Source organism: Callospermophilus lateralis, chromosome 13 (genome assembly GCF_048772815.1).
Source record: "Callospermophilus lateralis isolate mCalLat2 chromosome 13, mCalLat2.hap1, whole genome shotgun sequence".
Lineage (NCBI taxonomy): Eukaryota > Metazoa > Chordata > Mammalia > Rodentia > Sciuridae > Callospermophilus > Callospermophilus lateralis.
This window is the reverse complement of record NC_135317.1, coordinates 70,260,692-70,404,870: the sequence shown is the minus strand read 5'-3', so window position 1 is coordinate 70,404,870 and position 144,179 is coordinate 70,260,692. Positions and strand designations below refer to the sequence as shown.

General features: G+C 38.6%; 4 protein-coding genes across 8 annotated transcripts; 2 read left to right on the top strand and 2 right to left on the bottom strand.

Annotated features, from left to right (window-relative positions):
- Positions 1-817: 817 nt before the first annotated feature.
- Positions 818-30,737, bottom strand: Nsl1 (NSL1 component of MIS12 kinetochore complex). The gene is made up of 6 exons (XM_076831610.1): positions 30,480-30,737; positions 27,340-27,418; positions 17,464-17,594; positions 15,776-15,830; positions 4,361-4,428; positions 818-2,655 (listed from the first exon to the last, which is right to left on the bottom strand). The coding sequence occupies exons 1-6, from the start codon at positions 30,711-30,713 to the stop codon at positions 2,380-2,382; spliced, it is 843 nt and encodes a 280-aa protein (XP_076687725.1). The 5' UTR covers positions 30,714-30,737; the 3' UTR covers positions 818-2,379.
- A 71-nt stretch (positions 30,738-30,808) lies between these two features.
- Positions 30,809-47,856, top strand: Tatdn3 (TatD DNase domain containing 3). Of its 4 annotated transcripts, none has more exons than XM_076873091.1 (10): positions 30,809-30,942; positions 33,765-33,797; positions 34,953-35,026; positions 35,230-35,314; positions 38,268-38,330; positions 39,283-39,392; positions 39,559-39,614; positions 41,365-41,477; positions 42,697-42,774; positions 46,910-47,856. In XM_076873091.1, exons 1-10 carry the CDS (start codon positions 30,877-30,879, stop codon positions 47,051-47,053), a joined length of 822 nt encoding a protein of 273 aa, XP_076729206.1. In that variant the 5' UTR covers positions 30,809-30,876; the 3' UTR covers positions 47,054-47,856. The 4 variants fall into 4 exon arrangements, with proteins under 4 accessions (XP_076729206.1, XP_076729205.1, XP_076729208.1 ...); XM_076873090.1 differs by having other exon boundaries at positions 42,694-42,774; XM_076873093.1 differs by lacking the exon at positions 41,365-41,477 and having other exon boundaries at positions 46,910-47,000.
- Positions 47,857-55,478: 7,622 nt separating this feature from the next.
- Spata45 (spermatogenesis associated 45) lies at positions 55,479-77,861 on the bottom strand. Its single transcript, XM_076832085.1, has 3 exons — positions 77,722-77,861; positions 62,494-62,802; positions 55,479-55,770 (listed from the first exon to the last, which is right to left on the bottom strand). Exons 2-3 carry the CDS (start codon positions 62,765-62,767, stop codon positions 55,751-55,753), a joined length of 294 nt encoding a protein of 97 aa, XP_076688200.1. The 5' UTR covers positions 62,768-62,802; positions 77,722-77,861; the 3' UTR covers positions 55,479-55,750.
- Positions 77,862-78,208: 347 nt separating this feature from the next.
- Positions 78,209-113,283, top strand: Flvcr1 (FLVCR choline and heme transporter 1). Of its 2 annotated transcripts, XM_076872999.1 has the most exons (10): positions 78,209-78,960; positions 83,079-83,223; positions 88,829-88,969; positions 96,295-96,362; positions 97,762-97,865; positions 100,387-100,497; positions 100,975-101,080; positions 101,408-101,519; positions 110,437-110,504; positions 110,654-113,283. In XM_076872999.1, exons 1-10 carry the CDS (start codon positions 78,223-78,225, stop codon positions 110,726-110,728), a joined length of 1,668 nt encoding a protein of 555 aa, XP_076729114.1. In that variant the 5' UTR covers positions 78,209-78,222; the 3' UTR covers positions 110,729-113,283. The 2 variants fall into 2 exon arrangements, with proteins under 2 accessions (XP_076729114.1, XP_076961190.1); XM_077105075.1 differs by lacking the exons at positions 96,295-96,362; positions 101,408-101,519; positions 110,437-110,504; positions 110,654-113,283 and having other exon boundaries at positions 100,975-101,074.
- The last annotated feature ends 30,896 nt before the right edge of the window (positions 113,284-144,179 follow it).

Genomic DNA, 144,179 nt, shown 5'->3' with positions numbered 1-144,179 from the left:
CACTCCCAGCTACATGTTTCTTTTTTAAAAGCATTTACCTGCATCCCTGCCTGGCTTAAGTTGACAGGATATGTTGCATTCCTTAGCAAATAACCTGTATCTGCAGGAGAAATGCAGGTCTGAAATGCTAATAAAAAGAATACAAGGGCTGGGGTGGCAGAGTGCTTGCCAAGCACATGTAAGGCATCGGGTTCGATCCTCAGCACCATACCAAATAAAATAAAGGCATTCTGTCCATCTACAACTATTAAAAAAAGAATATAAGTCACCCTGAAAGGGGTGAAGGGGGGAGGATTTTTGTGACCCTTATACTGACCAGATCCCAGAACTAAGGGAGATCAGGATAATTCTCTCTAAACATAAAATCTATAAGAACAGGTTCTAATTAGGACTAGTCAGCATGGGTCAAAGTGACCTACAGTTGTCATAACAGTGGGAACCTGAAAGTCTGACATCATCTTACTGTCAATTAAAAGTCAAGAGGTGGGCATGACTCTCTGGAAATTTCATTGGGAGCCCTCTCTGGGTCCTCCTCCAAGTGAATTTTAGGATTATCTCCCAATAAAACTAGAAAGCCAGAGCAGCATGCCATCCCTCTCCTGAGAGGACCTACTCTTTCCCTTAGGAGTGTCCCCTTTTCCTCTTTTCTATCCCTTCTAATAAATTCATGCCTGTTACCTTGAGTGACATGTCTGAAATCTTTCTGGCATGACTGCAAGAAAGGTCTCTGTGCTACATCAGTCTTGCAGCAGGCCTCTACCCAAAACAACAGTATGAAGTTAGCACTGTAAAAAGAGCAATATTCTATAGCCTCAAAACAATTTTAAAGTGAAGTTTAATATCTTCTGAAATGCAAGGTTCTGACCTGCAATTCAACTAAAGCTGAGCTCAAGAACACCCACTGAAAACTCTTAAAAATACATAGTATCAAGGTCAGTCTTTGTACATTATGTTAATTAAAAACATTATATACAAATATACAGATATCGAACTGTAACATTAAAACATAGAATGTAAAAATGCAATAAAGTGACTTTATAAGTTTTCTTCACGGAAACAGGCTTCACAAATCTAGACATTTATGATTATTAAGATATTATGAGCAACAGTTATATAAAAAAATCTAAGCTATGATTAGTAAATTCCTTTGGAAGTGGAGAAAAGTAGTATACATATCAAAAGGGAAACATGGTAAGTTATATGGTCCCGCCTACTTTGCACATTATAAGAGGCACCAAAAGTGCTATAGGAAACTGTATGTAATACATTTTCTCAGGCTTCCATCAATGATTATTTGACTTACAAATATCCTTAAATGTAAAATTGTTCAGTATTATTGCATTTGTTGTACAATGAAAATTTGCCAATTAATCTGATATATACATTGAGCTGAAAGAATTTATGTATAATGAAATAAATGAGGGCTGGGGCTGTAGCTCAGAGGTAGAGTGCCCGCCTTGCACGTGTGAGGCACTGGGTTTGATCCTCAGCACCACATAAAAATAAAGATACTGTGTCCAACTACAACCAAAACAAAAAAATACTAAAAAGAAAAAGAAAGAAATGAGGAATCCTAAGAAAAAATTATTAGTTTCCAAGTCAAATTATGTTAAATATTCATGCAAAATAAAATTATAGGCCAGAAACACTGGCTACTTGCCAATGTTCATTCTGAATAATCATTCTTGTACAAATAATAGTCATCTTTGTCTTTTGAAGCAAACCCAAAAAAAGCCTAAAATTAATCCCACAAATACAAATTAACCAATTTCAGAATAACAAATTCAAAGCCAGTATTGTCATTTGCACATTAAGTTGATATGCAACTCTAGCTGAGACTTGTGTGTGGCATGCACAAGGCCTTGGGTCCCAACCCCAGCACTCCAAACAAATAAAATCCTACATATAAAAAAATGCATCTGCTCCTGTATAGAACTTTTGTTTTCAGCACCGAATGAATCATCACACAGCCTCCCCCTCTTGTTTTAAGGAAAGATATACATCAAGGAAATCAATAGAATACATTACTTATACAATTCCTCAAAAGCGGCAAGGCAGCCAAGAGTTGATGGCATTTAAGGAAAGTAAAAAATTTGCACTCTTAATGTCCACTGATGTGATTTGTGCCAACTTCAAACAAAACAAAACAAAGTCCCCCAAAAACCACCAACAACAAAAATAAAACCCAACCCTTTTCAGCTAGTATACGTGAAATGAAATGATAAGAAACACAATATTATATCATATCCCAGCACAGACTTACTATGTTTTTATCAATGACTCACTAGTAAGAATTATTTGTTGTTTAAATAAAGTCCTGTCTAGGTAGTAGATGGTAATCTAAACACTGACAGCACCTATAGTCTCAAACAAAAGAGCTTATGAATCCAGATTGATTCTCTTTGGCCGCAGTGGATACCATTTTCTCTGGGGACAGTCCTTAGTTCGCTTTCTTTTCAGTACCACATCAGAGGTTTTCCTGGGAGCAGTCTCCATTGGTGTGGTTTCTATTTGTGTTATAAAGCTCTCGGGTTTAGCATCTGGTTTTCTACAACTGGAAAAGATTTCTTGGTGGATCCTCTGGAGCTGAATGATAGGTTGCATTTTCAAAACTTGGGAAAATCCATCTCCTTGTTCAATCAATGCAGGGAAAGCCTTTAAAAAGTAACAATCAACATTAATCTCAGGTTGTAATACAAACATACGAACGCAGCACTATCTTCAGGTCACGGCTTTTTTGAGACCGAATTTCTTGGGGTTATGGATATTCTGCTTTTATCTTCAAAATAACAGTTTAAGCTAAGGAATTTTTACTAAAAGCTAAGACTAGAAAGATTTATTCTTATCTTACAATGTTTGGTATTAAAATTAAATTCAACAGAATGGAATAACAGAATTTCAGAGCTAAGGATCTAATGTCTGAAATTCTGTATTTTAGGATTAAGGAGTACTTGGCAAAGCTTAATAATCAAGAAGAGGGATCAGTACATTTTTCTTGTAAAGGACCAGACAGTAAATAGTTTTGCTCTGGAGGTTTGCATCTCTACCATAAGAATGCAATTCTGCTGTTGTAATGTGAAAGAAATCTCAGAAAATAAGTGAATGAATGGACATAGGTATATTTTAGTAAAACTTTATTTACAAAAATGGGGTAAGTGCGGGGCTGGGGATGTGGCTCAAGCGGTAGCGCGCTCGCCTGGCATGCGTGCGGCCCGGGTTCGATCCTCAGCACCCATACAAACAAAGATGTGTCTGCCAAAAAAAAACTAAAAAAAATAAATATTAAAAATTCTCTCTTTCTCTCTCTCTCTTAAAAAAAAAGGGGGGGTAGGCTGAATTTTAGCTTGGCCTACCCTAATTTGCCAATACCCAATCAAGAACATGCTGAGAGAGAGATAATTACTAGAAAATTATAGAATCAATCCAAACCTCAAAAGAATATTACAGAAAATTAACATTAAAACAGGGGAGATTCTGAAGGAGTTTAAAAATAATTTTCATATACTAGAAATCCAAATGTTTCCTGTTTGGATAAAATAAATATCAAACCATAAACATTTTCATTATAATAATATTAAGATTCTCCAGTTGGAGGAGTAGTATAATATAGTGATTAAGAGTATAGATTCTAGGTGAGGTGTGGGGATTGCTCAGTGGTAGAGTAAGTCCTTTTAGCATATGCGAGGCCTTGCATTCAGCTGCCAAATACCACCAATGAGAGAGAGAGAGAGAGAGAATATATATAAATTCTAGAGCCAAACATTCACGGTTTAAATCCTGGCTTGGCTACCTTAGCATCTCAGTTTCCTTATCTGTAAAATGGGGGAAATATAGTACCTATAACATAGGGTTAGTATAAGGATTAAATGAAGTAATAAATGTAAAGCAGTTATATGGTGCCTGATTCACTCCAAGTAGACAATAAATGTTAGCTAGTATTATTATCCAGAATCATCTAATGGGCTGCTAATACTCAGCCCATTAGATGATTCTGGATAATAATACCAACCTTTAATATACCTTTAATGTGCCTAATAAAGTGTTCTGAATTTTTCTGTTGCTTGATACATTTATTAAACATCTATTTATTTATTTTTAAATATTTTTTTAGTTGTAGAGGGACACACAATATCTTTGTTTATTAGTTTATTTTTTAATGTGGTGGTGAGGATAAAACCAGTGCCTCACACATACTAGAGGCAAGCACTCTACCACTAAGCCCCAGCCCCAGCCCATTAAACATCTATTTAAAAGACTAAGAATTATAGTTATAATACACTAAAACACATATGGATGTTGAGAGTAAATAAGTAGTCATACATTTTGTTCACTTTATACTTTTTTATCACATAGTTTTTACCTTCATAGCTTCACTGATCACCTTAGCTATGGTTTCCCCTCTGCATTTCAGACTTTCCATGCGAGAATCTACAAAAACATCACCAAGCAATATTAGGTTTTTAAATCAAACAGCAAATCATAGAAGCATTCAGATGCTATCTGGACACAAACCTGTTAGGACCATTTGCTTTAACTTAATCTTTCTTTGATTGCCTTGTAATCTATTAAAACAAACATCCTAGTAAGTTAATTTGGATAAATGAAAGGACTATAAGAACATTAAAACAGTAAAGTAAAACTAAAAGTTAGAGGCATAAGGTAGTAGACAAGATTCTACCATGAGCAGTCCTAATAGTGTGTGCTCCTAGAAGAGAGTGCAATGTTCATTCTATATATTATCTACCATCATATCTAACATCTCTGAACACCATCATCATATTTTAGAATATAGGTTAATAGCAAAAGATTTTTTGAACTTAGATATACAATCAAGCTATGGTGGTTATACTAATATCAAACAAAATAAACTCTAAGTCAAAAGTTGTTATCAAAGAGACTTTATTGATAAAAGGAAGTCAATCGAAGCTCTGTCAATTATTAACCCAACAAGAGCTCTGTTTTGGTTACTGTTTGCATGGAATATCTTCATTCATTCTTTCAATTTCAACCTGTTCGTGCCTTTGGATTTCAAATGACTCTCTCTAGACGGAATATAGTTCAATCATGTCTTTTTTCTCCATTTGCCAACTTCTACTTTGAATTAGAGAGTTTTCAGTCCATTTATATTTAAGGTAATTACTAATAAAGAAGGACTTTTGCCACTTTGGTATCTTTTTTTGTATATTATTATACCATTTTTGTTCCTGGGTTCCTTTGTTACTGCCTTCTTTTTGTTTAATTTTTTGTAACATACCATTGTTGTCCTTTTTTAAAATTTTTTTGTTGTTGATGGACCTTTATTTTATTTATCCATATGCAGTGCTGAGAATTGAACCCGGCGCCTCACACATGCTAGGCAAGTGCTCTACCACTGAGCTTCAACCCCAGCCTCTGTTTTTGTTCTTTTCTGTTCATTTTTAGTATAATTTTCTAGATAATTTGTTAGGTTACAACTGATAACTAGTACAACATGAAAGCAATTTTCAAATCAATATATTAAGGCCTATGCTAGGTGAAAATTAAAATTCTCAGCAAGTGCTATAGTTTGGATTTTTAATGCCCCTAAAAACTCGTGTGTTAAAGGCTTGGTCCCCAGTTTGGCACTATTAGGATATGGTGGAAATATTAAGAGGTGGGGTCTAGCAGGAGAGCTTCAAGCCACTGGGGGTTTGTCTTCCACAAGGGGATTGTGGAACCCCAGTACCTTCCTCTTCTCTCTTTCCCTTACTAGCCATGAGGTGAGAAGTTTTATTCTGTTGCACATTCCTGTCATGATGTGCCATGATAAGGCCAACTGATCGTGGACTGATACCTCTAAAACTGTGAGTTGAAATAAACCTTTTCTTTTTATAAGTTGATTATTTCAAGTATTTGTTATAGTAATTGGTGAGTAATACAGTGGTTTATTTTTAAATATATGCAGATATTTCTTTGCAACTAAAACAAACCTCATTTAAAATTTCAAATATATCTAAAGATATGATACCATGTTAAACTTTCAGTTTTTGACTGAGCCTTATATGATATACTAAGTGTTGGTAAGGATTTGAAGCAAGTGGAACAATTACCATGCCTGCTGATTGAAATGTAAACAGGAAAACTTTCTGCAGTAGCTATAAAGACTAAATATATGCCTATCACATGATACAAAAACTATTTCTAGATTTATATCCATAAGAAATGAGTACAAAAACAATATATGAATATTCAGAGTTGCACTATGCATATAGCCCAAATCTTCAAACAATCCAAATGACAATTAGTGGAAGAACAGAATAAACTGTTTATAGACCATGGTAGAATACTACACAACACTGAAAAAACCTTTTTTACTACTCTTAAAACATGGATGAAATCTCAAAGAAACAACTCAGAGCTAAAGAAGGCAACACAAGAGTACATAACTGTACAATTCCATTTATACGAAGTTCAAGAACAGATAAAACAAATCTATAATGATGTAAGTCAGAAAAGTGGTCATCTCTAGTAGAACTAGAATACTGACCAAAAAGAGGTATAAGGAAACTTTTGGGGATACTGGAAGATACTGGAATGTTACACAGAGTGTCTGTAAAATTAGGAAACAGGATACACATGTGTTAGTTCCATTTTCAAATGATATGCTCAATATCTTTTTAAAGCAATAGGTCCTATTGTTAATCTAAAAAAAATGTAACAAATACACTATTTTACTTATGCTTTCAGATTCTTTTGATACTCCAAATTATATTTATTGTATAATTATAAACATAATGGGAACATTATTTGAAAATGCAGAGCTTAAAAATAAGTATATCCTTCTTTCCAACTATGCAGATACTGAATACCTAAATCAAGGTGGCAGGTACATGTATATACGTGTATAAATTCACCAAGCTGTGCACTGCACGTTATACCAACACTCAGACACACACACACAATGAACACAATATATTTTAGCATTTACTGTAGAAAGTTATCTTACTTTTACTTATATAGTAAGGCAATCCTAATCTTCTTCATTGTTACTGCATGGTTTACAAAATGATCTATCACCTGAGTGATTCTGTTCAATGTTTTATTAACAGTACCAATAATTATGTTCACCAATTTGTGAAGCCTTCACTATGATTCTCTAATTGGAAGATTCTTAGAGACTAAGAACTATCAATGACTAATGTAAAGAATTCCTAAAACACCTCATTACTTTTTTGGTCTATAAACTTATATATTGCTGAACAACAAAGCTTTCCATCTGTTACACACGCAATGCAAAAGTATATGGGACTTGTATACAAAACGTAGTTAGGCTAAGTTTGAATAAAGATTGTCACACATGAATGTCTGAAGGGATATTCTAAAGTTGTGCAGGACATATAAGACATTTAGTATCCCTGGCCTGAGTGTGAAATGCCAGCTATACCCTTCTCATTACTATGGTAACTCAAAAATGTCCCCCAACTTTTTAAAAAGGACCACTAGGGGGCAGTACCTGCTCCAAGGAGAACTCTAGTATTCTTTATCTTCTAGAGCTACCTTGGGAACAGGAAGGAACCTCATGCTCTCATCTTATGATCTCTGGTGTTGAACACCTAACATGTAGAAGAAGTGCACAATAGTTATGATGGAGCTAGGCTATATAATAGAGAATACTATACAGGCACAAAAGGGTAAAGTCAATCTAACAGGAAAACTGAAGGGAAAAGAAAGTCACAGGTATTGTAAGAGAGCTGCCTTAAAAGAGGATTTGGTGAGCTTGGGGATTATAGGGGTAGGAGGTGGGTGGCAGAGGATATACTATACCAAAACAAGGGAATAAATCAAGAAACAGGAGAAAACAGGAACCAGGAAATGTGATCCAGAACAGGAGACAAGTAAAGGAAATTCCCAGAATGATAATGGAAGGAACAGATAGGATGAAAGTTCTCTGCAGCAGGCTTAGAGAGTACCCAGTCCAGATTTGGAATAGGAAGGTGGAAGGTTCCCAGAATATTTCCAAGAAAAGAAAGGAATTTAAAAGTGGATTTGATGGATAACCTGAAGTGTTTGGGGAAAAACGAACCAAAAAGAAAATTAAAGCAATTATCATTCCAGAAGGGAGCAAAAAACTATTCAAGAAAGAAATACACTCATAGTAATAATTACCTGACTCAGATTGAAGAACATTTATATAGTCATAACAATATAAATACTAAATACTACTGATTTTTTTTTACAAGAATGACTGAGATTTGGTTAAAAGTAATGCTTGTGAGATGATTCTATTAAGAAATCTGACAATGAAAGGTAAGATTTCAGGAAAGAAACACAACATGAAAGCTTTCTCTACTTGTTCCTACTTAGCCCATTCCTACAATAGTACACGTTGCCATGCCAATCTACTTTATGTAATTTTAGTAACCCCGTAAGGCAAGCAGATTTCATTTGCCTTCTTTTATAGGTTAAAAAAAAATTAGATGCTGAGAAATGAATCTATAATTGAAGAGAATTAGAATTTACATCTCCTAGAATCCAAAGCATGTACTCTTCTATATTCTATATGTAACTTTCCCAAATACCACTTTGCCAGGAATTACACTATCTTCAGAAGAACAGAGGTTATGAAATATTTAAAAGTTAGCTCAAGCAAGGCTGAGGATATAGTTCAGTGGTACAGAGCTTGCCTAGCATGCACAAGACACTGAGTTTGATCCCTAGCACCACAAAAAGAAAATTAGCTCCAACATAATGAAAATATCTTGAAATAAAAATAATTATGCCTGATAAAGAATTAAAATAGCACAATTATGGAGTTAAATGTTTTAACTATTAACTTTATAATATTTTTTGAGTTAAGTAAATTAAATTCTTTGCATTTAAAAAACTAAGCAGTATCAATAATTTTAAGAACAGAACTAAAGATTTTTAAAAAGAGACAAGGTAGGAGGAGACACATTTAAAAAGATCACTAAATATATGACTATGCTGTCTGATAATGGAATAATAAATAATTTCCAACATTAATATCTGTTTAGGAAATTTCAAAATATACAAACATCTCACTCCCTCACTCATGATTACTCTAAGTGAATTTTTCACATTTTTTAACTGTGAAAGCATATAGGTACTCCCAATACAAAATCTAATTTAAGAATGTCTCTCATGTAGATGTCTGGTCCAGGCCATAAAGAATATGGAATAGGCAGAAGCATTCTCAATAGTCTCAATAAGACAATTTTGCCAGGCATAGTGGCACAAGCCTATCATCTCAGTGACTCCAGCAGCTGAGACAGGATAGCAAGCTCGAGGCCAATCTCAACAACTTAGGCCCTAACCAACTAAGCAAGACCCTGCCTCTAAATAAAAAATAAAAAGGGCTGGGAGGTGGTTAAGTGGTAAAACGCCCATGGGTTCAATACCCAGACTAAAACAAACAAAAAACCCCCCCAAATCTTCATGGCACCACTATTTACCCTCTTTACCACAAACAATGGTGGAATCCAAAGTTTAGGGATCTAGACTTTCTCTGAAAAAAAATCCTACCTAAACATCACACAGTAAAAATTATACACCTGAAATGTGATATTCCTAATATCTTTTATCACCAATGTGTAGTATTTCAGCTACATTGTATGTTCAACAAGCCTTTAAGGGGGAGCCTAGAAACTCACTCATTTCTAATAATTTTCAATTTTTTTTTTTGTCAAGGGGGAATGCATTTCTAATTCCAAAGCCCAGACTTTGAACTTATAAAACATAACTACTTATAAGTGCATGGCTACCTATAAATATTGTAGCCTAAGAAGGACAGCATTGTTAAGAAAGAAGAGGAAATGCCTTTAAGTCCTCTGCTTGTAGTTAGTAAAGAACTGAAGTATTATTAAAGCTGCTGTATGAAACTTAAAATAGCTCCTTGCCATCACATGTTTAATGAAGAACAAAGAAAAAAAAAGAAGAAGAAGAAAGAGAAAGGGGGGAGGGAGGGAGAAGGAGAGGACAGAAGGGAGGGAGAACTTTTCAAATTAATTTCAAGGACTTTAAAAAAAAAAAGGGCAAGATAGAGGCAATTATTCATTATACTAGTAGAATTATAAAAGGTTGTTACTGACAAATGAGAATCACATTTTATTGGTAGACAGTTAATCAGTAGATTACTTCAAGGATATTAAAAAATGTTTGTCCTTAAAAATGTGGAAGTTAAGCACCCTTGAGAATGCTGCCTTCCCTAGCTGCTGCTTTCTAAAACACAGGGAAATGAAAAAGTAGAAATGAAAGATTGAGTAATCAGCCTAGTTTTGCTTTCGGGTTATCACAGTGACTAAAGTAGGAAACATGAACTTCCAAAGCAGGCACAAATTCAGGAATTCAGCAAAAATGTATTAACTGATTGTTTGTTTTCTATTTCCAATATATGTTATGCATATGAACAAGCAAGATCACATAGCACAGGATGACTGGTTTGTACTGGTTTCTGAGAATACAACTAAAATCATTAATTAGAACCATGAATAGGAAAACAGCATCCCTGGTGAAAATGAAAACAAAAACTAAGCCATGATTTATGATTTTCTAGAACTTAAAGAGATCTGCTTATTGGACATAATCCTCTACACCCATTCCCACACATACCTTGCCATTTCCTTCAGCACCGTGAAGTCTCTCTAAGGCATTGTTAAACCCCTTACCCTCACTCATTTTATCTGGCCTCAGAGAAATCGCTAATCTTAGCTTATAAACTTCTTTCCCTCTGTTCACTCCACTGTACTCAGTGGATTTTATTCCATAAATACCTAAGCTCATTCCTGATTTAGGAACTTTGTTCTAGCTCTTCCTTCTGCTTAGAGAGCTCTTCCTCTTGATGGTCACCAAATAAAATTCCTTCCCGTTACTACCACAGAAATGTGTTTCCTATCACATAAACACATCATCTTGGCACTGATGTCACTAACTTATTTTTGTATACATTACTTTTTCCTCCCACTAGAATGTAAGCTTCACAAAGCAAAGACTTTGTGTTGCTGCTCACCATTATGTCCTCCATGCTGGGAACAGTTCTGGCACACAGTAGACATTCAACATGTATGATTAAATGAACAAAAGAGTAATAGTCACACACTAAGTATTTATGAGCACGGTGCTATTACACTGGCTACATATAATGTAAATATACTGGAAAAAATTTCATAGAACTTTCAGTTGTATGTGTGAAAGAGAGTATAAATAAGGAAACCCACAAATAAATTATAACAAGTAGTATTAAAGAAATAAACATGTTATGATAAAGATCTAGGGATACATTTTAATTAGGATGGTTAGGAAAGAACTCTGAGAGGGTAACATTTATGAGAAAGAAAACATGGGAAGAGAAGGGGAAGCATGTGTGAAAGTGAGACACCTTCAATGAACTGAAAGATGGGTAGGCAATGGGGGGCGATAGCCAAAGGAAAGTGCCTGAAATGGATTTAGAGAGGCAAATAGGGGTCAAATCATCTAAGGGAATGCAGAGAAGTTCAAACTTTATTACATATATATGTATGTATATTTATAAAAAAGGGCTGAGGATTTAGCTCAGTGGTAAGGTGCCTCTGGATTCAATCCTCAGTACCAAAAAAAAACAAAAAAAAAAAAGTTCTGGATTCTCCAATAGCTAAAGAAAATCAGAACACACATCATGAAAGAAAAAAATAATAATAAATTAAAAACAAGTGTAATATAAAAATAGAAAAACTGATTAGCAAAATTGAAAGGATAAAGATTTTCTAGAAGATGTGAAAGTATATAGGCAGATGTTAGTGGAAGATGGGAGGAAAGAGGAATCAAGGAACAAAAACAATTTTTCAAAAAAATTCAAGAACTATGTGTATATAATCCCATTTAAATAAAATTGTCTTGACCCTTACTTCACTATATTCATAAAAATTAAGATGGATCATAGATCTAGAAATAAAACTAGAACCTAAATAAATAAATAAAATTGCCAACAGGTGAAGAAATTACCAATTAAAAAACATGAAGGTAAACTATATACTGTTGAGTGAAAAAACATTGACAAAACACAATGTATTATATAATATTTATATAAGAAAGCAATTTAAAAACTCCTGTGCTATCTGTGTACAAATGCACTAATAAAAATATAAAATTGGATATACCAAACTCATAACAGTAGTTGCCTATTTGAAGGTGTATGAGATCAGTAGCCTTAGGAAAAGAAACTATGGTATATTATCATTTCCTAATTGTTTAAAATTCTTAATTATGTTAATTTTTAGGATAAACTTATATTTATTAAAAACACAAAAACTAACTATAGAGCCAGGCATGGTGGCACAGGCCTATAATCCCAATGACTCTAGAGGCAGAGACAGTCTTTGAAGTCAGCCCTAGTAATTTAGAGAGGCCTTCAGAAACTTAGCAAGACCCTGTCTTAAAAAATAAAAAGGGCTGGGGATGTAGCTCAGTGGTAAAGTGCCCCTCGATTCAATCCCCAGTATCAAAATAATAAAAACATAACTATAAAATATTTAAAATACAACCACAATTTAAAACCAAGTTAGATCTATACCAGTTCAACTGGAGGATTTCCACCATAAATTTGAGTTAGAAGACTAAATTGTAGATAACCTGATATATGAATCACTTTTATGTAAAATAAATTATGCCCCCAAATTATCCAGTTTATACATGCTCCTATAAAATTATATGTGCAGAGAAAAATGGACTCATACCACCTTAACTTTCAATATCTAAAGGAGTGGCAGATGAGAAGGGAGAGAGGACACCAAAACAAAAAGAAAAAAAAAATAGAACAGTATCCTTGATTTTAAAAGGAGAATAATATGAGATCATCTATACAAAAATTTTTGCATTAATATTTCTTACATGCACTTGATCTTAGTGTTGGAGCACGCCCCCTTAGCCTTGAGTAATGCGGGGTGGAACTGGCTATGGGAGGCAAGTGGGCCTCACCTTGGCAAGGAAGTGTAACTCAGGATTTGGGCGTCATCCAAGGGGAATGGGCTACATCCCCGTTTGTTGTAACACAATCCCTTGCCTTATTTGGGTGGAATTTTCTATCAAATGTCTTTCCCCTAAATAAAAACAGGGATTGGGGTGTGCTTGCTCTCTTGCCTCTTGCTTCCCTTACTTCCCTTGCCCTCCAATGTGGGAGCTGACACTTGAGGTCTCAGAGCCGTCCCTGATCCCCGAAAAACGTATTTCTTGTTTGTGTAGTCTTTTCATTGCCAGCCCAATTCACGCAGAGGGACCTTGACTCCATTGCCTGCGCAGGACATGGGCAATAGTTGGCGCCCAGAACAGGGACATTCTGCGTGAATTTCAGGCATCTGGTAGGTGTGGCTTTCTCTCCAATAGTAAGAAGCGCGTATATATTTGCAGAGTATTGTGGATTGGTTTGTGAAAGTGAGAGGAGGGAGGAAAGTGAGTGGACATAAAAAATAAAATAAACTATGGGGAATTCTTTGTCTTCAGAGAGAGAAATCTATTTTGCAACTCAGAAGAAGACAATCAAGGGAAGGTGAGGCCCACTTGCCTCACTGCATGTGATTCCAATCCACACCCCCATTACTCAAGGCTAAGGGGGCATGCTCAGCTCCTATTCAGGGCAGCCTGACAAGTTAGGACATAGAGAAGTGAGGGCTTAAGATATGGGAAAAGGGGAGGGGCAACAATAATAAATAGAAATTATATCAGTAAGTGGTAGACTAAAATAAAGCAGGTGGAAGTGATAGAATATGACCATAAGGGTCATAAGGGAATTTGACACAGGCTCTCTGGGAAGATTCTCTGATGAGGTGATAGTTTGATAGAGAATTGAAAGAAGTGAGAGAGTCAGGCAGATAGTTTCAGAGAGAAATGTGTTTCGGATAGAGGAAGCAGCAAGCCTGAAAGTCACAGGACTACTATGAGCTTGGAACATCCTGGAACAGCAAGGATGCTATTGTGATTGAAGCATAATAAGCAAGGATAAGAGTGAGAAAAACACCAGGGTCAGAGATGATATCAGAGAAGCAGCCAGGGACCAAATCACTGGGGATCTCCTAGAACAGGTGAAGTATAATGGGAGAAACTGGAGGGTTTTTAAGTAAGAGATAACAACCTGATTTTGCTTTAAAAGAATTCTCTGGATATGGTATAAAAAATAGGACTGAAAAGGAGACTAGTAAGGAAGCTATTTCAGTAGTCCTACTAAGAGGATATGATGAGGGCTGAGGATGTAGCTCAGTGGTAAAGTATTTGCTTAGCATATTCAAGGCCTTGGGTTCAATCCCCAGAGAGAGAGAGAAAGCCTATGATAAACAGAACAAAAGTATTAAGAGGTAGATTTGGTGAGTGGCAGCTGGATTTGGAATGTTTGTTTCAAGATAAAGGCTGCAGGATCTGCTGGCGATTTAAGGGTGTAGATATCAAACAATTTTACTTCTAATTCTGGTGACATGTTAAAAATGTGATTTAAACTATTTTTGCTTGTTAATGTTTTCAAATATGCATACATTATTTATATGATTAAGAAAAACAATACATTTTCCAAAAGATATACACTAATTAATCCTTTCCTTACTTTTGAGATTAGAAGGATATGACACAGAAGATTTTTATACTAATGCTATGTAACCAGAATGTTGGGAGTAAAATCACATACACCTTCAAATGATCCTTTAAGTAAGTCTGTATTCCCTCCTAGATAAAACAGGTTACCAGGTTTCTTTAGATGAAAATTAACTGTATCTAAAGAGAGATACTTCAGTATATTTTAAAGAAACAAATTTCAATTACTGTTTTTATGCTGTGCAAAATCAAAACAAATACATGTCAATCACTGTATTTGGAAACTACCCATATTTGGTGAACCATGATAATTGATCAAGCATTAAGTTCTAGGTCAGTTTTTAAAAGTCAAACTGTGAGTTTTGTGATTTTAATCAACTTCAGAACAGTTTCTAATGCTTGTACTTGTCCTTCTCAATTTATCCTGCTGATTTAGGAGATTTGGGAAATTGGGGGAGGGGAGAGAGAGGTGTGAAAAAAAGAGTTCAGAATTCAAGAAAGACAGGGTATTTCAAGCCATGAGCATAACTATTTCAATCAAATAAATCAAGGGTTTTGCTAGGTTCCCCCCAACCCCCTGGCAATAATTGTTCAAAAATGGCATTTTTGAGTACCAAAGGAAATTTCAAAAAGTCTGTTAGGAAGATTGCTAAGTTTTAAAATGTGAGAATAGACATTTAAAAATATGTATGACTCATATTTTTTGCAATGTCAGCTCCATTGCTGCATTTCCATATGTTTGTTTGTATTGATTTTATTTATCTGTGTTTTAAGGGAGACATCTAAGTGGAAATAAAACTAGGTTCAAAGGTACAATAAATACCTATCTCTTAAGTTCAGTGTAATTTTACTTATTGGATTTTATTTTGTAAACAAGGAGAAACCAATGAAGGTTATAACACTATGATTTAATAGTATAACTTTGACTATAATGCAAAGAAAAGACAATTAGCAATTAGAGACAGGGTTATTATAATAAAATTAGAAATGGGCATGTGTTATAGTAATCTAGGTCAGGAGAAAGCTTTATAAAGTCTAGATTCCTGGGTCCAGCCCTAGAGATTTAAAGACAGCAGGTTTAGAGCAAATTCTCAGAACTCTGAATGAAGAGTAAAATATGAATGACTGGTAGTTAAGTTTAAGTATCAAAGGAAGACATCTTGATGTTGTACCTTTAGAAGAACAGCAAGAACTTAATAAAAATCACAAGCTCATGCTTCATTTGTACCATAAATGAACACTGCCTTACCTGAATCAGGGTCATATTTTAGATCCAATGGAGGTACAACAGGTTGGTACTGTTTCTGCAAATAGCATAAATAAAACAGACAATTTAATCATGTAATGTCTCACATAATGTCTTTCAACTAATGTAAGAAAATATACTATGCAATCAATAATACCATTTTTTAAGGGGGAAAAATATATTTTAGATCCTGAAATCTGTAGGGAAGGGAGGAAAAAAGGTGAGGTCAGGAAGTCCAATTTATATCTTTTATAGTACTGCCACCTGCTGCATACACTAAGAAATAGCACCATAAAAACAGGTATAATCAGAAAAACCAATCAAGTAAATTAAAAACAGAGACTGAATGTTTTGTTTAAAGTACAGGGCAGTCTCCAAATTATGAATAACTGCATTTCAAAAGTTCATTTAGGAAAACTAAAAATTTGTATTTCCACAGAAATGCCATTCTAAATGATAGTTGAGCTACCATATCATCATACTAAAATCTATATATCTTATGTTAACACTTGAATTACTTTAGAACTATTGGTAATTCCACAGTTCAGGCAACAAGAAAGAGGAAAATATTTCTTCTTATTCCTGCCTAAAGCCAAAGGAGCAAAAAGAGTTTAAAAAATGGAATAAATTTTAAAGAAGAAAGAATTCTTTAGTATCTTCACTCCATCCATTTTACCTCACTTTTAAACAAGTACAGTGGGTACATCACCTAGGCAAGGAGGGAGACAGTAGAAAATACACACGCTTAGAATGTTTTTCTCAAGAAATTTTAAAGTGGTAATGGATTAGGTATTTGAAGAATAGCTGCTATGGAAGAAAAAGAGAAACAATCTTCTTATAATTTTTTTTTCATAGAATGATGACTAAAGTGTTTTAAAGTATTAAGCCCAGTCTTTAATGCCCTAGAACAATCCCTGAAAGGGAAAAGACTAGAAGACTTACATGCAAAAGTATGCTGATTTCAAATACTTAAGGCAAATAGTATAGAATAATCTAAAAGCAGCAAAAATTTCATATTCAATGGGCAATGCCACTTCCAATAAACCTTCCACAATCCCTAAGGTAACATTTAGATCTAATTTGCTTTGTGGACTTATTTTGTATTTATTCCAGTCCTAATAAATCTGAAAGATGAAGGTATAATACAGTTAATACTAACATTTACAGTAATTGGAAGAAGCAAGCCTATCATTCTGCCTATCTAAAGAAATCAGTCTGAAGGAGTTGACTTCCTGATCTTATGACCTAGATGGTTGAGTTTTAAAGCAAAAAAAAAAAAAATTATACATAATTCATAAAGCAAATTTGGAATTTCAGCGTTATAAATAAGTACTCAAATCATTTTCTCCACCAATTTAACTAAAGGGTTATTCCAAAATACACAACCATATACAAATAATATTCCAAATACAAATAAGAACTGGAAAACAGTTAAAAGATAAATTTCCTTTCCCTTCCTGGTCTCAGAATCATTAAGTCATCATCAGGCTTCCATCTCCAATTTCAATTTTAACATCACCTGTGTTCCACACCTCATATGACTTAGATCAGGAATAAGTCTTAAGAGACAAATAGTACTGATTAAGACAGGAAAGACAAAGAGAACAAAATATCATCTATCTCCATGTGGTTCACATACTTTATTTTTTATTGTGGTAAAATATACATAAAAATTAAATAAATCATCTTACCAGAGCTGCATGTTGTGCCTTTAAGGTTTTGATGACACATTCAAGGATCTTTCTGGGATACTGCTTACGTTTTGTTGCTATACCTACTATGACTTCATCAAACTGATCTTCAAGTACTTTGATGTCAGAATCTATTTCAGAAAAAAATAATAACTAAAAGAAGTTCTTAAAACTCACTATACATATTAGTATGGAAAATTCTTATAAGTAAATTAAATTTAGAAAACACAAATATCTAAAGAAAACATATATGGCAAGTTAATAGACACTCCTACTTTGGTGATTGATTAATTTATTCATTCAACAGTCCTTTTTTTTTTTTTTTTTTTTTTTTTAGTACCAGGGATTGAACTCAGGGGCACTTGACCACTGAGCCATATCCCCAGTTCTATTTTATATTTTATTTAGAGACAGGGTCTCACTGTGTTGCTTAGCGTCATGCTTTTGCTGAGGCTGGCTTTGAGGCGTGTGCCACTGCACCCAGCTGAACAATCCACTTTTGAGCACCAATAGGAAGTCAGGCCTAAACCAGAGAAATATAAATGTTAACCTAATATGATCCCAAGAAACAGATAACTGCAATTTGATAAATCAACAGAGGTATTAGCAAAATGTCATCAGGACACAGAAAATGAAACACTAACTATATCTGGAGTTTAAGACTTTTAAAAGGAAGTAATATTTGAGCCTGGCTCAGTGGTACAGTTTTGTTATTCCAGCAACTCAGGAGACTAAAGCAGGAGGATTGTTGAGTTCAAAGCCAGCCTTGGCAACTTAGCAAAAAAATATAGAGCTGGAGATATAGCTTGGTGGTAGAGCACTCCTGGGCTCATTACCTAATACAAAAAAGAAATAACATTTGAGCTCAAAATATAACTGTAAATCCACTGGATAAAAATGGTAGGGGAAGGCTGAAGATATAGCTCAGTTGGCAGAGTTTTTGCCCAGCATTCACAAGGCCCTAAATTCAATCCCCAGAACCAAAAAAAAAAAAAAGAAAAGAAAAAAAAAATAGGAGAAAAAATGATAAGGAAACGCATTTTTGGCAGAGGAAAACAGTATTTGTAATAGCACAGAGTCTTGAGAAACAGAAAAATTCTAAATGCCTGCGGAATGAACTAAAGGTAAAAAGGATGAAAAATATTTAAGAACTAGACTGTAGGGCTGGGGTACAGCTCAATGGTATAGCAAGTACTTAGCATGCAAGAGGCCCTGGATTCAATCCCCAGCACTAAAAAGAAACAAAAAAACAAACAAAACCTTAGACTATAAAGGACATTTAGTATCAGAGATATCCACAAGTTATTAATGTGATGATCCTCACATAAAAATTTTAAAAAATCTTAAAGAGTAATATGCCACATAAAAATAAATTAATAAAAATAAAGGTATTAAGAAAAAAACTTTTGCAGAACTCATAATCAGCTTGTCCTTATGAGTGCAAAAATTTTGATTCAGTATGTACATAGGGCCCAGAAATGACACTCTACATGAAATGAGCTCAGGTGCTGATCAACTTTATTCTGAAAATAATTTTGAAGAGTAAAAACACTAAGTAGTTATGAATCCTAAAAAACTAGGTCCTCAGCTTACTTGGTTTACATTAGATGTGTTCTGTTGTGTCAAAATCTGTTAAAAATGGATCTATTTGGGGCTGGGGTTGTGGCTCAGAGGTAGAATGTTCATCTAGCATGCGTGAGGCACTGGGTTCAATCCTCAGCATCCTATAAAAGTAAAATAAAGGTATGTGTCCCCCTATAACTAAAAAATAAATATTTTTAAAAAATGAATCTAGGGGCTGGGGTTGTAGCTCAGTTGGGAGAGTATTTGCCTGGCATGTGTGAGGCACTGGGTTCGATCCTCAGCTCCACATAAAAATAAAATAAATAAAATGTCTGTCTACAAAAAAAAATTTAAAAATGGATCTATTTATTTTATTAAGCAGAAACTTTGTAATAAAATTTGAAACAGCATCTATATTATTTGAAACATTCTGAGAAACTGCTGATATATGTCAGCATATACATCCACATCAGGTAAAGATTAATGAAGTACATCAGGTATGCTCTTTCATTCATGTAATGAATATTTGTTGAATCCAAATAAATTACTTCTTTAGAGAGTATTATGAGAGAGACATTTCTTACTTAGAATACTTATTTATAAATAAGCAGCTCTAAATTTTAACATATCCATTAAAAAAGTTAAATCACTAACTAGAAAAGAATAATATACACAACCAGTTTAAAAAAAAAAAAAAAAGTCTCCCAGCTAAACCTTGTAGGGAAGGAAAATGGTCTCTTAATGCCACCTAAGGATAAAAAAAGCTGCAAAATTGAAACATATAAACAAATTTGAACAGAGAATTATTCATTAATTTAACAAACACTTAACAGGGACCTATAAGGTGCCAAGTTGAAAAAATATGAGGAGAAAAACAAATACAGTTTCTGCTCTCAAGGAACTTATGTTCCAAACATTAAATCTAACTAATCCTCCTGTAACTAAGTCAACTCAGGGTAGTAACAGAGGAAGAAAAGAGGTTGGTTTCACTTGTATATTCATTCATTCATTCCTTTGTTCCTTCACTCATTTACATAAGGATCTCAAGTATCCTAGAAATCTTAGTCAACAAAACAGACAAAAAACTTCTGCCCCAGGGGCTGTGGTTATGGCTCAGTGGTACAGCGCTTACCTAGCACCTGTGAGGCAATGGGTTCAATCCTCACAATCACATTAAAATAAAGGTATTGTGCCCATCTACAACTGGAAAAAAAAATAAACTTATCTTGCTAAGGGTTGCTTTAGCTATTCTGGGTCTCTTATTTTTCCAAATAAATTTCATGACTGCTTTTTTTATTTCTATGAAGAACGTTATTGGGATTTTAATAGGCATTGCATTAAATCCATATAACGCTTTTGGTGGTATGGCCATTTTGACAATATTAATTCTGCATATCCAGGAGCATGGGAGATCTTTCCATCTTCTGAAGTTTTCTTCAATTTCTTTCTTTAGTATTCTGTAGCTTTCATTGTAGAGGTCTTTCACCTCTTTTGTTAGATTGATTCTCAGGCTTTTTTTTTTTTTTTTTTTTAAGGCTATTGTGAATGGAGTAGTTTTCTAATTTTTCTTTCTGTGGTTCATCGCTGATGTATAGAAATGCATTTAATTTGTGGGTGTTGTTTTTATATCCTGCTTCTTTGCTGAATTCATTTACTAGTTCTAGAAGTTTTCTGGTGGAATTTTTTGGATCTTCTAGGTATAGAATCATGTCATCAGTAAATAGTGATGAGTTTGAGTTCTTCTTTACCTATTTGTATCCCTTTAATTTCTTTCTTTTGTCTAATTGCTCTGGCTAGAGTTTCAAGGATCATGTTGAATAGAAGTGGTGAAAGTGGGCATCCTTGTCTTGTGCCAGTTTTTAGCAGGAATGCTTTCAATTTTTCTCCAATTATAATGATGTTGGCCTTGGGTTTAGCATATATAGCTTTTACAATGTTGAGGCATGTAAAAACTACTATCCCTAGTTTTTCTAGTGTTTTGAACATGAAGGTGTGCTGTATTTTGTCCTATGCTTTTTCTGCATCTATTGAGATGATCATATGATTCTTGTTTTTAAGTCTATTAATATGATGAATTACGTTTATAGATTTCTGTATGTGGAACCAACCCTGCATCCCTGGGATGAATCCCATTTGAATGTGGCGCACTATCTTTTTATGTTTTTGTATGTGATTTGCCAAAATTTTTTTGAGAATTTTTGCACCTATGTTTACCAGGGATATTGGTCTGAAGTTTTCTTTCCTTGATGTTTCTTTGTCTGGTTTTGGTCTCAGGGTTGTATCAACCCCATAGAATGAGTTTGGAAGGGTTCCCTCCTTTTCTATTTCATGGAATACTTCAAAAAGTATTGGTGTTAATTCTTGTTTGAAAGTCTTGAAGAACTCAGCTGAGAATCCATCTGGCTCTGGGCTTTTCTTGGTTGGTAGGCTTTTTTTTTTTTTAAAGAGAGAGAGAATTTTTTAATATTTATTTTTTTAGTTTTTGGCGGACACAACATCTTTGTATGTGGTGCTGAGGATCGAACCCGGGCCGCACACATGCCAGGTGAGCACACTACCGCTTAAGCCACATTCCCAGCCTGGTTGGTAGGCTTTTGATGGTGTTTTCTATTTCATTACTCGAAATTAATCTGTCTAAATCATGTATGACCTCCTCATTCAGTTTTGGTAAGTCATATGTCTCTAGAAATTTGTCAATGTCTTCAATATTTTTTATCTTATTAGAGTATAAATTTTCAAAATAGTTTCTAATTACCTTCTGTATTTCGGACATGTCCATTGTGATATTTCCTTCTTCATCTTTTAGTAATTTGAGTTATCGTTTTCTCTTCATTAGCATGGCCAAAGGTTTACCTATTTTATTTATTTTTTCAAAGAACCAACTTTTTGTCAAATTTTTTCAATTGTTTTTTTTGTTTTGATTTCATCTCTGATTTTAATTATTTCCTGTCTTCTACTGCTTTTGGTGTTGATTTGTTCTTCTTTTTCTAAGGTTTTGAGATGTAGTATTAGGTCATTTATTTGTTGACTTTTTACTCTTTTAATGAATGCACTCAATGCAATAAACTTTCCTCTTTGTACTGCCTTCTTAGTGCCCCGGATATTTTGATATATAGTATCAGTGTTCCCATTTACCTCTAGGAATTTTTTTTATTTCATCCTTGATTTCTTCTACTATCCATTAATCATTCAATTGTGTATTATTTAGTCTCCATTTGTTACAGTAGCTTCTATTTTTTTATTTTATCGTTGATTTCTAATTTTATTCCATTCACAATACCCAACTTTAAACTATACTGCAGAGTTATAGTAACAAAAACAGCATGGTATTGGCATCAATATATTCTATGCTATTGGTCTACATCTACTATGTAGACCAATAGTACAGAATAGAGGACACAGAGACAAACCCACATAAATACAGTTTTCTCATACTAGACAAAGGTGCCAAAAACATTCACTGAAGAAAAGATAGCCTATTCAACAAATGGTGCTGGCAAAATGGAAATCCATATGTAGCAAAATGAAATTAAACCTCTCTCTCTCACCCCGCACAAAAATCAACTCAAAGTGGATCAAAGACTTAGGCACTAGAACAGAGACCCTGCACCTACTAGAAGAAAAAATAAGCCCAAATCTTCACCACAACAGCCTAGGATCTGACTTCCTTAACAAGACTCCTAAAGCACAAGAAGTAAAATCAAGAATCAATAAATGGGATGGATTCAAATTCTCAGCAAAGGAAACAATAATGTGAGGAGAGAGCCTACAGATTGGGAGAAAATCTTTACCACATGCACCTCTGATAAAGCATAATCTCTAGGATATATAAAGAACTCAAAAAACTTAATACCAAAAAAACAAATAACCCAATCAATAAATGGGCTAAGGAACTGAAGAGACATTTCACAGAGAAGAAATACAATTGATCAACAAACATATCAAAAAGTATTCAACGTCTAGCAATAAGAGAAATGCAAATCAAAACTGCTCTTAAGATTTCATCTCACTCCAGTCAGAATGGCAATCATCAAGAATACAGGCAACAATAAATGTTGGTGAGGATGTGGTGAAAAAGGTGCACTTATACATTGCTGGTGAGACTGCAAATCGGTGTTACCACTATGGGAAACAGTATGGAGATTCCTCAGAAAATTGGGAATGGGGCCATCATTTGGCCCAGCTATCCCACTCCTTGGTTTATACTCAAAAGACTTAAAATCAGCATACTATAATGATGCAGCCACATCAATGTTTATAGCAGCTCAATTCATAATAGCTAGACTATGGAACAACCTAGGTGTCTCTCAAAAGATGAATAGATAAAGAAAATGTGGTATATGTATACTCAATGGAATATTCCAAAGCTTTAAAGAAGAGTGAAATTATGGCATTTACCAGTAAATGGTTGGAGAATATCATGCTAAGTGAAAAAAGCTAATCCCACAAAATCAAAGGCCGAATGTTTTCTCTAATATGCTAATTCACAATAAGTAGGGCAGGGCACTACAGAAGAATAGAGTTGCCTTAGATTAGGTAGAGGGAAGTGATGGGGGGGAGGGGAGGGGATGTGGGGATAGGAAAGATAGCAGAATGAAACAAACATTATTACTGTATGTATATATGTCACTACATAACCAATATGACTCTGCAACATGTACACTCAGAAAAATGAGAAATTATATCCCATTATGTATGAAATATCAAAGTGCATAAATGCATTCTACTGTCATATAAAACAAATAAAAAATTTTAAAAAAACACCTCTGCCCTTGTAAAGCTTACTTACTACTTCTACGTACTACATCAAAAACAAAACAAATCCTATTAATTCTATTTTCTGAATCTCTCTCTTTTCTGGGGGAAGGGTACTGGGAATTGAATTCATGGGTACTCTATCACTGAACTATATATATTCCCATTCCTTTTTTTAATTATTTTTTGATTTTGAGATAGGATGTTGTTAAATTGCTGATATCAGCCTTGAATTCACAATCCTCCTGCCTCAGACTCTGAGCCACTGGGATTATAAGGGTGTGACACTACACCTGGCTCTAAATATCTCTTGAACCTATCTTTTTCTATTGTCTTAGTGCGTCTTCACCATCTTTTGCTGCATTATTGCAATTAACTCCCTATGAGCTGACTGCCTTAAATTTCTCCATTCTCCAATCCATCCCTCAGACAGCCAGCAGTTAGTTTTCTAAAACAGAATCCTTTGCATGTAATTCTACTTTAAAAAACTCATTGAGGGCTGGGGATGTAGCTCAACAGTAGAGTGCTTTCCTGACACAGATGGGTTAGATCCCCAGCACTGCAAAACCAAACAGACAAAAACCTCACTGCTTCACATTGCCTGCAGGAAAAAGTACAAATTCCTTAGCATATCCTTCAAGGCTACTGGAAATTTAACCTCAACTTCTCTTTCTGGCCACATCTGCCATTTTTCCCAATTCACTTCTGATATTTTCCAAACACATCACTCCTGTGTGCTTTTGCACATGTTGTTTTGTTTCAGATATCCTTGCTACTTCCTATCTAGCACACTCATTTATTTATGCATCTTACTTAACAACTACCTACTGTTAGGTCTTCTCCCACTTTCCAAAGAGCACAGTGATTCCACACCCATTTCCTTCCATAGCTGCACCATTGTTTGGGGTATATATATTTATGATTGTTATGTCTTGTTGGTGTATAGTTCCATTGAGCAGTATGTAATGTCCATCTTTATCCCTTTTGATTAATTTTGGCTTGAAGTCTACTTTATTTGATATGCGTATGGAAACCCTTGCTTACTTCCGTAGTCCATGTGAGTGGTATGATTTTTCCCAACCTTTTGCCTTCAGTCTGTGTAATGCCTTTTCCTAACGGATGAGTCTCCTGTAGGCAGCATATTGTTGGATCCTTTTTCTTAATCCAATCTGCTAGCCTATGTCTTTTGATTGGTGAGTTTAAGCCATTAACATTTAGGGTTACTATTGAGACATGGTTTGTATTTCCAGCCATATTGGTTTATTTTTGTTATTTAACTTGTTTTTTCTCTTTGATTATTTTTTCCTTTAGTGTACTACCTCCCTTTGCTGGTTTTCATTGTTGTTTTTCATTTCCTCTTCATGAAATGTAGTTCTCGTTTTCTAGTTAGAAATTTTTTTAACTTTTGTTTATCGTGAAAGGTTTTTATTTCATCTTCAAATCTGAAGCTTAATTTTGCTGGATACAAGATTCTTGGTTGGCACCCATTATCTTTCAGAGCTTGAAATATATTGTTCCAGGATCTTCTAGCTTTCAGGGTCTGTTCAAACAGAGATCTAGGATGATAGCCACACCTACCAAAAAATGGCGAGAAAGGTTTTTCAAGATGGAGTCTGTCTGCTTCCAGCGCTGGGGTGTCTGGTAAAGTGGGAGAAGCTGGGATGGTCTTGTGCTATGGCTAGATTGCAGTCATATGACTGGAAAACAGAGGCTCTGATTTCTGCACAGGTGGGCACAGCTCTCCATTTCCTTCCATGAATGATTAGTTCCTAAATGTCAGGACCATGTCTGTTCCTCAGTTTTCCAGCATTTGGCATAAGACCTAGCATTTACCAGGTACCATGGAAGAAGGTGAAAGTATACTGTAACATTCTCAACTACCTCTCCTCACAAGCTTGCACCACCACATTCAGCAATTGTTTTTTTCATTTTAATGTATAAATAAAAAAGTGAATTTTGGTGACTTTGAAGAGATAAATATTATAATCCTAAGGACAGTAAAGTCTTCAGAGCGAAGTATTACCTCAATGTTGAGAAGAAAAATTATAACCACAGACAGTTTTGTGGTAGGGCTGTAGTCAGCTCAAGGGTATGAACATAAAGCTATGCTAGTGACTTCAACTCAATAATATGAACATAAAGCAGTGACTTCAAGTTATGCTAGTCAGATCTGAGTGACAGCACCATGAGGACATACTAGTCTCTCTTGTCAAGGTAGCAGTAGCCCTTCTCTGGACATTGCTGTCCTGGCAAGGGGAATTCTGCCTCTCTTCTCACACTGATAATTCCCTACTTTTTTTTTTTTTTCTTTCTACACTAACCATTCTATCTCTTAAAATTTTGATATCTTTAGATACTTGTTAGAGTGTGTGTATACATACATATGTATATAAATGATGATAGATTATATATATATATATATATATATAATCAACTCTGCTGTAGGCCAAGAAAATATTCTTTTTAAGGAATCTTCTACAAATATATGACCTCATCCTTTGCTTGGTACTAGTATACTACTTCTAAGGGTGCTTCAGTATCCACTCTAAGGATCACTTGCAAAAATAAAACTTGTTTTATAAGGAATGAATAGGAATCGTCTGAGCCTGTTTCTTTTACTTTTCTTTTTTTCCCAATATAAGTGAATTTATTTCATGTTAGAGTTGTCAAATCTGACAACAGAACCATTTGCATACATAGTATTCTGGTGTTTTGTCTACTACAGTATAACAAATCTCCTGTAAACAAGTGGCTTAAAAGAACTGCTGCTTATCTGCTCTCTGTTCATGGGTAGAGGGTGGTAGAAAGAGCTCATCTTTGTTCTATATAATATGGATTGGTGGCTTGATGGACCAAAGGACCCATGATGGTTTCAATCACAGGTCTGCTGCCTTAGCTGGGATGGCCGGAATGGCTGGGGGCTGGCAGAACTTCTCCTCTCCTTTTATAATCTCTCATCTGCCAGAGCAACTACCTTCAGCAAGGTTAGCTGCCCTCTAACAGAACATTTTGGTCTGAACTATAACCCTGTAAAATTCTTATGAAGTATTAACTCTCAGAAAACCTCAGAGATAGACACGTAAAATGAAGTAATATGGAAAGGTCGTAATCCAGTATGACTTGTGTAATAAGAAAAGCAGCACCACAGACATGCATGCACAGTGAAAAGGACACAGTGAGAAAGGACACAATGAGAAAGTGATCATCTGTGAGCCAAGGGCAGAAGTCTCAGGAGAAACCAGCCTGCTGACATGGGCCTGTTTCTTCATCTGGGGATAATACTACGGTATTTTCCAATAAACTTTAAAGATTAATCAGATGAAATCCTGTTTATAATACTAGAGAGCATATACGATGGATCAAGGTAACTACTGTGTTTCCTCCAGATTATGACTTCAATAGTCTTCTATATTATTTCCATTTTTTATTCTCATAATTCACATAAAGAATTAAAAACAAGTGATAATGAAAACTGGGATTTAAAAGAAACATTCAAAATAAAATTAGTGACCAAAAAACAAAGAAATTAATGACAGAAGAAAAAATTATGACACATACCCATAAAACAATTATCTGAAGCTTCCTGCCATGCTTGCCCATTAATGCTGACATTCTCTTGCACAGCTGATTCAAAGGTCTGCAATAAATTCACAGTAGTCAAGTCACTGAAAAATTTTTTAATGCCAAATCCAAATATTTTGTCAAAATAATTTCAGATTTGTGACCATGTACATAGAAAAGTTAGAGACTAGCCTATTAGTGCATTTATTCTTTGCAATGAAGTTAAATTCCATTTTAGTCACTGAGATGTACTGATAACAATTTTAGCTATGATAGCCATTATGGTACCTGTGAGAAAATTTGCTGCATAATTTTAGAATATTCTTGTAAACAAATAAATAAAAAACCTGTATATGAAAGTAAAAATAAAGGCTAACAATTTGGACTCAATTGAATCCCAGGTGTACTAGTGATACACATGCTGCAGAATGAATACGACTGTTAACAAGAGGGAAAATAAATATCCTTAAAATAAACTAAAATTAATTTCTACTTTATAAATAACAATATGGGGGGGGTGGCTGGGGATATAGCTCAGCTGATAGAGTGCTTGTCTCACATGCACAAGGCCCTCGGTTCAATCCCCAGCACCACAAAAAAAAAAAAAAAAAAAAGGTTTTTTTTTTAGGGATGCAAAGACCAGAAAGACCTGAGATTTGCTTTAACACAATACAAAATAAAGAACTAAAGGAATTTGGTAGTGCCATTAAAATTTATTGCATATTCCCTATTACCCAACAATTTCACTTATAGCAATATATCCAAATGGATTAGTTTCATTAAAAAAATTAAAGAGGATGGACTCTTTATGGTACAGAATGTTCATTTCAATACTGTTTGAAATATAAAAAATTAAGGGGAAAAATAAAATTCAATTTAAAAATCAGGAAAATTGATAAATATCCACACCAGATGGTACTTTAAAAGAATATCATCTCTATATAACATTGACAAGGGGCTTGGGCTATGGCTCAGTGGTAGAGCGCTCGCCTAGCACTGTGAGGCTCTGGGTTCTATCCTCAGCACCATATATAAATAAAGTTATTGTGTGCAACTACAACTAAAAAAATAAACATACATCTTTAAAAAAATTGACAGGTAATAGTCAAAGACATATTTAGTTTTTTTTTAAAAAAAAGCAAGTCAATAACAATTCATCAGCATGACACTATTAATGTAAGCAAGCAAGCAAAGAAAAACAGAAGGGGGAGTAAAACCATAAAAAAAGGTGTGTGTGGGGGGGGCGTTTATTCCCCACCAGGTACTCTCCAAATAGTTATCTCCAGGAAGCTTTAAAGAGGGATAAGGAAAAGAAATTCAAAGCAGAATTTTGCTTAAATTTAAGCAAAGTAGAATTGCTTAAATTTAAATGCTACTGTTTAAATTTTTAAAAACAAGTATGTGTTTTGTACCACTTTTATAATTAAAAATAGGCATAAATCAAATAACTGACAATTATAAAATGTATATTCTACAAGGATTTTATAAAGTAAAATTTAGGTTGAAAATGTTCATAACACAATACAAAATATGTATGGGCTTGCAAGAATTTATGTATGGACTTGCAAGAATTACCTAAGAATACAAATTGTTTTTGTAATACTCACTGCAGTCCTACCAATACTATTTTTGTAGAATAAATGCTACTATATTATACAGTTTTAGATGAAGAGCTACATCAATATAATTAAAGCTTATTTAAAATGAAACACAAGTTAATTTCCTTGGTAGTTAGTCTAAGCCTTCAAAAATTTATCTTGTTGATTCACTTTAAGATCTCACTAAAGAGGATATGTTAAGCCACATTCTGCTTTTTACATCTAGTAATTAAGTGTTTAAAGTACTTTAACATTTCCTAAGATCAGAGAAACTCTATTATTATTGCAGTCTTCTTTCAAAAAAAAAACTACTAAAAAAATGTTCTGAGGTATACTTCTATTCTTGCCTTTCTTACAAGAGGGAATGACATGAACCACTGCATATAAAATTGGAATACAAATTACAATTACAATTTAAGGAGTGTCTCTCTTCTCTCCTCTCCTCTCCTTCTCCCTCTCTCCTCTCTTTCCTTTCTCTCTCCTCTCCCCTTTCTCTCCCCTCTCTTCTTAATCTCTTCCTCTCCCTCTCTACCTCTCTTACTCCCTCCCTCTCCCCCACACCCCCAGCAATACTGGGGAGTGAACCCAAAGGCACTCTACAACTAAGCTACAGTCCCATCCTTATTATTTTTGTTCTGAGACAAGGTCCCCACTAAGTTGCCTAGGCTGCCCTTGAATTTGTGATCCTTTTGTCTCAGCCTCCCAAGTACCTGAGATTACAGGCAAGCACCATCATTCTGGGACCCAAAGAATTTTCTTCATTCTTTTTCCATTTAACCTCTATTTTAACTCTTTGCACTGTGATCATTCATATTCACCAATGTGCTGCATTATAAGCTATTAATTATTTTTCTTGCACAGATTGTGTGTTTCCTTATGATAGGCACCAATTCCTCAATTTCTTTCCTTTTTCCAAAAACTACCATCTCCAGGGCTTTGCAAAATATCCGAGAAAGGAAGGGAAAATGTGTTATAAGGACTAACTTTAACATTAATGAAGTTTATAAGCAATACATGTACCCTCTTAACTTATTTCAGACTTATAAAGAAAATGTTTTCGATCTGCTTATAAAAGGTTCTAAAACGGCAAAAGGCCAAGGCCGGGTGACATTCCAGGATTACCCTTTCTTGGAGAATTCCTCAGAATGTATTAAATGCATGGTCCGTTCAAAAGAGGAATCTATAATAGACACGTAGAAAGGAAAGTAACACGTTCAGTGTATCATTACTTTAAGTGGTAAAATGGTACCTTGAGTTAAAGAAAACATTTTATTTCGATTAATTTCGCCTGTTTTTTCTTTTATAATTATTTATGCAGGTCGCCTTACATTTTTCCCGGGTCAGCACTGGTCCAAGTAATTAATAATACCCAGCTGACATTAACATCTATTTCGTTCTCCCCTCGCCTTTCTCAGGCTGCTTCTACAGCAGCCTGGGCACCGTTAATTCCGCTGAGGCCTGGAGTAGGGTCTTTCTTAGCCCCGAGCCCCGGGGTACGGGGGAAGAGAGTGATAAACAGGCGGCAAACTTGGTCCGTACCCACTGCGCATCTCGCAGCGCGAGCTCCCGAATCTCCTCTGGCAGCGCGTCTCCGAGCTTTTGCACGAAGCGGCGGCACAGTTCTACCAGTTCCGTCACGGCTCTCTTCGAAGTGCAACGCACTCGGAAGTCCTCTCGGGGGTTGGCTGGGCCTGCGGTCTGGCTGTCTGTCCCGGCCACTATCTCTTGGTCCTGCGAAGGGGCGACAGCCACTGACTCAGAAGCCCCCGCCATTTTCCAGTTTGAACTGCAGGCGGGGACCCTGGGACCGGAAGTCCGAGTTCCAACTAGTGGAAGGAGCACACGTCCCGCCTGAAACTCGAGGGGACACAGCCTAAGCGTTCCGGCTTTTGCTTCGCGAAGCGTGTTTAAAGAAGTGGCGGCTGCAGAAGTGACGATGGGCGCGGTTGGCATGGGGCTGGTGGATTGTCACTGCCACCTGTCCGCTTCGGACTTTGATAGCGTATGTGAGAACGAGGCGGGGCTCGGGAGAGTGGGGAGGTTCTCGTCTTTTCCCCGCAGATTATCTTTCTATCCCCCCTTGGAGTGAAGTCCCCAAATCCCAGGCCTTGTCTGTGTCCCTTTGAGACCTGCCCGATTTCCTGCTTCACCCCAGTCATATTGATTTTTCTTTCTGGATTACAGTAAACTCTCCACAAAGCTTGTGTTTGCCGTTTCTGGTTCTTGAAGTCCTTTTACCTACCTTCCTTGGACCGGGCTGCTTATCCCATATTCTCCAGAACCCCACCACCACCACCACCATCTGACACATCGCATGCTCCAGTTCTAATGAAGCAGAGAGGCAAACTAAAAGAATAACACTCACACTCACAAAACCACTTTATAAAGTGTTTTGCCCGCTACATTGGAAACGAGACTGCTAACAGAGAAGGAAGAGCAGGTGTCTATTTCAGGGGGCAACTTCTTAGGAGGTGAGGCTTATGGCTGGGAAAATAAAGAGCCAGCCAAGGCAAGGGGCTGAATATATGGTGGTTTAGTGGAGCAGGCAGGTTGCAGGTCCCCAGGATAAAATTTAGCACATTCCATTTACCAAAAGGCTGGATGAACCTGATGAGCTAGAAAGAGGGAGGAATGAAGCTAGACTGAAGAGGTTTGTAAGAGATGGGTAAGGTAAGTCAGTAAGGAATTTGAATTGCATTAGATGCACAATTCAGTTCTATTAAAAGTGGGTTTGGGGATTTAATAAGGCTGATCAAATCAAATAGCCACTTGAAGATCATTTTGCTGCTGTGGTAAATAGATGGAGGTAGAATACAAGGTAGACCAGTTAAGAGACTTTTACAGTATACAGACAAGAAATGATGCTTAGTACTGTAACAATGATCCACTTTGTGCTTTGAATATAGCCCTTGCTGCTCTGCCACTGAGGCTTATTTTAAAATGGACATGTTTCTTTCACTTTCTCTCTCCTTCCCTTTCTCTAATCTCTCCCTCTTCGGAATTTTCCCCTCCCTAATTTCAGAGCAAACAGGATTATCTTATTTTCCCATCCTAGGCAGTTATCTGGCCTTGAGCACACACTTAGAACAGGAATAGAATAGAAGTGATTCAGACTTGGGGGATCTTAAGAGATGACTAGCTCACAAATAAACAAGTGAATTACAACTCTGGACAGAAAACTACAGGAACTTAGCCTTTGAATCGCCTTTTTAAAAAATTTATTAATATATTTTTATGTGGTGCTGCTGAGGATCAATCCAATGCTTCACATGTGCTAGGCAAGTGCTCTGCCACTGAGCTTCAGCCCCAGCCCCCTGAATCATCTCTTTAAAACTCCCCTATTCCAAACATCTTGCTGAGTAAAATATAAAAGTTAATGTAAAGTTTTTAACTATAAAGGGTAGTCTTTTAAAATAGATGCATTGACTTGTCTGTAAATTTTGAAAAGGTCAATTATGACACAATGTATGGGTAGCTAATCACAATTTAGGATAACACTGGGATGTATGGATTATGAGAGTTTGGATTCTGGAGCTTTTTCTGAGTACCTAACACTGGTTTTTTAATATTTTGAAGTTTCTGATGAGTTTCTACTGTTTTATATTAAAATATGTAATGTTATCTAAGGGCTTTAGTATTCCAGATAATGGGAGTGGCTTTTTCATGGTATATTGTTGTTTTACTTAAAGTATTTTTCTAGTTTATTAGAAATATAAATAAATAAATAAACCACCCTCCCCCATTCCCCCTGATGAACAGAATCACAGCCTCTGTTGACAGGAGTCCCTCATGTTTTCTCCTTTGCTAGCAAAGCAATGAAACTTTGTTTTCCTTTCTTCTCAAAACTATGCCCTCATTATTGGATTGATATCAGAGACAAGGACTGAGCTTTTGGAAACAGCACTATAATGATAGTGGAGGAGTCTGGAAGGAGTAGATGTATTCAAGAAATATTTTAGAGATAGACTCTATTATACTTGCTAAGGAATTGGATGTGGAGAGGAAGGGAAAGGGAAAAATCAAAGTTGTCTCATATTTTACTGTAGGGAGAATTCTGGTGCTGCTTACTAGGATTGGTAGGGAGGTAAGCAAAAGAAATTGGTTTGTGGGAAGAAAAGAAAGATTTATACTGGGAACAGGTTGAAAGCCTGATCCGTCCAAGTGGAGCAGTCATATAGTCAATTTTAAATATGAATCATGGGTTTAGGAGAGATTGGAGATTCAACAAAATGATCTTTTAATTTTTTTTAAGTTACAGATAGACATAAAACCTTTATTTTATTTATTTATATGGTGCTGAGGATCAAACACAGTGCCTCACACCTGCTAGGCAAGTACTCTACTACTGAGCTAAAACCTCAGCCCCAATAGAATGATATTTAAAACTGAAAACAGATGAGATCCCTTAATGCAAGTTCAGAAGGAAGAGCAGAGGGAGAAGTCAGGAGAAGGAGGGAAGCCAGTCAAGAAACTAACAAGTAGCTGCCGGTGAGAAAATGGTGGTTGTGCAAAGCAAGAGTGGAAACTCTTTCAAGAAGGAAAAAGTAGACAAATGAGGGGTTCCTAGTGCTGCTGAGAGGTAGAGTAAGAAGAGAACAGAGAAATATCCTTGATTTTTGACAATAGCAATTTCTTTTTTAGTGCAGTGACAAAAGAAGCCAGACTTGAGAGTAACAGGAGGTGGGTCAGTGTAGGCTCCTCACTTTCCACCCTCCTGTTCCTTGCTAACATTGTCATTCTTTATGGTTCCTCAACTGCATCAATATACACAGCCAAGGAGTCATTACATATTCATCTAATTGTGATAATCTATGCTTATTTTAGGATCTGGATGATGTGTTGGAAAAAGCCAAGAAGGTAAGTCAGTACCTATAATTGTCTCCCTTGTTCTTCTTTGTCTTTCTTGCTAATCTCAAACTGTGACTAATTTCAAGCTGAAACAGTTTGAAGTTTAGATATACTATGTTGATGTTGTTTCAGTAATTAATAATAAGTGGCATTTATACAAGTACTTACTCTATGCCAGGAACCAAGCTAAGCCCTTTCTGAATTTTATCTCACCTAATGTTTTATAACCTTCTGAGGAAGTACTATTTTGTAGCCAGCCATTTCCCATTTGATAGATGACACAGTTAAGGCTGAGAAATTAGTAATTCTACTTCAAAGACACATGCTAGTGAAGTGATAGAGACAGGTTAGTCTGAATTCAAAACATATTCCTTAAACCACTATTCTTACTAGTCTTGTGTAATAGAATGGTCCATCTGTAAGTTCTTAAATTCACATTATTCTAGAGATTGGGGATCTATTATAAAAGTTTTCTGAAACATTTTTATTTCCTAGAAAAATTATTAATTTTTGGAAATGTTTATGAAATCCATCATAACTAGCCTTTCTCGGTCTAATCAGAAAGTGGTAGAGTTTGGGTGTGGTGGCTCATGCCTGTGATCCCAACTACTCAGGAAGCTAAGGCAGGAGGATCATGAGTTTGAGGACAGCTTGGGCTACTTAGTGAGACCCTGCCTTAAAACTGAATTTAGAAAAAGGGCTAGGGATGCAACTCAGTGGTAGAGCACTTGCCTAACATGCACAAGGCCCTGGGTTGGATCCTTATTACTTGGGGGGGGGGGGCTGGGGGTAGGGGGAGAGTGATAGAATCAGAAATAATTGCCAATATCTTTTTACATACAGCCTAATTAGGTGGGTGGGCTTTAGAATCCCACAGGCCTAATGACCTATTTAAGCTATTTGACTGTATCCAAAACTCTGTCTACTGATCTGTACAGTAGATTATAACAATACATACCTCCTAGGTCTGTGTATATTAAGGGAGATAATATTTATATTCACTGAGCCTGGGGCCTGAAATAGTAAGTACTCAGTGTTATCCATTATTATTATATTAATAATAAAAGCCTGGGTAAATAAAAATAACTAAATTTAAAATTTGAATTTGAATTAAATGTGTGATATGTATTGTTTGGGACTCTTAACTATTCTATTTTTTTTCAGGCCAATGTTATGGCCCTTGTAGCAGTTGCTGAACATTCAGGAGAATTTGAAAAGATTATGCAACTTTCAGAAAGGTACTCCTTCTAATTAAAATTTTAAAGAATTGCTATTAAGAACACTTATATCAGTTATATAACATCAAATATTTATTTTTAAAGAGAATGAGAGGAAAAAACATATTAACATAGTCCTAAAATGAGATTCTTTTCTACTTTAGAGTGACACTGTAGTTGCCTACTCTATATTCCTGTGTTCTTAATTTATTCTACATTTTTAGATACAGCGGGTTCATTCTGCCATGCTTGGGTATTCACCCAGTTCAAGGACTTTCACCAGAAGACCAAAGAAGTGTTACATTAAAGGTAATAGTCATATAAAATAAGACCCATAAAAGTGATAATAAATTTTTTAAAAAAATTTTTTAGTTGTAGATGGACACAATACCTTTATTTTATTAATTTATTTTTATGTGGTGCTGAGGATCAAACCCAGTGCTTCACTCATGCTAGGCAAGAACTCTACCGCCAAGCTCTACCTCAGCTCCTGGTAATATCTTTGACCCAGTTATCCTCCTCTTTCTAATTTATATTCTAAGAAAGTAATCCATTCGTTCACAAAAAAACTTGTTATGACATTATTTATAGTAGAGAAAAATAAAAACAGCCTCAAGGTTCAGAAATAAAGGAATCATTAACTGACTTGTAGAATGTTAATTATAATTCAGTTATAGAAAATGAGAATTATGAAGTTATTGTAGCACACGAAAAATATTTACTATAATAAGGAGAAAAACAATACCAAATAGTTTATTGACTATTAGTAACATTCATGTAAAAACATATTCCAAGCTGGGCACCGTGGTGCAAGCCTGTAATCCCAGTAGCTTGGGAGGCTGAGGCAGGAGGATTTCAAGTTCAAAGCCAGCCTCAGCAAAAAGTGAGGCGCTAAGCAACTCAGTGAGACCCTATCTCTAAATAAAATAGAAAAATAGGGCTTAAATAAAATACAAAAATAGGGCTGAGGATGTGGCTCAGTGGTTGAATGCCCCTGTGTTCAATTCCCAGTGCCCCAAAAATAATAATAATAAAAATAAATTCCACAAGGAAAATACTGGAAAGAAAAACATAGAAATGATAATAATTATGATGATCTGATAGAATTATAAATTACTTTTTCCACATTTTTTTGTCCTGTAGTCATATTTCTTTGGAAAAAAGTGATAGAATATATCTAGAAAAAGAAAGATACAAAGATTCACAGGTATAATGTGAATAGGTGGGTTCTTGAACATGGAAGCATCTCTTCAGAATTGCTCTCAAGCTATTAAATTGCATTGATATTATACTCTCTCTAAAATCATCCTATCCACATGGTCTCACTGACTCACTGTATTCAATATGTATTATATTTCATGCTTGTCTCCTGACTCAGGATCATGAAGATGCACAATTTTTTTAGTTTTTTTGTTATATAATGGAGTTGATAGATCATTTCAAAAAAGTAATTACCCTTTGGTTAGAGCCATCGACTTCTATACTAATGTATTTAATATATTAATAAGGTGTGATTTATATTTTAAAAAGATCCCTTTGTCTATGGTATGAAGAATGAATTCTGAGGAGGGCAAAAAAGAAAAAAGGATAGTTAGAAGGCTATTGCAGTAGTCCACATGAGAACAATGATGGGTTGAACCAGAGTGATAGTAGTACAGGTAAAGAGAAGTGAATGAATTTGGCATATGTTTTGGATAGCTTTTCACCACTATGATCAAAATACCCAGCAAGAACAACTTAGAGGGGGTAAAGTTGATTGGGGGCTCATAGTTTCGGAGATTTTCATCCATAGACGGCCAACTTCATTGCTCTGGGTGAGGCAGCACATCATAGGGGAAAGGCCCAGTGCAGGAAGGCTGCTCAGCTCATAGTGAGATCAGGAAGTGGAGAGAGAAAGAGGAAGGGACTGCAGGTAGAACAGCCCTTTCAGGGCATGCCCCCAGTGAACCACCTTCTCCAGCCAGGATGGACTGATTAGGTCTCATAATCTAATCATTTTACATTTAACTACTCCTGAATTAACAGGAAACTTTGGGGGATACCTTATATCCAAACCATAACAGCAAATAATTTATTTCAAAATAAAATTGCTTTGCCAGGCATGGTGGCTCATGCCTGTTATCCTAGCATCTCTGGAGGCTGAGGCAGGAGGGTTATGAGTTCAAAGCCAGCCTCTGCAATTTAGCGAGGTCCAAAGCAACTTAGCAAGACCCTGTCTTAAAATTAAAAAAAAAAAAATTTAAAGGCTGGGGATGTGGCTCAGTGATTAAGCACTCCTGAGTTCAATCCCTGGTGCCAAAAAAAAAGAAAGAAAGAAAAGAAAAGAAATTGCTTTTAATTCACTTCAGGTAAAAATGCTTATCCTCTTGTCCTCTGAGTTGTTGAGTATGATACAATTAGCTAAACTTCCAGAGAATCACAATCCAAAATGTTGGAAACCAGAGCAGGACAGCACTCCAAAGGATCTCTACTATTTACATAGAGGTCTATTACCATAAGTGTTCATTTAGTTAACCAGTGTTTACTGAGCACCTACTATGTGCCAGCCCCTGCTCTGAGCAGTAGAGACCTGACAATGAGTAAAAGCCCTCTCATGAAAGCTAGATTTTAGATGGGACAATCAACAATTATATAACCAGAAAACTTTCAAAGCACTAAGTGCTTTGAAAAAAAAATGATTATTTGATAGGAATTTGGATGGTGTTTTGCTGTTGTTGTTTTGTTTAGTTTTACTTTGTATTTTTTTGAGGTACTGGGGATTGAAGAAATAGAAGGCTGATATGGCTAAAGGGATGGAGAAAGTGATAATTATAGAATCAGAAGAATTGAACAGATATCTCATAAAGACCTTGTTCAATTTTAGTTTACATGTAATGGAGGATGTAAAGTGTGGAGTGACAAGATGTGATTTATGTCTTTAAAAAAGATCCAGTTGACTATAATAATCCAAAATTTTACCAAATTATATTTCCTAACTTACTGCCAGGAAATGTCTGTAAACAGAGGGCAATGATTAAGTGGGACTCTTTGTTGAAAAGTCATATTTTTATCATCTGAACAGGTATGGGATAAGTTTCTACTCAGATTATAGGCAGAAGTACTCACAATTATAGAAGGGTTACTATTCTTAGTTCACTAACTGGTTAAATACATTAAATGTATGTAAAGTATCGGCATAGCATAGAGCCTAGTACTCAATGTGTACTCATGAAATAGTAGTTCCCTTCTTCCATTTTAACAAATTTACTTTTTGTTCTCCCAGGATTTGGATTTAGCTTTGCCTATCATCGAGAAGTATAAGGATCAGTTGTTGGCAATTGGAGAGGTAAAGACCCATTAGCTGATCAAACAACTTTTAATCTAGACCTCCAAATGATATATGATAGGTGAAAATAATCCTTATTTTCATATTGGTGATTATAACTGACTTGAATAATTATGTTCACTTCATTCAGCTGAATTTGTTGATAGTTCCTCAATAAGCAAGAAAGCATGGGGATGAAAGAATAGAAAACCATAGGCTTTATTAATAAGAGACAGAAACTATACTAATAGCATTTCTAAATACTTTGCTTTTCTCTCTCTCTCTCTCTCTCTCTCTCTCTCTCTCTCTCTTTTGCTTAAATATGGGTCATTGCTTTGGTTAAAGTAGTGTGTGTGTGTGTGTGTGTGTGTGTGTGTGTTTGTGTGTGTGTGTATCCCTTCATAAGTAATTTAAAAGCAAACTTTAAATAGGCTATAGTTTGTAACAGTTTTATTTAAATTATTTATAATGCTAAAATATTTTCTTCACCTATTAATAAAGTCCATTTCTTATTCAAGATAGAAGAATAACACTCAAACTTAGAATATAGATAATAGAATGCATGCCAATATAGTATCAAAGGAAACAGTCATCTATAATCTATGCTGTCCAGTGTAATGACCACATGTAGCTGTTGAACACTTGAAATATGAGTCCTCCAAATTGAGATGGGCTGTAAGTGTAAAACACATACTGAATTTCAAAGTCCAGTACCCCCTCCCAGAAAAATAATATAAAACGTTCAGGTTTTTGTACATGTTAAAATGATATTTTGAATCTACTGGGTTAAATAAAGTTTGTTGTTAAAATTAATTTCACTTGTTTTTTTCAATATTTTAAATGTGGCTACTATAAAATGTGAATTCTATATATGGCTTATGTTATGTTTCTACCACATAGCATTGATTCATAGAATCTCTTTGGGGATTTATTGAGCCATAAATATGTAATTTCCTTTATTTTTCTGTTACAGGTTGGACTAGATTTCTCTCCCAGATTTGCTAAAACTGATAAACAGAAGGAAGAGCAAAGACAAGTTCTAATCACACAGGTCCAATTAGCCAAAAGACTAAATTTGCCTCTGTAGGTTTACTTATCTTTCTGTATTAATAGCTATAGAGCAAATTAAATAATGACCAAAGAATCCTCCTGAAATGGAGTTCTGCATCTCTTTTTCTCTGAATTATTGAACAAAAATAATACTTTCAGATTTCCAAGTATTAAAAGGAATTTTGTTGTTATTAAACAGAAATGTTCACTCACGCTCAGCTGGAAGACCTACCATCAGCCTCTTGCAGGAACAAGGTATTTAAGATTCCTGAGAGAAATGTGTCTAATCTTCAATTTCTAGTTCATAATATCATAGAGCAAGCCACGTTTTGACTTGATTTCTTAAAGGGAAATGAATGAAGCAAGAGCAAAGATAGAAATCAACTAAGGTGATTTTGCAAGTCAGGGTACTTTTTACAAGGGTTTCACACAATATATTTAACAGGACAGGATAGAGCAAATGAAAACTTGAATCAATTTATATTCCTTACTTTAAAAATCAATAGCTCCAGTTTGGTTTCATTTTTTTTTTTTCTTCTTTTGGTACCAGGGATTGAACCCAGTGGGGCTTAACCACCAAGCCACATCACCAGCCTTTTTTTATATTTTATTTAGAGACAGGCCCTCACTGAGTTGCTGAGGCTGGACTTTCGAGTCTCCTGCCTCAGCTTCTCACTGCTGGAATTACAGACATGCGCCACTGCGCCCAGCAGCAACTTCAGCTTCTAAATCGCCATGAGTAACATGAAAGAAGAAAACAAGGCAAGGCAGGGCAATCACACAACAATCATCTTGGATCAATGTTTTGTATGTTTTCTGTCTATTGCTTCACAAAATGGTACTGTACTGATTATGGCCATCATACATAAAATGCACTGTCATCTTCACGGTTGTCACTAAAGTAAAAACATCTTATAGCATTATTGTTTTTAAATGCCATCCACAGTAAGAAATTTTCTTTATTTTGAGACTCATATGCACATAAAGCTAACATTTTTCATAAGCAGCACATACATGTGTATTTGTATGTAAATATATTTACATAGCACTCAATGTGTACTCATTGAGTTTAAGTGTATGCAAGCCCATGCTTGTGGGTTATCACCTACTAAAATTGATTTCATAGCCCATTTATTGTCATAACCCATAAATAGTCACACATACCATTTGAAAAAAACACTGTCAATTAATGAAGCAGATGTAATTGCCTGCAATTAAACATTGTATTTCTCAGTGATGAATACTGAACCCTTCTGAAATCACTGAAAACAGGATTTTTTACAATTTTTTTTAATTTTTAGTTCTAGATGGACACAATACCTTTATTTATTTATTTTTATGTGGTCCTAAGGCTCGAACCCATTGCCTCACGTACTAGGCAAGTGCTCTGCCACTGAGCCTCAATCCCAGCCCCCTGAAAACTTGATTTTTATGTTGACTGAGCAACTGTCCTTTAAGAACTAGAGTTGATTTTATGAAGCCAACTCTTAACTGTTTAATTTGTGTGTCATCTAGCTCTCCATTTCTTCTTTATTAGCATTTTTTTTTTAGGAAAATAAAGGTGCTTAAAAATCTTCTATTAGGGGCAATAATTTGACAATTCAAAGACTTCTGGAAAAAAAATCTGATGGTATAGGCAGTTTAAATAATTGTTTTTAAAATTGTTTCAATTTTATTTAAAAGAATTTATTTTTAATATTATTTAGTTGTAAATGAACACACAGTATCTTTATTTATTTTTATGTGGTGCTGAGGATTGAACCCAGTGCCTCACACATGCAAGGCAAGTGTTTTACCACTGAGCTACAGCCCCAGCCCAAGAATATTTTTTTTCTATTTATTGAATGTTGTATTTATCTACCCTGAAGTCATAGAATCTTGCCTTTATATCACAGTAACCAAGAGATACTTAGAATTTCAAATCTTTGTTGTTCAATTTGACTAAAGAGAAAAACTTTTCTTAAGGAAACAAAATGGAACACTGATTTATCTTTAATTTTGGGAGGTGCTGACAAGGTACTGCTGCATGCATTTGATGGCCGGCCATCTGTAGCCATGGAAGGAGTAAGAGCGGGGTACTTCTTCTCAATTCCACCTTCTATCATAAGAAGTGGACAGGTAAATTTTTTCATTAAAAATTATCATCCGATACTTTGTGAAATGTACTTTAAAATATAGGCTTTGACAACATACTTATGATACTTTTCTAGTTACATTTCAAAAATTAATATATCTCACATATATATATATATATATATATATTAATTAAAAATAGATTACAGACCAAAATATAAGAGCTAAAATTTATAAAACCCTCAGAAGAAAATAGGTCTAAATATTTTGACCTGGGTTTTGCAATGGTTTCCCTAGCTACAACAACAAAAACATAAGCAACCAAAGAAAAAAAAATAGATATTAGACATTATCAAAATTCACAACTTCTTCAATTAAAAAAAGAGACATATACTTCAAAGCATACTGTCAATAAAGTGGAAAGACAACCCACATAAAGAGAAAAAATATCTGCAAGTCATGTATATGATAAAAGTTTAGGTATCTAGAATATGTAACATACCATTACAGCTCAATAATTTTAAAAAAAACAACTTGATTTTAAAAATTGGCAGAGGATTTATGAAGATATTTTTCTCAAGAAGACATCAAGTGACCATAAGTGCATAAACATGCTCAACATTATTCTCCATTATGTTAATGTCAATCAAAGGCACAGTGAGATGCTACACCACCCAACTCAGTTTAGTAGTTCCTCAAAAAATTAAAGGTAGATAGAAAGAAACACTGAATGTGGCAGTGGTGGGCCAATGACGGAATTCTCTTCTTTGGGTCTTTCAGAACATATGTGATATCAGATATTTGAATTCTTTGGGACTGGGGATGTGGCTCAAGCGGTAGCGCGATCGCCTGGCATGCGTGCAGCCCGGGTTCAGTCCTCAGCACCACATACAAACAAAGATGTTGTGTCCGCCGAAAACTAAAAAATAAATATTAAAAAAGTTTTTTTTTTTCTCTCTCTCTCTCTCTTTTTAAAAAAAAAAAGATATTTGAATTTCTTGATGGACATACTTCATTTTTGCTATGGTTATAACTAGAAGCTTAGTTCCCTGGAAGCTTTGAATAAGTTTGTCAATGAGTGTTTATATTTTAACAATAAATGTTTATAGTGGAATGATGTGAACATAGTAGTCATCCAGGTAGTATTTATCAATTAACATTAAAACCTGAATTTTAGTTTCTTCTGGAATGATTCATGTGGGTTTAATATTTTATCTGTATTTCTCACGTTTTAATTTATTGGCTTTCTCTTTTCTCTAAGAAGCAGAAACTTGTGAAACAGTTGCCTTTAACTTCGATCTGCTTAGAAACAGATTCACCTGTGCTAGGACCAGAAAAACAGGTAAATGATTTTTCAATTTGAATATTATTTAGGTTGTATCTTTCATGTTAGCTGTTTCAGTTTAACTATGTTTTTTGGTATAGTGTAAATACAGTGGAATCCTAATGCTAGATTGATTGTTTACATTGAGTTTTTTAAAATTATTTTTTAATTGTCAATGAACCTTTATTTTGTTTATTTATATGTGGTGCTGAGAATCAAACCCAGTGCCTCACACATGCTAGGCAAATGCTGTATCACTAAGCCACTACCCCAGCCGTGTATTGAGTTTTTTTCTAAATACAGCTGTTGTGCTACATAGAATGTAATTTGTTAGGGAGCATGCCCTAATTTATGTAATAAAACACAGTGTCTAGAACCAGAAAGATTTGATTCAAATTTTGTTTCTGTTGCTGACTAGATAACTTTGGGTAAGCTTTCTAATCTCTCTGAAACTGTTTTTTTTTTTCTTTCATTTATAAAATGTGGGCAAAATAATACTATAAGGATTATGGTAAGGACTACATGAAGGTACGTGAAAGCACCTAACAGTAGCTGGTATATTGTAGGTGATCAATAAATATTCATTTTTCTCCTTTTAATTAGCTTGTTATTATGTATTTCTTTCATTACAAGTATTGATAGAATCATAGATTTGTGTATCTTATCTTTGCTATAGTATCTCATTTTGTTATTGTAGACTACAAAGAATCACCTTTTAAATTTCATACTTTCATATTGCTATATTGGCTATATATTTATTATATAGCCAATTAGATAGCCAAATTATATATAATTTTCTGAAAGGAAGTCATAGCATCTGCTTTTTATTTGCTTTAGATAGTGTCTGTTACAGTTAGCTCATAATGTACAATTTGATAAGTGCTTGTGATGTCCATTGGATCTGTGTCTCCACACCTCCCAAATTCAGAGAACTGTCCCTCAAAATTTGGAGGTCTAGAAGCAGCAGAAATCATTATGTGATTATTAACAAATGATGATTATTTGTGATTTTGATGTGAATTATACTAATTAATATCCAATTAACTACATTTTTAGTGGAGAGGGTACTGGGGATTTCACTCAGGGGCACATGGCCACCGAGACACATCCCCAGCCCAATTTTGTATTTTATTTAGAGACAGGGTCTCACTGAGTTGCTTAGCGCCTCACTTTTGTTGAGGCTGGCTTTGAACTTGTGATCCTCCTGTCTCAGCTTCCCAAGCCAGTAGGATTATAGTCATGCACCACCATACCTGGCTAATTAACTACATTTTTATAAATCATTTTTTATCAGAGTATAAAAGCCAGGAACGAGAAAGTAGAGGATCATAACTTCTTTTTTCTATTTGAGTATAGGTCAGAATAGTATAGAATTACTGTCCTGATATGTTAAATGAAAGAAAAGGATCTAGCATTTTTCTCCTAAACAAGAATAAATTTTGAATGCTGTTGTAATTCAGTTTTTTTATTTGTATTTATATGATTTAACAAAAACTGAGTTTGTGGCATAGTGCCTTGTATACTAAGTAGGTATTCAATAAACATTTTTTGTATGTATTATATAGATGTGTGTGTGTGTGTGTGTGTGTGTGTGTGTGTGTGTGTGTTTGGTGGTGCTGGGTATCAAACCCACAGCCTCACTAGCCAGGGCTCTACCACTGAACTACATCCCCAGCCCTAAATGTTTATTCTGGAAAGTTAGAAATAGGGGAATTCATGAACAAGAAAATAAAACTATCTGCCACATTATAATAGTTAAAGGCATAAACTCTAAAGTCAGATTGCTTGGGTTTAACCTCAGCTGGCCTTCTTGCTATCTGTGTAGGATGTTTTTTTACCTACTAAAAAAAGAGGTACTACTAGTAATACTACCTACTGCAGGGAGTTATTTTGAGGATTAAATGAAATATTTCATGAAAAGTTTAGAACAGAGAGTCATCTATTAAAAAAGCACTAAATAAATGTAAGTTCTCTGTTCTTCCAGACTTTTTATATCCATGTATGTATATACATATATTTCATAAAAATAGGATTAGCCTGAATGTATTATTTCATAATTTCCTTTTATGTGTGCACTTCTGCCTATATTAACAAATATAATTTCCACATCATGTTTAACAACTATATAATATTCCAGAGTTAAAAGTAAATATGCAATCAGTGACTTGAAAAATTGTGCTCTATATGTGTAATATAAAATGAATTGCATTCTGCCATCATGTATAACAAATTAGAATAAATAAATAATTTAATTTTGGGCTGGGAATGTGGCTCAAGCGGTAGCGTGCTCGCCTGGCATGCGTGCAGCCCGGGTTCAATCCTCAGCACCACATACAAATAAAGATGTTGTGTCTGCCAAAAACTAAAAAAAATAAATTAAATATTAAAATATTCTCTCTCTTTCTCTCTCTCTCTCTCTCTCTCTCTCTCTCTCTCTCTCTCTTTAAAAAAATAATTTAATTTTTTTTAAAAAGTAAATATTTGGGCTGGGATTGTGACTCGGTGGTAGAGCACTCGCTTAGCATGGGCGGGACCTGAGTTCAATTCTCAGCACTACATAAAAATAAAGGCATTGTGTTGTGTCCATCTAAAAAAAAAAAAAAAAAAGATTCATTCTCTCTCTCTCTTAAAAAAAAAAAAAAAAAGTAAATATTGGCTGGGTGCAGTGGTGCATGCCTATAATCCCAGTGGCTTGGGAGGCAGAGGCAGGAGAATTGTGAATTCAGAACTAGCCTCAGCAAAAGCTAGGTGTTAAGCCACTCAGTGAGACCCTGTCTCTAAATAAAATACAAAATAAGGATGGGGATGAGGCTCAGTGGTCAAATGCCCCTGAGTTCAATTTCTGGTTCAAAATAAATAAATAATAAATATTAACCATTTAGATTGTATTATAAACAATATGATGAACATACTTGAACATAAATTTTTGTGCACATTTTTTATTGTGTTGTTAGGCTACATTAACTACTAAGGTTTTTTAACTTTAAAAATTAATTTTATTCCTCTGAATCTTATCACCATGAGTAGATGCTTATTAATAACAACAGTAATTATTTCATCAAATCTAAATGCTACTGATTATAGATACAATATGTTAAGAAAAAAAAACCACTGTGTGTTGTACTAAGACATGCCACTGAGTGTCAGTAAAATATATATATATATCCATTTCAGAGATGATAAGATGGGGTAGGAGGAATGCATCTTGGAATCAGTGAAATTCCAGTACATAGGCTATCTGGTCTTTCCAGATAGATGGTGTTTTTCTTTTAGTCAAACTGTCATATAACCTGTGAGGTAAGAGGCCAAGCAGTAGCTCCTTTTGGAGCAACTTACGCAACAAACTAAAGAACAGTTGATCCATCAGACAAACTAGTCTCCAAGTGTTCACTATTACATATTGCTTCATATGCTAGGAACTGGGACTTCAATTGTTAATACCCCAAGGCAGGAGCATAGACTTAGAATCAATATTGCAGAGGTACCTTTTCTCCTGCCTTCATCAACTTATTAAAAAAAAAAAAAAAACACACTCCAATTTTAAAAAGTAAATTAATTTAAAGGGAAAAAAAACAAGATGATCTTATCAGAAAAAAAGATTTTATCAGTTGTTTTTTATTTGTTCTTTTTAGGTATATGTGACAGAGTATATTTTGATATTATACAAGGATTGGAACTTATTCTAATTAGGATCCCATTCTTGTGGTTGTACACAATGTGGAGTTACTCTGGTCATGTATTCATATATGAACATAGGAAAGTTATGTTGGATTCATTGTACCGTCTTTCCTATTCCCATCCCCCATCTCTTCCCTTCATTCCCCTTAATCTAATCCACTGAGCTTCTATTCTTCCCTCCCCTACTCCTTTTTGTGTGTTAGTATCAGCATATAAGGGGAACATTCAACCTTTGCTTTGGGGGGATTGGCTTATTTCACTTAGCATGATAGTCTCCATTTCCATCCATTTACCAGCAAATTGCTGGGTAATATTCCATTGTGTATATATACCACATTTTCTTTATCCATTTATCTGTTGAAGAACTTATCAGTTGTTTTTCACCAACTCATTTTTTTCTGTTTTATCTGCAGTCTCCAAGGACCTGCTTCCCTTGATTGTCATGTTTGAATTAGTGCCTGTTTTTTTGTTTCAGGTACGGAATGAGCCCTGCAATGTTTCTATTTCAGCTGAATATATTGCCCAAGTGAAGGGGATCTCAGTGGAAGAAGTGGCAGAAGTAACAACGCAGAATGCATTGAAACTCTTTCCTAAGCTTCAACACCTGCTCCAGAAATAGCTTCAAAACCATTCATTGCATAATCAAATCAGCTTCAGGGGACAACATTTGAGAAAAAGAAATGTACAGATTAAGAATCTGAACTGAGGCTGGGTGCAGTGGCACATGCCTGTAATCCCAGCAACTCAGGAAGATCACAAGTTCAAAGCCAGTCTCAGAAACTTAGCAAGGTCCCAAGCAACTTAGCAAGACTCTGTCTCAATAAAAATATCAAAAAGGGCTGGGGATGTGGCTCAGTAGTAGCTAAGTGCCCCTGGGTTCAATCCCCAGCACACAAAAAAAGGGGAACTGAAGAGACCATTCCACAGGATACAGATGTAAATTCTAGAGGAATATTTCTCTTATAAGGATAACTTGACTTGGGTCCTGAAACCCTGGTTCTGATTCCAGCCTTGTGCTCCTTTCCAGTTAGCCAAGTGCTAGCAGAAAATTGGGTAAATCCTATTGCTGTTTTTTACCTTGCCCAACTAAATAGAACCACCTTCTGAACCCAAACCATCACTTCTAGGAAGGGGTTCTCCCACAGATAGGAAGACATCAGCACCAACATGAGGAGGGAATGGGTTTGATCCCTCGCTACTTGTTTTGCTTCAGTAGAACTGAACAAGTGAAAGGAAAGTCTGTTTTGTTGTACCATCAGAAATCTCTTTCCTGAGTTTGCAATACTTAGTACTTTGAATTATTTCTCCTTAAGAGCAAAATGTATAAGGTTTCACAGTGATATTAGATTTTGACTTCCAAGGTCTCTGTTTGACAGTCACTATTAAATAGCAAGCCTAAAACTTGTGCCCCTTGGCACAAAAGTTGCGTTAATAAACTAATTTAAAGTTCCAATCTGAATTTTGTCATATTTAAAATGTAAATGACTTTCTTAAAAATGTATCTGGCCTTTTTGGTGTGTAATAATATTTTGTTTTTACATTTTAAAAAACTGTAGGGGCTGGGGATATAGCTCAGTTGGTAGAGTTCCTGCTTGCATGCGCAAGGCCCTAAGTTCTGTCCCCAGCACCATACACACACACACACACACACACACATACATCTTAACTGTAAAAACAATCCTGTAGATAGGTAGGTGGTAATGTTCATAACAACAGTGAGTGTACCCAATGCCCCTGAAATGTACACTTCAAAATGGTTAAGATGGTGCATTTCATTTTATTTGGGGGCAGTTTTATAAATTTATTTGCCAGTCAGTGGTTAGTTCTCATCCACATTGACTATCTGCAGATTTTTTAAAGTGTTAGCAGAGACATAAGTTACAAGAGTATATAGAACTTGTGTGGTGAATCTTCATCCTCATTACCTCTCTAGATAACAGCATATGGATACAGTATGGGACATTCCCTATTCCTTTGGCTCAGACAGCTTTGTTGAGCCTGATATCAAAGCACATATCTGGAGTCTCCATCTTCTTCATAACACATTTTCAGATTGTGAGTGTCCAAGGGGCACAATTTTGAGTCTATTCCATGAATGCACTTGTGAATATTGATGGTATATTCTCAGGTCACTGCCTCATTGATGGCAAAAAGGCCCTTCTCGTTACCCTTCTTTGTGGGAGTCATTCTGCCAGGCCCAGGAATGGACAAGATGGTGAAACCATCTTTAAAATAAATTGTGAAACCACTATTTAAAAATACAAATTTACTCCTATGATTTATACTAAAATCTGGGTATTGAATTTTGCTAAGCATCAAATGCTAGAAAAAGTACTTGTCATAGAAAAAAATCAACTTCCTAAAAGGCAAAATAATTTCATGTAAGGAATCTTTAGTAGATATTTTGAGGTAAATTCATTTTCAGAGAAATCAAAACTAATGCTAGGGCAGATTGTCCAAACTAAAGCAGAGTAGCTAAGAAACAGAATAGGGTATTTTATGAGTGTGTTAATCAACCTCCCATTATTCTAACAAGACACCTGAGATGATAAACTTATGAAGAGAGTATTTTGGTTCACAGTTTCAGAGGTTTCAGTCTATAGTTAGTTTGTCTCATTGTTTGGGGGCCTGTGGCAAGGCAGCACATCATGGTGACTAAATGTAATGGAACAAAGTCATACATCTCATGTCTGGGACTTGAAAGACAGCAAGAGAGGAAGAGACTGGGTTCCCACAGTCCCCTTCAAGGGCACACCTCTTTGAGGACATGATCCCAACATCTCCCACTACATCCTGCTTCTTAAAGTTTCTACTACCTCTTACTAGCAGCAAAGGCTGGTTACTGAGTCTCCAGCACATGGACTTTGGGACGACATTTAAGATCTAAACATGGTGATGTACACCTGTAATCCCAACAGCTTGGGAGGCTGAGCCAGGAGGATCCCAAGTTCAAAGCCAGCCTCAGCAACTTAGCAAGGTCCTAGGTATCTTAGCAAGACCCTGTCTCAAAATAAAAAAGAAAAAGCATTGGAAATGTGACTTTGGTTAAACACCCCTGGGTTCAATCCTGGGATCATTCCCCGGTGAAAGAAGCAGCCACGAGAGACAATTCACCAGAGAAAGTTCCACTTTATTGCAAAAGGCTGTGGGCTTATATAGATCTAAGGAAAGATGGCAGGGCTTAGATAAATGGCGGGTCACCCGTTTATTGGCAAGTTCTTCCAGATATCAGTTCCGGAGCCCATGGAATTAGCTCCTGTTGGGGCTAAGGTTCCCCGCCAGCGAGATTTGAAATATTGGCGCCTGCGGGAGAGTTCACGCCCTTGGGAACTTTTCGTGCTAGTGGAAAAAGGGGAAAGCAGGAAGAGAAACTCCTAAGGCGCCAGGTTGGGTTTTTTTCTGGGGTGCAGCTGCCGTTATACTTTTTCCCAACACCCGGTACCAAAAAAAAAAAAAAAAAAACAGATTCAAATGATAGCAATGAGGTATGTAACTATCTATCAGCATTAATATACACAAAATTTCTACATTTAACAGGAGCTTATAGTAAAACCAGACTTCAGAGCTCTTCCAACTCTATTTCTTTTTCCTGTTTCCTACCTCTTTCTGCCCACATTTCATCCTAATGTCCAACATAAATTACTGCATCTTATTCACTCACTCCAGCCATGCATGATCCCCACCTTCATGTTGTTTAGTCATTTTTTAAATTTATTTATTATATTATTTATTTATAATATTCATTTCATGTATTCTATAAAGTTATTGCGCCCTTCTATAAGTGACCCACTAGATGATGTCCAGAGGTTACAAAGAGGAATAAGACATGCTCCTTGTTCTCAGTTCATGTTTTAATAAAAAAGGTAGCCAAATGGAAAGTCACTTCAAAGCAATGTGAGAAATGCCACAATAATGAAGATCAAAGTGCTGTCAACCAGTCTAATGAAACATTCCTTTATTTTTTTCAGTACTGGGGATTGAACCCAGATCCTCCTGCATCCTGAGCAAGTGCTGGACATTCTCAGCCCCCTTTTTATTTTTTGGAGATAGGGTCTTGTGGGAGGCCATCCTCGCACGTGATTTGAGTTACCTCCCTGGCTGGGTGAGAGGCGCTTGGACACAGTGGTGTAAAAGCCATCCTGATAGACCCAACCTGATCTTTTCTTAAAATTGGGAGCCATCTCGCCACAAAGCCATGAAAAGATAATTTCGGCTTTACTATAAATTACTGCAAATTCTGAACCTGCTTGGAATGCCTGCCCGTGCCTTGAACTCACCCATGCCTGGCTCTCTGACCAGATAGCAGCCCTCTCTGAAACTTAGTGACACCTCATAAATATTGGCCTTCCCTGGCCAGACAACGACCCTCTCTGAGGCTCTAATGGTCCTCATAAATTCTGATGTTGGGGCCAGCAAAAAATGTAAACTACCATTAGTGTGATGCTCATCAGAGTTCTGTTATCTGTAACCCTGCTTTGTGTAACTTTCTGGGCTATAAAGCTGGGCTGCAGGAAAGCTGGGGTGCTGGCTTGTTCCCGCCGTTTTGGGAGGGAGAGGCAGCCCAGCCAGTCGAAATAATAAGCTTGCTTTAATTTGATTTTAATTGGAGTCAGTGGTCTTTTCTTGCATCTGGTCTAACAATCCCACACCCTTTCCCAGGTCCGAGGGCTTGTCCATGCAGAGGCGTGCCTGGCCACTGACCTGAAGACCCAAACACTGGCCCTGACCATGGGACGCTGCCCCCCTTAACCTTCATTGGATGGGATTTTCCCTTGAATTTTTTGTTCCCCAATAAAAGCTCACTCCCTGGCATATTCTCTCTCTCTCTCTCTCTCTCTCTCTCTCTCTCTCTCTCTCTCTCTCTTGTCTCTTGCCACCACAGTAGGTGGCTGGAGGCGGGAGCTAGGAGAAGCCATCTTGGAGCTGGGGTTTAAAGGTAAATGAGAATCTTTCTCTTTAATTTAAAACTCACTAGCAATTTCTTATGCATCGAACCTTCTTTTATGAAGCTTGCACTGGTCGTGTGGCAGAGGGTCTTACCAAGTTGAGCCAGCCATCCTCCTGCTTCAACCTCCAGATTAACTGGAATTACAGGTGTATACCACCACACCCAGTTTATATCCCTTTTTAGTAGAGTTCTCTTGTGTATGTTTTGCACCCTGGGAGGTTGTAAGCCTTTTTTGTTTTCACCTCTTTTTTTGTACTGGGGATCGAACCCAGGGGCACTTAATCACTGAGCCACATCCCCACCACCCTTATATATATATATATATATATATTTTTTTTTTTTTTTTTTTTTTTGAGACAAAGTTTCTGTGACTGGCTTTGAACCAGGATCTTCCTGTTTCAGGCCCATGAGTCACTGGGCTTTCAGGGGTGCGCCACTGAGTCCAGCTTTGTCTTCACATTTTCTACATGGACTGAAACAAAGAGGGGAAGGAAACATGTGACAGAGGTAAGGATTATGATAGGAGTGAGCAAGAGAAAGAGCAAGCAACAAAGTGCATGATAATGAAAGAACGGGTATTAATTTCTTCTTACAAGAATGATATAATTTCATCTGATTATTACTGGAAAAAAAAAAAAGATAAGAGCTAGAGTGAAAACCATTTCTTTCAGTAAGGGAAGTCACCATATGCCGGGAGGTAGGGAGACATTTTGCCTTTTAGCCAAGTCAGGAGGAAGCTGTTTCCAATTAGGACTTCTGGAAACGAGGAAAGGAATAGAATTGGAGGTTAAAAATAAAACTAAAGACAGGTAGAAGATGGAGGAATGTTTTATAGCTATGCCCAAGTTATCAATAGAGACATTTTGGGGTTACAAATATGATTACATATCCCAATGCTGCTGATAGAAGAAAATAAAAATTATTCTATCTGAAATAAAATATCTACCCCAACCTTTAAAAAACCTTCACAGAATCATATTCTCAGTGAACTTAAAACAAAGCAGCAACCTTTTAAAAGCCAATCAATGAAACTTGTTATTCATATCATATATATATGACTAGTTGTATCTTCCTTGAGCTACAAAAGTGCATATTTTAGGAAATTTCAGCAATTGGTAGTAAAGAGAGACTTATTTTTAATCCTAAGGAAAAAATTTGGTCATCTACAAGAGTAAAAAGTTAGAAAATAAAATTTTCTTCAACTCTCTTAAGTTTGTGTGATGGACTCCTGAAACAGAAGACAGATTAATAAAATAAAAGCAAACAAGTTTATTAATGCACATTGTATGGGAGAAAAGTCACTCAAGGTAGTGGCTTAGAAGACTGCCTTAAATAGTATTTCCACAAAGAACAATACCTTTTAGAGAAGTAACAAGACAAAGGAAAACAATCCCAGGCTTCAAAGAAGGAAAACATGGAATGTAAATTTATGGACCAAAAATTGGCTCACTGTTGCCTGTCTCTGAGCTGATAAGCAAGTGTTGTAAAGAGGAATTTATATCCATTCTGTGGGTGGGAAAAAAGGAAGGATGTAAAAAGACCTTCTGAATTTGTGAATGCTATGGTTTGGATCTGGAATGTTCCACAAAGTCTCATGTGTTGAAGGCTTGGTCCCCAATGCAGCAGTGTTCAGAGGTGGGGCAAAAAGGTAATTGAGTCTGTGTGTTTATTTTGATCTCACTAGTTAACTTCTATGCTATGAACCTCTTGAATGAAACCAGAGTGCTGGTGGCGCGGTGGACGCAAGGGCTCTGACCTCATCAGTGGATTAGTCCATTAATGGGTTAATAGTTTGATGAAATTATTGGAAGCTAGTAAAAACATAGGAAATATAAATTCCAGGGGTAGTCAGCCAGCATGGATGAGGAAGAGGGACCTGCAATACAAAGGGGGCATAATATAAAAGAGTTTTTTCATTAAAATCCCCAAAGGAAACATGCAAATTTGCTGGTCTCTGCTCTTCCTCTAGGACAGGAAGTGGACCACTTCACCCACCCATCACTCTAGAATAACAGAAAAGTGCAGATTTGAGTAAGGGTTTTACACCCAGGTATACTTGACCTGCCCACCCACACCACTTCATTCCATATCATCACAATCCAGGCCTCATAGGTCCTTCTTGTTCAGAAGGCCTTAGTTTAAACAGTTGTGGACTGGCTATTGAAGTTTGGCTTCTGGCTCCTGCCCGGTTGTACCTTTGGACACATTGCAAGAGTGACTTATGGAAGAGGCATTGGCTTTCTGTGGCTGCAGCTACAATGGTAGGCCTAGCTGGTCTTTTCCAGACATCCCTGGTACTTGAGAAAATATCTCAGTATGGCCTGCTATCGCATTAGTGGGATTGACTGGGGCATTCCACTGCAGGCAACTCTGCAGGAAGCCAGGGCTGAAAAGGAGGAGCTGTCATCAAGTGTTTACCAAGGAATCACAAGCACCTAGCAGGACAGGTGAAGGGTGAAGCACTACTGGGAGGCAGGGCGAGGGTGGCTTGACTTCCTGCCATTTCAGGTAGGGTCAGAGTCCATGTTATTTTGTGACTTTTTGAGTTTCTGATTTTAGCTTGAAGCTCTTACAAGTTCTTACAAGTTCTTAGTGGAGCACCGAATAGAAATGTGTAATGATAGGGGTGGGGTGAGGCAAGGCAGCTTAAAGGAGATGGTATTTAAATTAAATCTTGCACAAGCTGAAGTTGGAGCAGTAGGAGAATACACTGAATTCAGAGAACCACAAGCAGTTCCATAAAGCCAGAGGTACATGGTGAGACAACAGGATAGGGCCATAGAGAAATGAGGATAGGGAGGTTGTTCATTGTATTGGGTATGATTTGCTTATCTTCTCTATTTACCTTGGATTGAGCCGAACAATAGTACTATATTTGGTGATCTTTATTTGAGCTTCTGTAAGTGTTAGAAGATGATTTCCCATGGCTCTCTCCTGTTTCAGTACACCTAGGGTCAGCAGCACTGATAACCCTTGTTCCTGTCTTTTTGGAAGGTAGAGATATGGTTTCTTTCTGGAGCAGAGGGCAGGCTCTGGCAGATAATTCTGGGCAAAGGTCAGGTTTCTTAAGCTCAGGAATCTTCCCCTGTGTGACAAAACCTGTAAGTGTGTGTGTGTGTGTGTGTGTGTGTGTGTGTGTGTGTGTCTACCTGGACTGCTCCCTGTTGGTCTAAGGATCTTGAGGTGGTGGGGGAGGGCAAGGAGAACCAGCCCCAGCATGAGGCTTGTGCTGCTGCTTGTCTTTTGTAAAGCTCTTTGGTTCTGAACCAAGAGTCTCATCTCTTCTGCCAGTGCCCAGGAAACTGGCAAATCAACTCTTCATGGTTTTTGAAACTAGGTATTTGTCTTTGGGGAAGCAAAAATTAGATCTAGGTCTGGCTAATTTTTTACATACTTCATAGTTTTATCCACACTGTGCCCGAGAAGTCTAAGCTGAGGCAGGGTTGTAGGCCAGGCAACTTATCGACGTCCCTTCCTATGTCAGAATACTTTAACTTTCTCAATCTGAGCTTTCGTTGGAGGCAGAGAGAAACCATAAACAATGCCAAGAAGAGTCTGCATTCCAGGCCAGTCAGCACTCAGCTTGCCATTTGGAATAGGCGCCTAAGTACAAAAAAAAAAAAAAAAAAAAAAACATAAGCCAAGTTAAAAGTCTGAGGTACTGTGCCCAGAGAAGCAATGAAAAGAAGGTGACAGCAGCCAAATAGGATTTGGCCACAAGATGATTCTAAGGAATTCTCACTTTAGAGATGAGCAATAAAATATAACAAAAACTTGAACCTACATATATGCACCTTATTTTACTTCTCAAGTATGTATTTATTCAAATCACCAAAACTGTAGGCTTGACAGAGTAAGTTAAGGTAATTGGCAAGTACAAACAAGTGTTAACTTTGAGCAACTTTAGCCTTCCACTGACCAGTGACGTTGGTCAACATATTCCTCTGATTTATAGAAACAAATGTAGACTAAAATTTAAACATTTTAGATTAGTAAAGGGGACATTGCTATAAAGTTTAGGTCTTTCATCTTTGAAACTATCTTTAATAACTCAGATCCCCTGTTCAAAACATCTAAGTCTAAGTGGTGGAATGGAATGAGTGAAGAAGATGTAGCATGTTTTATATGACTCAAAAATTTGGGGGTGTTTAAGCTAATAATTTTGTTTAGCTTCTTTTGTTTGTTTTTGGTGCTAAGGAATTGAACCCAGGGCCTTGTGTATGCAAGGCAAGCACTCTACCAACTGAATCATATCTCCAGCCCCTCTGTTTAGCTTCTTTTATAATTAATTTCTAAATAATTCAGGCAGACATTGAAGAAAGATCAAAGAGAATGTATTTGTGTGTCTCTAAGAGATGCACTTCATCTTCATCCAAATATGCCATTATCTGAAAAACAAAAACAAAAACAAAAAAATAAATAAATAAAGTACTTGGTATATAAATTATAATGCATTTCAAAGTTTTCAAAATAACCTGAAGGGCAGAGAGGATGAGTACCATTCTATAGCTGGACACTAATGCTCAGAAATATCACACGACTAAAAGCATGAGACTAATTAATGAGAGAGGCAGACCTTGAACCCAAGTCTTCTGTTTTGTTTTTGTTTGTTTTATTTTGCTACCAGGGATTGAACCCAGGGGCACTTAATCACTGAGCCACATCCTCAGACCTTCTTTATATATTTTATTTAGAGACAGGGTCTCTCTGAGTTGCTTAGGGCCTGGCCAAGTTGCTGAGGCTGGCTTTGAACTCCCAATCCTCCTGCCTTAGCCTCCCAAGCCCCTGGGATTACAGGTGTGTGCCACCATACCCGTCCAAGTCTTCTGTTTTTAAGGCTGTACATTTAAGTAACACTGCCCATCTTTTGGCCTCCACATCTCCAAGTGAATGACTGAAGAGAAAACTTGGAGATCTCTGTCCAAGAAAACTCCTTCCCTTATCCTCACATCACTATTGACAGGAGTCCTCAGAACTCTTGAGTACTTTTAGCAAAATCCTTGACCTCCTTCTCCTTCTACTCTCAGGGTTCCTGGGGATCTGGAATGTCCCCCAAGGCCCAGGTGTTAAAGATTTTGTTCCCAAGGTGGGCGTTATTGGGAGGTGGTAGAACCTTTAAGAGATAGGGCCTAGTAAGGAGTCTTTAGGTCACTGAACACATGCCCGGGAAGGAAATTTTGAGACCCTCGTGCCTTCCTTTCTTTGGCCTCCTAGTCATAATTTGAACAATTTTGCTCCACAATGCTTTCCTATCCTTGCTCTATGACACCTCCTGCCCACCAGCAACCTAAAAGCAATGGCTTTTTCTGGAATCTCTAAAAACTGTGAGCCAAAATAAACCTTCTCTCTTTATAGGTTGATGATCTCAGATATTTGTTATAGTAACAGAAAGCTGACCAATACACCTCCTCACCAGTTTAGACCACCAACAAGTTCAACCATCAGGACCAATTTTGTTCTATGCCTTGGGTAATAATCCTCAAATAGTTCTTTAGACAGCAATGAATCCTGGCTCAAGCAATTCCTATCCCTCTGTACCACTTCTTTATGTTTCTCCAAATATGTAACCATTTATCAAATGTATCTGTTTTTTTAAACTTTAAACAAATTTCTGATTTGTCCCAGAAGAGGAAGAAAGCAAAACCATGGTGGTTCTGTGGAAGGAAGCCAGATTGAACAGAGGAGATGGGTTGAAAAGGTCCTCTGGGACTGTTCATGGGGGCACCAGGAAGCACAGGAAAAGGAGCATGCATCTGGCTGTACCCAATAAAATCTAAACTTTTTGAGGCAGGGGTTTTATTCATTGCTGTACTGATGAGCATCTAGAAAACTGCCTAACTTTCAATATGCATTCATAAACAATGTTGAATGACTAAATAAAAAATAAATGACTGTTTCTTCCCTTTACACAGGTATCCAAAGGAAAAGAGTAGAATGTCTTCTAATTTTCACTGTTAATATTGAGCAAAATGGGGCTGGGGTTGTGGCTCAGTGGTGGAGTGCTTGCCTGGCATGTGTGAGGCCCTGGGTTCGATCCTTAGCACCATATAAAGATAAATAAAGGTACTGTGTTCATCTACAACTAAAAAATATTTTTTAAAAATATTGAGCAAAATGTACCTTGTAATTTTCTTCTTCCACTTCTAACAAATATTCTACAGCAGCCAACAGGTTGCCCTGGGAAATTCTAAGTTTCGGGGCCATCACTCAAGAGCATGACGATTGGTCTTAAGGGAACGAGGTAAGAGCCACCACTACTTCTAGAGAAGCATATGCCATGTCCCAGTCAGTATTGATTCAGTCAGCCAATATTTTCTGAGTGCCTAATTTGTGCCAGACACTGTTATAGGGAATGAGGATAAAACAATGAAAACCCACATATGATCCCTGCTTTCAAGGAGCTTAGCATTCGTTAGACATTGATAGAGAAATCTGGACAGGGTTGTCAAGTGTTAAGGAAGGCTATTTGGACAGGATGATTTTTGACAAACTGAGGTCAAACAAAGGTCCACATAAAGACAGAGAGAGACCCCCTGGCAGAGGGAACAGCATGTGGCCATGTTCCTGAGGTGGAAACCAACTTGGTTTGTCCCAGAGGAGGAAGAAAGCAAAGCCATGGTGGCTGCGTGGAAGGAGACCAGGGTGAGTAGAGGAGATGGGTTGAAGAGGTAAACTTTGGGACTGTTCATGGGGCACCGGAAGCACAGGGAGAGGAGCGTGCATTTTATCCTAAGTGTGGGGTGAAATCTTGGGTGAGTTTTGAACAAGTGACCTCTGTGACGTAAGATTTGTAAAAGTCACTTAGGTTGTTGTGCAAAGTAAACACAGGGGAGGGGACAGCAAGAGCGGAAGCCGGGGACCCTCAGAAGGCTCCCTGCTATACTTCTAGAGACAGATGACTATGGATTGGATCAACAATGGTTGGACTCAGGGCTGATTTTGAAGATGTTCACAGGACTTGTTAACAGAGTGAGTAAGGGACATGAGAGAAAGGAGAGGAATCAGAGGCTTTCCTTGGTCTCTGGCCATTTTCTGAGATGCAGAAAATGAGATTAAGTGGCAGTGTGTGAGTTTGGGGTGGGGAACAGGAATTCTAGAAAAGCATATGCCATGTCCTAGTCAGTATTCAGTCAGCCAATATTTTCTGAGTGCCTAATTTGTGCCAGACACTGTTATAGGCAATGAAGATAAAACAATGAAAAACCACATATGATCCCTGCTTTAGCAGGGAATTCTGTTTTAGCAATGGTAGATTGGAGATGGCCTCAAGTACAAGGGGCAGTCTGATAGGTACAATCTGATATGCAAATAAATCTGAAAGTTAGAAGAGAGATCAGGGTCAGAAATAGAAAATGTGGGTGTCAGCAGACAGAGATGATATTTTAAGTCCTCTTACAGGTTAAGTTCCACCAGCTATCTGGGTCAAGATCACCTAGAGATGTTTGGTGTTTTGCTGTTCTTCAATATCCACAGGACAGGAGAGGGTCAGCTTCTCTAAAGAAGATGTTATTTTATCGTGAATGATGTTTATTGTTTGATTTAATGAATGTTTCTTGAGAGCCTACCACAGTAATATGTCTATCCAACTTTAGAGGTAACATCCCAATTCCTCATTTGTAAAATGCCTCTGCTGGTCTCCTGGAGGGCACTCTCTTATGGGTTCTCAGTCCAGTAGCAGGTCTGAAGTTCTGTTTCAAGATGGGGTAAATTCCCTTTAGGGGCAAGTTGGCCATTTGGCTGCTCTTTAGCAAATTCCTCTATTACAGATTTTTTTTTTTTTTTTTAATAAGGATGCCAACAGTTTTACCTCTATTTCTCAAGTGATCTAAACTCAGTTTAGGAACAAAGAAACCTTAATAGTATTCAGAATAAAGTAGGCACTAAAAAAATTTTTTTTAAAAGTAGCATACCTTTTTTTCTTTAGCCCAGGTACTTTCCACTGGTGGAAATAAGAAAATAAAATGTGTTGGCCATGGTGGTGTGTGCCTGTAATTCCAGTGACTAGGGAGGGTCAGGAAGAAGGACTGGAATTTCTAGACCAGCTTCAGCAACTTAGTGAGACCCTAAGAAACTTAGTGAGACCCTGTCTCAAAATACAAAGGTCTAAAGGTGTGGCTCAGTGGCTAAGCACCCCTGGGTTCAATCCTCTGTACAAAACAAACAAACAAACATAGTATTATTGTAATAACAGTTTTGACCTTGCAGACTCCTGAAAAAGACTCAAGCACACAAGGATCCCTGAGCCACACTTTTGAGAACGACTAGTTTAGGTTACTAATACAGATAATGTGCTAGAGTCAGCTTTTGTATCGCTGTGACCAAAACACCTGACAAGAACAACCTGGGGAGGAAAAGTTCATTTTGACTCCGGGTTCCGAGGTTCAGCACGTGGGCAGTGGACTCCATCGCTCTGGGCCTGAGGTGAGGCAGGACATCATAGTAGAAGGGTGTGGTGGAGGAAAGCAGCTGAGGAAATGGCTGCCAGGAAGCAGATAGAGATCTCCACCCACCAGGGACAAAATATAAACCTCAAAGGTACACCATTAGTGACCTGCTTCCTCCAGCCACACTCGACCTGCCTACAGTTACCATTCAGTTAATTCTTACCAGTGAATTAATCCACTGATTGGGTCAAGGCTCTCACAACCTAATCATTTCACCTCTGAACATTCTTTCGTTATCTCACATAGGAGCTTTGGAAGGACACCTCGTGTCCAAACAGTAACACCATGTATTTACACGCCAAATTTCTATCATTTAAATTAGGTCTATACTTATCTTGTATCCATACACCATAAAATTAAACTGCTGTTTAAATCTGTTTAGTTAAAAGGGGCAAAGATTTTTTCTAAAATATTTAGAGGGTTATTTTTTAAAATCATTTTACTTATTTATTTTCTAATTTTTGGTTCCAGGGATTGAACCCAGGGGCATTAAACCCACTGAGCCACATCTGCAGACTTTTTCTTTTTCAGTACCTTTATTTAATTTTTTTTATGGGGTGCTGAGGATCAAACCCAGTGCTTCATACATGGTAAACAAATGCTCTACCACTGAGTCACAACCGCAACCCTGGGACTTTTTTTAATGATCTAAGATTTTTGGCTTATAAACTTTATACCATAAAACTGGTTTATGGGGATTACATGTGTTAAATTATGTATTGTAAAAAGCCATGTATATTCATGTAAAGTTGTATACTATGTTGTCTTAGAGGCAGATTTTTCCCTCTACTATCAAACTTGTGACAACTAACATAGTAGCGATGAGTTAATTCTTCTAGTTCCAAATAATTCAACCAGAATAAAAGATTATGCTTTTTTCTCTTAGAATGAGCAATACTCTTTGTAAAAGTATTTTTTGAGTAAAACATGGCCAGTGCACCTCACTCAGCTTGGGAGGCTGAGGCAGGAGGATCACAAGTTCAAAGCCAGCTTCAGCAAAAGCAAGGCACTAAGCAACTCAGTGAGACTCGGTCTCTAAATAAAATACAAAAAAGGACTGGGATGTGTCTCAGTGGTTAAATGCTCCTGGGTTCAATTCCCTGTACACACCCTACCCTGCAAGGAAAAAAAAAAAAAAACAGGATTGTTACAGATTAATTTTAAAATACAATGCATCCTTTTGGCTTTCTATGTCACACTGCATCACTTCCCTATACCACTTACTAAGAGCTCTGACCCAAATGGAAGTCACAGTCACATCAAAAAATTAAATCTCCAATGTGGTCCATTCTTTAGCTTCTGAACTAAATAAAGTATTGGTTATATTAAATATAATTACATACGCACACTTCCCCCAACCCTCCACAATTGAGAAAATATTACCTGTTGACTGCCTTGACTAAGAAGGAAGTCAATATTTATAACAATGCCAAAATAACTGGCATTTATGACTTCTTCTTCCTGAAAAATAATACCACTCCCCCATACCATTGCCTTCCACCCAACCTCCCTCCACTTTTTTTTTTTTTTTTAAATTATTGCTTTCAGGGCTATTGTGTGACTTTTATCATCAAAATCATTTTTCATTTGCTTCAATTTTGCACATGAAACGTTTGCAGAAGGCAACAAAAATTGGTGAGATAGGGGGTCTCTGAAGTTCTTGGGATCTATCACAATTATGTGTAACAACTTTTTTTAAAAAATGTGGTCCTAAGGTCATCAGCATCACAATCACCATAGTCTTTTGAGAATCCAGATTTCAGGACCCAGACTAGAGCCTATTGAACAAATCAGCCTGGGTCTGGGATTCTGTATAGGCACAAGAAACTGAGGGTCTGAACTCTGGTGGATCTTATACAAACTAGCCTAGTTTACTGATACTTTTTCCTTCAGACAGATTAAAGTATCTCAGGGTAATACCTAGTGTGTTAGTCAGCTTTCCATTGCTGTGACATAGTAGCTATGACAAAATATCTGACAAAAACAACTGAAAGAAGAAAAGGTTTATTTTGCTCACGGTTGCAGAGGTTCAGTTCATGGTTAATAGACTTCATTGCTCTGGGCCCAGGTAAGCTAGAACAGCATGGTGGAAGGGAATGGTGGTAGAAAGCTGCTCATTTTATGGCAGCCAGGAAGAGGGAGAGAGAAAGAGAGGGGAGGGGGAGGGGAGAGGCACCTCATGAGAAGCCAGGGACAAGATATAATCCCCAATGGCATGCATCCAATAACCTGCTTCCTCCAAACTCACTCTTTCTGCCTATAGTTAACACTCAGTAGTTGGTTTCAAATTATTAATCTACCATATGGATTAATTCACTGATGAGATTATAGCTTTCATATCTAATCATTTCACTTCTGAACATTGTTACGTTGGATATAATGTTTTCTTTTATTTTCTTTTTTTTAACTATATCTCTTTATTTATTTGTTTATTTTATGTGGTGCTGCGGATAGAACCCAGTGCCTCACTCATGCAAGGCAAGTGCTCTATCGCTGAGCCACAGCCTCAGCCCCGGATATCATGTTTTTAACACATGAATTTTGGGAGAGACACTGTATATCCAAACCATAATATATAGGAACCTCTTTTGACCCCAGAATTTTTTTTCCTAAATTTTCTTATGAATTCTTCCTATGAAGAGTAGGAATTCTCCCATAACATCTTACTTTTTGGTTCAAAGTGCCTTTTCTCTGGGTGAACAAAGATACTTGGTTGGACCCAGGAGCTCCTGCTGCTGTCAGGAATACCTTCATTGAAATGGGTGAAAACACATGACTGATGGGCACCACTGAAGTGCCTCTTCTGAACTCTCAGGAAGCTGACTTGATTGCTTCTTTCCACAAAACAGTTGGTTTCACGCTTTTCATTTATCTGCTCTAGGAGACGCTGTTTGCTTATTCTATTTTGATTTATTGTTTTTAATCTGTTGATGGATGACATGATAACAAATAAACTCTCAAGTCGTTCTTGCTATCCTGCAAATGAAAAAAATACTATCAGTTGCCTGCCTGACCTAGAAGCAGTATTCACAATTATATTTACGTTCCTCTTTCTCCTTCTGCAAAATATTCCTACTACCACCATGTCCCCAACCCCACATCTCACCCCAGTTTTTGCTATTGTCTCCTAAGGACTTTGTGGTTTTGGGTTTTCTTCAGGGAGAAAAAGACCAAAAAAAGTATATAGGAAAAGAGTATATTTTGGTTTTGAAAATACTATGCATTGGTTCTGATTATAACGATATTGTTACTTCTGATTTAATACGCAATATATATGTACATATATGTATGTATATATATTAGAATATATATATATATTTATATATATAAATTTCTAGGGCTGGCAATCCTCCTGCCTCAGCCTTCTGAGATTCTGGGATTACAGGCATGTGCCACCACACCCAGATTAAAGTCACTTTTGATTCAGTGGTCACCAACATTTCGGGTGTTACAAATATCCAAAATATCCAAAGTGATTTCATTAAGTTGGCTATGATAGAACATAGATTTAAAAATATGTGTTAAGTACTTAGGGATTTTTTTAAAAATATTTTTTTAGATGTTGATGGATCTTTTATTCATTTATTTAAATGAGGTGCTGAGAATTGAACCCAGGGCCTCACATATGCTAGACAAGTGCTCTACCACTGAGCCACAACCCCAGCCCCACTTAGGAATGTTTTTATTTGTTAAGGCCATAGATTTGTCATTTCAGGCATTTGAAGTGCTTAAAAATCAAATGTGTTAAATTTATAAGGGAAGTTTATATTTAAAGGACTTGTATTAACTAAGTTTTAAATGGACTGATTACTTCAGGGTATCTAGTCTTCTCAACTTGAGTTACTTGAACATTAGCAGAAAAAAAATAAGGGTTATTCTTTTTTTTATTTATATAGGATTTGTTTATTTATATATATTTTTTATTTTGACAGTATTGGGACTTAAACCCAAGACTCTGGGTTCAAGTGCTCTACCACTGAGCATCCCCAGGTAAGATTTATCATTCTTACTGTAAACAAAAATAACTCAATTTATAAATAGAATAACAAAAACCATACTGAAATCAAAAGTTGGCAAAAAGATTGTACAATTTTTTTGAATTTTTTTGTACAATTTTAGAAAATTAGCATTAATTTGAAATCCAAGAAACTATAAAAAGTACTTTTTACACACAAGGACTATGCTCAGACATTTAAGACAAGCTCACGTTAACATTTTTGTATACATGAACAGAATTTAAGAAGCAAATGCACAATGTGGGACTGGAAAGATTATTTTCTTTCTTTTCCTTTTTTTTTTTTTTTTTTTGTTCAGGGGATTGATCCCAGGGGCACTTAACCATCAAACCACATTCCCAGCCCTTTTTTATATTTTGTTTAGAGGCAAGGTCACACTCTGAGTTACTTAGGGCCACACTAATTTGCTGAGACTGGCAATCCTCCTCCCTCAGCCTCCTGAGCCTGGGATTACTGGTGTGTGCCACCGCACCTGGCCTGAGCAGACTTTCATTGAAGTGTCTGTGATGAACTATTCACACATAGCTCCCAGTGAAAACTGCCAAGAAATGAGGGGGATTTTTCTGTTTTCCAAATTTTTCAGTGAAGAACTAACAAGAGAGTTAGGAACTATCAGGCCCCCGACTACAGAAGGCAAGAACCAGAGAGGACAGGCAGCCTGATCCCAGGAAGGTTAAAGGAGTTTTTCCAGCCTTTACAAGAAGGGGCACAAAAACCAAAGCCCAAGGCCTGTGAACAGTGGGGAGTCTAAAGAAGACTTTTTCACAAGTTAGAACCCAGCGATCACCTCCTCAGGGCAGCAGCAGTGAAGCAGAAATAAACTCTGCACTCAGACCAGCTCCGAGTGGAAAACCCCTCCAGGGAGAGTGCTAGGATCCTTGCATTGTGCTTTCAGCCCAAATTCACAATCAGGGTGTTAACCAGAAACAGCAAGCTGTGAAGCCAGGGTGGGTACAAAAAATGTCAGAATTTAGCTGCAGGGGATCCGGATGGGAAACACCTGTGTGTGTGTTTGTGTGTGTGAAATAAAAAATATGAAAAGAAAAGATCCTTTTCCCCCTATGAATTGCAGTATAATTTTTCCATTTCTGGCATGTGTACTTTTCCCATTTTATATTTCAGTCTCCCTTGGGAAATCCTTGAGCTTAGAATCCTTTTTTTTTCACAATAATTTTTGAAGTTTGAACTCAGTATAATGGAGGAGCCCAATAAGAAGTGGCTGACTTCTTAAAGATAAAAATCCAATAATGTTTGTTCATAAATATACAACCCTCCTGAAAATATCCCCTTGGTATTCAAGTGATTTAAGTAGACATCTTTAGATGTCGATTGAAGAAGTGAGAATATTCCTTTTCAATATTGGATCTAGTGAGTTTAACTTGAAGGAAGACAGAATGTCTTACACACTCAACATTAAAGAATTATATTGGCCTCCATAAAGCAAACTATGCCAATCATGAATGAATTATCCGGTATAATGAAAATCAAGAATAATATGGATGAAATAAAAATCGACATTTTTATTTAATTAGATGAATTAAAATATCTCATTTTTATCATTAACTTAAAATTTCTTTTACTAATGATAGGAGTTCATCAGAAATCAAACTTTTGAATTCTATCTCCATTGATACTTTATCATCTGCTCTGGGGGATGTATAAACGAAATGGAGACCTGACTAAAGGAAAGTAAAAAGAAAACAGGGCAATCATTTTTTACGTACTTTTGAGTTAATTTATATTTTATTAAAAGCCCATCTTCTAGGCCTCTTGCAAATGAATTGGAGATGTCTTAATTGAAAGTTCATTGAAATTGTCACAGAATTCAAACATTTATTACAAATTATCTAAAAACTGCAGCTCAATAAAATTACTTAGCTCTACAAGTTAGTGATAAGATCATGGATTTGGGGGTTATTTGTTTCAGATGCTAACTATGTTACCCACTAACTTCTTTGGGCCTCAGTTTATTTATATATTCAGTGGAAAGAATGTCCAACTCTTAAAGTATCATAATGAAGTGGCACCCCCTTTCTCCACAGAAAAGCCTGCTTCACCATGGCTGATTTTAGGACTGTCAGCAAAAGAGTCTGTTGTAGATAAACTTCCTATTTTCTTGTTGCCCTGTTTACTTGGCCACTGGCCGAGAAGATACCAGCACTCCAGGTGCTGGACACCCTCTTACTAGTTTTTCACAAACGTATCCAGTATAGTACTTTGAAGAAATGTGCAAACAAGGCCTCTGGCCTTGAGCTGGGTTTCACAGAGATGTCTACATTTTTAAGATAAGTTACAGTTGGGCTCCATGGTAACAGCTGGCAGGGGGAGGAAAGAAAGGGGAGATAAAGCTCTCTCCTTCTCAAGTGTTGTCCTTGAAGAGTTAACATGCCCAGAATAGTGAAAGAAAAAGCTGCTTTTATGTGAACTTCTGCAGACTGAGAACTTCTGAGCCCCTCCCCTTACATACTGGGTATAAAACTCTGAAACTTCCTGAACTCGGGGTTCAGGGGATTGATTGATTACAGCAAAGGCTGTACCCTCTGAACCTGGCTGCAGCCAAATAAAACTGTTTCCTGCTGTCTTCGGTGCCTTGCCTCATTTGTCCCTACAACAATAAGAACTAAAGGAGTTAAAATCTATGAAGAGTCTTCTATTGTCATCCTCAATGGTCACTTTATTATATTAATTATGTACTTTGAAAAAAAGGATTCATTCAGTTTATTAAATAGATGTTTTTGTTTTTTCTCTCCACTTAAATCTGTTTGTGTGTTGTGACACAAATTGACACCTAAGTGTAGCACTGAAGTGCTAGCGATTGTTCCTAAGCACAAGAAGGCTGGCATATACCTGATGGAGAAATGTCTGTTAGATAAGCTTTGTGTAGGCATGAGTTGCAGTGCTGTAGGTCATGGGTTCAATTAATCAAATGTTAATGAATCAACAATATCTATTAAATTACTCAGTAACAGAAACCAGACATGGTCATGAGAGCCTGCAGCTACTCAGAAGGCTAATGCAGGAGATGGCTTGAGCCCAGAAGTCTAGGCCTGCCTGGACAACAAAGCGAGACCCTCCCTCCCTTCTAACATTCCCCTCACACACATAAAAATAAACAAACCATACAAAAGATTACATAGTGATTGTTTGAAAAAATATTGTGATCAGAGACTCATGGGAACCTAACTTTCCTAGAAACAATGGTTCAGTGTTTGCTAATTTTACTGTTTTCAGTGATTTTTTTAGAACTACTAAAAGAATGAGAATTGATTGCATATATAGAGAAAATATATTACTGTTTCTACAGATTCATTATTATCAATTACCTTTTATTTGTTTTTTTATATATATATTTTTTGTCAATGGGACTTTATTTATTTATATGCTGTGCTGAAAATCGAACCCAGTGCCTCACACCTGCTAGGCAAATGCTGTACCACTGAGCCACCCACCCCAACCCTCAATTACCTTTTATATACAGCAATTCAATGCCAATTTGAAATCCACCTGTGAGGATCAGCCCACTGGGATGTTACCCTGGTGATGGAATGTTCTCATCTGGGCCATCTACCCTTGTTCTATTCATAGAACCCTGGTTAAGAAAAGTTTTAGAGTAAAAGAGACTATTTATTTACTTGTCATATATCTATGGATACATTATTCTATCTTGCAATATCAATTTCTTCATCTATAAAATGGAAATAAAGATAATGTTAATATTTCATTAATGGGGTGTTTGTGAGTGGTCCATTGAGGAGAGGCTGATGGGATTAAATGAGGCAGATATGCAAAGCTCTGTGTGTTGTACCTGCCATCAATTTTTATACATATTTCTTGGGCACCTATTCTCTGCTTGGTGCTATTGTGTAGTATTAGGGGCAAATACTTGTCCTACGGAGAGTAGCTCTAATCTAAGGGTTCATTGGAGGTTCTCAGTTAATGGTAGCTATTTTTATTAATTTTATTAAAATCTCAAGCCTAGCATGGTGGTGTACCTAGAGTCCCAGCTACTCTGAAGTCAGAAGAATTGTTTGAGCCCAGGAGTTTGGGACCAATTTGGAAAATATAGTAAGACCCCATCTCAAAAAGAAGGAAAAAATTCATATTTTACACAGAGAATTATTTTATTCATTTATCTGTTTTCTCAGAAGAGGAGGTCTCCATTAAAAAAAAATCTTTAGAAATAGAAAACTCATCATTTATATTTCACAAATACAAATATAGTCCTCATTTCTTTATAGGAATTAATAATAAGGAAAATAAAATAATTATTGCAGAAAGTGTTTCACAATGCCAGACAAATCAGTTCCCTAGAGATGCACTTGATAGGTTAGCAACAAGCAGCATACCAGGCCACCCAACTTTGATGGCCCTAGAGCACAGAATTGAGAGGACCAAGGCAGGACAGTTACCAAGGATAAGAGGGCATTTTTATTCATTGTTTTGTTTGGTTTTGAACAAAGTTCCCCAGATAAATACAAAGTGTTATCCAGAGACCCAATCCACTGGATCTGTCCTGGGCACCTGTGGGACTGGCCATTATCTTAATTTTAATCTCTGCCAACTAAACACATTCACTGAGTTAAGTGCAATGCTTCTCTATGACATGAGTTGCTAAGAGAAAGCTTTGTAGGTACTGAGGAGAGTATAAAAGAAAATATAAGACCTAGTCCCTGGCTTCAAGAAGCTCAGATTTAAATAAGGAATAAAACGGGTGAAGGAAGCCACATTGCCAGAAATTCAGTGAGTTTTTGTTTGTTTTGATAGCAAGGATTGAACTCAGGGGCACTTAACCACTTAGCCACATCTTTACCCCTTTTTTTTATATATATATATTTTATTTTGAGAGAGGGTCTCATTGAGTTGCTTAGAGTCTTGCTAAATTGCTGAGGCTGGCTTTGAAATTTCAATCCTTCTACCTGAGCCTCCCAAGGTGCTGGAATTACAGGTGTGCACCACCACACCCGGCCAGTGAGTGGTCTTGAATGTGGTATCAGGGTCAGAAGAGGCAGAGGCCTCCTAGATTCCAGACATGGAGAAAGACTAAGGAAAAGAAGTAGGAATTGAGTTGACCTGGACCACAAAGGATGGGCAGGATATGGCTAAACTGAGAGAAGATAGGTGAGTGTTCCTAACAGATCACCTAAGGAAGACTGCAATCTAGAAATGCACAGGGTGTGCTGGAGCTATAGAGTGGCCCAATGTGGTACAGCTCCTTAAACCTTCCTGCCCAAAGGGGCAGTGTATTAGCAACCTCATATTCTCAGGCCTGGAGATCAGGAATTCGTTTTGCTGTAATAGTTAACAAATATCTACTACTATCCTAATCATAGCATTCATGCACTGAATAGTTATTGAGCATTATTTTTTTAGATACAATGCTAGGTGCAGGATATTCAAAGATGACTTAGGCAGTTGCTGCCCCAAGAAGCTCATAGTTGTTTGGGAGACAAATACACATGACTAATGCAAAAACCGGTATTGTAAATGTAAATGGGATTGGGACAAAGAGAAATACACTCACAATTAGTTTGCACGTTTCCCCATGAGTCACCTCAAGTCATTTTGGAAATAATTTAGAGTTTATAACATACCCATTCTCTTATAATTGTTATACTGCTAATTCTCACAAATTCTTGTTGGAATAATGTGGGGTGTTCAGTAAACCATAGGTAAATATATGTTATGTATTTGTTCCACTCGAGGGCTGCAAAGGCCCAAGGCATACTGTTTACCAATCCCAAAGAGAGAACCTAGAGGACCCAACAGAGAGATTTTGGACATTTTATTACTTACTCCTCGGTGGTGGTGGATCAGCATACAATGGAGGGCTGCACTGTGCCTATAAGCTGGGGAATGTATAGGATAGGTGCATGCCCACTGTGCAGGTGGCTTTCTTCAGATGCTTCATTCCTTTACTTTACAACCAAGGTCATTTGTGTAGATATTTTCCCAAAGATTGGAGATAAGGGAAATGGCAGGCTCCCCCTCCCCATTTCCCTATTTACCACATTCTTTTAGAGACCTTCTTATCTCACTGCAAAATTTCTTAGGGACTGATTAGTGTTTAACTCAACAGTGTTAAATTGCTTACTAATAGCTATTTTTGCCCTTTTTATTTATACTGGGTCTCACTAAGTTGCTGAGGCTGGCTTTGAATTTGCAATTCTCTCATCTCAGCCTCCAGAGCCACTGGGATTACAGGTCTGTGTCACTGCACCGGCTTCAATTCATCTTCCACAATAAGACATATTTTGATCATTCTACTTCTTCAGATAAGAGATTTCAATGCCTTCTTAATATTTAGAGAATAAAACTGAGGTTCCTTAACTGAAATTCAAGGCCTCTCATGATTTGGCCCAGCCCACCCAATTTTTATTGTAGCCATACCAGTTCTCCTCCCCCATGCCATAGCCACTCTTACCTGGATGCCTTTTCTACCATCAAGAGTGTCCTCCCCTTCCTCTCCAACAACCAAACCTATTTTGTTTTCTTTCCCATGACCCGCCCCAAATTCACTGACTGGTCTAGCACAAGATACAATAGTGAAGTAGGTGATGTCCATTACTGACTGCTTTGCTACAGCTCAGTCTCCAACTCCACCTCTGCCACCACATTCCCTCCCTTCCAGAGCTGCAGGGACCTTGATCCACAATCTGCACCATGGAAAGAATCTACATCATGGAAAGTCTGTGTGAAAGTGTGTGTGTGTGTGTGTGTGTGTGTGTGTGCGCGCGTGCGCCCATGGGTTTACCATGACTTGCTTATTGACTTAGAATTGCTCACTCCATTCCCTACCTTCCTTTCAGATCTGCTATCTTAGTTATCTGCTTTCTGGGCCTCATGCATATTCTCTCCTTTGTCTAGGCCTCTTTGGATCAGGAGCTTGACTTCCAGTGGCTTGGTTCCATCTGGCACATCTCTAGATACCGTTTCCAGGAGATATTTGTTCTCTCAACTGGAATCAGATAGTCCTCTGAAGTAGATGCTCCACACTGGCACAGGGAGGGAGACTGAAGGTCTATTTTTGGCATAATCTCTTCATCACTACTTCAGTAAATGAATTCCAAAGAACTAAAGCAACAGGAAGGTTGCACAATATTTCTAGTATAATTCTAGCAAAGAAGAAATTAATTGCTTTAGGTGGGAGGGGTGAGCAGAGGCAGATTTGCTGTGAAGTTAATAAAGCTTAAATTTCAGGGTGTCTTTGAAGGACTTGCATATCATTTTGTATTTTAATTTTGTTGTCAATTTCTTAAAAACTTTCCCCAAAATAATTTAAAAACCTGGCCCAATCCCAGGGTGGAGGGTAAAGAGCAATAATGCAGATTTCAATTAATTCCAGTGAGGCAATTAAATTGAAAGTGAAAGTAAGAGAAAGTGAGGGTTTTTAAAGTGCTAGAACTTCAAGAAAGGCTTTTTGTGCTAACCCATGACTTGGGAGGAATCAGCTTGGAAATATAATGCTCAGGTCCTACGTCACTAAGTCCTCTAGTCATATACTTAATTAAACTGAGAGAGCAAATCATTTCCTTTACTTGGATAAGTAAATTTACAAGAAAATGAAGAAAATCAAACATAATGTTATTTTACGTTTGATTTTTTTTTGTAATCATCATAATAATCAGTGTGTTATCTAAGTGAACATTTTAGAGACCTTGGTATATTAGGGAATCTGACTGATTTGACTTTTAATTTTAAATTATATTTAATTTCACCTGTAGTTTTTATTTGGAAGGTCTGAAAGAGTTTGCTTATGAAAAGCATCTTGTTGTTTTAGAGAAATTTGTTTCAATCTAAAAGTTTTGACTTATTAAATTTGTAAGTAGTATCTCACATGCTTTGGATGATATGTTAGCTTTCCATTGTTACAACAAAAAATGCCTGGAAAAATCAACTTAGAGGAAAAATTTATATTTTCACTGTATCAGAGGTTTCAATTCACGTCACTTGGCCCCGTTACTTTGAGCTTGTGGTGAGGCAGAACATCATGGCAGAAGGGTGTGACAAGGTAAAGCTGCTCATGGCATCCAGGAAGCAAAGAAAGAGAGGAGGGGGTCAGGGTCCCAACATCCCCTTTAAGGGCACACCTTGGATGACCTAACTTCCTTCCACTGAGCCCCACCTCCTAAAGATTCCCCCACCTCCCAACAGCACCATCTGCTAGGGACCAGGCCTTCAACACAGGAGTCTTTGGTGGGGACATTTAGATCCAAACCATAACAGATGATTTGTTTTGTTAATATTTTAGCAGTGTCATACTGGTAAAAATGTAGCATTTGTCTATTTCCATTGTATATATACTCTCATCATAGATGATTTTAAGCTACCAATGCTGATGTCATTGAGGTTGGAAAGAGATACACTCAATCAGCTCTCTCAAGCCTGAGCCCAACATACCACTACTTATAAGTTTGCCTTTTTATAAATCCGATGCTGTATTTCAGAATCACCAGGGGAAAATAGGTATGTATAGTTAAGCTTAAATGATATTAACATGTAATTTGAAGACAATAATGATCTCAGAGCTGGAAAATTTCTTGTGAACTTCCCAGAAAGGCTAAATTAATGCGAAGTAGTCAGCCCTTTGTAACTCAAAGGTCTAAAAAAATGGCAGAATCATCTGCTTTCATGCATCGGTTTGGTTTAATTGCACTGATAACCTTAACTAGCATCAAGGACAAGAGGAAGAAAAATAAACAAAAAACACACAAGAGGGAAAATCCTGGGGCTTTTTATTCCTTCTAGGAAGGCAAAAGACGCATACAAATAAAATGTTTCAATGTGGGGAAAAAGTACACATGGGAGAATTCAGCATGGTCTGTGCTCCTTAGGAGGACAGAGTGTGGTGTTAGTGGTCCAAAATCTACCTCCTCATATAGCATCATGGATTGTACGTATGATAGTGTTATTCTAATATGTATCTTATCCTCCAAAGTTCTGAGATTATAGGAGACCTTTGCTTCAGAACAGCCACATCACTCTTAATGGCATCTTGAACCTTGACTCCTAGATATTCAGATCTCTTATCACTGAATGGTTACTTATTCAAATCTCTGGGAATTGGCATTCTACACTAATAATATAGTTCAATCTCATCCTGATTCCTAGCCAAGTGGTGCTCTTAGTAGTGTCCTTTCTGACAGAGATTAAGGTTCATGTTATGTTACACATGTAAACACATAATATGAAGTCTGATTCATGCCTAAATTGGTTAATAAATATCTACCACTGATACCACAAGAGAAAGGAGACAGTTTAAGGATTTAGAATGACCTTTCAAGAAATACTGCTGAGTTTTCCCCTTTTCTGGACTCCATTTTTAACTCTATGGAATTTGTTGAACTTTATGAATTTTTTCTAATTCTTCCATTAGAAATATCTTTTTCACTTTTCATAAATCCTTGCAACAAAGTCAGAAGAAATCTTAAATCTCACATAGCTCAATTTTCCATGAAATTTAGAAATCCTATCCACAACATACTTGTTCTGACTAGTTGGTTGCAGTGTTTGTTGGGGATGACATAGGATCGTTTAGATATGTCCAGATGATATGTCACAAGATAGTCCAATTGTTGACCATCTGTGATAATAAGAAAATTGCCTCTTATTAGACCAAGGATCATTAGGATCATTAGGATAAAGCCACTGTGTGTGACCCTTTAGGTGCATCCAGAGAGCACCCTCCAGGAATAAACAACTGTAGAAGAATCCAAGCAGGTTCACATACATAAGACAGGAAATTGAACCTGAGTCAATACAATGAGAATGAGATATGACTATGAGAAACACAAAGATATGAGTTAGATGAGTTGATAATGATGATCAGTGATGAGTGATTTACTGAATATTAGCATAGATAAGAAATCAGGCCCTGTTTAAGTGCTTTACATTTATTAGCCATTAATTTCTTACAAAGATGTCATAAAGAACATTGCCTTCATTTTACAGTTGCGCGTGCAGCGCACACACACACACACACACACACACACACATACACACACACAGTAGCTAGTCAAAGGTCAAGCAGCTAAAAATTAAAAGAGCTTGAATCTGAACCAAGGCCATTTGGCTTCAGAGTTGGATATTTAACCATTACAATAGATCAACTTACTGACTATAAGAGAATGTCTGTCATTGTTCAATCTTTTAATCCTCATAGCAATCCTACAAAGCAGGAATCTGTTACTCTATTACAAACAGCTAAGTAACTTGCCCAAGGTCATACAGCTAATGAGTATTAAAGTTGGGATTCAGTCCTAAGTAGCTGGTCTCTAGATCTGATGCCTTTCCCCATTACTATAGATTCCCTATATGGTAGACTCCAGATAGATGGTAATGGCATCAGATACAAAGCTTTGTCATATGCAGGGAAGGGAAATGGTAAGGTGGGCAAGAATAGGTACCAGCAAGTAAAACGGGGAGGAAAATTCGCTGCTGACTGGCTGTGCAGGACACCCAGGGAACTCTTAACCCAAAGGTAGAGAAGACAAATGATCTTTAAAAACCTTCCTCGTAGGAGTACATTCCGGAAGCTGCCCCATGTAGAGAGAAAAGTTATCTACAAATCTGGCAAGATATGATCTCTAGCTCTCACTGATAATAGGGAAATGAAATTGAATATAATTTGCCTGTTTGGGTTTCAGGAAGGAGGTGAGAATTTTGCAAATACCTGAATGTTTACTATGATTGTTTAAACAAAACGGTCCATTAAAATTCAAGCTGCTGGGCTGGGATTGTAGCTCAGGGGTAGAGTGCTTACCTAGCATGTGTGAGGCATTGGGTTCGATCTTCAGCATCACATAAAAAATGAGTAAATAAATTAAATAAAGGTATTGTGTCCATATTCTTAAAAAAATTTAAGCTGCTGTATTCCCTTTCTTAACAGATTTGTTTGTTTGTTTGTTTGAACACAGGCTTTCTTTAAATCTCTAGTCCTAAGCAATCCTCCTGCTTTAGCTTCTGAACAGCTGGGTCAGTAACAGGCAGGTACCACTGCCCCTGGCTTACACAGCTTTTTTAAAAGCTGCATAGAAAGTTTCATGGTACATAAAAGTATTAATAAGATGTCTGTGATAATTTGTGCTGAATATTAAGCACAGTAATTATTGTCTTTCAAAAATCCATAAAATAAACTTTTAAACTGAGGCTTAAGTTCATTGGATCTGATGTTATAGCTATTTTTTTTTTTTAATTCATTAGGTGAACATTGCTCAGTAGTCTAAAATAATCTCCAAACAGATGCTCAGAAAATTATGCTGGGGGTGGAGTTATAAGATTTTTAATATATACATATTAATTCATTTACTAAGCAAGCAATTTTAAAAAATATTCAATAGTAAATTCTGTGCTTACTAACTGCATTGATTCAGTAAATATTTATTTTTATTTTTAATTAATTATTTATTTATTGCTTTTTAGCACTTTGATACAATTATAGAAGCATGGAATATATCTTATTCTAGTTAGCATCTCATTTGTGGGGGTACTGGGGATTGAACTCAGGGTCACTTGACCACTGAGCCACATCCCCAGCCCTATTTTGAATTTTATTTAGAGATAGGGTCTCACTGAGTTGCTTAGCACCTCCTCATTGCTGAGGCTGACTTTGAACTCCTGATCCTCCTGTCTCAACCTCCAGGAGTAAGCCACCTGCCCAGTGTAGGATCTCATTCTTATGGATGTAGATGGTGGAATTCACTGTTGTTTTCAAATATGAACTTGGGGAAATTATATCATATTTATTCCACGATCTTTCCTTTTCCTATCCCCCTCCCTCCCTTCCATTTCCCATTGTCAATCTATTGTACTTCTATTCCCTGCCCCCTCTACCCCCATATTGTGGGTTAGCTTCCACACATCGGAGAAAACATTTGATCTTTGGTTTTGGGGGACTGGCTTATTTCACCTAGTACAACAGTCTCCAGATCCTCCATCCATATTTTTACAAATATCATAAAGTCATTCTACTTTAGGGCTGAGTTTAATACTCCATAGTGTATATATGCCTGTTTTCTTTATCCATTCATCTGTTGAAGAGCGCCTAGGTTGGTTCCATAGCTTAGCTATTGTGAATTGAGCTGCTATAAACATTGATGTGGCTGCATCACTACAGTATGCCGATTTAAAATCCTTTGGATATATACTGAGGAGTGGGATAACTGGGTCAAATGGTGGTTCCATTCCAAGAGTTTGATTCAGCCAATATTGAACATGCACTTTGTGCTGGATTCAGACACACATTCTCAGAAAACAGTAGCAGCGAAAAGTAACAAATTTTCAGACCTGCCTTTATGAAGCTCACATTCTAGTGGGGAGGGAGAAAATAATCAGAAAAAAAATATAAGTAAAATATAGAACACTTTAGATGCTAGTAAGCTCTAAGAAGAAAAATAAGGCAGGGTGAAAGCATGGGTGGCGGAAGGCAAGTAGTAATTAAATTGGGTAGCCAATGAAGACATTCTAATGCATGTACTTAGGAAGCCAGATTTGAGGATAGGTAGTTAGTGTAGTTAGGTAAATCGGGTCTAATATTGAGTAAGATAAAGAAAAATGGAGGCCATTATTGAGAATGGAGTCCAGGAAACCAGAGCAGCTCTTGGGGAAATTGAAATGTTAAAGTCCCCAAGGCCCTAAGGAACTGTTAATGAAACAGCTCCCAGCATACAGGGAGGTGCTAATCTAAAACCGCCCCAGGCCCTTCCTGCCCAGATTACTCCTTCAGCCCACCCATCTCCCACCTGTTGGCCTTTCCACCTGCATTCTATATCTGCAGGATTAAGGGAAACAAAGGACAGGAGTGTGGGAAGACTAAAAGAAGATTTTAGCTATAAAAGAGGGAAGACCTCCCACTTCCACGGATTCTGCCTTCCGCCCCCTTCTTCCTCCAGGGAGAAGTCTTTACTGCTATCCTTTAATAAAGCCTTCCACTTTCCACTCGCCTTGGTGTGCTTCTCTGGTGTTTATACTTCAGCATTCCCAGAAGCAAGGACTCAAGGACTCGTCATCGGTGAACAGCAGTAACACTTAGGGCTGCCTGACACATTTTTATACATGACCAAAATAATAATGTAAGAGACAATAAAACCGTGTACAGGTTTTAGGGTGCTAGATATGGACACTTTTTAAGTCTATAAAAGGACCCTAGGGCTGGGGTTGTAGCTCAGTGGTAGAGTGCTGGCTTAGCACATGTGAGGCACTGGGTTCGATCCTCCGCACCACATATAAACAAATATATAAAATAAAGGTATTGTGTCCATCTACGACAAATAAATAAATAAATAAGTTTAAAAGGATCCTAGATATACCTAGTTTTAATTTCATTTTAATAGTAAATACTTAGGGTATCATTCGAATGTAGTTTTCCAAGGAGTGGTAGGATTCACTTTTTCTCCACACCAGGAAGCCCCCAAGGCCCTGTTTACTTAGGAGTAAATGGACTATGTCTCATTTTAATGCTTTTATTCTCCACAGCCTGTAACTGGCGCACATCGTTCAAAACAAGTTTGGTACCTGGCACCGACGGAACACACTGAAGGTGCAAGTCCACTTACTATTAACTACAGATTTGGGTCCTGAGAACGAATGAGCAACAGGGTTCCCTCTGCACAACACATCTCAGTCGCCTAATGCAAGCCAGCGTGGAGGAGGTGGGGGAATTCCAACCTCGCAAGGACAAATTTCTGACGAAATCTCTTGAAATCTCTTTCTCTAAGCGGACTGGAACGCTTTCTGGCCTTTTTCTTCTGCCGAAATAGAACGAACTACAGATCGTGGTCTGTGTGCTCTAGAACCAGGGTCCCATTCAGAGAGCAGTGTGGGGGCGAGAGGCCACAGCAGAACTCCGACCTCAGGAAGCCCCTCTGGGTGGCGAACACGGTACCTGGGTCATTTCCCTGCTTCGACCGCCCTCTCGTTCCGGGTCCGGAGCTGCCCGATCCGCAGGCCACCTCCCGCCCGCCCAGCCCCAAGAGCCAGAGGACCCCCGGGACCCTCCCCATCCTTCCTGGAAGGAGAACACTCTCAGCAGGGTCTTCCTCTCTAGCCTCCGGGTACGTTTGCAGCCCGCCCCGCCCTTCCCGGCAGATTCCCTATTGGCTCTCGCGCCGGGAGAAGATGCCCTCTGATTGGCCGGCGAGCCGCCACCACTTCGGACGCGGCGCTCTCGGGGCGGGGCCTGACATGGAGTGACTGGCGGCCCGGAGGAGCGTGGGGAGGACGCGTTCACCTGCGCTCTCAGGCAGGGCTAGTGTGCGCACCACCCGGGAAGGGTAGCAGGAGTGGGGGACCGAGGGGGTGGTGGGGTTGGGGTGCCGGGAGGGACCAGGGTACAGAGGTAGGGAGGTGGGCTGGGGCGCGAAGCAGCAGCAGGGAGCACAGTGACATGGCGCGGCCAGACGCTGAGGAGGGGGCGACGGTGGCTCCCGGGCACCCGCTTGCGAAAGGATACCTTCCGGTCCCGAGGGACGCTGCGGCCGGGAAGGTGAGCGCGGAGCAGCAGAACGGGCCCAGAGCTGGCTCCCTGCTCCTGAATGGGGTCCCCGGAGACAACGCCGCTGCCCTCTCGGGAGCGCTTGGCGGGCCGCAGAGTCTCCTGGCGCCGGAAGAGGAGACCCAGGCCCGGCTGCTACCCACGGACGCGGGGGAGGAGACTCCGGGGGCCGAGGGGACACCGCTGCCCCGGACCGCGCTTTCCACGCGGCGCTTTGTGGTGCTGCTGATCTTCAGCCTGTACTCGCTGGTGAACGCCTTTCAGTGGATCCAGTACAGCATCATCAGCAATGTGTTCCAGGGCTTCTACGACGTCTCTTTGCTGCACATTGACTGGCTGTCCATGGTTTACATGCTGGCCTACGTGCCCCTCATATTCCCAGCCACCTGGCTGTTGGACACCAAAGGCCTGCGACTCACCGCCCTGCTGGGCTCTGGCCTCAACTGCCTGGGTGCCTGGATCAAATGCGGCAGTGTGCAGCAGCATCTCTTCTGGGTCACCATGTTGGGCCAGTGCCTATGCTCCGTGGCCCAGGTGTTCATCCTGGGCTTGCCCTCCCACATCGCCTCAATTTGGTTTGGTCCCAAAGAGGTGTCCACGGCTTGCGCCACCGCGGTGCTGGGCAATCAGGTAAGGACCTGAGTGAAAGAGAAAAGTCGGATCCTTAGAGGACCAGAAAAAGCCATAGTCCATGTGAGCTAGGCATATAAATGGACCTCGGGAGGCATTTGTCTATGTAATGAAGATGAGGAGATGAATAGTTGTAAAATAAGAGGCAGTCTTGTATTAAAGAGGGCTTTTAGGCTCTTTGTAAGGACAGAACTTTCAAAATCAGCTTACAGTGACTACCTTGTCGTCTTGCTTTGAAAATTATTTATATTGGCCTGTATGTGCTTAATGTCATAGAAAACTTGTCAGTGCATTAATGAAGTAAACTTGCATAGGTGTTATGCTTGTCACCAGTGTGTTCTTTGCAAAAGGGAGGTGGTGGATTCTGGAAAGTTTGTTTTCATTTAGAGTGGTCATTGTGAACACTATTTAATTTTATATATAGTAGTCAGCACAGAGCTATGTATTAATGACTCCTAAATCAATGTTCTGGTGATAAAGATTTCAAGGCATTACTGAGTCCAATTACTTACTTTTAACAATAAGACTATGCAAGACAAATCACCTATTGTGGAAAACATTGCAGAAAGGATGGCTTTTTTTTGCTAAGTCTCCATTAAGAGTCCAGATTGTAATGACATTAGCATTTCAGAAGCATTGTTAGGTAGAATGATTTTTGTGTGTGTTTTTAAAAACTGCGGACTGATTCTCATTATTTAAATTATGCGTATGGGATCCTATGATACTTTATGTAAACTATATTGAGTGTTCATTCAACTTGAGGATATCTAGTTAAAAACTGGTACACCAAAACCTCCACATTTCTATACTTATATTGCCATATGTAACTATGTAACACAAGAATGTTACTTTCTCACTTCAAATCTCACACTTATTTCAAGATCACAGGAATATTTATTTAAAATACACAAAGACTGACTGTACATGCTGGTTGCTTTATTTCCTTTTTCTACAAGTGCAGAAGAAAGAGTAGCTTGAAACATATTGGTGTATTCAAAATAATTTATGACTGACACTTCACTTGGTTGCTTCTGCATATTTCAATGGGAGCTGTTTTCTTAAAGTATTTTACATTTAAAAACTATATTCAAGATTAATACTTCATTGAGCATGATAAAAATGTCAACTCCATATATGTGGATTATTCATCTTATGGATAATAAATGAAAACATTTTCTTATAGGCAGACTTCCTTTTAACCACACGCTTGTGGATCATCTTCTCACTCTCCTTGTGTTCTCATTCCTTCCTTGGCTCCAATAGTTGTACCGTTGCTCATTATTCCCAAGTATGCACTTTCAGCCTAGTTTACGGAATGTCCATTCATACTCAGCATTGTTGAGCATTCACTAAGAGGCTGGCAACACACTAAGTGTTTCACATGCATTATGTCATTTAATTTAATACTATAAGATTGGAACTGTTAGTCTCCTCATTTGATAGGTAATAGAAACTGAGACTTGAAGTAATGAAATTATTTTGTAATGGTCACATAGCTAGTTAGTGGTGTGTGACCACACTCAAGTCTGTCTAGTTCCTGAATTCCTAGCTTTTAATTTCTGCATCTGTATTGCAAGTCTCTAACTAGAAGACCCTTTTAAAACATAGATCAAATTATGCTGTTGCCCTGCTTTGAACTTGCCAATGATTTCCCATAGTACATAAAATGTAAACTCTACTCTAAATGACAAAAACTAAAACACAAAAACCCCACCAACTTACATATATGTCTTCTTTGGTTCCTTAAACAGTGCTAAGCTTGTACTTGGTTAAGGGTCTTTGCAGAAGCATTCCCTTTGCCTAGAATGTTCTTCATTTTAGGATCATGTGATTATATTCTTAGTGTCACTCAGCTCTCTGTTTAAATTCATTCTAAATATCCAGTGGCATTTCTCAATCCCATTTAGAGTTGCTCAGTCAATTTTATATATCATTATATTGTAATTCTTCATATTACATTTATCACTCTCATATTTATATTATTTATGTATTTATATACATACATGTTCATTGTTGTCTATTATCCATCTCCTTTCCCCTTGATTATAATGTAGATTTCATGACAAGCTACATGGTGTGAAAACACACAGCTCTATCACTACACTACTATATCATTATCATTACTGTATTTATTATAGCATCTGGCTTGTTGTAGGCTCTCCCTGAAAATATGATGAGTACATGAAGGAACTTCAGACTCATTGCCACTGGAGTATTGCCATATCTCCTAGGAAACCCACCACTCAAAATTAGCCTTATCTTGTAGTTCATTTCTTTTCACCTCTATTGCTTAGTTTGGCCACCCATGGTGCTTATCTAGACCATACTAACTGATCTTATTTGCAGCTCTTGCTGCCTTCCCTCGGTTCTTTACAGTCTTCCTGCTCTCTAATGTGCCTGTTCAGAGCACTCCCTTGGCCCCTGCAGTGTCTTCCTTTGTCTTTAAGATAAAACAAGACCCCTCTAATGTGACTTGCAAGATTTTCTAGATCTGCCTCCTACCAGCTCTTTATCTCACTCCATGCCCCCCTCCCCTTTTCCGCATACACAGTCTTTCTCTGCTTTGAGCCAGACCGTGCATACTGACAATTTCTTACAAGGTCATGTTGTCCCCTTCCTGGCCTTTGTACATAATGCACTTTGGCTTAGAACACTACTTCTTGTTCATTTGTCTAGCTCCAACTTCTTTCAGCCCTTTGTTTCTCCAAAAACTTTTCTTAACCCAAGTCTGTGCAAGGTGCTCCTACAAAATATTCTACTACCTAGAATGAGCACATGTCTCAGTTTACCTGGCTTAGTCTGGGTGTACATCTGTTGCTTAGTATAATTACTATTGAAGTTTGTTTTACTCTGAACAGTGTTCTGATTTGGGTAATAAATTACACAGTCTCCCCAGTCTTAGAACTCTCTAATTCTCCATCACAGTACTGTATTACCACAATCTGTTAGAATATCTTTTTGTTTGTCTCTATTCAGCTTTTTGGAAAGAAGCAAGTGAAATATTTGTTAAACGTTATTCTTCCTACCTCAGCCTTGAAACATTTCTTGGGCCCTTACCAATGTCCAATACCACGAAGTAGTCACTCCCCTCCCTCCTTACTTCTATTCCCTAGTAATTACTAAACTGCTTTCTCTCCATATGTATTTACCTAGTCTGAATGTTTCATACAAACAGAATTATACAATATATGGCCCCATTTGTATCTGACTTCTTTCGCTTATCATGTTTTCAGAGTTAATGCATGTTATAGCACTGTATCAGTACATCATTCCTTTTTGTAACTGAATAATATTGCATATACCACAGTTTGTTTATCTACTCATTCACTGATAAACATTTCAGTTATTGCCATATTTTGGATATTGTGAATTATGACTACTATGAACATTTATATATAATTATTTATTTGAATACCTATTTTCAGTTTTGGGGGTATATACCTAGGAATAGATTGCTGTTTCATAGGGTAATTTTATCCACAATGGCTATATCATTTTATACTTCCACCAGCAATATAGGAGGGTTTTAATTTCTCCATATTCTTGTCAACCCTTGTTATTTTATTGTTATAACCCTTCTAGGGGTGTGATGTGGAATCTCATTGTGGTTTTGATTTGCTTGTCCCTAAAGACTAAAGTAATAGGCATTTTTTAATATGCTTATTGGCCATTTGCATATATTTAGGAAAATCTCTATTCAGGTCCTTTGCTTATTTTAAAACTAGAACATTTGTCTTTTTGTTCTTTAGTTGTAAGAGTTCTTTATTTTGGATGCTAGTCTCTTGATTCTTTCTCATTCTGTGGGTTGTTTTTTCTTAATCCTGTTTTTACATATTCTTACTCCCCTTCATGTTTGTAAGCATGAAAGGGTAAGGACTATATCTTACGTAACTTTATAGCAGAATCACTCAGAGTAGAAACTCATTATATGTTTTTTGAATAGTAAAGAGATTTGTTGGAAATTTTCCTTCAACAATAATACAAGGACATTAGAACATAGTTTTAGAATTTGTAGTATACCTTTTTAAATATTAGCTCTTCTGTATGTTCTGTTAAATGGCAGTATTTATCTTTTTCTCTAATGATATGAGCTGTTAACAGGACTATTCATTTTACAGCTTGGAACCGCAGTTGGCTTTTTACTACCACCTGTTTTAGTGCCCAACACACAGAATAACACAGATCTCCTGGCTCATAATATAAGCATCATGTTTTATGGAACATCAGGTGTCGCCACACTTTTATTTATTTTAACAGCAATTGGTAAGTGAATTATTTTCCTTAAAGATTAGATAAATGCATGACAAAAATATGAGAATAACTAACTCTGAAAATTTTTGTTGATACCGTCACAAATGCCATTTGCTTATTTTATTCTAGCTGTGTACTATGCTCAGATAATGATGGTACAACCCTAGGGTCCACTACATGGTATTTTACTATCGTAAAAGGTTTGATGACTAATCCATCTCATTTATCTCCCTACTAACTTTTCTTTCTGATAATTTCAAATATATTACTTGCTTCATTCCCATATTTGACTACATGGTCTGCTGCTTATGCCTACCTAGCCAGGAACAAGTTTTTGTCATGCTTTGAAATGAGTCAAGTAGGCTACCATCTTTCTTTTAATGATAAGTCCTCCCAAGGATCCCCAATTTTAAAATTAACTGGATCTAAAATGTTGACCAGTGAATGATCCTGGGCAGCAGCAAGCCGTTCAACGGAATTTCAAACTGTGGCAACTATCTGCTTGTTAGGCCACTCCAGCAAAGCACGGCTGCCACCATTCGTCACTGAGTCCTCTCGTCCTGGCCTGTCTCTTGAAGCAGTCAGTCAAAAGTCAGCTGCAAGCAGCCATCACCAGTTTGGAAGAAGCTTTGGGAAGGTCGGCTTTTTAAAGTTTATTTTTAATGGGAAGCAATTTAATTTCAGGGAAAAAAAGGTAGTGAGGTATATGTAAGTAATAGAGCTGTTAACATAACTATAATAATGCCCCTTGGCACTCTGTATCTTAAATGGAATTGGGGAAGAAAAGAACTATAAAGTTGAAAAGCCCCCTTTTCATCATTGAAATGTATAATTAAATATAATTATAGGCAGAAGTTTTAGATCTATATATTAACTTATAGTATGCCCATAATAGTAATGAAAAATTCATATTTTATGATCTCCAGATGTGAAATCCTCAGTTTTCAGAGAAATGTGTGCTGAAGACTCTAGAGTGTTCCATAGAGACTGTCTTGGTAGATGAACTGCAGGATCCAGGTATAGGAAGCTCAGCCCACATGCTTAATTTCTTTTTTTTTAAGATGGTGAACAAAATGTTCTCTTGGTAGCATAATTAGTATTCTGACATGTCCCATCTGCTTGAGGTTGGTTTTTATATTTTCAGTTAATCAGAGAGTGGCATATTTACAGTGTGCTGATTATTGAAAAAAAGACAAATTATCCCTGTACTATTTTAGCACTTAACATGGTTTTTAAAACATTTTAGAAGTAAAAACTCTCTTAAATTTGCTTTTTTTTTAAAATATTTTTTAGTTGTTGATGGACCTTTATTTTATTTATTTGTATGTGGTGCTGAGAATCGAACCCAGTGTCTCACGCATGCTAGGCACGCACTCTGCCACTGAGCCACAACCCTAGCCATAAATTTGCTTTATCTGGTAGCCATATTTGATTTGTTAGTTGGAATAGGAAATATTGTTTTTACATGTTTCATTAGTAATAGAGATTTTTAAGGCATAAAATTCTCATTCCATTGAGGGGCTTGTGTAAAAGAACATAAATTCCAGTTTTCCTTTTTATATCATTTTCAGTTAGTTTTCTATTTGGAAGAGCGTAGTAAACTACGTATCAGATATCCAAAAATATGAAATTATTATATATATGATATGTGTGCATATATGCTTAAATTGATACAATATAAGATTTTTATCTAAGGAAGAACAATCATAATAGGTATAACCATGGGCATATTACTCTGTTTTGTTTTCCTCGTGTCCAAATTTTTGCTCAAGGCTCCTGAATTACTAAGATATGACCCTCCTTCCCTCTGAATTCTACTCATGATTATTTTGAAAATCCAACCAACATGGTGTACTGAATTGGTATTCAGCAGTCTTCCTAAAATACTGTCTTGAAAGTTCAGGCCGTGGAACCCTATTCCCCTCATGGAGCATATGTGTGAACGTAGTTCATCCAGCATTTCCACTGAATTTCATGCTGGAAGAACCCCACTGTAGCCTCTCACATTTGGTTGCTGATGTGTGCTAATCATCCCTTTGAGGAAGGTCCTGTTACCATCACTCCCATTTTACATATAGATGAGGAAACTGGGTCATGTAACTTGATATAACTTTAAGTTGCCCAAGTTCACAATTAATAAAGTCAGGTTTAAGCCTAGGTAGTGTAACTCCATATATAAAATGTTATATTCAAAATAGATCATTTTAATTTTACTTTGCCTCATTTTATTTCTAATTTAAATTCCTCTTGTGTAAGTGGTAATGTTGTTGTATTTAAAGTCTGTAGAGCAACAAACTTACCATTTAGCCCAAATGTGTCAATTAAAATATTTTCCTGATTCACTAATGTAAGTGGATGATGAAACCAAAAGTAATGCTAATAAAAACATTTAATACTAATGTATTTAAACACAAGTGTATATAGCATGTAGGCATTTTACTTGTGGTTTTTTTTTTTTTTTTTTGGTGGTAGTGGGGATTGAACTGGTAGTGGGGCCTTCTGCATGTAGACAAGCACTCTACCAACTGAGCTATATCCCCAGCTCTTACTTTTGATTTTTCTATTAAAGATATGCTTGGACTAGGGTTGTAGCTCAGTGGTAGAGTGCTTGCCCGGCATGTGTAAGGCACTGGGGTCAATCCTCAGTACCACATAAAAATAAATAAATAAATAAAGGTGTCATATCCATCTACAACTAAAATAATAATAATTATTATAATAATTATAATTATAATAATTTTTAAAAAGATACCCATATGTAAGCTATAAACTTTTAACAAATGCATTTTATTTAGTCTATAAGAATTTCAAGCCACTAAGGCAAAGGCTCTGATTTTGTAAAATAATGTTTCTAAAAGGACAATATATTTTATATTTTAATAATTGCAAAATTCTTTTAGATATGTCATATCATGTGATCCTTTAGAGCTTATTATTGTTAATTCTGTTTTATGAAGGAGAAAGCAGTAACTGAGGGCTGGGTATGTAGCTTAGTGACAGAGAGCTTTCCTAGCATGCATTAGGTCCTATGTTCAATCCCCAGCATTGCAGAAAAAAGAAAAGAAAGAAAGAAAATAGCAGTTCAGTGTAAACAAGGTCATACACCATTGGCTTTTTGTTCACCTTTTTTTCATGTAAACTTAAGTCTGACTTTACTATAGGGTATAGTTTTTAAATACAGACTAGATTTTGCTAAGAGGGAGTTTATCTGAACTAAATGATAACACTTATGTTCAGAAAATAAATCTAGTGGAGTTAAAGACTGGTGAAAAATTGTATTTACCTCTGCGCGAAATTTGACTTCAGATTTGGAACATTTAGACTTCTTTTTATCATAGTGAATAAAAACCTAAGTAATAGACTTAAAACACATTAAATAACATGCTACCTTGTAAGCAAAGTTTTACAGTCTGAAATTTTTACAACTGTGAGTATTCTGTACTAACATTGTTAATAAATAGATATCTCCTATCTAACTAAGACACAAAAAGACTTTCCGGAAAAGATGCCAAACATCCTAACAGTTCAAGGATCGGATAGGGTAAAAGGAGGAAGAAGAATTGCAACAGCTTAAACATTTTAATCTCCTAGTCTTTCCAAGTAAGGATATTAAGTAGTAAATATTTATGAGCTATATCTCTTCTTTAATTAGTTGTGAGATCTGTAAAAATAGATATTTCAGTTTGATACATTTTGATTATATCATAATTAATGTTTTGACCAGCAAAAAAAACTTAATTTTTTTTTTTAACAGCAAAAAGGAGAATTGGAGAATTGCAGTATTTTGCAGAAGTTATAAGGGATATTTTTTCCTTTCTCAGTGATTCTCAAACCCAGATGGCTATACTGATAGCATTTGGGGAGGTTTTTTTTTGTTTACTATAGATTTTATCATGAAGGTTCTCATTATTGAACTTGGATAGAATCTCAAATATGGATTGTTTTAAAATGGTTTCAGTTGACAGGTTCATCAGTTCTAACCCACTTAGAATAAATCTCCCTTGTTGGAAGAAAGAAATTGTCACAAAAGAATAGGAGGGAGGGAGAAAGAGAAAGAAAAGCAGAAATTAGAAATTTTCACTAGAGGAAAAGAGGGGGGAAAAAGAAAAGCAGAAATTGTAATCTTCCAGAAATGTTACTTTTTTTCTGAATCAACTTACCTTCTTTTTTTCTCTTTGAATTTACTCTATTTGATTAAATACTAAGGTGTATGTTTTCATGAAATCTCTGAAGTCGAGATACCTTTACTGATCAATGATGTCTAACATTTGTGGTAATGGAGACAAGGTTGTGTGAAAACCTTGTGATAACCTGGCAAGGTCACTGAGTGCAAGCATCTTAGATTTAATGATACAGACTTTTCCTTCTGTTGTAGTTAAATTTTTTTAGTGAATAGCTTAAATTTTTGAGGGTCTAAAAAGAGTAGATTTTAATTTCTGACATACCAAATTTTAAAATGCAGATCAACTCTTTTGTCACTTACTCATGACTTCTGGTTAGCCTGTTAGTTTTCTATCACTATAACAAAATACTTTAGGTAATTAACTTATAAAAAGAAAAAGATTATTTTGACTCATAGTTTTGGAGGTTCTAGTCCATGATTGGGCAGACAATTGCTTTAAGCCTTTGATGGGCTTGCTGGGTGGCCATGGCACAGAGAGCGTGATGGAGCAGATGGCTCACATGAGTCAAGAAAAGAAAGAGAGAGAAAAGGGTTGGGGTCCCACAGTCCCCTTCCAGGGCATGCCCCTGGTAACCTAAAGGTCCCCCACCTGGCCCCATTTCTGAAAGGTTCCACCTGGAGAATCTTTAGCTTCCCCAGGGACCAAGCCTTTAACACATGAACCTTTAAAGGACACTTATCCACACCATACCACTAACCCTACAGAAATCTTTCCCTAGCCGTCTATTATGGGAAATTGGTAAATCCTTCCCTGCCTAGCCAAAGGAGGTCTTTAGATGTCTGGCTAAGAATGCTGTGAGATCTCTAAAACTGTAGAGCATCAGACACCATATGCCACACTTTCCTGTCTGTTATTTCTACCCCTAGATTTTCCATGTGCCACTCAAGTAAGTGAGCAAGAAATACAGCCTGCTCCCATGAAACCACCTGGACTTCCTCAGTACCAGATGTGTCCTTGAATCAGATGAAACTTTGCATCAAATATCAGAAGGAATAGTTACTAACTTAAGACAGTCCTCTCAATGTTCAGTAGTTTATCGAATTGTTCATACCTGAGGCTTATTTCTAATTACAAATTGAACTAAATTTAAAAATAGAGTCCTTGATATAGTGAAAATTAATTTTGATCAACTAAAATAAAATAATCAGTGGGCAAGATGGTGACATATTAATGATGGTTTTGTAGCTCAGATAAGTGAACTGGCCAAATCTCTTGATTTTTGTCAGTTTCAGAGGGCTGAGATGATAATACCAAACTGTTTTGCACTTAGAAGTCACTGAAAATGAAAAACCTCACCATAAAAGACATTCACTACTTCCTTAAACTGATTCTGTCTGCTCACTAAGAGAGATATAAATAATTATGTGTTTTTACCCAGGCAATTTATTACACTTATGTTAATTACATATAATCCTTCTCATGTTCATTCCCAGCATTCAAAGAAAAACCTCCATACCCACCAAGTCAGGCTCAGGCAGCAATTCAAGACAGTCCCCCTGAAGAGTACTCTTACAAGAAATCAATAAGAAACCTGTTTAAAAACATTCCTTTTGTCCTTCTGTTGATCAGTTATGGTAAGTGGCTTTCTTGTATTTTCTATGATGTCTGTGTAAACCTTTGAGCACTGTGAATTCTTTTTATTTAACCTGGTGGTTTAACCTTAATGAAATTGGTTAGTGAACTCCATAGCGGACTTAAATGATAATACATCACGGACTTAAATGATAAACTGAAAGTAAAAGAATCTATGGTGGATCATTTTACATGATTTCAAAATAAATAGATCTCAAAGAGAGAAGTGTTGTTTTCTTGTGAGTTCTCCTAGAGTGCAGGTCATTGATGAACTGTAGTTATGACCACATGCAATAAGCATGTGGGAAGTGCTGTCAGTGGCTCCTTTCTTACACCCTGTGAAAACTGGCACTTATTTTTTTAACTGTTCTGTCAAAACTAGACATTAAGAAAATCATACTACAGTTCTAACTTAAAAACAATTCTGGCTGGACGCAGTGGCAACTTGGGAGGCTGAGGCAGGAGGATCGTGAGTTCAAAGCCAGTCTTAGCAGATTAGCAAGGCACTTAGCAACTCAGTGATAGACTGAGTGATAGACCCTGTCTCTAAATAAAATATAAAAAAGAGCTGGGGCTCAGTGGTTAAGCACCTGGGGTTCAATTAAAATTCTGGTTCTTCTAAAATTTTCTTTCTTTCTTTCTTTTTTTTTTTTTTTTTAAGAAAGGGTGAGAGAGAGAGGGAGAGAGAGAGAATTTTTTAATATTTATTTTTTAATACTTGGCGGACACAACATCTTTGTTTGTACGTGGTGCTGAGGATCGAACCCGGGCCGCACGCATGCCAGGCGAGCGCGCTACTACCTGAGCCACATCCCCAGCCCTCTTCTAAAATTTTCAAGTTAGCTGACAGTTACTTATCCTACACTGTAACTTTGACTGCAGATACCAACACATTTGGTTCTTTTCAGGGTTTTCTGACAGTTTGGTTTTTTGTTTGTTTCTTACATGATCACTGTCCACATTGTATACTAACACTCCCTGATTTGTGTTTTTCTTGACTTCAGAAGTTACTTGTTGCTTCTCTTTTTTTGTGGCCTGATTTGAACTCTTACCCTTTCAACAGGATTAGTTCCTCAGTTTTTAGTGGAAATTGCTAATCATGAAAGAGTGAGATATTTAATCTAAAGAAGTCCACGTACCCATCACTATGTAGGCTGTCACCCAGCTTCAACAGTTACCAACATTTTGTCATTATTTTTTTTTTCTTTTTTTTTTTAAAAGAGAGTGAGAGACAGAATTTTTTTTAATATTTACTTTTTAGTTATCGTTGGACACAACATCTTTGTTTGTATGTGGTGCTGAGGATCGAACCCGGGCCGCACGCATGCCAGGCGAGCGCACTACCGCTTGAGCCACATCCCCAGCCCCAGTCATTCTTAATTTATATACTTCCTCTATTTTTTCCTAGAATTTAAAAAAAATATATATGTGTGTGTGTGTGTGTGTGTGTGTGTGTGTGTGTGTTTTAAACCACTCAGCCACATCCCCAGCCCTTTTTATTTTTTATTTTGAGATGGTGTCTCACTGAGTTGCTTAGAACTTTGCTGAGTTGCTGAGGTTCGCTGTGAACTTGTGATTCTCCCGCCTCAGCCTCCTGAGCTGCCGGGATTACAGGTGTGTGCACCACACCTGGCTTCCTAGAATATGTTAAAAGGGAATTTCAGAAGTGTCATATCATCTCATCTTTAAATACTTTAGCATGTCATAATTCCTTTCCTTAATTTTACAGGAATCCTCCCTTTGTAGTTAAACCTAAAATTTTAAAGAAGGAGGTAGAGAAATACAGCGGCTCAATACTATTAGAGCAAATTTATTTCTTAAGGCTGTCATTTAAGAGAATTTTTTCAATACAAATTTGTATTGTTTTCCAATACAAAATTTGTTTTTCAGACAAACTTAAGACCAACTCCAATACAGACATACACACAGAATTTCTCCACATGTATGTACACTCTTCATTCCAATCTCTTCATTTTGTGCCATTATTTCCTTTACCTGAAATGTGCTTCTACAACACCTACCTTAATGTGTACTTCACTTATTGTTTATGTTGTTATTCATTTGAAATTTATTTCATCAAAAACTATAAATACCAACTAAATGTATAACAGTGCTCTAAATGCTTTGTGGGCTAGAATGAAGCATGGTATAAATTCTGCCCATAAGTAATTTATCATTAGTTGTCATGACTATTTATTGTTATCTCCCAAGTGGGGAAGATAATTTAAACACCTGAAAAGTAAACAACAATGTAAGAGGGATTTATAAAAAAATAATAGTAATATGAGAGGTTGCATGGTGAATGCATGCTACAGGCCTTCCTGGTTAGGAAAGGGTGAATGAAGGAAGGGCTATGGGTGGCAGGGAGGGCGACGTGAAGAACATGGGGATAGAGTCATTGCGCAGACAAAGGGGAAAAGGAAATGGTGTGAGCCAGGGCCTGAGATGGTACCATCTCTGAGTACCATCTGACTTCTGTGGAGTATTGATCTCTTTAGGATCATATCACTTGGTACTTAACTTGATTGTACACAAGTGGTTATTAAAATTATGTTTAAGGGAGCTGGAGTTGTGGCTCAATGGTAGGCTCTTGCCTGACATGCCTGGGCTCCGTCCTAGGTACTGCATACAAATAAACAAATAAATAAAAAATAAAATAAAAGATCCATTGGCAACTAAAAAAAATATTAAAAAAAAATTATGTGTAAAATCTGTTAAGGTGTGGGGCTGGGGTTTTGGCTTAGTGGCAGTGCACTTGCCTGGCATGTGTGAGGCACTGGATTCCATTCTCAGCACTGCATATAAATAAATAAAATAAAGGTCTATCGACAACTAAAAAGAAATCTTTTAAAAAAATGTATAAAGGGCTTTCATATGTATTTAATTCTTCAAGTAACTATTTTTGAGATGGAAAGAAGACTTGATTTCTTTTTTCTTAATTTTAAGTTTTATTTATTTATACAAACAGATAATACATGCATATAGTATCAAATTCATAAGGTACTATGGGTGCACAATGGAAAGTTAGTGTCCCCCATCTCTTTTCCTGGGTCACCCACTTTCCCTCCCAAAGGCAATTACTGTTATCATCTTCAACTTGTAAGGCTATTGTAACCTTTATAATCAAAATCAGATAAGGATTGTATAAGGGGGAAATTATTAGTTAATTTCACTTATGAATGTAGATAGTAAAAAAACCAACTAAAATACTAGGAAAATAATTTATAAAAATAATAATACATCCCGACCACATTTGGCTTATCTCAGGAATGAGAAATGTTTTAGTAGTCTTATAATATATTCATATAATTTACCACAGTAATGGATCAAAGAGAAAAATTAACCCAATTGCTGAGTGAAAGCATGTGATAAAATTAATTACCCATTGATCAAAGACTTGTAGCAAACTGAATACAAATGAACTTTCTGAACCGGATGTATCAGGTTTATCTACAAAACCCCAACAGGACACATCATATTAAAGGCAAAACCTTAGAACCATTCTATTTAAGAATCAATAAGAAGCATCCCTTAGATAAAATACCTACTGTCACTTTCTATTCAGCATCCAACTGGGAGTCCTGGCTGTCTCAGAAACATAGGAAAAAGAAAGAAACAATATAAGAAACAGAAATAAAGAAGTTATTGTTTGTAGGTAACATGATTATGTATATCAGCAGTCAGAAAACAATGGCCCTGAGCCAATTCTATCTGTTGCCTGTTTTTATAAAAACAGTTATTGCACAGTGTCTTTAGCTATTTCTGGGTTCCAAGAGCTAATTGAGTAGTTGCATCAGAGACAACATGGCCTGCAAAGTTAAAAATATTTACAATCTATTCCTTTACAGAAAATTTGCTGATCCCTCATCCATTAAAATAATGCAGAAGAACCTAGGGACAACTATTAAGCTAATGAATCATTGAGATTACTAGATAGATAACTGACGATTTGAAAACACTCATTGCATTTCTCTTTATATTAGCAACAAAAAATATTAAAAATATTAAAAATATTTTAAAATATTAAAAAAAAATATATATATATATTTTTTTTTAATATTTATTTTTTAGTTTTCGGCAGACACAACATCTTTATTTGTATGTGGTACTGAGGATCGAACCCAGGCCACACGCATGCCAGGCGAGCACGCTACCTCTTGAGCCACATCCCCAGCCCAACAAAAATATATTTTGAAATAAATAACCAAAAGAACTTTATAAAGAAAATTATAAAACATTGCAAGGCATAAAAGAAGACCTAAATGAAGGAATATACCTTTATGTACAGAGAGAACTCAAATTGATAATGACGCCAGGATTATGATGCAGGATCACAGTATTGATGAAAGGGCCAGACACAGAGTCTGCTTGGGAAGCTAATTTGAGTTTACTCTATTGAAGGAATATAAGGAGCAAAGAGTTAGGAAATACGGTGAGGAGCGCAACGTCCCTATCACAGTTGGAGAAATTTCTTTGCCCACTAAACAGACACAAGTTAAGGATTATAATGTTGAGTGAAGATCAGGTCACATCTTTTGGATGAATACTTGTCACCTCCACGCCTTGTGTTCTACACATAAGATTGGAGCAGTCTTGCACATGGAATAGTCTGGATAAGGAATAGCACTTCTAGGAGAAATTTTTAGAATTGTATATATAGTGTCAAAGACTCGGCAACCAAATGAACTAAGGAAAGCATTTTTGAGGTATGCTTTATTACTTTCCCAAATATTGCTCTCTGTTACATGAAACACAGATATACCATACTTTAGATTCAGATAACATAGCATCCCTTGCTATTAGTATTCTTATAATATATTCATATAATTTACCACAGTAAAAATTAATCCAATTGCTGGGTGAAAGCATGTGATAAAATTAATTATCCATTGATCAAAGACTTGTAGCAAACTGTGAATAAAAATGAACTTTCTGAACCGGATATATCAGGTTTATCTACAAACCCCAACAGCAGACGTCACACTAAAGGCAAACTTTAGTACCATTCCATTTAAAAATCAGTAAGAAGCATCCCTTAGATAAGATACCTACTTTGTAAATTTATTTATTTGTTCTTATCGGAAGTCTTTGTCTAAACACTTGCTGTCCTTATTCAGATCTGGAATAGATAAGATCACCCTTGGGTGCAGTGTAGTAGAATACACCCAGCCCTGAGCATAGACCTCATTCTATCCTCTGCTTTCCCAGGCAAATCCAGTCTGGCCAAGGGGCAATCTTGGATTCAATGGGAAGCTGAGTAACAAAGACCAGTTACCCAGGTGTTTTTGTTCAGTTTTGCTAACAGGTTTTTAGACCAGCTGTAGGCTTTATCCTGTAATCTTATTTAAATAGGGATTATAATAGAACATAACTTATTCTAAAATTCCTATGAGAGAAGTAAGGATCAAGAACAACAAAGATAATTTTAAAATTATTAAAGATAATTTTAGCAAAGAACAAGATGAGGGACTCATTCTTAGCTACCAAGATTTATAAAGCTATGATAATTAAGATGTCATGAATAGCAACAGATAGATGGTTAGATCACTGGAAGAACAGAGAGTCCCTATCTTGATGGAGGCTAAGTTATATTACCTCAATGAAACCCTTGCAGAAAATATTTAGTGGTCTGTCAAATTAAAGTTTATTCCTTGGCGTGCTCCATGTTCAGTGTGAATTAGCTGCAAGGTTTTGCTCTTGAAAGTGACTCAGATTCAGTCTGACATCTCTCTGCCTGCTTCCACAGCTAGTTGGGTGGAAAACAGAGTGTTACTTTTGCTCATATTTTAAGTCACATGGCCACTCCTGGAATAAATAAACCGAGAATATTTGCAAATAATTAATGACTAGCACATCATACATACATAAAAACTTGATGTTTGACAGAAATTATTTCATCAATTGTCCTGAGATAATTGATTATCTCAATCAAGGTTGAGCATCACATACAATAACGTACACATACATAATGCCATCTGGTTTTCTTGGGATTGTTTTTTTCTTTTTCTTTTTTTTTTAAAGAGAGAGAGAGAGAATTTTTTAATATTTATTTTTTAGTTTTCGGTGGACACAACATCTTTATTTTATTTTTTTAAATTTTTATGTAATGCTGAGGATCGAACCCAGTGCCCCGCACACGCTACCGCTTGAGCCACATCCTCAGCTCAGGGATTGTTTTTTTATGATTGGTTTATAGGAGTTATTTTTATAGCAGATACTACTCCTTTGTTCTCTTATCTTTTGAGAAAGATGAGAGATAGAATTGTGGAAAGTCTAAAAATAAATCTGAAGTACAGATGATGAAATGTTAATGTTCAACAAAACTAGGTCTTAAATAAGAATATTTGCTATAGAATTTTCTATACTCTTTATATTCCTGAAATATTTAATAATATATATGGAGAAATAATAAACTTAAATCTCAGTAACATTAAAATCTCAGTTTACCAAAATTCATATAATACATTAAGATGTATTAGGGTTTATACCTACTCATATGATTCCTGATAACCAGCTCTTTTTACATGTCTCTTTTTAAGTATTCTTTCATTAATATTGATTTGCTAATTGCCTTGTAAATATTTTGATACAGGAGTAAGATCTTTGAAGTAAGATCTTTTAACATTCATTGGCTATAGTGCATTGTAGATGCTAAGTAAATGATCCATTGCTTGGTTGGTTTCCATATACAGTGTTGTATGTGGGGATATGATTTATGGTCAGAATATCTGAATCTAAATAATAATAGTACTATGACAGAATTTTGCTATCATATTCTATTAGTCCATTTTCTGTTACTATAACAAAATACCTGAGGTTGGGTGCTTTGTAAAGAAAAAAATATTTATTAAACTCATAGTTTTGAAGGCTGAAAATCCAAGAGCAGGTTATTCCTTTTGTTCTGAGGACTCTCTGACTGCATCACAATGTGGGAGAGAGGAGAACGGGAAATGGTCACATGTGAAAGGGGCCAAGAGATAGGATCAACTCACTTTTTAACAACCTTGTCTTGTGAGAGCTAATTCTCTACCATTATTAATCCCCTTCAAGGGTTTAATTAACCTAATCACCTTGCTCTAGGCCTCCCTCTTAAAGATCTCATCACCTCAATACCAGCATACTTGAGATAAACTTCCAAACCATAGCACTTCTCTCTAGTAAATTTAGGTGTTAAATTAATCAGTCCACATTCTGAAAGGGAATGGCAGTAGTTTTTAATTTCATCAACAGTGTGGGAAATACATTATATTTTCACAGCTGTTACCTGGTATTCTGTGTTACTTCATGAACTGGAAAATGATACATTTATAATTTTTTCTTCATGTAGGAATCATGACTGGAGCATTTTATTCAGTCTCAACATTATTAAATCAAATGATATTGACACATTACGAGGTAAGCTTCTGCTTTCATCTTATTGCATGTCTGGCCAAGAATTTTTCTTCAGCCGTCTGATCATAAGTTCAAGAATTAACACTTTGTTACTGTGGAAGATTTACATTTGTTTTAACTGACAATACATTTGTTAAAAAAAAAAAAAAAGAAAGAAAGAGACAATTTTAAGGGTCTAGTTGAATGAAGCAGCATCCTGTCTGAAGATCTAGAAAGGCCCTCAAGCTGAGCGGAGGAGGTGAAAGGACTGAAGAAAGGAGAAAAAAGGGACAAAAGAGGATTGGTCATTTGGGGGGTACCCGGGATCAAACCCTGGGATGCTTACCCACTAGGTCACACCACCAGCCCTTTTTATTTTTTGAGACAGAGTCTCGCTAAGTTGCTGAGGCTAGCCTCTAACTTGCTGTCCTCCTGCCTCAGCCTCCTAAGCTGCTGGGATTACAGGTGTGAGCCACCGCACCCAGCTCTATAGTAACTTTACAGGGTTAAAACATCGGGAACCCAACTCCTGATTGGTTGCTGTGCATCTCTAGCCCATTTTAAAGTCAAGTTCGATTATGTGGCAGCTAGCAGGAATGACTCCATTCTGATTTTAATCTAGTCTGGTCGGGTCTCTCTGGCCTAAAATAGGAGCTCAATCTGAAAACAATGATCTCTTTATTTATTTATTTAGGTACCAGGTATTGAACTCAGAGGCCACTGAACCACATCCCCAGTCCTTTTTATGTTTTATTTTGAGACAACATCTCACTAAGTTGCTTAGGGCCTCAATAAGATGCTGAGGCTGGCTTTGAGCTCACAGTCCTCCTACTTCAACTTCTCAAGTCACTAGGATTACAGGTGTGTGCCACCATGCCCAGTGATCTCCCATAATTTTTATTAAACCTATTTAATCTGACTTATAAAGCATACAATGTTGGAAGCAGAAATTATTATCACTGTGACCATACTTTACTAATGTTATTGGGTATATGGAAAAAGACAAACTATTTTAAAGGGAAATCAACATAAACATGGAGAAGTAAATATTAAATTCTAACTGACCTCTCTGCTTTCCAAAGGAAAACACAGTTGTAGTCTGTAAAAGCTATTCCTTTTTAGATATGTATAAATTACATAAGAATCCTAATAAAAATCATTGTGTTTCTAGCTATGGAGGGACAAGGAAATTTTTCCTTTTTTATTCCCTCTCTTATTTTAGATATTTTTTCTGATTTTAAAATATGATGCCCTCTATATATTTTTTACAGCCCACCACCAAACTCTAACCCAGATATTGAATTTTCCTTCCGTGTGCTTAATTTTATCTGATTGTTTCCATGGTCTATATAAAGGTATGGAATATGAAGGATATATTTGAATTAAAAATATTTGATTAGTTTCTTCTGCAAATTATTTTCAGGGAGAAGAGGTGAATGCTGGAAGGATTGGGCTAACACTGGTAGTAGCTGGAATGGTGGGCTCCATTCTCTGTGGCTTGTGGCTGGATTATACCAAAACATACAAGTAAGTGAAAAATAGATGTGTATAAGTGTTGTTTTTTCTGGGGTGGGGGTGGGTTATCGGGGATTGAACCCAGTGGTGCTTTGCCACTGAGACACATCCCCAGCCCATTTCTTAAATATTTTATTTAGAGATAGGGTCTCACTGTGTTGCTTAGGACCTTGCTAAGTTGCTGAGGCTGGCTTTGAACTTGCCATCCTCCTTCCTCAGCCTCCCAAACCCCTGGGACCCAAAGGTATTTTGATTTTGAAAGAAACTTTACTTTTTAATCTTAAGGGATTTAAAGTGTTACTATTACTTAAAGACCTGAATTCTAAACACTTGTAGGTTCTTGTCACTTAGCAAATGTTTCAATAATATATATATTGCTATATTTTATTGTTCACATTTATTTAATATTTGAGAACGTGGATATCTGATGAACTTCTTTCAATTTAACAATATGTATATATTCTTTTTAGAAGGCTTCACTTCTATCTAAAATAGATCCTTCCTTCTTTTATTTGTTCTTCTTAGTTTTTCATGACAGTAGAGTGTATTTTGACATATTATACATGCATGGAGTATAACTTATCCTAATTAGGTTCCTGTTCTTGTGGTTGTACATGATGTGGAGTTTCCCTGGTCATGTATTTGTATACAAGACTAGGAAAGTTACATTTGATGAATTCTACTGTCCTTCCTATTCTCCTTCCCCCTCCCCTCCCTTTGTCTAATCCAGTGGACTTCTATTCTGCCCTTGCCCACCCTTCCTTGTTGTGTGTTAGCATCCGCATATCAGGGAGAACATTGGGCTTCTGGTTTTGGGGGATTGGCTTACTTCACTTAGTATTATAGTCTCCAGTCTATCCATAAAATAGGTTCTTTCTAGAAACATTTGACTTTTGACAGACTTTATCTTCTTCTTTCTTATGTTACAGGTTTGAAGACAATCAAAAAGCTGTTCCATCAAAAACATTTGCCTTTTTTTTGGATTTTTTTTCTTGTAGTTGTAGATGCACAGCATTATTATATTTGTTTATTTTTATGTGGTGCCGAGTATCTAACCCAGTGCCTCACATGGGAGAGGCAAGTGCTCTGCTACAGCCCCAGCCTCATTTGTCTTTTTTTGTGGTAAAAATTTTTGGCTAAGGTGTTTCAACCATATCACCACTTAACTATTATAAAATGCGAAATATAAAAATGCTGTTCATTTGCATCTATATGGAACAGCAAAATGCTAACATAAAAGAAAAAGTGAGAGACACTAATTGGGAAACCAAGAAAGGGTTTCAGAAGCAGCATCTTTTTTCTGGAGGCCTTAAAAGAATTAATAGGCTAAACCGTCTCTTGTGTGCTTGGGAGGATGAATGAATGGACCTGTGAGTGAATAAATGAATAGAATGAAATAAACTGAATAAGTGAATTGGAACTGTGTCAGATATGCCTTTAAGGCCCAACATATTTATACTATTATCCTAAACCCTTCCAAAAGTATCTTTGACCTTGACATTCTCCAAGATAATTCTCTCACAATTTAAGAATGCACTTATTATGGTTTCACTACTGTAAAATTATATCTTAGGGTAAGACTAATTTAATTTAGGAAGAGCTCTTTAATTAGAGGAAGAGCTCATGTGTAAAGGACTTCTTTTCTTTATAGTCTTTAGTCCACAGTATGTTTAGAAAACTTGGTAGGCATAGAAATGTGTTCTGGTCACCCTGACTTTCTTCTCGGGGTAACTCCCGTTCCTTCTCCCAACTCCTGGTGTGTTTCCCTTTTGGCTAGGAATTACAGCAAGCGATATGTGATCCCTGTCCTTGAGACACTCGTCGTCTAAATGGCAGCTATAAGCCATCCACATATGAAACCTTAAATGATAATATAATACACTAAAATTGATGTCATAAGTGCCAGTTGTGTAGGTATAATCGGTAAGGATTTAGAGGAGGGAATTTTGTGAGCTGCAGTGGTTAGGGAAGGCTTTCGGAAGAGGTGAGATTTGATCTGAATCGTGAAATATGAGCGGGGAACTCTCCTGTTTGGTGGCATGAAAGTTATTTTGTCTGTGTGAGTATCCCTTCCTATCTAAGCACTGGCTATGATGTGAGGTTTTTTCCTGCTGTTGTTGAATCTTAAATTTAATCTTGAAAGCCCATGATTTGGTGGATAACATTTTCTACAAATAAGAAGAATGGGGTGAATTTTTTTTTTTCCTTTGGTACTGGGGATTGAACCCAGAGGGGCTTTACCACTGACCTGTATCGCAGCCCTATTTATTTCTTATTTTGTGACAGAGTTTTAATAAGTTGCTTAGGGTTTTGCTAAATTGCTGAAGCTGTCCTTGAACTTTTAATCCTCGTGCCTCAGCCTCCCAAGTCACTGGGATTATAGGCATGGACCTGTGTACTTAGCTAGAATGAACAAATTTTGAAAAACAAAGATTTTTTACTATTTAGATAGCGCAATGGCTAGCCACATGATTTTTATGTGCCTATGATAATCAGAAAAAAAAATACTAACAGTTTTGTTGTTTTGTTTTAGACAGACAACTTTGATAGTTTACATTTTGTCTTTTATCGGAATGATTATATTTACTTTCACGTTGGACCTTGGTTACATTATCATCGTGTTTGTTACTGGAGGGATACTTGGGTAAGTGTCAAATATAATAAAGACAAATGATACCATGTTATTATAATTCTGAAGTCTTATTACTCTGGCTTTAATTTTTTTAAAGGTCATCCCAAGCTTCTATAATATTTTAAAGTCTGGAATATCCATCCACTGCTTACTGTGTATATAAATGTGAACTATAAAAAATAGTTGAAAATTGGTTTTTGTATACTGTTGGTAAAAAATGGATAATCCTTATCTAGTCCAAGTAACTTTAGGTATAAAGATAATTGGCCTAGAAAACTAGATGCAATTTTTTTCTTAGAAACAAACTCAGGAATTGCTTTGCTTCCCAATTCTTGTGAATTGGCTGGTTAATCAATAATAATAGTTTCTTGTATCAATAATAATAGTTTCACATAGCAACCTCAAAATATTCACTTATAGAATGCTTGCATCAATGTGTGACATTGTCCTGGTACTTTTTCCCCAATAATTGTGGCTTTGTTTCCCTAGGTTTTTCATGACTGGTTACCTTCCCTTGGGTTTTGAATTTGCTGTTGAAATTACTTACCCTGAATCTGAGGGCACTTCATCTGGTCTTCTCAATGCTGCTGCACAGGTGGGTATACCTCAGCTTTCTCTTAAACCCTCCATGATTATTTTACCTAGTTATCTAGTGAATATTAAGTTTGACCATAGTTTTTCTTTTAACAATCTCATTTTTCAGTGACTATTTCTAGAAGCCAAACCATATGAAGAAAATGAGTTTAAAAAGTTCTGGGGGTAAAAATGTACTTTATTTATTTATTTATTTATTTGGTGTTAGGGATTGAACCCAGGGCCTTGTGCATGCAAGGCAAGCACTCTACCAACTGAGCTATATTCCCAGCCCCCAAATGTACACTTGAAAGAAGCAAACTTAATTTTTTCTCTTATTTTATTTTAGGTGTTTGGGATTTTGTTCACATTGGCTCAAGGAAAGCTCACAACAGACCATGGTCCTAAGGCAGGAAACATTTTCCTTTGTTTCTGGATGTTTTTAGGCATCATTTTAACAGGTAAATTAGAATGTTGTGTTGTGTTTTTAATTAAATTTTCATGTATATTGCTTCTTAAGGGCTTTGCAGAATTCAAGGGTTAAAAATGAGATAAGAAATCAGGAAATTATTTTCTTCTAAGTATATAAATGTATTAATTTGTTTTGCTGGATGTGGTGGCGCATGCCTGTCATTCCAGAAACTCTGAAGGCTGAGGCAGGAGGATCACAAGTTCTAGGTCAGCCTCGGTAACTGACTGTCTCAAAATAAAAAGGTAAAAAGGATTGGAGATAGGGCTCAGTGGTAAAATGCCCCTGGATTCAATCCCTACTCTAAAAAGACAACAATAAAATCTGCTAATTTAAATTTTTCAAAATCAGTACAGTTATTATTCACAGAAAACAAATCCATTTTAAGAAGCACAGAGAAGACCTGGAATTGAGTCAAACCTTCTTAGGCGTTACTTAACCTCTCCAAGACTGTAGACAGGAAAACCAGCATCAGCTCAGACTCTCCTATGAACATTCACAGCATAGGTCACTGCTGTGACCATAGGAGGGGGTCAGATTTCTTCCTACCAGCAACCAAGCGGTTTAGCAGTGACCAGCAGCTGGGAGCCCTCTAAGACCAGTTCTGACACTCTCTACCTGGGGAGAGCATAAGAGCTCATAGGTTGAGGGTTCAGTCCCCCGAACTCTCCCTACTTAAACCTCGTCACAGATCTGCTTTTCCAGAACTTTATGACAGTCAGGGATCTCCACAACCCTCTCCTCAAATTCTACTAAGTTCCTAAGACAGCTCACAGGACTCAGAAAAACACTACACTTACATTTACTGAGTTAATGAAGGATACAAATAGGCAGCCAGATGAAGAGAGATCACAGGGTAAGGTCTGGAAGGGTCCTGTGCACTGGAGCCTTTGTCCCCATGGAGTGGTGGTGTGCCACCCTCCTGGCTCATGAGTTTTTATTTGTCTTCCTGTAACTCTCCATATGAGCTTTCTGAAGCTCCCGAAATCCTGTACCTTGGGGATTTTATAGAGCCTTTATTGTACAGCCATGATTGCTAATAGACTGGTTGGGAAACCCAGCAAGGCCTGTCTGTTCAGATTCTTCTTGGCCTTTGTACAGCAGTCCTCTCTCTAGGGTATGGGACAGGAGCCCTCTGGAATGAGGAAGGTCAATGACTTATTATCAAGGGTAGGTCAGAGTCAAAGTCAAAAAGGCGGGGAGATTAGGGTTTCTCTGATCCACCTTGGGGAAGAGAAATTCTAGTTTCTATGTCCTGCCTTGGAGGGGGAGTTGTGTACCAGAAACCATGGTAAACAAAACAAAACAATACACAGATAGAGATATGAATATATAGACATAGATTGCTAAATCCATCTCATAATATTACAACCTCTCAAGTCCCCCTTTTCTCATTCATATAGGAATAGGGTATTAAAAGCCTGCAGTGTAGGGTCACTGTAAGGATTAACTAAGGTGGTTCATGAGAAGCTCCCAGGATGGCGTCTGACACCTAGAGAATGCCTTATACATGTTATTGTAATGTAGTAGCAATGGTAAGAATCATGGAAGTTGTAGAAATGACATCGAATGGTTGGCTAGTTCTTTCAGGTTTTTAGGTATAACCACAGAGATATGTGCAGGAAAGAGAATAGTGTCCCATTTCCAGAGAAAGAGAATTTAAAGAACTTTTATCCATAGCTTGCCCGGGCATATAACAGATGTGACAGTAGCTTTGGAAGCAGACCTCATGTTCAGCAGTATTTCCAGGACCAGGTTGACTTTGACTGTTATTTTACTTTGTGAATTTCTTCCTGTATCCCTTTACCAAGACAAGATACCAGTGGCTAAGGATAGTCAAAAAATTACAAACAAATTTGTTTATAACTTAATTTGAGTATATAATCTCATGAATCAAAGTTTCTTTTTATGTTTGTTGATATACCTGATCATTCTTTTTGAAAGCTTCAGTTTGAAGTCTTACCTGTGGTAAATATTTATTTTGAATATATACAACCACTTAAGGTCACTATCATTCATGTGTGCTCAAAGAGCGTTTTCTCAAAGAAAAACATTCCTATTACACAGTTTCCCCCCAACCATTATCCCTTGTTATCTTCAGTTAATTAACATGAAATATCTGTTATAAGTAATTCCTTATTGGTTCTTAATTTCCAGACAAGTACCATGCATCTATCAAATAGAGTGCACAAAAAATAATTTTGTACTCCCCTTGACATTTTTTTTGTAGATTCATGAATATTAATTCAAGCAAATCATGCCTGAAAAATTCATGTAGAAATGACAAAACGTCTTTGAAATTAGTTTTACATTAAATGACTTTACCATCTAATGTGCTAATTAATTTCTCTCATGTGTTGAGTATTTTAAAACTGGAGAGACCTTGATGGGCTTTCTAAAATACTGATACCAGTAATGAAGCAGGATAGAAAGAGACAGTGTGGATTTCAGGAGAAACACCGGACTTCCAGTTTCTAGCCTGACATGTGAGAAATTTGAAGGTTGCCTCTCTACACTAACAACAATTTAAAAACTGAACAAACTGAAAAATCACTCTCTTTTTGGATCCATTAAGCGAAGTGAAGTTATCATACAAACCATTGCCTCCAAAATTGGAGAGACCAACAGACAGAGAGAACTACGGTTTACTCAAATAGAACCCTGGAGCTAAAACCATTGCTGGGGAAGGAAACCAGAGCTGGGGTTGCTGAGGTAGGTGCTGGAGGCTCAGTGTGGACAACTCTGAGATCCAGTGGGAACCTACTTATGAGGCCCACAGGCTTTTGCGATTGTACTCCTGCTTCTGCAGGAGGAGAGAAGGAACCATTTTGGAAAACACCTGGAGCATTCTACTCATAAACAAGATATGCCCTCAGAAGGAACTGTTGTAATCTGCTGGGATTTATCAAAGAATCTGACTGACCTGGGGAGAGGTAAATACCCAAGTCCTGCCCACTCCAACCTTCCCAATGGAAGAAGGAAAATATGCAACTCTAGACCCCCTCCAGTCACCCTGTCCCACCTAAGGTGGGGGTGGTGAGGGGAGGATTGAGCAACATTTGTGAAGTTCACAATCCAGAAGCACTGGCCTCATTATAGGAAAACATATGCTTCCCCTCCCCCGCACCTTACCACCACATTACTGTGGGTCTCTTACAGCCGCCTTTTGAATCCAGTTTATCACGAATGACAATGAAGAAAAAAAATCAAAAGGCACTCCAAGGCAAAAAGCAACTTGAAGCCGTGTGCAGTGGTGCACACCTATAATCCCAGTGGTCCCGGAGGCTGAGGCAGGAGAATTGAGGTTCAAAGCTCTCCTCAGCAATGGCAAGGCTCTAAGCAACTCAGTGAGACCCTGTCTCTAAATAAAATATAAAATAGGGCTGGGGATGTGGCTCAGTGGTCGAGTGCCCCTGAGTTTGATCCCCGCTACCCGTCCACCAAAAAAAAGCAACTTGAAGAAACAGAGCAAGTATTGCCATACTCAAATACAGTGTGAATGTGGAATTAATCAGAATGGGAGGTTAAAACACATCAGTGATATGCCACAGACCACAATGGATGAAGTTGACAGCTTTCAAGAACAGGTGAGCATTATAAACGCAAAGGAGGACATTCTAAGAAACCAAAATATGCTAGAGATTGAAAACGTGGTGACGGAGTGAAGAATGTCTCTGGGATTATCATAGACTGGATATAGCTAAAGAAAGAATTTCTGGATTTGAGAATATGTCAGTATACACCTTCAAAACTGAAAAGCAGAAAGACCAAAATAGATCTTTTATTGACTTCCTCCTTGAGGTTATGAATTGTTTTCCTGATTTTATCGAATTGTTTGTATTCTCTTATCTCTCTCTCTGAGCTTCCTTCAGATCGTTCTTTTGAATTCCTTTTCAGACACTGATGAATTTCATTTTCTTTGAGGTTTATTATTAGAGAATATTCTGTATCCTTGAGGGTTTCACGTTTCCTTACTTTTCCATGTTTCTGTGTTTAAATCTGTGTCACCCTGTTAGCAAGTAGAGTAGCCTATCACTTATCCCCTTCACAAATAAGGACCATGGCAAATAATAAACAGCTGTACCCCACAGGAGTGATTAAGGAAGTGCTCTGAAGTGGCAGCACAGTGGAGGGTCACTGTGGAATGGGAGAAAGAGGACAGCGCGGCCTCCTGCCTCCCTTACCCTGTCTTATCTGCCCAGATGGACTTGGAGCCAGGACGGACTTACCTTTATTGGGAAAAGATAAGCTCGAGAACCATAGGTCCCCATTGTTCCTGCAAATGACTCCTGCGGACCTCACAGACTCTGAACAGAGTTTAGAGTTGCCATAGTTCACGTGGCCGTCTTGCCACACGGTTCGAGCCAGCGTTGTACACCTTCCAGCCCCATGATCTACCCTGCTACAACTTGGCACCACCTTGAACCTGGACCCACTGCTAGAGTGCATCCCACCCTGGGGGTTAGTCGCCATAGCACACCTCCGTTCTTGAGACTCCTCTGTCATTCCACCATGCTGGCACTGTGGGGTCATCATGGCAACAGCAGTGCCAAGACCCAGACATCTGAACCCATGCAGTGCCCCATCCCCCAGGGAATAGACAGACCAGCACAGAGAAGCCAACACAAAGCCTGTAGCCCCCACATCTGCCTGCACTGATGCCCAGCCCAGCAACCAGGCAGATGGCAGCCCAACCACTGAAGAGCAGATACCAGCCTGACCACACTACCGCAGCACCTTGCCACACTACCACAGTATAAGCACCTGCAGCCTCAGCCACAATACGGAACCACAGACATGGCTGACAAGGATTACAGCTGAAGAAACTGCACAGAGAACACTACCGAATCTGCCCAGAATCAAAGCTGACACCACACCCGATTGAAACCATAGCATCCACCACATGAAAAAGCCTCTCCCTAACAGCAACACGATTCCATAAAGTTGGAGGCGGCGACTATGGCGCTAGTTGCACAGATATAAACACGGGGACACAAGAAACACGGAGAAGCAAGGAAACCTGATAGTTCCTTGCACAATAGTTCTCTAGTAAATAGACCCCAAAGACAAGGAAATTTATGAAAATGTCTGAAAAGGAATTCAAAATAATGGTCTGAAGGAAGCTGAGCGAGAAATGGGAGAATACAAACTAACAGTTCAATAAAATAAGGAAAACCATTCATAGAAGGAGAAATTCACCAAAAAAGACACTGTAAAAAAGAACTAAACAGAAATCTTGTAGCCAAATAATTCAGTGGGTGAAATAATAAATATAGTTGATAGGCTAAATGAATCAGAAGAAGGAATTTCCAGACATGAAGCTAGACCTTTAAAACTAACTCATTCAGAAAAACAAAAAGAATGAAAAAGGGCAAGGAAGCCCACAGGACTGATAGGTTACCGTTAAGTGAATAAATGTCCCCATTATGGGAGTGCCAGAGGTTGGAGAAATGGAGAGGGGCCGAGGAAGCATATTTAACAAAATAATCGCTAAAAACTTACTAAGTCTTAGGAAAGAGATGGACATCCAGATCCATGAAACTCAAAGGAAGTTCAATTAGACAACCCAGAGATGTTCACGGATTGGAAGAATTCACATTGTTAAGTTAAAATGTTTATAACTATCCAAAAAATCTATGAATTTAATGCAACCTATCAAACTGCCAATGATTTTCTTCCCAGAAATGTGGAAGGAAAAAAAATGCTTCTGAAATTCATATGGAACCCTAAATAGCCAAGGCAATACTGAACAAAAAGAGCAAAACTGGAGACATTCGATACCTGACTTCAAACCATTCTACAAAGCAATGAAAACTAAGCAGGGTACTGACATAAAAATAGACTCGTAAACCATGGAACAGAATAGAGAACCTAGAAGTAATTCTGTGATCTATAGCTAACTGAATTTCAACAAAGGGAGTAGGAACATACAGTGGAGAAAAGAAAGTCTCTTCAATAAATGTTGAGAAAACACAATGTCCATATCCAGAAGAATGACAGTAGAATCCTCTCACCATATACAAAAATCAACAAAAGGTGGATTGAAGTCTTAAATTTAAGACCCCAAAATATGAAACTATAAGAAGGAAACACTTTATCACATTAGTCTGGGCAAAGATTCTTTGGATATGACCCCAAAAACATAGGCAGCAAAATAAAAAGAATTGACAGGTGGGATCACATCAACTAAAAGGCTTCCTGTCCAGCAGTGCTTACAGAATGGGGGAAGATATTTACACACTGTTGATCTGACAAGGGATTAATGGGCAGAAGGAACTAAATTCAACAGCACAATAACAATCCAGTTTTTAAATGGGTAAATGATTAGAATAGACATGTCTCAAAAGAAGATATACAAATGGCCAAGTGTATGGAAAAAATGCCCAGTACTGGTCAGCAGGGAAATGTGAGTTAGTACCAAAATGACAGGCCATCTCATCCCAGTTGAGTGGCTTTTATCATAATGGCAAAAAAAAAAAAAATAGTAAAAAATGTGGACAAGGATGTGGAGAAAAGAGAACCCTCAAGCATTGTTGGTGAGAATTAAATTATGGAAAACAGTATGGTATTCCTCAAAATAATAGAAATAGAACTACTATGTTGTTAAGCAGTTCTGCTGCGGAGTATATATCCAAAGGAAAGGAAACCAGTGCATCAAAAAAAAAAAAAAATACCTGTAGGTTTATTACAGCACTATTCACAGTACCCATGATATGGAATCAACCTAGGTCTCCACCGTAGATGAGTAGATAAAGAAAATATGGCAGATATACCACGTGGGATATTATTCAGTAATAAAAAGAATGAAATTCTTTTGTGGCAATATGGATGGAACTGGAGGACATTTTTAAGTGAAGTAAGTCAGGCACAGAGAGACAGATAGCTCATGTTCTCTCACATGTGGAAGTTAAAAAAGTTGATCTCATTAGTAGTAGATTGGGAGGCTGAGGCAGGAGGATCACGAGTTCAAAGCCAGCCTCAGCAAAAGCAAGGTACTAATCAACTCAGTGAGACCCTATCTCTAGATAAAATACAAAAAAAGGGCTGGAATGTGGCCCAGTGCCCCTGGATTCAATCCCCAGTACTCCCCCTGAAAATAGAATAATGGATGCTGTGAGGGCTGAAATAGGTGGAGGAGGTTAACAGGTGCAGGGGTGCACCTGGACCGGAAGAGTTCCATCTAATGCTCCATAGTACAGTAGGGCAACTGTAGTTTACAACATTTAAACATGTATTTCAACTAATGGAGGTAATTATATGTGTGTGTGTGTGTATTTAACTTTAATTTGTTATATATGATAGCAGAATGAATTATAATTCATATTACACATATAGAGCACAGTTTTTCATATCTCTGGTTGTACACAAAGTAAAGTTGTGTCTTCATACATGCACTTAAAGTGGAGATGATTTTGCATGAATTTTGAACTTTTTACAGGCATGTACCAACCGTGCCTGGCAAATCCATTTTTAATACAAAGACACAGATGAAAAGTAAATTGATGCAGAAAGATATCAATGGAAGCATTGGGCTAACTTTTAGAGCACTGAAAATAAAATAATGTTACCTTCATCTTTTATTTCTACTTTGACTAGTGAAATTATGAACTATTACATACTTTTATCTTTTTTCTTATTTTACATTCTTTTTGATTAGTCCATGGCTTTTACTACCACTGTAACACTAGTAACTTACAAATCTGCATCTTCAGTCCCTGACCTCTGTTGTATTTTAGGTCAACACATCCAATCACATCATCTGACCTGGACGTACCATGGACATCTTCTACTCAACTTGCCCAGAACTGAATTTACCTTCTTCCTATCACACTGATTCTTTAATTTTTCAATTTCGATAACTACAGCTGTCATTCATTTAATAACAGAAGCAAGAAAACTTTGAAGTCACTCAATCCCACACCTTACCATCATTTTTTATGTCTTAAAAAAAAATCTTACTTGTTCTTTTCTTTCTTTATCTTTTACAATATCTTTATTTTGTTTAGTTAATTCTTTTTATGTGGTACTGGGGATCGAACCCAGTGCCTCATGCATGCTAGGCAAGCGCTCTACCACTGAGCCACAACTCCAGTCCCTTACTTGTTCTTTTCTAAAATGTCTCTTTAACCTATCCCTAATATTATCATTCTTTCCTCTCGGCCGGCTAACCTCTTGGCTGGCTTCCTGCCTCTTATCTTGTTGCTGATTATAACAGCCTCCATGTTGCTGTCCCGTTGTGCTCCCTAATGCAGTCTGGTGGTGCCACTGCCCTGCTCAGATGGAATGTGGGCTCTTCACACGGTGTACCTGACACCTATCATATCCTCCCACTCCCTCTTGTGCTTGATTCCCCAGTGATCCCAAACTACCTGTGGTGTCCAGAATAGGCTGTGCTCTTCCTGCCCTGCTCCCTTTATTTTTGTTGCTTTTATGCCTTCCTCTCCCCCTTGTCTGCTTGACAAGTTCCTGCTGATTTTCAAAGATATAATTCAAGGGTGTCGCCTCTGGCAGGCCTTCTGGTTTCCTCGGACTGACGTGGGAACATTTTCTCCTGTGCTTTCCCTCTCCCTTGTTTGTTTCTGCAACATCACAGTAGTCATGCAATGTTATGGTTATGTACATGTCAATATTTCCTTAGTTCAGAGAATCCTTTAGGAAAATGAAAGTTCTTTTTATCTTTTGTTCCTCAAATCCCATATTTTATTCACTAATGAATGACTTATTAAATAAGTTAAAGTCTTAGCTGTTTTGTCAGGATACAAGGATTTTATTGACTATTATGGCTAAATATTTTGATAATTAATTAAGGTATTAAATTTTTTGATAATGCCCCAAAAGACTGTGTTGCTTGAAGAAAAATATATCCACAAAAAATTTGTTGTAACTCCATTGATGCTTCTCTGTTTCAGCATTAATCAAGTCTGATCTGAGAAGACACAACATAAATATAGGAATTACGAATGTTGAAATTAAAGCAGTAAGTAATATTCATTATGATTATACTATAGAGAAGAGTGTACAGAGAATAAGTGTGAAACTATTTTTATTTAGACAGTTAACTGTTGATCTGCTAAAATAGCATATGCCAGGTGCTATACATTTTTTATATTCTGATTCTATTTACAGGTGCCAGTTGATAGTCCTGTAGATCAAAAACCAAAAACGGTTATATTATCCAACCAGCCAGAATCATCAATTTGAAGTTGAAAGAAAAAGTTACTGTCCCTCAGAAATTGGGATACAGCCTGATGATCTTTGGAAAGATATATGGACAGTAAAGCTGGGTTTATTAGTGGTGGAAATGGATATTTACTTGAAAATTACTGTATGAACTGTGAACAAATGGTTGTTGTTTTGCTGGTTAATTTAAGTAATATTTTGCTTAAAATATTTTTGCTCTGCATCATGTTTAACACTACCATTTACCTAACTAGTGTCCGTTTTCAGTCATACATCATGTCTGAAAGTAAACTTCTTAACATTTATTCTTTCAAAAGTGTTTTTCTTATAAAAAATGGAAGCTTAGAAAACTTTCTAAAATGATAATATGGGAGTCTTGTCCTCGTAATGCATATAAATGTACATATAGTTTATATAAAAACTATTCAGTGGGACCAAATACACAATCTATTCCTAACTAGCTACCTTTCTACTGTGCTGACCAGCTATCCGGGCCACCACAGTGAATGCAATATACCAACATGATGCTCCTAACCCACTGAAGGACAGTATTGGGATCTGGCATCCAGAAGACTGCTAAGATCTCTTCCCATTTCTTATATTGTTATAAAGTGTGTTGTAACAGTAACTGTCAATGACCATAAAAACTGTTCTGTGTGCAGATGCTACCATAACCTTGGTCTAAGAATCATGCTCTAATTAAGCTAAGGAGTTCAGACACAGGCACATTGAGTTCTTTTCTGTGCTGCCTTCTTATCATGAATAAATGCTGACACTATATTTTTTAGTATCCCTTGAAACAGAGTAGTTTTATACCCAGTGTCCTTTTTTACTCTCTTCTTATTTTCAATATATAACTTTCTAGCAAGAAAATGTTATCATATGTGTTACTGGTTATCTCATGATTTCTTGTATCACATCCTATATTTTTGCCTTGAAGATTCCTAAGATAAGGAAATCTATAATAACTTCAGATAGCCCGGGTGTCCCCATGTAGTGGAGACCTCTTAGATGCTAACAGCTCTAATTTTTCAGTGTCATTTTTATGACCATTCTCCTTTTGAGGAATACTGTGCCCAGGCACACATTCTATTGATGTGCTGAGGAGCGGATTCTTTTCTCATCACAGAGTGTGTGTAGTCATCACTCTGTTGAAACAGTCTGCTCTTTTACAAGCTCAGGGTAAGGAGAATAGGACCAAATGTGTTTCCACAGTGCCTACCACTGTGTTTTGTTTACAGTGAGAGTTTAAATGTTGTTGATGTCCTGACTCAAGCTTATAGGGACTGTCTTTACAGTAATGCCATTTATTAACCATAATTTTTACATTATGTCCATATACACAAAAAAGCTGATCATGTGATGAATATGCTTGAAGTGAATAGCAGTTTTGATTTAAGTGAAACATATGCATTGGTTTATGTTCTCTGTGATCAAATGACTATGAATTGTGTGGAATCTGACCCGAGAGAATGTGTTATCAAAAAAACATAGCTAAGAATCAAAAACTCTGGTTCTGTGTCCCAGATCTGCTTCTGTTTGTCATTGTCACTCTGGACAAGTTGTTTAACCTCTCTGGGTGGCATTTTCCTGATCCATGAAATGAATGTATTCACTTTGATTTTTTCTTTTTTTTCTTTTCTTTTTTTAAAGAGAGAGAGAAGAGAGAGAGAGAGAATTTTTTAATATTTATTTTTCAGTTTTCAGTGGACACAAAAATCTTTATTTTTTTTAATTTTTATGTGGTGCTGAGGATTGAACCCAGCGCCCCGTGCATGCCAGATGAGTGTGTTACCGATTGAGCCACATCCCCAGCCCTCACTTTGATTTCAAAGATCTTTTTTAAATATTAAATATCATTCAACATGGAGTAAAACAAGTCTAACCAGAGAAAAATGTCTTTGATGATTGTTGGTGGAAACAAGGGACTTTCAAATCTCTTTTTAGCCTCTTTAGTCAGTCTGCAGTAGGTCAGGCAGAATATGCCTGATCAGTAGCTCCTTTTGATATTTACATCATAGGTTAAAATTGCCAAAAATATTTTAGGCTACCCACTCCCAAATAATTGTTTCTATTTTGAAATTGTCTGTATTTAAAATAAATTTACTGAGTTCCTGAGGTTTTGAACAAATTATTGATAAAAGTTGGAATACTTTCTTTCTGAAAAGTGTGCACGTATGTGTTGTATGTTTTTTCCTTGTTTAGAAAAGGGGCAAAAAAAGATGTGAGAGAATCCACAATGAATTGATAGTTTTTCTGTGTTTTGAGTGAAAATTTCTAAGACGTGTCAAACGAATGTTATAATTTTGCAAAATGAAATAGGTGATCATCATCTGTATAAATTTCAATCAAATGATTTTAGGAAAAAACTGATGGTTTCAAAAGCTGTGGTGTTTATAGATATTGCAAATATAGCTTTTGCCTTTTCAGAATGTTGGAGAAATGTTTTTGAAAATATATTTGCATGTAAAAATATGTTTGTGTGCAATAGCTAGAAGAATGCCTGTGTTTTATGTCATTATTCATGTTCTAATTTTTGCTCTTTGTACAGTTTATCTGTTTGCTTATTCTTCATTATTTCAGACTCATAATAAATTTATTTTTTTAATGTTAATGTTGTTTGCCTTTTTAGGAAAAAAGTTCTGGTGCTAAGTTATTCACAAGGAGTGGAAAGGGATTATAAGATTTCAGGATGGACTGAGGAGGGAAAGAGGTAGTTTATGGAACACGAGGAAACAAAATCCTCCAAGTTCAGGACTAAAACAAACCAACAGATTTTATTCATTTACAAATAACTTCAGAAAATGAGGTCAGCAAGATGGCAGAAGAGGAACTTTCTATTGTCATCCTCCTGCAAAAGCATTGATTTCAATAACTACCCATGGACAGGAGTAAATTTGTGGGTGTCCAAAAGTTCAGTGTAGAGATTTAACAGAGTTTGAGCAAAAGATCTGAGAATAGATGCATTGAAGAAAGTAAGAAGAACAATTTCACGTTAGCCACATGACCACATCCTCTAAGTGGCACAACTCAGTGCCAAGAGAAACTGTCACTCTGGGATTTCTCTCAGGAAAATGAAAGCATGAACACTTTGTTTCCCCCAGCTGTATGGGATGCTTTCCAAGAGGGCTAATTATTTCTTGTCCCAACCAGAAGACTGAGGTGATTAATATGGGCCAGTGTTGGGAAAAGCCAGACTCAAAGAAGAAAGGCCAGAGATTGCATTAACCACTCTGCACATTAATCACTATACACACAAACCACTTGGGAGGCTTTGCTATGGACCACCCTCTTGCCATGTAGACTATGGTCACCCCAAATACTGTGTATATCTCACCCTCTCTTCTCCCAAGGCTCCCTGAACATACCCCTATAAAGAGTGACTGCAGGTATCTTCTGAGGTCCTGGCTCGGCTCTGCAGCATTGGAAGAAGAAGGCACTTGAAATTTTTAAGGAGCCACCATAGGGAAAACAAACAGGAAGTTCTGAGCACCTTGCCTGGCTTTGCAGGATTAAAGGAAAGCATACAACCTTGAGAATAGGTGTAGAGCAGGCAAATCCCTAGCAAATGTCTGAAAGAGTCACAGAATCTCTAGTCAGGCTGGTTGGTAAAGACATTTCTCTCCCAAGATAGTAAAGACTGAAGGAGTGATTACCTCTTCAAATGCAGAGACAACAACTAAGACTTCAAGGAATCCCCCCTCCCCCAAAATCAGGGAAACATGATATCTCAAAAGAACACAATATTTCAGTAACTAAAGAAATTAAGCTTATAAATTACCTGACTAGGAATCAAAAATAGTTGTCTTTATTTATTTAGAGTGCTAGGGATTAAACCCAGGGAAAAATAATTGTTTAAGGAAACTCCAGCAAAGCTACATGCAACTCAAGTCTAAAATGGAATAAGTTAAACAAGATGTTTCACAGATAGAAATCATTAAAAAGAATAGAATTTTGCAACTGATGAATACAATAGATGAAAGGAAAAATGTCGTGAGTGTCAACAACAGACTTGACCAGGCAGAAAGAGAGCAAAAACATGAAAAGCAATGGCAAGAAGCTACAGGATTCATGTAACATCTTAAAGAAAGGTGACTTTTTTTTTTTTTTCTTTCTTCCTTTTGGGGAATTATAAAGGAGTGAAGAAAGAAAAGTGGTCAGAAAGCTAATTATTTAAAGAAAAAAAGTCTGAAATTTTTCCAAGTGTGAAAGAGATGGACATCCAACTATGTGAAGCTTAAAAGTCCGAAATCAGGTTCAACCCAAATAAGACTTTGCCAAGACACATTGTACTCAAACTTTTAAAAAGAATTTCAAAAACAGTAAAAGAGGCTAATCACAGACAAAGGAACTTCCAGAGGCTGTTAGATTTCTCAGCAGAAGCCTTGCAGGCCAAGAGAATGGGATGTTCTTTGAAAATGTGAAAAGTAAAAAAACAAAAAACAAACAAAAACTGCTCACTAAGAATACTTCATCTGTATTGAAGATGAAGGGCTGTCGCTCAGTGGCAGAGCACTTGCCTAGCATGTGTGAGTGAAGCACTGGGTTTGGTCCTTAGCACCACATAAGAATGAAACAAGGCTGTCTATCTAGAACTACAAAAATAATTAAAAAAAAAAATACTTCACCCAGAAAAGCTATCCTTCATAAATGAGAAATTAAAAGAAGAAAGAAAGAAAATCCCCAGTAAAAGTTGAGGGAGTTCAACTTGAAGAGAATTCTTCAAGCTGAAACAAAAGCATGCTAACTAATCCCTCACATGAAAACATAAAACTCACTGGTAAAGGTGAACATAGAGTCTAGTTCAGAATATCTTAATAATGTCACGGTGGTGTGTAGAATGCTTTAACAGTAAGATGTTCTATTCAAACCTCATGATGGCCTCAAAGCAAAAATCTATAGTAGATACAAAACAGGTAAAAAGAAGGAAATCAAAGTATACCACTAAAGAAGAATATCAGATTTTTAAAAAAGGCAGTAAGGAAAGAGGAAAGTAACAATGGATCTACAAAATGCCAGAAATCAACGAACAAACTGGCAATAGTAAGTGTTGACACCTAAAGTAGTTACTTTGAATGTAAACTGATTGAATTTTCCAATCAAAAGTCACAGAATGAATGAATGGATTAAAAAATAATAACTATCTGCCCCTATAGGAGAATCACTTCGCCTTTAGGTATACACATACTGAAAAGGAAGGAATGGGGGGAAAATGTGTGAATGGAAAACAGAAAAGTAGACTTTTAAGTCAAAAACTGCATCAAGCGGGGGGGGGGGGGGGGGGCTGGGGTTGTGGCTCAGTGGTTACAGCGCTTGCCTAGTATGTGTGAGGCACTGGGTTCATTCCCCAGCACCACATAAAAAAAAAAAAATAAAAGTATTTTAAAAAACTGCATCAAGGGACAAAAAGGTCAGTATGTAATGATAGAGGGATTAGTACATCAAGAGTACATAGCAATCATGAGTGGTCTTTTACACTTGGATAACCACACTTTGAGAGAGGAGACTGGCCATTGTCTGGATGGATTGGCCTGTGGGAAAAAAGTGAGAGGGAAGACCAAGGGAGGGTTAAGGATCAAAGGACTCTAATGAGGAGACAGGAAATATAAAGAGCTACTGGAGACAGAGAAGGAATCCATTGGACAGAAAGCAGAAAAATTATGGGTAGTTTTATTAGCGAAGCCAAGGAACTGGCACAGTGAATTTTCATGCAGCATAAAATTGAGTCTAATATAAGAGAGGGATTTCTCTTCAGTGAAAAATCCTGAATCCTTCAAAATCCATTTTCACCCAAACTGAGACAAATAAGCTCTGGGTCATGACAGCTAGGACCAGATTTATTGGTGGACAGAATTTTCCATTGCATAATCCTGAGTGTAGGATTTAAAAAGCTGTCCTTGGAGAGGATATTAAAATAGTGTCCCTCTCTCAGATGCTGAAAGAGAAGAAAACAAATCATTCTAGTCCACAGCGCTTGATCAGTGTTTGTTCATGTGCAAGATGAGATGGGAACCCAGGGAGGACAGAAGGGGAGGGGGGGTCCCCTCCTGCCCAGCAGACACACAGGCTGCTCTTGTTGGTGCAGGCAGGGCTTTTCTCTTCTGTTGAGCAGAAGACTGGAATGCCGGGAGGCCCCCAGGTTCATTGTTTTTTTTTTTTTTTTTTTGCCTCTTATGCCTCTGCTCACCCCCCGCTCTCACCTTCACCTCGCTCTTCAAAACCTTTCCTCAACGTCCATCTGACGAGTTATGAGGACCGTTAACAGCCTCAAATGTAACCTTGACTGTATTTGCATTGTAAACTGGTTTAGGCTAAATGAATAAAGACAATAGCTTCAATTGTCCAGTAAGAAACTGAATGAGGTTAGTGTTCTTTTTTGTGTTCCTGAAGTCACTCTGCATTACATTAGTGCCTCATAACCTACAAATACATCTATCTGCCTTTTCCTAAGCACTAAAAATCTGGCCGCTGTCAGGCACAGTGCCAGGGAGAGCCATTTCCACTCCAAAAAATGGGGAGAGCATGCCCTCTACTGGCCATTTAATGAACTGTTTCAGAGTAGTTGAAATTTCAGAGGCTTGTGGAAAAGAGACATGTCTGACTTGCGTGTGTGTGTGTGTGTATGTGTGTGTGTGTGTGTGTGTGTGTATTTGGTTGTAGATGCTTTGTGGAAGTAACCACTGAGTTAGAGCCAGTTCCATGTGTGTGTGTTTGGGACCATCCATATGTCTAACAGGTTTGGGAGATATGGCTGAAATAAACTGACATTTCCTTGACCTCAAAACACACATACACACACACACACACACACACACACACACTGTGTTAAACAACTGAGTGGCCACCTGCACCCGCCACCTGGGCAGCATAGCATGAGGGAAACATTAGCTATCAATGACCTTTTGGGTTTCTAGGTCACATCCAAGCAAAATAATGGGATGATCAGTGTGGCAAACAGCCCAGTGACCAAGCCTAACCCAGATGGAAGTTTGCACAGGACACAGCTTCTGCGAATGGAAGAGTGTGTGGTGTTTTTTACTGGCTGCTCCTCTGTGGAACCCCTCCAGTGCCCCTGGCCATGTTGTGACAGGAGGAGGAACTTGCTTACAGTACACCCTCAGCTGGGCCCACCGGCTTTCTCTAGTCCCAGCCCTGCTGACCAAAGATCAAGCCATTGAGGACCCACGCTGGAATGTGACAGACCCGTGCTGGCACAGGACTGGACTGTGATGGTAGCCTCAGAGCCAGGTTACTTGGGAATCCGTGAAAACAAGCTCTCCAGGCTGGGGTGGATGCTGACCTGGCCCGGGAAGACTGAAAGCATGCCCCCGTAGGTGACATTGCTCAGTATTTCTCCTTGTCATTCCCTGGGAGAAGAGGATATTATTTTCACATAGGAAGGGGACTATTGGCACAACACACTGGGGTGAACCCCTGGGGCTGCCCTGCTGGAGGCCCTGGGCCCTGCTTCCTTACCCAAGGCTGAGCTCTCACTCTCACACCACACCAAAGCCCAGGAGTTCTCAAATGTGCAGATGCCTCTGAACCACCCAGAAGGTTTAATGAAATCGAGTGCTGGACTCTGAGGATCTGGTTCTGTAGGTCTAGGCTGGGGCCGGAGAATTTGTATTTGTAACAAGTTCCCAGGCAGATGCTGCTGACCTGGGGATCATACTGTCAGATTTCCCACCCTAAGTTGCTGCCCCCAGCCATGCCCCACCCTGCCACCCGCTGGTGTCCAAGAGCACATGCTGGCTACGCTGACCCAGGTCCCCTGGCAGCCCCAGAAGCACCACCACTGGCCTGATGGTATGTATGACCTGGTGTTCTTTATCAGGATGAGTGGGTTTTGTATTTCCCCCACAAAGAGGAACAATGAAGAGATTTGGTTTCTCAGACACCCCAACAGTTCCCATCCCTGTGGGTGCATCTGTGACTGGTGAGGAAAGATCCCAGATGGAGCCGCCAAACTGTCTCCACGCCTTGTGAGCCACTGGCAGCTGCTTCTGAGGGGAAACCAACTCCAGCCCCCGCGGCAACCCCGAGAGGAGCAGGCTGTCTCCTGGTGTGCCTGGCTGAGGCTCATCTGCTGGGTTCTTCCCCACTATGTGTCCATCTTCCTCCCCTCCCCTTTCTTCTGGACCAATTCAGAAAAGGGAAAAGGTGGGTTTGAGAAAGAAGCAAAGGATGGCACTGGGTGGAAGGGAGCGGGTGGAGGAACCATCCTCTAGGGAAAAGCAGTTCCCTGCCTGGTGAAGGGAAGAAGCCAGCCACACCCTCGCCTGGTTTGGAGAAGAAAGAGCAAAGGAGAGAAGAGGCCCCAGCCTGGAACTGCACAGGAAGCCCCCCACTTTGAACAGGGGAAATTTCCTAAGCACCCACCAGGGCACTCTTTCCTCTGAGAGAGTAAAGGAGGGAAGGAGACCCAGTCTTGACTTCTGTACCCTAAGAATCACATGGAGGCCCCAAGACTGCTATCCTGGGTCCCACGCACACAGGACAGGACTACCCTAATTTATTCACTTCTAGAATTGTCTATCAGGGGTTCCCCCTCACTCTTCCTCTGCTTGTTTCCCCTGTATCATTTGAAGATTGTATGATAAAGACCTCTTTTATCTTCTTTAAGTGATATCTCCCTCTCCCTCTCTCTCTCTCTCTCTCTCTCTCTCTCTCTCTCTGGTACTAGAGATTGATCCTAGGGGTACATAATCACTAAACCGCATCCCCAGCCCCTTTTATTTTTTATTTTGACACAGGGTCTTGCTAAGTTGATGAATCTGGTTTTGAACTTGTGATCCTCATGCCTCAGCCTCCCCAGAGGCTGGGATTACAGGCGTGAGCCACCGTGCCAGGCTTTAAATTATCTCTTCAAATTCAAAACTTCCTCTGGGTTAATTGACAAGTTAATTGTGGGGTTTGTTTATTCATTTAACAAACATCTGACCTTTTGGGCAGCAGGTTGAAGTTGCAGAACCAAACAAGGACTGATGCTAGCTGGAATCGCCTAGTGAGGACAGATGGAAGTTTAAAGGGTCTGTAGAGTATGCTGTGACACATGGGTGACTCCTGGGATGGGCATGTGTGGTGGGAGGGAGTGGGTGAGAGGAGAACATGGCAGGGGTAATGTTGGAACTGATTGACAGGGACATCTATCCATTGTCCTAGTGAGACCTCCTCTTGTTTTCCACATGTTACCAAACAGAAATGTCTGCCCTTAGCAAAAGCTCCATGTGCATTTAAACCTGATCTTCCCAGTTATTTTGTGTATGCTTATATGTGTGGGTGGTATCAGGGGTTGAATCTAGGAATTCACTGTCACTAAGCAATCTCCCAAACCCTCTTTTAAAATTTTATTTTAAGCCTGAGTCCTGCTAAGTTGCCCAGGCTGTCTTGAACTTGCCATCCTCCTGCCTCAGCCTCCCCAGTAGCGGGGATCACAGGTGTGTGCCATATCCAGCTCCCCAGTCCTCCTTTTTATCCCAGGTTTCCTCCTGCATTGTTGTGGCTGGCCTTTGATGCTTCTTTGTCACAGGTGAGCTCTTTCCAAATGGGCAAGATTCTCCAAAATTTGAGAACTTGTCAAGAAGTCGTTCCTGGGTAGGGGACCAGATCCCCTGATAATTCCTTCCCCAAACTCAAATGTATTGTGTACAATAACCAGAGGTGCTTGTGATTTAAAAAAAAAAATGCAACCCCCCAACACACACACATACAAGTTGCCAAACCCATTCTGCAGAAAAGGATTCCCTAGACCCAGGCAGAGACCCTGGAATTTCATCTGTCACCAGCCTTCCTTGTGTTCCTACCACAGGTAGGCAGGGCCATCTTTATTTTATTTTTTCTTTACCAGGGATTGAACCCAAGGGTGCTTAATCACTGAGCCACATCCCCAGTCCTTTTCTTTCTTTCTCTTTTTTTTGGGGGGGAGGGTGTTGGGGGGACAGGGTCTCACTAGTTTACTTATAGTCTCTCTAAATTGCTGAGGCTGGCTTTGAATCTATGATGCTCCTGACTCAGCCTCCCAAGCTGCTGGGATTACAGACGTGTGCCGCTGTGCCCAGCTTAGCGGCCATCTTTTGAGGACCACTGACCCACCAGAATGAAGCCCCAGAGACTTGAAGGCTCTTAACACCTATTTAGAGAACTGCCTAGTGAGGGAGGGTCTCAGAAGAACATGTTCTGGAGAACCTGACATATTAACCAGGGCCTTGACTTAGGAAGGAGCCCCAGACAGCCCTCTGGAGCATCCTCCAGGGCTGAGGAAAGTGTTCACTGGTGGCTCTTCTGCAGAAGGGGTCACAGGGAATGGAAATAATCCATTAGTAAGCAATGCAGGTCAGGCTTCCAACTAAAGGGCTTCGGTCTTACTGCAGGAGGGAATAATGAAGTGCCCTGTCTGCAGAGAGCACTACACTTCCCAAAGGGTTTCATCCATGTTCTCTCATTTAACCACTGCAACCAACCCCATGGGGGAAGTGGGTTTGACCCACATAGTCAGTGGCAGCACCAACCAATAGCAGGGAGGGGCTTCAGTATGGCCTGGCTCCCAGTTCTTCATGGCACCTCTAATTATCCTAATAATCTAACTAAAAACAGTGTGTCTGTGCTCCTGGACCATTTCCTGGCACTCTATACTGCTTCTTTGAGAGCACATGGGTGTCCCAAGTGCCTCTCATAAAACATTCTGGAGCTTTACTAATCGCAACCATCTGGCATGAGAGTAAACTCAGGCCTGGCCTTGCCAAAAGTTGCATAACCAGAAAAGAATGGAGTTGGAACTAGGGCCCCACTCTTGGGGCTCCCAGTGCAGGAGAGAGTCTCTGGGACAGGGAAGGTCAGAGCAGCATTGAGCAGGGAGCAGCTGGCAGCAGCCCCAGCCTCAGGCAGGCAGTGTGGACCTTGTCTATCCTGTGACCCTGGGGGTGACTCCAAGGAGGAGTTGGCACTGATTACCAGCCTGAGGGGAATTGGGTGCTGCCAAACACCTGGCATGAAACTGCCATTGGTTCTTCTGTCTCCTGGTACCTAAGATGCTTGCCAGGATTGCTCTATGGTGCTGGGTCTTGTGACCCTCAAAAAGGAAGGTGTTCTGAAGCTAGTCTGTCTGAGCAACTGCCCCTGATTACCTTGAGGATTTGCCTTTTCTGTGCCCATCCTCGGACCCTCACAGTGAAGATCTGGGTCAGTGATGGGGGCTGGGAAGAGATGCCAGGCGTATAGAGGCAGACGCTCTGGCTTGTCGTCAGCCCCTGGGATTGTTTGGCAGAAAGTCCACCTCCTCCTCCTCAGTCAGATATCCAGAAGGAGCATATATGTTAGGCTCTTTGATGATAATTCTGTGTTGAATCAAGTTTGCAACTTTAGATCTGTTTACTTTTCTCATGTTTATTTTAATGACTTCTGTACTTTTAAGTCTGCAGAAGCAAATTCATCTTTAAAAACTCCCTTAGTTTTGAGTGATTGGTACCATGTGATAGCTGTGGTCCACATGGTCCACCCAGGAGACAGTGGGCCATCTGGAGACCAGCAGCCCAGACTCAGCTGGGCTGAACAGCTACATCTGGGGTTCCTGGCAGTGAAGCTGCTCTATGCTGCACCAGGGACCCCATCTGTCCCACCACTGGAGGAACTGAGCAGCTGTTTGGCTGTCTCCTCCATCCCCAGATGGAAAGCATTGAAGGTGGGGTGAATACCTGGTCCAGAGAGAGGGCGGCCTTTCATTCCCTCAGACCTGGGGGCACAGCCAGTGTCTCTGCCTCCTAAGGTGGCTGAGGCCTCCTTCCTTGTTAGAGCTGCTGTTGAGCCATCAAGGGGACCTAGGCAAAGGGATGGGGGAAAAGCAAGGAGGCTCTCTCTGTTGTCATCAGACCTCAAAGCTGTAACTGTCCAGAGTGATAACCAGCCCAGAGTGGCCATGCAAGAGAGGAGTGGGCAGCAGAGAGCGGGGGACAGAGCACAGGCTTTGGTGATAGATCTTACATGTTTACTCTGCCTCTTCCTAGTGGGGCAACTTTGGGCCCATTACCAACCTCTCAGCCGTCTTACCACCTGCATGCTAGGAATCAGGAGCGAGTGCATTACATGAGAAGTTGACTGCGAATTCCCAACAGAGCAGGATGCCTTGCAGGTCCTGGTTCCTGTGCTTTGGACAGGCCAAGTAGTTGTCAGGACCAATCAGCTGACCTAGCAAGCTGGGCATCTGTCTGCCTTGGGAATCCCACAGGTGCCAGACCCTTCTCTAAAAATGCAAAAACAGGGGCTGGGGCTCAGCGGTAGTACACTTGGGTGGCATGTGTGAGGCACTGGGTTTGATTCTCAGCACCACATATAAATAAATAAAATAAAGGTCTATCAATAACTAAAAAGTTATATTTTTAAAATATTATTTTTAAAAGTGCAAAAACAGAGCCAATCCCTAAGAGTGCTTATCCCCTTGCTGTGTCTGAGAGAAGAGGGAAAGTCACAAGACAAATGGCCTTTGTCTCTGGACATCCCCTTCTCCTTGAGCTCAGACTTCTCTGTGCACTGCCTGATTACTCAGGAGGGAGAGGGCTTGACCTGAGGGATCATCTCATTTTCTCTTCTCCCTCTACTTCCCTGACCCAAGGTACATCTGCTCTGATAGGGTCCAAGGTGAGCCGCAGAGCCTCAGTGGCTCATTGGCAGGATCCCACCTGGAGTCCTGTGCTCTCCCAGGGAAGAGGGGACTCTGCTTCTTCTGGCTTTCCTTGAGGATGGAGGCAGCACGTTGGAGCTAATGCCCAATGGGGTCACTGATCCTGTCACAGAAGCCGCTTCTAGCCAGCTGTGCTGGTCCCTATGAAATGTAAACACAGGTGCCTTTGCCCTTCTGAAAACAGCCTTTGGGCTTGACTCTGGGATGGACTCTGGTTCAAATCTTAAAAACCACCCATTGGCAAACCTAGGTTATTCTCATGCTGCACACTGAGGATATCCTATTGCCTTCCAGAACTAGCTTCCTGATCTTCTATGCTAACAATGCTGCCTCTTCAGCCCCAAGTTTGTCCCCAGCCTCCAGTGTTATTTCCTCTGGGGCCACCAGGTGGCAGTGAGAAGCACTTCCCTCACCTCACCTCCTGCTGGGGCTTCATTCCTACTGTCCTGAGTGCACAGTAAACACCTTTGTTCTATCTCTAAGTAGCTGTGTGACTTTGGGAGGTTACTAACCTTTCTGAGCTGAGTTTCTGACTCATCAGCTCTGGGATGTGGATGAACATTTGCATTTCTAACAAGTTGCCAGACAATATGGTTGCTCCTGTTCAGGGGACAGTGCCAGGGGCTATAAGCACCCAGCAAGCTGGACATCTATCTGCCCTGGGAATCCCACAGGTGCCAGATCCTTCTGTAAAGAGCCCTTCAGACTCTTCTAGGACCCAAAAGACTGGAATTGTGCTCTCCTGAACTTTACAAGAAGAGATGGCCACAAGCCCTCCTCTCTGGAATGTTCCTGTACCAGCAGACCCCTTCCCCAACATCGCTTGTCACTAAATCCTGACACTACTCTCCATCAAAGGCCTCAAGAGCCAAACAATCAACCTTTCTTAAACAACAGGAGCTCAATACAGAGAAGGTGCCATTGGAGAGAACAGGAAGAAGAGAAAAGCAACTGGAGAAGGTCAGAGAGGAAGGGGACAGAGACGTGAGCCCCCATGTCTGTCCTAGACAAGATAGCCACTGTGAGTGCTGAGTGTTAACAATAGGGAGCTGAAGCATTCCCAGCTAAGAAGACCCTGGAGGCTGGGTGCTGGAGGCCCCACCTGCACTCCTCCTGGGCACCTTTCCCAGGTGCCTGCAGGACACAACTGAGCTCTGGACAGCTAAATGTGGGTAGAAGTGGTACCTTTTGAAATCTGGTCACAAAAGCTACCTTGGTCTCTCTCATTTCATGTTCCATTTAATGTGCAAATCCTGGACTGCCTTGGGAGGCACACTTTGGAGATGATGGTGCCTCTGGTACCCTAGATGGCTGCATGGGACAAGGCACTCCATCCCCAGGCCCTGCAGACTTTAACCTGAGAGAAGAATGAGCCCCTATTGAATGAAGACACTGAGTTTTGGGACCTACCTGTTACAGCATCTGCCACCACCCTCACTAATACATCTGACACCTGCTCTGATGAGAAATGAGAAATAAGGGACACTGCCATACACTTGCAGGTTCCTCCATGAGCTTCCTCAGATTTAACATCTGGATTTAGACTGATCTCTGTGTGATCTTCTTCATATTGAGCATCTGCTCCAGGTTATAATAGCCAATGCCAAAGGAATGTTCATTAACTGCTTTGTTTTCATTAATTTGTTTACTCCTCCACAATACTCTAAAAGGCAGTAAAAGGGGGAACTATTATAGTCCCTCTTGTGAAGGTGCAGGTCCGAGGAAGGTCAAGTGTTGTGTTCAAGGTCACTGATAGACTCTAGTAAAGGCAGAGCCAGAATTTAAAGCCAGCCCTCTCTTGTCTCTAAGCTACACTATCTGCTTGCCAAAGACTCAAGGGCAGTCAGCTGGGAGCAGTTCATGATTCAGTCGAAAAGACACGAGTTCTACTTGAGAGAATGGGACAGAATGGGATTGTTTGCTAAATCCAGATAGTTAAGACCCCAGAGTTGAAGGAGAAGGAGAGAGGAACATGGAATGAATGCAACAAGGTCACATCCACAGTCCCTCCAGGAGGCTGGGGACGTAAATCTATGAATTCCATGGATTCCCAACCATCCCTTCCCTTTACTCTGCTCCAGCTTGTACCCTCCTCTTCAGACTCCTGGCTTCAGGTCTCTTCCAAGAGTGGAGCACTGGAGGGTGTTTGACTTGTGCTCTGTGGATCCTTAGCACCAATAACAGTGCCAGGCACATAGTGGATGCTCAGTAAAAAATATTTGTGGAATTAATTAATAAGGATAAACATCAGCAAGATCTGGTCTTGGAAGTGGGATCCTGCCACTTGGGGTCTCAAATCATTGATTTTATAAACAATGGAACTCTCAAAAAGTCACCTGGTCCATGCCTTGCTTCTACTGAGGACTACCTGCCAATCAAACCTCTCTTTTCAGTAAAGACTTAAATGAATGTCAGGACTGATCAAGACCTTTGGAAACCATCTAGTTCTGAGGGTCTCAGACCTGACAGTGTATAGTTCCCTAGTGTGCGCACCCCACTTTTAAAGATTCTGATTTAGTTGGTCTGGGTGGCAGCCTGGCATCAGAATTTTTAGCTCCTCAGGTGTCTTTAGTGTGTGTGCCCAGGATTTAGAAATAGGGATCTAATCCAACCCTCTCATTTTATATACCAACCTCAGAGAGAGGAGGGACCATATAGTGAAGAACGAAGACCCAACTTCATTGAGCCCTCTTCTCCACTCAAAATGCATCTCCATCATCTGTTTAGAAAATGCATTTGAGGGGCACCTGGTGTTTTTGGAAGGGAGGAGCAGAAAGTTCTTCCTAAGGTCATACCCTTTCCACATTCCCTTTATCTGCCGAGTGGACTTAGATTTAATGCAGATGAGAACACAGCTCCTCTCCCATCCCCACCTGCTCTGTGCCAGCCTCCTGTTACAGACATGGGCGCTGATTGGTTCCGTTTCCTGGGAAGACCTCAGTGCGCCTCCCTTGATGCCTCTTTTTGCTGTCTGTCTGTCCCTTGCCAGTTTGTTTCTGATTTTCCTTCCTCCTCTTCCACTGGCCTTCCACCCACTCCTGGTTAGTCCTCTGCAGATCATCCCTGCCTGGCTGAGTGGCCCCCCAGCAAGATGTGGAAATAAGTGAATTGTTGCCTCCTCCTCCTTCCTTCTCCTGACTAGTGAGTCCCCTCCAGCTCTGAAGGGGAAGGGCTGGCCCCAGAGGACCCTGCTGTGTCTTCCCCACAGCTGGCAAACAGCGGAACTTGAGTCATGGCCTTGGAACACAAATAATCTGCTTTCATTTGTTTAAAAAAATCACTAGCGGCCAAAAAAACATACTAATAAAGGCTTGGAGAAAGATGATCCAGAGCAGATAAACAGTCCCTTAATCAGCAGTGCAGTAAATAAAAGCCCGTGCTGGGAGCCTCACTGAGAGTAGTTTAGGATAGGCTGTCTGGAGAGTTTTAACCCTCCTTAGCCCCAGCTAACAATGGACACCTTAGAATTTTCACACTCCTATGCTTGGCATAGAACTTTCAGGGCAGTATTACCAACCCTTCTCTTTACTATGCCTCCCAATCCCTTGTGAGCACAGGAGGCCGTTTTGTTCCTTCCTGTCTTCCAGGGGTGAAATCACTGCTGCTCCCAATCGCTCCTGACCCTTCTCCACCCTCCAGCTGTGGCCCTGGACTCCACAGAGCATCCTCTGCTACCTTCTAGAACCTTGCCAGTCATTTCTAATTCAAGCATGTGACAGCCAGTGGAACCTTCAGTCCTGTATACAGAAGGAGCTCAAACACTTAATGTTGAGATACCTCATGATGTGTGGAAAGCATGAACACAGTGTCTCTGATACATAGCAGGGGCTGTGCACAAAGCTAATTCATTATTTACCAATTGCACCATCTCATTTAATCTGTACAGAACTTCTGTGAGGTGTGTGTAACTGGACCAATATTCAAAAGAGGGAATAGATTTAGAAAAACCTGGCTGAGTGGGTCTACTGTTTGCACTGATTTTATCTTCAAATAATTCTAGGTGATTTGGGGGCTCATTTTCCTGAAGGTCAGGGGCTTAGAGCCTGCATATAACAATGCTGCCCAAGTCAGAAGATCATGGCCAGAAGTACAGAGTTGGAAAAATCATCCAGGCCAGAGAGGATGACCCTACACAGCTTGCCAAACATCACTATAGATATGTCTGAAGAGGGTCGTCCAGTGTTTCATGATGGAATTTACTGCCAATATTTCAAAGACCAGAACATTTCCCAACAAGATTTAGTCTTCCAAGTTTATCTTGAAAAACTGTAGATCTGAGAACACTGACCACTTGGCCAACAATTGGAGGAAGCTGACGGCCCCTTCCCTAGGGGAGCCTGCTCGCTCCCTTTGCCAGTCTCCTCTCAGTCACCTTCACCTGTTCCTGTCATCTGTCTGTCTCCCTTGACATTTGTGCTTATGACCCTTAATCTATTTCCACCCACCTGCTTCCTGTTAGAAAAGCAGGACCCTGAGAAGCAAGGAGACCAAAGACACAGGCAAAAGGGGGATCTTGAGCAAGCTGCCTAGCTTCCCTGTGCTGCCATTTCCTCATCTGTAAAATGAGAATATTGACTAGTGCTTGCGGTTGTCTGCCTGGGCTGCCACAACAAAACCCACAGACTGGGTGACTTGTACAACAAACACCTAGCTCCAGAGTTCTGCAGGGTAGCCCTCTATAACCAAACTGCCAACCAATTTGGATTCTTGGGAAGGCTCTCTTCCTGGCTTGCAAAAAGAGAGTCACCCGCTTTACATGGCCCTCTCATTGGTGTGTGAACTTCAAGGGGAGATTGTGCAAGCAAGGGAACCAATCCTATCCGATCAGAACCCCACCTTTATGACTCCATTTTATTTTAATTACTTCTTTAGGGGCCTCATCTCCAAATGCAGCCACACTGGAGCTGTGGGAATCACAAACACTCAGTCCACAGTGGTGCTTATTTCCTAAACTGGCCCTGGAAGGAGGGAATGGATGCATGAAAAGCACTCAGAGCAGCGTCAAGAGTGTAGCAACAATATATGATGCTGATGATGATGACGAGGGTATAGGGCTCCTCTTCAGATTTTTATAGTACTCTCTCTGCCAATAGATGTTTGTTATGGGGACCTGCTCCGCTCCCGAACAGCTGCCATCTTGCATTAGACCTAGGAAAGTATTACAGTTAAGAAAGGAAGAACTGTTGGTATGTTTCTGACTCCTTTCCTCAAATAGGGTATTCAGGGAGCATCAGGAAGAAAGTTGAGCCACATCCCTATACAACCACGGGCTCAAGTGTCTAGTCAACACATCCAGGAGGGATAGTTGGTCTCTGAATGTGCTTATGCTGATGGTCTGACCGCATGTCTTCTTTCCCCCTTGTTCAAGGTTCTTGTTACATCTTATCTGCTTTTCCCTTTCACCTCCATGTATTCCCCAGAAGGGGGCATGTGTCAGCACCCTGAAGATTGATGGTGCACTAGGCAGTCTATGTTTGCCCCCCAAATCTACTTTCTCTGTCCCCCAAATATTGCTTCAGTGGTCCATGGGCTCCTGTCCTCACTTTCATTTCCTCAGTTGGTGGTAACAGCTTGCTAGTCCTGGAAATGTTATCGTGCCTGATGGGACAGGTCCATCAATCCTGCCCACACCTCTGTTAATAGTCCCTTCAAAAATTCATTTCGCTCCACTTTCTCACAAGTTCCACATATTTTCTTCTTGATCCCTGACTGACACAGAAAAGTCTGGTATCTTGCTTTCTGGGGGAAAGTGGAAAAGACTGAACCCAGAAAGCTCTTCAGGCAAAATGGGTGTGCACCCCCTGCCGCAGTCTGGCTGGGCACAATTCAGGAGCCACTTGTCAAAAGAAACAAACTTTATTTTTAAAACCACACACGCCAAACAAAACAGCTCCTCAGGAAAAACCTTCAGAGCCCAACTGCCACCACCGGCTTCCCACAAGCCTCTCCCCCTCCCCAACACCTCCTGCTCTTGAGGCTGATTGGCTGGGTCACATGGGCAGAGCCAAAAAAAGTGCCCCAATGAGCAGCTCTGTGGTCTGAAAGGGCAGGGAAACAGCCCAATGAGCATCACCGCAGAGGAGCCAATCAGTTGGCAGCTAGAAGTTTGCTGGGGCCGCTGTGAGCCAATCATCAACTGGCAGCTGGAAGTTTGCTGGGGCCCCTTCGGCTGTGGCTCTCAACACCCCCCCATCCTGCTCATGAAAGAGTATTCAGCTCCAATCCCATGAATATTCATAAGACACATCCTGTGGCATTCACCAAACACATAGGGAGTGCTAACCCCCATCCAGGATGGTCTAGGCAGCACTAAGATTAGCAGGTGGAGTTCCCTTCACATCAGATGGCTTCCTGGACCTTCAGAAACTCCCTGATGCAGCTCCCATATGATCCCAGTCGTGCACTTCCATTGCAACTACTATAGGTCTGTCCATCCAACAAGACAGGTCTGTTCAGCGTGTTTCCATTTTCCTCTGAGACATAGATGCTTTATTGCTAAGCTCACTTCATTTTTGTCTTCCTAAAGTGCTGGGAAGCCAGAAGGGGAGCTCCCCTACACAACCTGGGTTATTCCAAGTCATCTCAACCACTGTTCCTCTCTATGTGAATCATTTTTTGTTTGTTTGTTTTGGTTTTTTGTTTTGTTTTGTTTTGTTTTGGTACCAGGGATTGAACCCAGGGGCCTTAATCACTGAGCCACATCTCCTGCCCCACCCCCTTTTTAAATATTTTATTTAGAGACAAGATCTCACTGAGTTGCTTAGGGCCTCACTCAGTTGCTGAGGCTGGCTGGCTTTGAACTTGCAATCCTTCTGCCTCAGCCTCCCAAGCTGCTGGGATTACAGGTGTGCACCACTGCACCCAGTGGAAAATTGATTTTAAAAAGCCCTGCAGAGACCAAATTCAAGTAGAGATGATCTGCAACTTACATGGTTCAACCTATAATTTTCCAACTCTAAGAGGGTGCAAAAGTGATATGCATTCGGTAGAATCCAAACCTTGAAATTTGAATGTTGCTCTTTCCCCAGACTAATGATGCAATATTTTCTTGTGATGCTGGGCAGTACAGTGAGCCACAGTTCCCAGGCGGCTGATCACAAAAGTAAACAATCAATACTCTACAGTGGAAGGACAGTATAAATTATATGAGATAGTCAACACTTTATATTTTATATTATAAAATGGTATTTGTGTTAGGTGATTTTGTCCTATTGTAGGCTAATGAACGTGTCCTCAGCACATTTAAGACAGACTAGGCTAAGTTAGAGAGTAAGGTAGGTTAGTGCATTAAATTTATTTATTTATTTTTTTTGAGGGGAGGAGTGGGGTTGTGCTGGGGATGGAACCCAGGGCCTCACACACGTCAGGCAAGCACTGTACCACTGAGCTACAACCCCGATCCTATTAACTGCATTTTTAACTTAACGTTTTCCATTTATGATGGATTTACTTAAGCCCAGGGTGAGTTGGGGAGCTTCTGGGGTTGCAAGAGCCTGCAAGGACACCGTCAGGAGGGGAACAACAGGCTTCTCATAGGCTGCCATTGTAGGAAAAGGCAGTCATTTTACAGCAGATGATCCTCTTCTCTGAGCAAAAGGGAGCTGTCATCCAAGAAAGTCTTAAATTTCTGCTCCCTCTAGCCAAATGTCCTCAAAGCACCTCAGCACCCTGAACCTTCAGGAAGGACCATTATCCAGGGCACAAGCTGTTGCCAGTAGATTATTTGGACCTTACTTTTGTCCTTGTCCCTAGTCTTGGTCATTAATTCTCTTCCATGCTCTCTCTTCTCCAGCATGCCCTCTACATGGTCTAGGTTAGAGAAGTCAGTGAATCTGTGTTTCCAGGTCCATTCCTGGAAGGTAAAAGCTTGAAGCAACAGGGCAGTAACTCCTAGATCGTAGGGATGTCCGAGAAGTGTCTGCAATTACTATTTAAGTCCTCATTGTTCTTGCTTATTAAAAAAGGAAAGGGAAAAGAAAAGAATCGGATTAAGGGAATCTAGATTCAGTCCCCACTTCTGACAACTTACTAGTTTTATCTCCTTACACAAGTTACATAGCCTTTTTAAACCTCAGTTTCTTCCTTTGTAAAATGAAAATAATAATATCTAGCTCACAGGGTTATTGTAGTGGATTTTTATTATGTTTTCTGGCTATCTATTCCCTTCCTTTTAAATTTTTTTATTTGTAAATAATTTTAAACTGACAGAAAAGTGGCAAAAGTAAAATTAGTGCAAAGGACACCCATATGCCTTTTACCCAATTGCAAATATTATGATCTTTTCTTTTATATACTTTAGTGTATAGTTCCTAAAACCAAGGCTATTCTCTCTTACATCCCAGTATGCAATTAATATTTTCAGTGAAGTAACATAGATACAGTATTTCAATCTAACATCTATATTTCAATTTCATCAATTGATCCAGTGATATCATTCATACCACCTGTCTCTCTTCCCAGGTCAAGATCTAGCCTCTTTATCATCTATCATGTTCTACTGTGGTGGTGTCTTTTTAGTCTTTTTTGATCTGGAACATTTCTATAGTTTTTGTTTTTTATTGCATTCACAGTTTGAAAGTTATTCAGTTTTTTTTTTAATTGAACTTTCTTAGTTTGGATTGGTCTGGTGTTTCATCATAATTAGATTCGTGTTATGAATTCTAAGCCAAAATACTGAATAGGAGATGTTGTGTCCTTCTCAGGATATCACTTCAGAAGACCTGTGATGTCCATCTGTCCATCATGGGGGATGTTAATTTTAATCAGCTGGTCAAGGTGTTGTAAATTTGCTACCAAATAGTTACTACATTCCTCCTTGCAACTGATAATAAATCTGGAAGGAGGCACTTTAAAACCATGCATATCCTACTTCTCATAAAAATTTCTGCCTGGATTTAACATCCACTTATGTTCCTGGCTGAAGTAGTCTTTACTGTGATGGCTGCCAAATGATGATTCTCTAACTCTAGCACTCTGCACATTGCCCTTACACTGTGAGCATGAGTCTCCCTTTTCTTTATTTATAATCTAACATAGACTCATGGATTCACATTTTTCTCCAGTTACTGAAGTTAATTATTTTTGTACTGAAATTGACCCTTGACCAGTAGGAGCCCCTTTTTTTTTTTTTTTTAAAGAGAGAGTTTTAATATTTATTTTTTTAGTTTTCCGCGGACACAACATCTTTGTTTGTATATGGTGCTGAGGATCGAACCCGGTTCGCATGCATGGCAGGCGAGCGCGCTACCACTTGAGCCACATCCCCAGCCCCCAGTAGGAGCCCTTGAAGCTACCTCTTCATCCATGTATCCTTGTGAAATTCCCTCATCACTTTTTTTTGAGCAGTTGCTTTCTGACTATAATTGTCATTGTTAATTTGGAAGGGAGGTACCAGGTATTAAACCCAGGGGTGCTTAATCACAGAGCTATACCCTCAGCTCTTTATTTTGAGACAAGGTTTTTCTAAGTTGCTGAGACTGGCCTCAAACTTGCAATCCTCCTGCCTTAGTCTACCTAGTTGCTGGGATTATAAGTGTGTGCCCCTGCACCAGGCTCTGATTGTCAATTTTATGTGTCAACTTGACTGGGCTAAGAGTTGCCCAGATAGCTGGTAAAATATTATATCTGGTATGTCTGTGAAGGTGTTACAGGAGAAATTAACATTTGAACTGGTGAGCTGAATAAAGCAGATGGCCCTTTCCAGTGTGTGTGTTTGTTTGTGTGTGTGTGTGTGTGTGTGTGTGTGTGTGTGTGTAGGGGGGGCATCATCCAATACATTGAAAGCCTGAATAGAGCCAAAAGGTAGAGGTAGGTGAGACTGATTTCTCTGCTGGAATTGAGGCACTCATATCTCCCACCCCTATGTGCCAATGATCCTGATTCTTAGGCTTGTAGACTCTGGAAAGGATTTCACCAATCATGCAGGTGAGACATTGGTTCAGAACAAATGGTAGGAGGAAATAGGCTCTGCACTAAGCATCCATTTTTCTAGTAAGAGTGAGTGATGTTCGAATAAACTGGATTTCAGAATTCACTGAATGTGTTAGGTTGAAATCTACACAGAAATGGAATTGGAGGTGGTATCAAGAGCCTCCAAAGTCACATGGGAGGCAATGTAAGCTGTATGGGCTAGCATTAAAGGCAGGAGGAGAAATTCCTCATCAGTCCGATTCTGGAACATGTTTCTGCATACTGACCTTGGAAGCTTAGCCTTAAGCCTAGTTCTCCAGTCCTCCCAACAATTCTGTGAACTATTCAACATCCTTTAATAAGTGCTTTTCTCTTCTTGGACAACCAGAGTCAGCTTCGGTGCTCATTGTGAGAAATTCTATCTCATCAATTTTCCAACATCCTGAGCCATTTTGCTATACTCTCCTATAAAACTTTTACATATCATTTTCATATTTAGAAAATTAATTCACCCATACATTTTCAACTTGTTTTTTTTCTTAAGGTTATGTCTTAACATAGGTTTCCAAAACTTGCTTCCCAAAGTGTAATCCTCAACTAGCAGGATCAGGGGGAGTTCATTAGAAATGCAGAACCTCAGGGATTGGGGATATAGCTCAGTTGGTAGAGTGCTTGCCTCGCATGCACAAGGCCTTGGGTTCAATCCCCAGAACCACACAACAACAAAAAAAAAAAAAAAAAAAAAAAAAAAAAAAGAAAAGAAAAGAAAAGAAAAAGAAAGAAAGAAAAAGAAAGAAATGCAGAATCTCAGACCTCACCCTAGATCCACTACAGATTGCCATTCAGTGACTACCCTAGGTGATATAAAATAGGAGGACCACTAAAAACAGAGCCTGAAGCAAGGATTAAGGTGCTGATGCTTTATTGCAGGAATAAGAAAAATAAAGAAGTCAGACAAGGGGCTGGACAGCAAAGCAAAGGGGTAGGTTTCTACCCTGGCCTCTGCTTTATAATAAGCCTTAAAAAGACACTGCAGTTTTCCTGGCAGGCATGAACACCTGGCCATGTTGCAAGTCTTTGGACAGCTCTGTGGAGAAACTGTGCCATACAGAAACCCAACAATGGAGGCAAAGGAGAGAATTTATCCTCAGAAACCACCCATCTCCTATTTCCTATTGATTACCCCAGAGGAAGTTAACCCTTATGCTTCTGGATTATATCACTCATCCTATTTGTTCTCTTTCAGAAGCCAAATTTCACATGACGTTGTATGGTGTTCCACCCAAGTCTGAAAGCGGCAGGAGGGGCCACAGAATACATCCAATAACTGGTCACTTTGGCTATACAACAGTAGTGGAAGGAAAGGGCTGAGGCAGTGGAACTGTGTGGGACTGTTTGATGGCAACAGCAGAGAATATGAGGGAATCTGAGAAGGCATCTTAATATATGTCCAATACGACCTTCCCATTCACCAATATGTCCAATATGACCTACCATTCAACAACCAGAAAAGTTGTGTGGGGTAACATGTTAGTGGATAAGACATTCTATAGCCTTCAGTAGTAGTGCTGGTTGAAGCCCTGTGGACAATTAAGCTAACTGATTCTGGTAAAGGCAGAAAAGTGTGGCCTTCCATTACATGGCTCCCATATTAGAATATGGAGCCCCCATTCTCTTTGCCTTTTTTTTTTTAAGTAAACCACCCTCACCTCTATTCCAGGGGAGTAAATACAAACCTATTCAGTTACAAAGATCCTTTCAAGGTGTTGGCCAGTTGCAATCTCCCAGAAGACTTCATGGAAAAAACTAATGAATGAAGCTACAAAAGGCTTGATTCAAGCTCTGGGGCCTGATCTGGAGATTGTCATTGATATTCATCTTCTACCTTCTCCATTATCCATTCTGGACTTCCCCAACTCTTGTCCAACATTTCAACTGGTTTATCTAGATTCATTGCCAATCTAGATGATCCTCATACTTTAGGGTGAAGTGAGGTCTTAAGCTCTTGGTTGAATTGTCCTTATCAAGTTGTAATTGCCATCATTGCCAAATTATTGCATCAGGTATCGAAGCATTGAGAGAGATTCCACTGAATCACCTGAGCTCTCTGCAATCCAGTAGAAATAGTCCAGGCTTCTCAAGGAGATTTAATTATCATACTTTACCAGTATGCCCACTGGCCTGAAGCTACCAAAGCAGCAAGGCAGTAGTCACAGCTTCTGGGTCAGTGGAATCTGACTGTGTTCCCTGGCAGAGATACCTCCCGGGAAACCAGAATCATAACATAACAGAGACCAAAGTTTCAGGGACAAAAAGCACAAATTCCTTAAGTGGTCACTGAGTGTTAAAGTAAAAGGAGTCACTTCCACTCCCATCCCTGGGTTTCTGGATTCATTCTTTTCAGCTATTGAAGATTAGGACCATGTGTAGGTCATTAGTTCAAAGTGCATTATAACCTGGAATTCTGTGCCTCAAGGTATTGTCCCCTAGCTTTGCCTTACCTGAGTTCCAATAGGTGTTCCCATATTAACAGATCAGCTGCTTTGGGGTATGTGGGTATAGTAAGACCAGTAGTTCATGGTCATGAGCCCACTGTTGCCCCCTCTTTCATCATACATTGTTCTCAGAAAGTGTTGATCAGGGTAACATGCCAGTAGAGAAGGCATTTCATAAGCTCTCAGATGGTGGTACTGGCTGAAGTTCTATGGGCAGAGAAGGCAAACCCATTTATTATGTTTATATCAGTGTATGTGTTTCTATCTCACCCCTTGATGGGGTGGCCCTAGATATCAATTTGACAGAGACAGCCCTGGTGTTTACCCACTGTCCCCATGTAACATTCCTAGCATCTGTCTTCACTCTCAGAAGTATCCTGATTGGGACAATAAATTCCATAGTCATCCTTCTCTTAGGAAGAGCGTGATATATTAACCCTGCACAGAATCGTCCTGATTTCCCCTCCACCTTGCTGTCTACTGTGGAAAGGATCTCCACCTTATTCTTTATGGTTAAATGCTCCCTCTGGCCTCTGTAATTTTGGGATTTAAAAAAAATCATCTCCACTAATAGCAAGGGGCTCAGTTTCACAGCAACCTTCCCCATACCATCAACTCTAGCCATTACCAACTCCTAAAAAATCTTCCTCACTATCAGGTATGGTGGAGCACACCTATAATCCCAGCAACTCAAGAGGCTGAGGCAGGAGGATTACAAGTTTAAGGTCAGCTTGGGCAACTTAGTAAGATCCTGTCTCACAAAATAAAAAGGACACTAGGAGTAGTAGAGCATGCCTATAATCCCAGTGGCTCAGGATACTGAGGCAGGAGGCTGGCAAGTTCAATGCCAGCCTTAGCCACTTAGTGAGGCCCTAAGCAACTTAGCGAGACTCTGTCTCAAAATAAAAAAAATAAAAAGGGCTGGGGCTGTGGCTTAGTGGTTAAGTGCCTCTGGGTTCAATCCTAGGTTAAAAAAAAAAAAAACAATCAATCAATAGAGCTGGAATGTTACTCAGTGGTAGAATGTTTGCTGACATGTGCAAGGCTTTGGGTTCAATCCTCAATACTACCAAAAAAAAAAAAAAATTCTCTTGTTAGCACATTCTTTTTTACTTTCACTTTAGTGAAGGGGGTGCTCTGGGGTGGCCCAAGGAACTAGAGAGCTGGTGAATTCTTGAATCCTATAGAATCACCCTAAGAATAAACCCTATTTCTTCCTGAGTCTTCTGAATTCTTTCAACCCTTTTAAGCCTGACTACTCCACTTTTCTTTTTGCCATAATTGAGATCAGTATTCAAACTGCCATCCCAGCAAACTATCAGAACAAACCCCAGGCATCCTTGCTAACAGTAGGTGCTCAATTTTGTATGAGTATTCCCAATCAGTGAATCCTCCCAATTGAGCTTTCTGCCTCACTGTCCCTGACATAAAATATAACATCCCCAAGGCCCACTCCCATGCATGTTTCCACAGTTTCTGCCCCAACAAGTCCTATGATCTCCCTCTTTGGAGCAGGGCTTTGCTTTTCCAGTGCAGTGCTACAACCTGACTGTGGATACTGATGGAGGCAGCAGTTGGTGAGGCCAGGCCTGGAGGAGAACACACAATGGAGCAGGGGGTCTTCACTGACCCAGAGGATTCAGAAGATGTGAAGTTGCAAAATGTTTATCCATCCAGATATCCCCCTCCCACTCTATGGTCCTGTTGTCCCTATCAGGACTGTGACTTTGACGGGGCAGTTTATCAGGGCCATGTGTTCAGTCTGCTTTGCTGTTCTGCTACTCTGTAATCAGGTCTTGGGCTTGATGTCAAGAGTCTATCCTATGGCTACAGGAAACAGGCTGTCCTTTGGAGTTGCCCTAGAAGCTCTCTGGCTTTCAGATCATTTTATAAGTTGATCATTAACTGCTCTGACCTTGTCATTTTCTGTTTTCCAGGACTCTAGTACCCTCTTTTTTTTTTTTATTTTGAAAAAGATATATAATAGGATTAGCCAGCTGGATTCAGTTCAGATGATCCCAATCTTGTTGGCAATAGCCAAAGTGTGATAATCAGGAGTTATTCAGACCCATGCCTTCTCTCCATCAATCCTGATTAGGGTGTTAACCTGGGGCACATCAGTGTCAAAGAGCTTCTTCACAGCCTGCTTGTTGTGGTGCCTGTTGGCCTTGACATCCACAATGAACACAGGTGTGCTCTTGGGTTCTGTCTTCTTGCTGGCACAGTCATGGTTTGGGAACTAGATGATGGCATGGTGGTGAAGTTTGTCTCTCCTGGGGATGATCTTCTGTGGATATTTGGACAACATAAGAGTCTCAGTGTCTTGGGCTTCCAGAGGTGGATATGTGTAGATTCTTTTTGTATGAGGTTATAGACCCCTTTCAGCATTGCCTTGACCTTCAGAGTATTTGCTTTGGCTTCAGCTTTGGGGGATGGGCAGGAACTTCCTTCTTCACTTTAGGCACCATCTTGGTGAGAAGCTTCTCTGGCACCTTCTAATGACCTCTGTTTCCAAACTAATGAAATGCAATGTGACGTGATCCTAATGCTCTCAACTCCAGTTTATCTGTGGTGCCAGAGAATGTGAGGTGGGACAGGAAATGGGTCAGATATACCTATTAACAGGTGACTAGACATTAGGGTTATTACCCTCCCTCTTATTATTAGCAAAGGAGTCTGTATTGGTTTCAGATAGGAGGGCAAAACAACCCCCAATCCATTTTGAAGATTTGATTTTTAGAACTACTTGTGCAACCAGTTGTCTGAGCTCTGTTTCCCTAAGAAACAGAAACGGAAGGAGAGATTAAATGCAGATTGGGGAGACTTCAAGAATGAGTGAACAGGGAAATGAGGTTGGCTAGGATAAGAAGCAATGCAGGTGGTGTTTTATGCAGTTACTTCACAACCAGCTGCAGAGAGCCATGGCACATTGCTCAGTAGGCACATCTGCTCAGCCATGCCGGACATCTCAGACAGGTATTGGAAAACCATCACTTAGAACAGTCTCTCAAAGGGAAGAAGAAATAATTTATCCTCCCAATTCCCTCCCATCTCCTGTTTCTCATAGTCAAAATGCCTTCTGTATTGAATGATTCCCTAGGTTACATCTGCCGACACCTGTGATGGTTGCTCAGAGAGCAGATCCCACTTCCTCAGGGTGGCATGTCATCCAAGTCTAGCAGTAATGGAGGATCCAGACATGCAGCTGGCCGGTCCAGCTGTGCAATAACAGACAAAAGGGAGAGCTCAGAACTTCTGGGCAAGTGTCTCATCAGCCCCAGGTGGCAGAATGCACAAATTTGGCTGACATGATGGCAGCTATTGATTTTAGGAGAAAGGCAAGTTCTAGAGAATGTTAGGTGGGACATGAGATGTATTAAATACATCTATTAATAGGCTATTAATTCAGAGCATGTCTTTGCTTTATATGTAAAATTTCAAACATAAAAATTGAGAAAATCATTTCATGACTCCCTGTACTCATCTTTCAGCTCAACAATTATGAACACTTCGCAGATTTTTCTTACCTTGTTGTTTGTTGTAAAGCAGATCCTAAACATTGTATCACTTCATCTATACTCTATTATGCATCTCCAATAAGATTTGTACATACCCCTATCAAACCTAACAAAATGTCACTATCCCATACGAATGAAATGACAATTCTTTAATATGATTTGAATGCCCAGTTCCATACTCATATTGCCTTGGTTGTCTCACACAGATTTGGTTTTGGTTTTATTTATTTATTTATTTATTTATTCATTTTTAAATTGTCAATGGACCTTTATTTTATTTATTTATATGTGGTGCTGAGAATCAAACCCAGTGCTTCACACATGCTAGGCAAGCACTCTACCACTGAGCCACACCCCGAGCCCATGGTTTTGATTTTATTTTACAATTGTTTATTTTATATGCATCATATATATGTCTGGACTATAAGAAACTTCCTGTACATACTTCTCTTCCTTTTTCCCCTTCTAATGGCTGAAATAAAGATGATAATCAGGGAAATCTGAAGAGCCATGTGCTAAATATGGAAGAGCCTGTCAGTGAGTCTCTGAATGACTAAGTATAGAAAATTTGCCCACCAACTTATTCACCTTCCCAGTGTAATCAAAAAATATCTTGTTGGAAATAATTGTTATAGCAATTATACATAATTAGTTATACACAATCTAATAAACTTATAATATTTTTTGGTACTAGAGATTTAACCCAAGGGATGGGGGGCTTTATCACTGGGTCACATTCCCAGACTTTTTAAAAAAATTTTTTTATTTTGAAACAGGGTCTTACCAAATTGCAAAGGGCCTCATTAAGTTGCTGAGGTTGGCCTTGGAATTGCAATCCTCCTGTCTCAACATCCCAAATCACTGGGATTACAGGCATGCACCATCCCATTTGGCTCCTCTTTTTAGTTTTGTAAAAATTTTAAACATTTTATATTCTGCATACGATTTCAGTATAATGTTCTTAGAGGTTTAACTCTAGTTATTTATGCTGACTCTTTGGTTTGGAGGCTTGTTTCCTTGTGACTTGGTAGTTTTTAAACATGGGTTTTTGTTTGCCTGAGTCCTTTAGGATTACTGGTGGGCTGGGGTTGAGAATGATTTCTCCAGAGAAGATGTGTATTTGCTGCTTCAGGGCCTCCAAGGACATTGTCAACCTGGCACCATGCAGATCTATTTTTCAGCTTGAGTTTTTCTGAATTCTATGTTCAGTTTAAGGTCATTGCAAGAACAGATATGTGGTTATAAATTCTTGGAGTATCCTTTCTTATTATGATGTGTTTTTCCATTCACAACAGAGGCTCAAATAGACAAATTATTTTTGTGTTAGCTTTTCATCAACTATAACAAGTTCCTGAGATAATCAACTTATAAAGAGAAAGGTTTATTTTGCCTTACAGTTTTGTCTTACAGTCCCGAATTGAGCGAACACTTTGCTTTTAGGTCTCTGGTGGGGCGACAGCAAATCAAGGCAAAGCAAAAATCACTTACCCCCCTCATGGCTGGGGAGCAAAAGAGAGAAAAAGAATACTGGGGTCCTATAATCCCTTTTGAGAGCATGCTCCCAATGACCTAAAACCTCCCATGAGGCTCCACTTCTAGAAGGTTCCACCACCTCCCAGTAGCACCAAACTGGGCATCACGCCTTTAACACATGGACCTTTGTGGGACACTTGAGTTCCAAACCATAGCACTTCCTTCTGCTGGTTGGACCTTAGGCAAATCACTTAAACTTTCCTTAATTTAAGAGTTATTATCACTGATTTCTTGTAGGCATTAAGTAACATAATACAAATGAAGTGCTTAATTGTGCTTTGCATAAATTAAGTACTGGATAAATGTTATTTCCTTTTTTGTAATTTATATGGCAAGACCTATATCCAAAACCATTAGGGAATGATATAAAACAGTGTATAAATAAATGACAATTCATGTGGTTCACAGACTGTCATGGAACATACAGAAAATATTCTTTGAGGGAAGTGAGAGTTGAAGAACCTTCTCTATTTTCCAGGAACTCCCCTGACCCCAGAAAGAGGTATAGTCCCCTTATTTGGTGTTTTCTTCTGCTGTCATAGAATAAGACCAAGGTTGTTAAATCTCATGGCTTACAGAATATTATTGTTGATATTTAGTGAAAAGTCACTACTTCAGCAGAGTGATAACTTCCCTCATCAGACTGATCATAGACCCTGAACACTTGGGTTGAATCCATGGACATAAGCTCCATTTGGGGTGCCTATTTGTTTGCTAAAGTTGCCAGAACAAAGTGCCACAAACAGAGTGGTATAAACAGAAATTGGCGGTCTCATATTTCTGGAGCTGAAAAGTCTGATATCAAGGCATCAGCAGGGCCATGTTCCCTCAGAAGGCACTAGGGAAGCATCTGCTCCTGGCCTTTCTCCTGGCTTTGGGGAGTTCTTTGGCTGTGGCAGCAGGACCCCCATACTCACATGGTATTTTCTTCTATGCACATGTCTGTCTCTGAGTCCAAAACTTCCCTTTTTATAAAGACATCAGTTATATTGGACTAGAAGCTCTCCAGGATGACCTCATCTTAACTAATTACATGTGCAGTGACAGTATTTCCAAATAAGGTCTCATTCTGAGTTGCTAGAGGTTAGAACTCCAATGTAAGAATTTTGTGGGGGAGGGCGACACAATCCCACCCATAACTGGGTGGATCTTCTTCTTTGTTGCCAACAGAGGCAGAAAGAAGCTGCTGGTTCCTGTGTGCCAAAGTTCCTCCTTCTCCCCCTAGCTTTTTCCTTCCCCTCTTCATACAGCTATGGCTTCTTTTCAATGTATGTCCCTTTCCCTGGCAAGGGATATGACTTCTCTTCTTGACTCTCGGACAATGAAACATGCTGGGAACAGATGTCTCCAAATCTGTTTCTGCAGCAGTCTTGGATTCAGATGAAGGCCCAACCAATATCTCTGATCTGCATTGCGTGTGTTTTCACATACCTTGCCTCTCTGAATCCTCAAAATTCCCCTTTAGAGTAGTATGATACCTACTTTTGAGGAAAATAAAACTAAGACATTAAGTAGCTTATCCAAAATCACACCATTCACAAGTGGTAGGGCTAGAAATACGATCCATCTGGATAGGATTTTGTCTTATCTTTGTGATTCCAGAAACTGATACTGAGACGTATCAGCAGCTCTTCTCATTCCAAACCTTTCCACTGCGCTTCTCTGCTCTACCAGTCACTGTGCCAATGAATGGAAGTGACTGTGCTCTTAGAGGTTGAGCATCTAGTTACCCAGGTGTCACAAATTGGTCTCATCCCACCGTGTATATACATAGTTGTGCCAAGCTAACCATTGGAATTTTCAAAACCCCTAAATCAATATGGCCTGGGTTCACTTGAGTGTCCTGTTAATCAAATACCCAAAGAAATGAAAAAAATTGGATGTAATCTAGTGCAACTCTCAAGTGCAAAGGAACTCTGAACAGGAGTCCTGACTCACAGTGCCTTTCCTGGGACAGCACAATCCACCTCCATGCCACCATGTTGGAAAAGTAAAAAATCTCAAGTCTCACAACTGCCTTCATATGCTTAGGCCCTTGGCTCTCCACCCATCCCACCCATGGGAAAGAAGAAAACACATGACCGGAATATTAGAGGCTAACAATAAATGCTCTCCCTGTCAGCTGTCAGAAAATCCAAGGTGCTTTGAGGCAGAAAGATGATCTGTACCCCCTTTGGCAGGATACAGGCCCTGGCTTAGTAGTTGTGGTCATTAGCTCCTGCTTGGAGAAAGTGTTTCCCAGGAAGGCGACCTGTGCTGTTTGATGTTCACTGATTGATCTGGTTAGGCTCTGAATATAGGCTCATATAGGTTATATAGGTTAGGCTCATCCTAAAAATTCTAGTCTTCTGGAGAGGGGTATGGTTTGAGAAATGAATGCATAAAGAAGGAAGGATGTTCAACAGGAGAAAATTGAGTACTCTCTGAGGCATGTTTTCCTTTAACAGTGCAACGAAAACTGAGGCAATTATAAGGTGAGAGGATGATTTTATTTCAATTTCCTGATTTTTTTTTCAGGTGTGTCTGTTCCACTTGAATTATATTTCTTAAACTGACCCATTTCCTTTGTCTGTATGGGCCTAAGTCATCACTGTCATTATTGAGTCTGGAAAGTCCTAGGGCACGGTCTTTGTCTCAGGGCTAGGTCAGGGCTAGGTCCAGAATTCAGGTCTCTTCACCCCAGTCCTGGCTCTCAGCCACTCCCCAGAGGCCTCTGCTGACACCCATATCTCACCATCAAAGACCCAGTCCCCACCCGCCAGTCACTTATAGGGTTAAGCATCCTTAAAATGGATCCCCTGTCAGTGTTCCTTCACAATCCCATTGCCATTACTGCTTCACTCTCAAAACTGGCATCCTGGCCTGGAGTTCAAAGAGAAAGGAATTACAGCCAGGTTCCTAAGTGTCCACAAAGAGCAAGTTCTGGAACCAAAGAACCTGAGAGCCAGAACTCTGGGAGGGTGAGAAATCTGCTCTCTTCTTTTCAGAAAGCGAGCAGGAAAGTGACTTGTCTAGGGTCACTCAGCTTAAAAAGACAAACCTGGACCTAGAACCGTCCCATAGATCAGTAAATCTGGTCCTTTTCCCACCTCATCTTATTCCTTTCTTTCTGACAGGGAGAGAGGGAAAGAGCGGAGAAAGAGAATGAATGAGAGAATGAGAATCACCTTAAGGAAAAGGTGTTTCAGCCGGGAGTGTGGGAGTGTGGGAGGGCCTCCCACTTCACCCTGGTTTTGAAGGATCTCTCCATCCCCTTCTCTAACCAAGTAGCTGTGGCAGAACAGTGGGGGCCTGGCTGACATCCTGGGCCTTAAAGTCCCATATCAACTTGCGTTTTATAG

What these genes read in the sequence shown, in the direction of transcription:
- Nsl1 (XM_076831610.1), bottom strand. Translation starts at nt 30,713, where the DNA reads ATGGCGGGGGCTTCTGAGTCAGTGGCTGTCGCCCCTTCGCAGGACCAA. An exon ending in AGGCACAACATGCAGCTCTG is followed by an intron (nt 15,831 to 17,463) that starts GTAAGATGATTT and finishes TGCTATTTGCAG; the next exon opens with AAACAGTACCAACCTGTTGT. An exon ending in TGATCAGTGAAGCTATGAAG is followed by an intron (nt 2,656 to 4,360) that starts GTAAAAACTATG and finishes TACTTTTTAAAG; the next exon opens with GCTTTCCCTGCATTGATTGA.
- Tatdn3 (XM_076873090.1), top strand. Translation starts at nt 30,877, where the DNA reads ATGGGCGCGGTTGGCATGGGGCTGGTGGATTGTCACTGCCACCTGTCC. An exon ending in ATTATGCAACTTTCAGAAAG is followed by an intron (nt 35,027 to 35,229) that starts GTACTCCTTCTA and finishes CTACATTTTTAG; the next exon opens with ATACAGCGGGTTCATTCTGC. An exon ending in CAGCCTCTTGCAGGAACAAG is followed by an intron (nt 39,615 to 41,364) that starts GTATTTAAGATT and finishes TAATTTTGGGAG; the next exon opens with GTGCTGACAAGGTACTGCTG.
- Spata45 (XM_076832085.1), bottom strand. Translation starts at nt 62,767, where the DNA reads ATGTCATCCATCAACAGATTAAAAACAATAAATCAAAATAGAATAAGC. An exon ending in AAGGCACTTTGAACCAAAAA is followed by an intron (nt 55,771 to 62,493) that starts GTAAGATGTTAT and finishes TTTGTTTTTCAG; the next exon opens with ATAATGGCATATTTGGATGA.
- Flvcr1 (XM_076872999.1), top strand. Translation starts at nt 78,223, where the DNA reads ATGGCGCGGCCAGACGCTGAGGAGGGGGCGACGGTGGCTCCCGGGCAC. An exon ending in CCTTCTGTTGATCAGTTATG is followed by an intron (nt 88,970 to 96,294) that starts GTAAGTGGCTTT and finishes TTCTTCATGTAG; the next exon opens with GAATCATGACTGGAGCATTT. An exon ending in TGATATTGACACATTACGAG is followed by an intron (nt 96,363 to 97,761) that starts GTAAGCTTCTGC and finishes AATTATTTTCAG; the next exon opens with GGAGAAGAGGTGAATGCTGG.